The 144,179-nt window shown below is 45.8% G+C and overlaps 1 protein-coding gene across 1 annotated transcript; it reads left to right on the forward strand.

Moving 5' to 3' along the window:
- Positions 1 to 280: 280 nt before the first annotated feature.
- On the forward strand, positions 281 to 106,132 carry LOC106565168 (protein bassoon). Its single transcript, XM_014131999.3, is given in 14 exon segments — positions 281 to 572; positions 10,750 to 11,131; positions 26,706 to 27,701; positions 71,273 to 72,115; positions 75,035 to 78,724; positions 78,727 to 81,618; positions 85,377 to 87,483; positions 87,899 to 88,890; positions 89,030 to 89,144; positions 89,521 to 89,676; positions 94,509 to 94,564; positions 94,687 to 94,823; positions 99,631 to 99,854; positions 102,377 to 106,132. Coding segments are annotated over 11 exon segments (12,393 nt in total). The 5' UTR covers positions 281 to 393; the 3' UTR covers positions 94,550 to 94,564; positions 94,687 to 94,823; positions 99,631 to 99,854; positions 102,377 to 106,132.
- Positions 106,133 to 144,179: the final 38,047 nt, after the last annotated feature.

Consider the following 144,179-nt stretch of genomic DNA (forward strand, 5'->3'; position numbering starts at 1 on the left):
CACTGTTAGAGAGACAAGCCTCTCCGTGTAGCATAGTAGGCCTATTAACAAACACTACGCCTACGTAACATGCAGTGGACAATGGCGATGAATGACAGTTTCATGTTTAAATTGCTTCTATATTGGAAAATGTCATGTTTTTCAAATCGGTTCAAGTGTCTTGGCAGGCGACACAAACGAGGACTTAAGGGCACGCGCCCGTACGCGCTCACTCCCTTTTGCGTCAGCGCGCGTCCTCTGTCTTTCCGCCAGTGCGCGTGCTCCGTGCAGGAAACAGAATTATAGGTGATGATGGCGGAAGGGGAGCAGCGTTGAGTTTCCTCTGAGTTTTTTATTCTAACTGTAGAACCCTCTACAACTTCGTTTCTCTCCTCCGAATCATCTTCCGAGACGATGGGGAACGAAGGCAGCATCGAGGGAGAGGGCCAGCCGGGGCAGCCCGGCTCCACTGTTCCTTCCCCGGGGGCTCCGACTTCCATTTCAGCACCAGCAGGCTCTGGACAGCTCATCAAGCCCAGCAATGGTGCGCCAACGGGAGGGACGGGGGCCGGACCCGGCCCGGGGATTAACAGGTACTATCTGGGACAGTTCTCTGCAGAACCGTGACAATAAAACAACAGTGTTTCTGTTTCCAGGATATGTATTTATCGTGATGCATGTCATGTAGCGTAGCCTTTAGTGGACGATCAGCTATAGCCTATAGTGGCCGTTTGTCAGAGTGTGGAGAAAATAGGCTACAGCTGGTGTTTTTAATTATTTATTTACAATATCGTTGTCAACACATGTTGTCCATATAGGCTAGGTGATTCCTAGCTTTGCAATGTAGCCATTTGTTGAATAGGTTACTTGTACAAATGTGATGCAGCAGTCGTGCATAAATGGCTAAACCTCACGTTAACAGGCGGGTAAGCTAAAGTAAGGCAGTCGGCTACTGTATAAGCTATAAAGAGAAGGTAGACATTTTAAATCGTGAATGGTCACAGCTCTATACTGTATAATTATAGCGTGCGTAAGCATATTGTAGCCACCAAATTGAACATTTTCATTGATGACGATTCCACGCCCGCTCTTGCACGGTGTGCGTGAGATTGGGCTATCAGATTGTAGCTATACTAGTGGGGCCATCTCTTTACGATGAAGCGAAACATCACGTTCATACTTTTTCCATTCTCTTTTGGTGATCTCTAAAATGTAGCCCTTTTAGTAGATAAGGGATTCCATTGCTTTTTACACTTTGATTCCACGATGGGCGTGACGTGTGAGGAAAAGCAGCTGCAGTGACTGTAGTGGTCTTTTTCACGTGACGTAGATTCAGAGAAAGATCAACCGTTTTTGTCTCGTCAATTGACCACAACACCTGCTAAATAGCAGTCTAAAAGGCGACCGTTAGAGCCTTAATAGAAAATACAATAATCACTTCTTCAATATAGAATATTCCAATAGAAAAAGAAAAAAACGATAGATTAGTAACATACTGTACTTTAGAGACGGGGTGATGGGATGAAAGCATATTGAGTCAACGTGTTTCCATAACTCTTGAATCATTTGTATCGCCACACCTTTTAAATGGTCCGTTGCGCTGTTGGAGCACCATGTCGTAAATAAAACGTAAATATGTTCCCACGTATGAGCCAGTAAAATGGACTGTGCAAAGTAAAGTTTGCATGCTACGTCCATGATTGTTACATCAAGGCCGAATCTTAGTGAATCATATGCCTCACGTGAAGAAGAATAGTCGCTTTCCCTCCCCATATGGTCTTTTGTCATTTGTAAAATGTAGCCTAGCCTACTGTGTGTTTACTATTAATATTAATTTGCTACTCATTATTCATTTGTAACAATTAAACACACACACACACACACACACACACATACACACACACACACACACACAGGATGCTCAGCTGAAGACCTGTGTGTGTGTGGATAACTGTCAGACTGATGGCCTCAGTGTGACTGGATGACACAAGCTGAAGACCAGAATACCATCTGCAGATAGCGCTGCCTGTATTTTGCATGTAGTATGTACAGTATATTGGCTACTTTTTGCATGTATGTAAGCCTTGTCCGAGACAGAACGCATAGGGTAGTGAAGGCCACCACCTCCAACCCTCCAAAATAATATAATGTATATACAGTGCATTCAGAAAGTATTCAGACCCCTTCACTTTTCAACATTTTGTTACATTACAGCTTTATTCTGAAATGGATTGAAATAAATAAACAATCTTCATCAATCTACACACAATACCCCATAATGACAAAGTGAAAACATAATTTTTGTTTTGCAAAAAAAATCTGATATCACAAAAAACTGATATCACAAACTGAGCAATCGAGGGAAAAGGGCCTTGGTCAGTGAGGTGACCAAGAACCCGATGGTCACTCTGACAGAGCTCCAGAGTCCCTCCGTGGAGATGGGAGAACCTTCCAGAAGGACAACCATCTCTGCAGCACTCCACCAATCAGGCCTTTATGGTAGAGTGGGCAGGCGGAAGCCACTCCTAAGCAAAAGGCACAAGACAGCCCACTTTTTTTTAGGTGCCAAAAGGCACTCTCAGGCCATGAGAAACAAGATTCTCTGGTCTGATGAAACCAAGATTGAACTCTTTGGCCTGAATGCCAAGTGTCACATCTGGAGGAAACCTGGAACCATCCCTACGGTGAAGCATGGTGGTGGCAGCATCATGCTTTGGGGATGTTTTTCAGTGGCAGGGACTGGGAGACTAGTCAGGATCGAGGGAAAGATGAACAGAACAAAGTGCAGAGAGATCCTTGGTGAAAATATGCTCCAGAGCGCTCAGACTGGGTTGAAGTTTCACCTTCCAACAGTACAACGACCCTAAGCACACAGCCAAGACAACGCAGGAGCGCAGGAGTGTCTTCGGGACAAGTCTCTGATTGTCCTTGAGTGGCCCTACCAGAGCCCGGACTTGAACCCGATCGAACATCTCCGGAGAGACCTGAAAATAGTTGTACAGCGAAGCTTCCCATCAAACCTGACAGAGCTTGAGAGGATCTGCAGAGAAGAATGGGAGAAACTCTCCAAATACAGATTTGCCAAGCTTGTAGAGTCATACCCAAGAAGACTTGATGCTGTAATCTCTGCCAAAGGTGGTTCAACAAACTACTGAATAAAAGGTCTGAATACTTATGTAAAATGTGATATTTCAGTTTGTTCATTTTTATACATTTGCAAAAATGTCTACAAATCGGTTTTCACTTTTTCATTACGGGGCATTGTGTGTAGATTAATGAGGATTTTTTTGTTATTTTATATGTTTTAGAATAAGGCTGTAACGTAACAAAATGTGGAAAAAGTCAAGGTGTCTGAATACTTTCCAAATGCACTGTATGTACAGTACCAGTCAAAAGTTTGGACACACCTACTCATTGAAGTGTTTTTATTTATTTTTACTATTTTCTACATTGTAGAATAATCAAACAATGAAATAACACATGGAATCATGTAGTAACTTAAGTGTTATACAAATCAAAATATATTTTAGATTCTTCAAAGTAGCCACCCTTTGCCTTGATGACAGCTTTGCACTCGCTTGGCATTCTCTCAACCAGCTTCACCTGGAATGCTTTTCCAACAGTTTTGAAGGAGTTCCCACATATGCTAAGCACTTGTTGGCTGCTTTGTCTTCACTCTGCGGTCCAACTCATCCCAAACCATCTCAATTGGGTTGAGATCGGGTGATTGTGGAGGCCTGTTCATCTGATGCAGCACTCCATCCCTTTCCTTCTTTGTCAAATAGCCCTTACACAGCCTGGAGGTGTGTTGGATCATTGTCCTGTTGAAAAACAAATGATAGTCCCACTAAGCGCACACCAGATGGGATTGCGTATCCCTGCAAAATGCTGTGGTAGCCATGCTGGTTATGTGTGCCTTGAGTTCTAAATAAATCCCAGACAGTGTCATCAGCAAAGCACCCCGACACCATCGCACCTCCTCCTCCATGCTTCAAGGTTTGAACTACACATGCGGAGATCATCCGTTCACCTAAGACACGGCGGTTTGAACCAAAAATTGCAAATTTGGACTCATCAGACCAAAGGACAGATTTCCACCGGTCTAATGTCCATTGTTCGTGTTTCTTGGCCCAAGCAAGTCTCTTCTTCTAGTAATGGTTTCTTTGCAGCAGTTTGACCATGAAGGTCTGATTCACGCAGTCTCCTCTGAACAGTTGATGTTGAGATGTGTCTGTTACTTAAACTCTGTGAAGCATTTATTTGGGCTGCAATCTGAGGTGCATTTAACTCTAATGAACTTATCCTCTGCAGCAGAGGTAACTCTGGATCTTTCTTTCCTGTGGCGGTCCTCATGAGAACCAGTTTCATCATAGCGCTTGATGGTTTTTGCGACTGCACTTGAAGAAAACACTTGGTTTTCTACCAAATAGGGCTATCTTCTGTATATCACCTCTACCTTGTCACAACACAACTGATTGGCTCAAACGCATTAAGAAGGAAAGAAATTCCACAAATTTACTTTTAACATGGCATACCTGTTAGTTGAAATGCATTCCAGGTGAATACCCCATGAAGCTGGTTGAGAGAATGCCAAGAGTGTGCAAAGCTGTCATCAAGGCAAAGGGTGGCTACTTTTAAGAATCTGAAATATAAATATATTTTGATTTGTTTAACACTTTTTTTGCTTACTACATGATTCTACAATATAGGAAAAATAAAGAAAACCCTTTAATAAGTAGGCATGTCCAAACTTTTGACTGGTACTGTGTGTGTGTGTATGTGTGTGTGTGTGTGTGTGGACACCCCTTCAAATTAGTGGATTCGGCTATTTCAGCCACACCCATTGCTGACAGGTTTATTAAATAGAGCACATATCCATGCAATCTCCATAGACAAACATTTGCAGTAGAATGGCCTTACTGAACCGTTGTAGGATGCCACCTTTCCAGTTCTTAAAATTGTTGTTCCTTTGAAGTGGAAATGTCTAGCAACAACGGCTCAGCAGCGAAGTGGTAGCCCACACAAGCTCACAGAACGGGACCGTCGAGTGCTGAAGTGAGTAGCACGTAAAAATCATCTGTCAGTTTCAACACACACTACCAAACTGCCTCTGGAAGCAACCTCGGCACAAGAACTGTTAGTCGGGAGATTCATGAAATGGGTTTCGATGTCCGTTCAATGTCCGGGGTGTGTATGTATGGTACCCTATTCCATATTCCTGGATCACAGGAGGCTAGTCCAGGCAGTCTGTTTGCCTATTTTTGCATGTGCAGTATGTGAATTCTGTGAACGTCAATTCAGATTCCTCCTCACAAATCAGTGAATTTCTCTCTCTGGGTGGTGCTACATGTACACCACAAATCACCCAGCCTGTGACAACCACAGATGGGTTGACGGTTGGTGCTGTTCGCTCTGCATTTTCCGTGGCTATGTTTTATTGTGATATCTCAGCCAATAGCCCATGGCAAATCAATCGGTGCGAGACTGCAACATATATGTGTGTAGCCGTACCTCTGGAGAGAGAGAAAGGACAGAGGTAGGGAGAGAGGGTGAGAGAGAGAGAAACCCATTACCATGTTTCATTAAAAAAACCCAGTAGGTGGTTTTAAAGGCTCATTGCTATCTTCGTCTCACATTCCCGACAAACTGCCTAACAGATGTGAGACTTAAATTCACGTCCAATATAGCCCCCTATTCCCAATATAGTGCACTACTTTTGACCAGGGCCATGGGGAATATAGGGAATAGGGTGCCATTTGGGATGTAAGCCATGTGTGTGTGGTGACTGAGCCACTGAACTTGATTGGCAACGTTTTCACACCTAGGTCTTCATCAGACGTGATGAGGGTGGAAAATGCCAATGAAGCACATGGGAGCATAGATTGCACTATGCAGAGTGTATTTTTAATTTAGCTGAACATCTGGTAATGTTAAGCAGTAGTCGTAGAGATGGCCTAGAAAAACCAGAGGTCTATGATGAACCCAAGCACTCCAAGCTGTAGCTGCCAGACAACCACGTGTCCCTACGCTTGCTCAGATACCCCTCCACAAGGCCCATGGGAGTAGCTGTTGCTAATCAGCATTTGTATCCTTTGCATCCCAAATGGTGCCCTAATTCCCTAAGTAGTGCACTACTTTTGACCAGGGGCCCACAGGGAATAGGGTGCCATTTGGGACTCATACGTTGCCTAATGGATCAGACGTCCGGTCACGTGGTTGTTGGTTCGTCATTGATCCGCAGTATGCAATCATACAGATTTGATAGTGACCGCTGTGGATTATTTGCGTCCCAAATGGTGCACAACTTTTGACCAGGCCCCATCTAATTATTTTGAGTTGATTTGTGTTAAAGACCTGCGTCTGAAATGGCACCCTATTTCCAATATGGTGCACTGCACTGGTCAAAAGCAGGCCACTATATAGAGTCTAGGGTCCCATTTCGGATTCCCACGGGAATATCCCTGCCATTTGTGCTTCGACAAAGACCCAAGGGTCAGCTTGGAATGTGCAGACAGGCACAGAATATGTCCCAAATGGCACCCTGTGCCCTATATAGTGCACTACTTTTGACCAGAACCCTATGGTCCTTGGTCAAAAGTAGTGTACTAAATATGGAATAGGGTACCATTTAAACCCGCGGACGCCATAATAGTCCTGTAGTCCTTCTGTGTTATTTGTCAATGCACCGCCACCTAGGTGATAGAAAAGCTTGGGGAAATGGCTCCCTCCCTGCAATCTTGCCCACATCGTTGCATTGGATCCAGATCTATATTACTTGCAGATATTGACATGTTTTGGAATAATGGCATATTCCAAATATTATAATCAAATAATGGCATATTTTCACAATGGCTCCCAAACCCCAGATGTGGCCAAGACCAGGTGATTTATTCATCATTATGCATCCCAAATGGCCCCCTATTCCCTATTTAGTGCACTACTATTTACCAGGGCCCAATGGCCCCCTATTCCCTTTATAGTGCCCTACTTTTGACCAGGGCCCAATGGCCCCCTATTCCCTATATAGTGCACTACTTTTGACCAGGGCCCAATGGTCCCAATAAAGGGAACAGGGGGCCATTTGTGATAAACACACAAGCTCTTCCCAACCGTTATTTATCCTTTGTGACGTTTCACCTTGTCTGAATGACCCATGGTGTTGTTTCCACAGCTAAAAAGAGCATCAGTGGTTGACTTGATCATGCTGATAGTGATGATAGGTGGTGGTTGTATCATGAAATGCTTATGTATGTACTCCCAGTTTACTGCCATGGAATCTCACAAACATACAGAGCACGGATATTTGGAACTGAGAGCATTCCCGCACACAATACGGAACATGTGGTACTCACGTAATACGTTCACATTATGTTCACATCGAAACCTTCACTCTTACGTTCTTACATTCCTACTTATCCCTCTTTCCTGCGCACGCTCCACACACACACACACACACACACACACACACACACACGTACACAGAGAGAGAGAGACAATCTAATTCTCAATCTCAGCTGGCTAGCCGTTTCCCTTCCAGTAGAAGACAGAGGGGATGATGTAAATCTATGAACAAACTAAGAAACTCTCTGGGGTGTGAGATTTTCTCCAGACTATTACCTCTATCAGGAGAAAGATGGGAGGGAGTCAGAGAAACCCGGTCTGCATCTCAAACGGCACACTATTCCCCACATAGTGCACTACGTCCAGGACCCGTGAGTCAAAAGGAGTGCACTATAAAGGGGAATAGGGTAACATTTGAGACACACCTCAGCACCATCTCCTGCTGCTGAAATATTGAGTTCCCTGCCACTGACCATGTTCATAAAGGAAATGGTAATTGCCTGTCCATTTTATTTCAATATATATTCCGTATAGATTGGAATAATTCACTGCTAAAAGGTCCCACATGAAGCGCCATTAGTGAGCACAGCCCTGTGTTGGTTCTGAGGAGGTCAGCTCCGTCTGTCTCTTCACGGAAGAGCTCTGTGTACAGCAGCTGGGGTTGTACCTCCGACAGTGTCTGAATATCTGTCTGTACCGGAATTGCGTCTTGGTCAATTTTCTCTGTGGCTCAGTTGGTAGAGCGTGGCGCTTGCATCGCCTGGATTGTGGGTTCAATTCCCGCTGGGGCCACCGTACAAAAAAATCTATGCACGCATGATTGTAAGGTGCTTGGGAATCAAAGTTTCTGCTAAATGGCCTATATGATTCTATTATCGTCTGCGTTGAAAATGTGCAGTAAGGGTAGAGGCCTCCGTACTGAGAAGATACAGTGGGTTCATTTGTAATGACTGAGAACGTAGATATCTGTCTCTACTCAGAATAGCGTGTTCTATAGTAGCCTTCACTGAAGGTAGTTGCTGTACACACTGTACATCGGCAGGCCTACTGCAGATGCGTTGTTGAGCTGTGTAGGTAAGCAACACTGTTCACTTGATCGTCTGTGACATTGGTATTTGGCACGGCGGTTCGGAGCCCTAGCTCTCTCGCTCTCGCCGCGCACCAACAAAAAGGCTCCGCTTCCTACTCACTTCCACTGGCATCGGACCCAGAGCGACGCTTATCGGAGAGGAGAGTTGCACCAAGCGTTTTATACTTTTCACTCTGGCATAAAGCAAACCACCTGCCTTGCCTCTCATTGCTTAATAACAACAGATGCAAAATCCCAAGGTGCTTTGCTTTCAACAGAGTGCTGTTCACTGGTGGATGAAAGCATCTGAAGAGGTTGTTTTGAAGAGGTGGATGGGGAGATCTATCCCATAGAGCGCTGCTATCCCACTCGGGGCTTCCTGCCGTTTGGTTTTAATACCTGGTGTGTGTGTGTGTTTGATTGTTTGTCTAACGCCTGAGGTTTGGGCTTTGTTCGTCTAACGCCTGAGGCTTGGGCTTTGTCAGGACCACAGGGGATTCCACTCTACAAGCCTTTATTAGCGTAACAATAGATTTTTAACCCAAATAAAACATATTAGTTGCCACCAAACATATTTTTTAATACTGCTTTATTTGACCCCTTTCCAAACTAGATGCAGTTTGTTAGTAATAAAGTTGTAAACGATGGAATGGAGAAATGCACCGGTTTCCGCGAGTTGAACGGTGATAGCTGATGGTCAGTATTGCTACCATGATGGTCACTCAATAGCATAATACCTGTATTTATTTTCTGCCGTTGGAAAGAAGCAACGGTAGGGTCCAATTGAGATTACGACTGAGGTCTCCCTCACTTTGCCCAATGTAGAACAACAGGCATGGCGCTCTTCTGATAAGACATTTTACATCTCATAGATGTATATTTGATGTAACCGGGAGCCTAGCTTAGCACATTTTCATTCGGCTCATTATTACGGATTCTATTGTGGATACGGCACACTGCCAGGAAGACTTTGTCGAGGAGAGTTCTTGTCAAGCCTTTATAGCGCTTGTGTTTCTGTGAGCAGGTCTTAGGTGAACAGAACGATTCCTAGAGAGAGAGAGAGAGAAAAACGGGTGATTTGAGCGCTGCTTCACAACCAGCTGCTCTGCTCCACTCTGCTCAGCCCGTCTTCAGTGACTCACTGTCACAAACAGTTCTATTTTCATTCTCCTCTTCCCTCATTTCCATCTCCTTCTCCCGCCCTGGAAATGGCGTGCTGCCGAACAGAGTCCTGACTACTGATGGAGGCTCCTGGACTTTGAAAGAAGACGCGCGCGTCAAAACAAAGGCCTGCGCAGCGTTGTTGTTCTCACAGGGAAGCAGAAAGCCAGGAGTTCTATTTGAATCGCTGTAGCCAATCCATGGGCGGGTGTCTGTGGGGCAGAGAGGGCAGATTGGGAAAGAGAGAAAAAGAGACGAGAGGGGAAGTTGTTAGTGCTGCCAACGTCTGGTTAAACCACCTTCTCGCCTCGTCTTTTCATTCTCCTCTCCATCGAGAGAGAGACGTGACGTGTAAGTCCACAGAGACAATTCACCGGAGAGGCATTTTAAGGAACATAACTGAATGCAATTCACTACCATACCCAAGACTCACTTCTATCTAAACCTCTCATAGGCTGCAGACACTAGCACATTTATTCCATATAAACTCAACACAAACCAACTACTTGAATTACATGTATGCATGCTTGGTTCGGGATCAGCGGACTGCGGGGTTGGCGAGGTGTGTGTGTGTGTGTGTGTGTGTGTGTGTGTGATGGAGAGGGTGTTTGTTCAGTTGCCTACTGCTTCCTTCCATCTCCAGAGCTACTATACTGTAGGGGAAACTGAGGCTGTGCCTCAAATGGCACCTTATTCCCTATTTAGTGCACTATTTATGACCAGGGCTCTGGTCAAAAGTAGTGCACTATATAGGGAATAGGGTGCCATGTGAGACCCAGCCTGTCTTTTCCACTGCCAGGGGGTCAGAAGGCTGAAAACTGTGGGCGAGGAAGAGGAAGCAGTGAAGCAGAAAGGAAAAAAAACATTTGCCGCTCTTTGAAGGAACCAAACGCTGTTCTCCTCTTATCTCACCAAGAGAAAACAGTCAATTTCTCCAGCTCACACAGTCTTTCCCTTTTTCGTGCCCATATTGGTATTGGCCAAAGCAAATTGGCAACTTGCAAACCCTTTCGTTCAGGATTCATGACCAAAAAAATAGATATGTTTCAATGTTGATACTTGTGATATTCAAAATTATTGCTCCCTGTTTAACACTTTAAGAGGTTTCACTTAAATCTTTGACCCCAAAAAGGCCTGCTTTTCTGAGGTGTAACATAACATCCTCTCACGAGAGTCTAACATGTGTCTGTTCTCCACAGCATCTCTGCAAGACCCCCCCAGACAGACCCTGGGTCCGGGCCCAAGGCGGGGGTCCAGACTGGGCCTGGGACGGGGGACCGCCTGGCCTCCCAGAGGGAGCAGCAGGGTCAGAGCCACGTCGCCCGCAAGAACCTCCAGGTGGACGTGGGTAGTAGCAGGACGGGACGGTCCCCATCGGTGTCCCCCGCAGTCACCCCCACCTCGCCCTACTCCGTGCCCCAGATCGCCCCCATGCCCAGCAGCAAGCTGTGCCCCGTCTGTAAGACGGCCGACCTGACGGGCACCACGGAGGACAACCAGCCAAACTGCAGCACCTGCACCCAGTGCCGATCCACGGTGTGCAACCAGTGTGGCTTCAACCCCAACCCGCACCTCACTGAGGTAGGACCTGCTTCTGATCGGCTGTGTGGAACTGTTAGGGGGAATATATTTAAAGACCTGTTTAACAGTTATACAAGATTTTGTTTGTATATCGTCATGTTTTACAATGCCTGATGAGTTTGGGTCAGGACCTCAGGAACAGAGAATGTGGTCCGGTTTAGAGAATGTGGTCCGGTTTAGAGAATGTGGTTAGAGACGGTGGTCCAGGTTATAACAGAGTCATTTGGTCAGGTTGGTTGCTTTTCATAGAGTCAGTGAGTCAGGAAGTCAGTGTCTGCTTCCCAAGTGGCACCCTATTCCCTAACTAGTGCACTACTTTTGACCAGAGCCCTATGGGCAATTCAGTGAGTCAGTGTTCCAGAGAGAAGATAATGCAGGTGGGGTGATGGTGATGAATCCTCCGGGGGCGAGTACCGAGGCCTGTTGGGAGGGCCAGGTAAGGGCCAAGGTAAATAACCCACAGTAAGGTAATTCATCCTGGGACTGTGACTGGCCATCCACCGGGCACTGACCCAGGACCAGCTCCAACCACACTACTCACTGGCCCTCTGGAGATGCAGTAATGTGTGTGTGTGTGTGTGTGTGTGTGTGTGTGTGTGTGTCTGTGATGAGACAGAGAGTGTGTACTGTACTGTATATGAGATGAACATATATTGGAGTGAGTGTGTGCAAATAAGAGTGGACAAGAGATAGAGATGAGATGCCCCAGGCTTGAAATGGGAGAGAGAGGAGGGAATGGGAGGATACATGAGGAGGGGAGGAGAGGATAAGAAATAGAGGAGAGAATGGGAGGAGAGGAGTAGAGATGAGTGGAGGTGGGGTTCAGAGAGGGGAAGAAAGAGTGAAATTGAACGGAATTAGATGGGGACCAAAGAGCTACTGTACAGAGAGTGAGAGAGAGAGAGAGAGAAATAGATGAAGACAGAGAGGGTAAGAGAGAGAGAGAGAGAGAAATAGATGAAGACAGAGAGGGTAAGAGAGAGAGAGAGAGAGAGAGAGAGAGAGAGAGAGAGAAATAGATCAAGACAGAGAGGGTAAGAGAGAGAGAGAGAGAGAGAGAAATAGATGAAGACAGAGAGGGTAAGAGAGAGAGAGCAATAGATGAAGACAGAGAGGGTAAGAGAGACAGAGAGAAACAGATAAAGACAGAGAGGGTAAGAGAGACAGAGAGAAACAGATAAAGACAGAGAGGGTAAGAGAGACAGAGAGAAACAGATAAAGACAGAGAGGATAAGAGAGACAGAGAGAAACAGATAAAGACAGAGAGGATAAGAGAGACAGAGAGAAACAGATAAAGACAGAGAGGATAAGAGAGACAGAGAAACAGATAAAGACAGAGAGGATAAGAGAGACAGAGAGAAACAGATAAAGACAGAGAGGATAAGAGAGACAGAGAGAAACAGATAAAGACAGAGAGGATAAGAGAGACAGAGAGAAACAGATAAAGACAGAGAGGATAAGAGAGCGAGAGAGAAACAGATAAAGACAGAGAGGATAAGAGAGACAGAGAGAAACAGATAAAGACAGAGAGGATAAGAGAGACAGAGAGAAACAGATAAAGACAGAGAGGATAAGAGAGACAGAGAAACCGAGGGAGCAGTGTGTCCGTGGGTGTTGGTATTTTTTCAGCTGAGCCCTGGGTGAGCTTGTCACAGGCTGTCAGGGAGACAGAGAGAGAGCGAGAGAGGCAGAGTGTTCCGCTTGATCTAGCCCGTGAGAAAGCACAGGACCATGAGATTTAACCTCCAACCCAGTTACCATGGACTGAGTCGGTCTGCGTGGCTGCTTGCCTACTGCACAGCACAGATCTACTAACGGTGCAATGACATTAGATTGTCTGTATCGCTCTATATTGATGATGATGAGGAGGAAGAGGAGGAGGAAGAAGAATAGGAGGACTCTGATCAAAAGTAGTGCGCTACATAAGGAATAGGGTGTATTTGGGACACTGTCCTAGTGTTCAGCATGATAGGCCAATGTGCCTTCCTGATCCTGGTGGAATGGAACTCATTGGATGATTCCCAAATGGCACCCGATTCCCTATATATTTTGGTTAAAAGTAGTGCACTAAATAGGGAATAGGCTGCCATTTGAGACGCAGACATTTTTGGTGGCGTGAGGCTGAAGACGAGGCCGCATAAAAACAACGTCATGACAGCCATGCAATTTAGAGTGACATTAACAGGGTCTAACATATGGCCATGATATGCCATCAACCAATTGCAGGATTGTCAATCCTCCATGCTCATCTAGTCATCTGAAAAGGGAAGATGGATGTTGTGTGTGTGTGCGCGCGCGCATGCAGAAGTGCATGTAAATTGGGGTCCGAAATGATTGACACCCTTGATAAAGATGAGCAAAAATGACTTAAAAAAAAAAGAAGTCATTCAAATGCTATACTGTATGCTCAAACATACCTCTATTTTCATGTCATCCAACAAATGTAAATGCCTGGAGTTTGCTAGATGGCCTTGGCACTTGGATTGGAACCGGTGTTTTGGTCAGATGACCTGAAAATAGAGCTCCGTGGCCTCGCATCACCAGTGGTGGGTTTGGCATCGAAATGAGAACGCATGAGCCGAAAATAACCACATACGGACTGTAAAATATGCTGGTGGATTGTTGATGATATGGGGCTATTTTGCCTCCACTGGTCCTGGGGACCTTGTTGAGGTCACTGGTATCATGAACTCTATCCGGTACCAGGACAAACTTTGCCACAAGTGGATCTGCCAGGAAGACAATAACCCCAAGTACACATCCACATCAACAAAGAAATGGTAATATTTGCCACAAAATCTGCATTTTGCAACAGCCATCTCAGTCTCAGAAGTTGAAACCCATTGAAAACCTGTGGTTTGAATTGAACAATCTTAAGAGCTGCCATTTTATTGTGAGGAACTGCAGTTTCATCAGACGTTTTTTTTCTGTTTTGTCCTTTAGTTGTGTGAGTGATCCTCACTAATGGTGTACCTAGACTGATGTTTACATGCATGCAGACGAAGGATCTCAAGGATCTGGAAAGATTCCCCCCCCAATGTGTTCTCCAACTCATAAAACATTTTGGAAAAGTTCCCAGTGCTGTTATCCTGCAAGGTGAGATATTGAAAGGCATTGGAAACACCAATAATATCAAATAATATTGACCCGTATCTATTTTAGGAAATAAATATTACTTGTTAAACAAAATCTCTTTCTCTGAGCTATTTTGGAGCGTACAATATAGCTCCTTATTTGAATGATTTATTTTACACAGTATTTTTTGCTTGTCTTTATTAAGGGTGTCAATTTGAGCTCCCGAGTGGCCCAGAGGTCTAAGGCACTGCATCTCAGTGCAACAGGCCTCACTACAGTCCCTGGTTTGAATCCAGGCTGTATCACATCCGGCCATGATTGGGAGCCCCGTAGGGTGGTGCACAATTGGCCCAGCGTCGTCCGGGTTTGGCCGGGGTAGCCCGTCATTGAAAATAAGAATTTACTCTTAACTGACTTGCTTAGTTAAATAAAGGTTACATTTTTTTTTTTTAAATAATAATAAATAAATAATTCCAGACCCCATTTTATATTTGTACGTGTGTGTGTGTGTGTGTGTGTGGTGTGTGCATGCGTGTATTTGTTGGGATGCACATGCATGCGTGTGTACCAGTGTGTGTATGTGTGTTTAGGCGTATGCGTTGCATTTGCGTTAGACAGAACAAGAGCTGCAATGACAGAGATAACACTGCATCAGACAGCACAGAATTCTTTGTTTTAAGTGAATGTGACGCTAACATGCTGGTCTTATGCGGGGGAGTCAGGTGTCCCAATAACAACATCCTTCGCTGTCTACAGGCTGATCATTTCATCAGGGAGAGAAGGGGAGAGAAGGAGAGAGAAGGGGAGAGCGAGATGTCCCTTTTTTGAAGACCTGTATCGCATGCTATCTTTGCCGTGGCATCAATAACCATTGGTTTGGGGATATTAAAGCCATTTCAATTGAACTGAATTGAAGAGTGGAAGATAATAGCCTGGAGAGAAAAAGAAGAAGAAAAGCAGCAAAGAAAGAGGGAGAGAGCAGATAGAAAGGCGGAAATGAAATTAGAGCATAAGGCGATAAAAATCAGACGTGGTTAAACCATAATGTGAAGCCATGAAGGATCGGCTGATTTCAGAGAATTCACATGAGGAGCGAACATGATGGAATCAAGATTTAATTACAAAGTCATTCATGATTTAGTCAAACAATGAACACCAACTGGAGAGCGAGCTTGTCGGCTTTTGGCTGAAAGATTAGTTGGGGGAAAAACTGCCTGGTCTGAAAACTGGGCTAGCTGCAGCACAGAGAATATGGCTTGTGTACTAAATGGTACTCTATTTCCTTCATAGTGCACTGCATTTGACCAGGGCCCATATGGGAATAGGTTGCCATTTTGGACGCATCCTAAACCCTCCTATCCCGAGGCTCGGGGATTTCTGCTACCATCTCTCCATGAAACCCACATGTCCTAATTCCATTAAACACCAACTCTATTAAACACCATACTTATACGTTATAATAACTCATTATCGTGTGTATCCACACGTTTAGTTGCATCTTGGAATTTGACAGCAATTCCAAGATAACAAGACGTTCATTCTGTAGCGCATGTCTATCTAATATGCAATGAAAATATATTTGTTTAATCAAACCTACCAACTAGGGTAGCAAAATCTTTCACCAAATTCAATTTTTTTCCCCAGAAATCACAGTTGGGGATGATTATCAGAATCAGGAGGGAATAAGCAGGGAACGTTGAATCTTCTAACCAGGATTTCTGGAAAACCTGGACATTTTGGTTGCAACCCTATTACCAATAATTAGCCACAGCAGAGTCTAGAGTTGAGGTAGTGTGCTCCAGTCAGTAGACTGGCCTAAACTGGTCAAGCATCCCACCTGGACACAACACACTGAATCTTTCAGACACTACAATAGAACATCTAAAGAAAACCACCAGATATTTTTTATTTTCCATAACATCCGGTGTTCCATTGAGTAAGTTACGTATATAAAAAAAAAATGTGTGCCATTTTTAAAAATGTTTTCTTCTAGTCTATGTCAGCGTCCCAAATGGCACCCTATTCGATATGCAGTGGCAAGAAAAAGTATGTGAACCCTTTGGAATTACCCGGATTTCTGCATAAATTGGTCATGACATTTTATCTGATCTCCCACTAAGTCACAACAATGGACAAACACGGTCTGCTTAAACTAATAACACACAAATTATTGTATTTTTCTTGTCTATATTGAATACATAATTTAAACATTCACAGTGTAGGTTGGAAAAAGGTATGTGAACCCCTAGGCTAATGACTTCTCCAAAAGATAATTGGAGACAGGAGTCAGCTAACCTGGAGTCCAATCAATGAGAAGAGATTGGAGATGTTGGTTAAAGCTGCCCTGCCCTAACAAAAACACTCACAACATTTGAGTTTGCTATTCACAAGAAGCATTGCTTGATGTGAACCATGCCTCAAACAAAAGAGATCTCACAAGACCTAAGGTTAAGCATTATTGACTTGTATGAAGCTGGAAAGGGTTACAAAAGTATCTCTGTTCATCAGTCCACGGTAAGACAAATTTTCTATAAATGGAGAAAGTTCAGCACTGTTGCCACTCCCCCTAGGAGTGGCCGTCCTGCAAAGATGACCGCAATAGCACAGCGCAGAATGCTCAGTGAGGTTAAGAAGAATCCTAGTGTCAGCTAAAGACTTACAGACATCTCTGGAACATGCTAACATCTCTGTCGACGAGTCTACGATACGTAAAACACTAAACAAGAATGTTGTTCATGGGAGGACACCATGGAAGAAGCCACTGCTGTCCAAAAAAAGCATTGCTGCACGTCTGAAGTTCGCAAAAGAGCACCAGAATGTTCCACAGCGCTACTGGCAAAATATTCTGTGGACAGATGAAACTACAGTTGAGTTGTTTGGAAGGAACACACAACACTATGTGTGGAGAAAAAAAGGCACAGCACACCAACATAAAAACCTCATCCCAACTGAAAAGTATGGTGGAGGGAGCCTCATGATTTGGGGCTGCTTTTCTGCCTCAGGGCCTGGACAGCTTGCTATCATCGACATATTTCCCAAGTTTATCAAGACATTTTGCAGGAGAATGTAAGGCTATCTGTCCGCCAATTGAAGCTCAACCGGACATCACCCAGAAGTTGGGTGATGCAACAGGACAACGACCCAAAACACAGAAGTAGTTCAACAACAGAATGGCTTCAACAGAAGAAAATACACCTTCTGGAGTGGCCCAGTCCAGAGTCCTGACCTCAACCGGAATGAGGTGCTGTTGCATGACCTCAAGAGAGCAGTTCACACCAGACATCCCATGAATATTGCTGAACTGAAACAGTTTTGTAAAGAGGAATGTTTCAAAATTCCTCCTAACCGTTGTGCAGGTCTGATCAGCAACTACAGAAAATGTTTGGTGGAAGTTATTGCTGCCAAAGGAGGGTCAACCAGTTATTAAATCTAAGGGTTCACATACTTTTCCCACCCTGCACTGTGAATGTTTACACGGTGTGTTCAATAAAGACATAATTGTTTGTGTGTTATTAGTTTAAGCAGACTGCGTTTGTCTGTTGTTATGACTTAGATGAAGATCAGATCAAATCTTATGACCAATTTATGCAGAAATCCATTTCCAAAGGGTTCACATACTTTTTCTTGCCACTGTATATAGGTACCACTTTTGACCAGAGCCCTATGGGTGTCATGTAGAACAGCCTATTTCTTCTTTCTTTCCAGTCATTGTACATAGGATCCTGGCCTTTCAACAGGGGCTGAAGTGAAGTGTATTGTACGGAGGCTGTGGGTGAGTTAGTTAGGCAAATACTGTAGCAGGAGGCTGTGGGTGAGTTAGTTAGACAAATACTGTAGCAGGAGGCTGTGGGTTGAGTTAGTTAGGCAAATACTGTAGCAGGAGGCTGTGGGTTGAGTTAGTTAGACAAATACTGTAGCAGGAGGCTGTGGGTTGAGTTAGTTAGGCAAATACTGTAGCAGGAGGCTGTGGGTTGAGTTAGTTAGACAAATACTGTAGCAGGAGGCTGTGGGTTGAGTTAGTTAGGCAAATACTGTAGCAGGAGGCTGTGGGTTGAGTTAGTTAGACAAATACTGTAGCAGGAGGCTGTGGGTTGAGTTAGTTAGGCAAATACTGTTGCAGGAGCCTGTGGGTTGAGTTAGTTCGTTAAATACTGTAGCAGTGACAGATAAAATAAGGGTTTATAACAGGCTGCCAGCCACGGGACAGAATGACAGCTGCCGCCCAGGGTAGGGGGCTGGTCTGTGTGTGTGCATGTGTGGGTGTGTGTGTTCACGTGTACGTGCATGCATGCATGTGTGTGTGTGTGTGTCTGTGTGTGTGTGCATGCATCTGTGTGTGTGTGTTTTGTTTTTAAATGCGTGTCACCTCTGTCACCAATTAACCTTGGTAGCTAGAGAGTTACAAACTGTACCTCACTAGACCACAGCGTTCTAAGAATCTTCCCAAATAGTACCCTATTGCCCATATAGTGCACTTCTTTTGACCAGGGCCCATACACACTTAGAAGAAAAGGTGCTATGTAGAACCTAGAGGTTTTCGTCGGCTGTCCCCATAAGAGAACCCTTTTTGGTTCCAGATAGAACCCTTTTTGGGTTCCATGTAGAGCTCTTTCCACAGAGGGTTCTACATTGAACCCAAAAGTGTTCTACCTGGAACCAAAAAGGAGGGTCTACCTGGAACCAAAAAAGGTTCTCCTAATGGGGACAGCTGAAAAATCCTTTTGGTACCCTTTTTTCTAAGAGTGTAATGGTGGCAGTTGTTGGGCATATGGTGCCATTTGAGACACAGCTCGGACTTCACATTCCAAGCACACATTTGACAAAATATTGCATACCTTACCTGAATAGAATATTCCATGTCTTCCCTTGAGCTAGCAGAACTGTCCAATGCATCATTTGGGCAGATGTTCCATACCTCACTTCAGTAGAATGTGCCCATTCCTCACCAAGGCTGAAGGCTCCGTTTATTTAGAGAGCAGAGAGCTTCAACGTCGACAGAGTGCTTCTCTGCCTCGAAGTCAAACCTCATAACTCAGGCCAATATTCTGTGTAACACATGGTTTCTCAAAAAAAAGGGTTTGTCCTCTTTTGGGGGGGCCGCTTGCGTTACACCGAGCTCTGTAGAACTGACTTTACTGTAACTTTACTGTAACTTTACTGTAACTTTACTGTAACTTAGGGCGCAACGTCTCACGGACCGGAGGTTGATAAACACGGGTGTCGATAAACACGGGTGTCGTACACTGAGCAGCAGAATCAGTGGAGGCTGGTGAGGGGAGTAGAGCTCATAATAATGGCTGGAATGGAACGCTATCAAACACATGGAAACCATACAGTTCAATTGATTCCATTCCAAACCATTACTATGCGCCGTCCTCCGATTTTCAAAGTGCCACCAGCCACCACTGAGAAGCAGACTACTCTGTGAGTTTATTCCATCTGATGCCAGTCCTATGGGAGCCCCTGCTGGGCCTGTAACGTCCTGTCATTTCCTGGTGTACAACATCGAAGATGCGGCTTTCACAACACCGAGAGCTTTTCCACTAATCACCTTCAAGACACGTCTCATCGTTTTCCTTCCAGCCGCTGAAGGTTTCTGCTTCAGAACTTCGAATGCCAGCCTAGCGACATTTAGTAACGAGGGAAGCACCTTTTGGAGAAAGTGTGTGCGCCCCGTTTGTGTTTTCCATCATTTGAGTGTGTGTGTGTGTACGCTACAAAGGCACACGGAGGCCTTTTGATGTCTCCTGGCCCAGTTTTGTGCTAGTTGATAAACCACTGCATTTTGAATTCCTCCTTTCTCCCCAGACTGCAGTGTTCAGCAGCACCATGTAGCCTAGCCCGCTGCAGCTTGCTGGTACTGCAGAAGGCTGGTCTGCAGGGCATGGCTTCTCCGTCTGTCTACTGCTGTGTCTGGGTCTGTCTCTGTCCGATCCACCGTTCCTCACAGTACCACGGTGTCTGCTTGCGGGCCCAAATGGAAACCTATTCCCCATGTAGTGCACTACCTTTGACCAGAGCCCCCTATGCCTGTCTCTGTCTGTTTTGTCTGTCTCGGTCTGCTACACCATTTCTCACATAACCACTCTGTCTGCCTGCGTCCCAAATGATTCCCTATGCTGTGCACTATGCAGGGGATAGGGTGCCATTCCAGACGTAGATAGTGTCTGCCTGTCTGCTTGACTGAGGGTGTGGCTGGCTGAGACCTGATGATGTTTAGCATTAGCCAGCAAAGATAGAGGAGCAAAAGAAAGAGAAATGGCATCTGAGAAGAATAGATCCCGATTAGACTTTATTAACATATTTGTTTTCCGCTGGTGTTTAGACAGTGTGTGTTTTAGTATGGTAGTGCTGTGGTCTATCCCTGTAATATATGGTTTATATCCAGCTCTCTGTAGGCTTCTCACTGCTAAATGATTTCCACAATCTCTCTCTCTCTCTCTCTCTCTCTCTCTCTCTCGCTCTCTCTCTCTCTCTCTCGCTCTCTATATATATCTATATATATATATATATATATATATATATATATATATATATACATATATATCTATATATATATATCTATCTATATATCTGAAGCGCTGCTGTGTAATTTGTGTTTCAATCCATGGCAGGAGGTGACAGGATGCAGAACATACACACACACTACCAGCCACTACTAGAGGGGTGGAAAATGGATGACGAAATGGGAGAGAAATGAAGATTGAGAGGCCGGCGATGGAGAGATGAGGACAGGGGAACGAGTGATAAAGATGTAGAGGGAGACCAAGATGGAGGGAGGGCAGAAGAGAGAAATGAAATGGGGGAGAGACCGCAATAGTGTTGCTGTAATTTCAGGCTTTTTCATGAGAAAAAAAAATCACATTTTATAAAGACTCACATGATTGCCTCAGAACAGGCAGAGAGAGAGTGACAGAGGGAGAGAGAGAGAGAGAGAGAGAGAGAGAGGTAAACGAGTGCCGGCTCTCCACGAAAGGTCAGATTTTATAAAGGTTAACATAATTTTCTTAAGCGATGCTACGAAAGAGAGAAAAAGGAGAAAGAGAGAAACTGTAACAGAGGAGGGTAAAGAGAGAGTGACAGAGAGAGTGACAGAGAGAGTGACAGAGAGAGTGACAGAGAGTGAGAGAGGGCTCTCTCAACCTTGATTTGATCAAGGCCCTGGCTTGTTTCTTTTGCATATCTGTTTTCCCTGCAGCCCACTGTTTGTGAGCGCGCCGGGTTGATTGACTGTTCAAAGTAATGCCTCGTCACTCCAACCTCAGAGAGACTACAGGGACTAAAACAGGGCGTGGGATACTGCTGTGAATGACTGACTGAATGACTGAATGACTGACACACACACTGGCAGACAGACAGACAGACAGACTGAGCAAGAAACACACTGACTTGTTGTCATTGACCACCTGACCTAGTGAACAAAACATCAACAAAGGCCTCATGGGAAATATGCACTCCTCAATAATAGGTGTAACGACCTTCTCCTCTCAGTCCTCTCCATTACTATGGTCCAGCCGGGCTTATGGCGACAATGCAAGATCTCGGCTGTGTCCCAATGGTCAAAAGTAGTTACAATACAGGAATCGGGTGACGTTTGGGACCGGGCCCTCATTCACACTTGGTGTGGCTAATAGCTCATACTCATTTAGCTTCCACCTCGTGAAGTCTGGACTATTTGAACAGCAATTCACACTGTTCTTTCACAAATGTGATATCAGGGTAATTTCAAGGGTAGTATGATCTGGTGAGGAATCCTTCACCATCCAGCGAGAGGGGTTCTTTTTCTAGCATTCACCAACCAGGCATAGTGATTCAACGCTATCGTGCCTGGCTGGCTGGAGTTGTAATATGCTCTAGCTGCCCATGGGTGTGTCCCAAATGGCACCCTGGAAGTGATTTCGTACACTCGTTTTGACCAGGGCCCCGTTTGGAATGGCACCCTATTCCCTATTTAGTGCACTCCTTTTGAGCAGGCCCCTTTTTTTTTAGAGCACTACTTTGGACCACTGCCCTCTGCTCAAAAGTGGTGCATTAAATAGGGAATAGGTTGCAATTTGGGACACCACCTACTGTATATGCTTGACACGACCAGTCCTGTGGAGGATAGTACAGGACAGTCAGATACAGATCTAGAGCCCTCCCCGCTGGGGCACAAACGTCCATTCAACATCTGTTCCACGTTGGTTCCAAGTCATTTCATTGAAATGACTTGGAAACAACGCTGACTCAACCAGTGTGTGCCAAGTAGGTGTGGACTGCATGTCACAACACAGCCATGGCATCTTGGCTGTCGCTGCACATGTTAGCCCAACAGTGATATACGTAATTACAATACATATCGCATCACAAAACTCTTCCGTATACAAATCTGTTGTATGTCTTTGTAGAACCGCATGTTTAGGCTACATATTGCGTGTGTGTCTGTCTCTGGTTATGAGGGAATATATGAGTTTGCGTGTCTGTCTGTGTGTTTGTGAGCGGAATTAGACAGATTTGTGTGTTTTGGAGTGAAATTAAACACCGATATGTGTGTCTGTGTGCTTTTGAAGGGGTTCAAAATTGGAACTTCAGAGTAATAACATGGAAGGAAGTAATAAGGGAATCATATTCATGAGCAATGATCAATAGTGGCTGGTACAGACTGGCTAGACAGAGAAAAAATATGCAAGACAAGATTCATTACGTCTCAGTACAAATGAGAAACTTAATGATGTAAGAACAGACTCATTTACTTGCAATCACTTCCACAGACCATAAACAGCCATTAAATGCGGCGGTGTGTATTCATGGATACCAAGGGAAGCCAGGCTTCTCAAAAAAATGTACCAAGAAAAACATACATTAGTTTCTATCTTTCCTCCCTGTGTTTCATACATTTCCTTCAATTCGCAAGAGGCTGAATGTATCTCACCGGAGAAAGCATCCGTGCAAACGAAACAGCGCCCCTCTGCCTCAGTATGTGTAGCGTCTCTATCTGATGCTGTCTGGTCAGAAAGAGCATTACATTGTTGCCGCCCCGTAGCATTGAACGCAAGGGAAGGCAGTGAGCATTTGGCCTCCCTTAATAAAAAATGTATAAAATAATAGCCAATCAGCATTGAGCTAAACTGAGTGACCTCAGCTGTGAATGGTCTTGGCGCACAAAAAAAAAACAGTCCGTTTTTGGATTTGGTTTCAGGCCAATCACATCACATTACAAATGTCATTATTGACGGAGAAACTTGAATTGTTTTGCATCTCGTTGTGTTGTTGTCCTCCGGTGGCTAGATAGCTAGCTAGCTAAAATCGTCCCTTTCCTAAATTAGCCATGAATGGAGATAGAGATTTAGACTTGGTTTTACTAAATTCTCCATACTGACCTGTGATTATTACGGCGATTCTGATCCAACCATAAATTCATACATTGTTGTGCCCCTGGCCTGAGAGGATGGAAGTTCTAGATGTAGTATGCTAATGTGAACTAGCTGCCCATGAAAGGAAGTTAGGCTAGCAAGCAAGTATTTTAGCCAGGTAGCCTAGGACAACAAAAACTAAAAGAGTGTACTGTATGACAGTCATAGACTTCACTGGACAGATGCTGCTCTCCGGTTTTGTAATGAAACAAATGTGTGGTTGAATTTATTCTGCCACTGTGTCTTCTTATTGTCTCGACATTTAGGGCTACAGCGAGGGGGAAAAGTATTTGATCCCCTGCTGATTTTGTATGTTTGCCCACTAACAAAGAAATGATCAGTCTATAATTTTAATGGTAGGTTTATTTGAACAGTGAGAGACAGAATAACAACAAAAAAATCCAGAAAAACGCATGTCAAAAATGTTAGAAATGATTTGCATTTTAATGAGGGAAATAAGTATTTCACCCCCTCTCAATCAGAAAGATTTCTGGCTCCCAGGTGTCTTTTATACAGGTAACGAGCTGAGATTAGGAGCACACTCTTAAAGGGAGCGCTCCTAATCTCAGCTTGTTACCTGTATAAAAGACACCTGTCCACAGAAGCAATCAATCAATCAGATTCTAAACTCTCCACCATGGCCAAGACCAAAGAGCTCTCCAAGGATGTCAGGGACAAGATTGTAGACCTACACAAGGCTGGAATGGGCTACAAGACCATCGCCAAGCAGCTTGGTGAGAAGGTGATAACAGTTGGTGCGATTATTCGCAAATGGAAGAAACACAAAAGAACTGTCAATCTCCCTCGGCCTGGGGCTCCATGCAAGATCTCACCTCGTGGAGTTGCAATGATCATGAGAACGGTGAGGAATCAGCCCAGAACTACACGGGAGGATCTTGTCAATGATCTCAAGGCAGCTGGGACCATAGTCGCCAAGAAAACAATTGGTAACACGCTACGCCGTGAAGGACTGAAATCCTGCAGCGCCCGCAAGGTCCCCCTGCTCAAGAAAGCACATATACATGCCCGTCTGAAGTTTGCCAATGAACATCTGAATGATTCAGAGGACAACTGGTGAAAGTGTTGTGGTCAGATGAGACCAAAATGGAGCTCTTTGGCATCAACTCAACTCGCCGTGTTTGGAGGAGAAGGAATGCTGCCTATGACCCCAAGAACACCATCCCCACCGTCAAACATGGAGGTGGAAACATTTATGCTTTGGGGGTGTTTTTCTGCTAAGGCGACAGGACAACTTCACCGCATCAAAGGGACGATGGAGGGGGCCATGTACCGTCAAATCTTGGGTGAGAACCTCCTTCCCTCAGCCAGGGCATTGAAAATGGGTCGTGGATGGGTATGCCAGCATGACAATGACCCAAAGAAGAAGAAGCACATTAAGGTCCTGGAGTGGCCTAGCCAGTCTCCAGACCTTAATCCCATAGAAAATCTGTGGAGGGAGCTGAAGGTTTCGAGTTGCCAAACGTCAGCCTCGAAACCTTAATGACTTGGAGAAGATCTGCAAAGAGGAGTGGGACAAAATCCCTCCTGAGATGTGTTCAAACCTGGTGGCCAACTACAAGAAACGTCTGACCTCTGTGATTGCCAACAAGGGTTTTGCCACCAAGTACTAAGTCATGTTTTGCAGAGGGGTCAAATACTTATTTCCCTCATTAAAATGAAAATCATTTTATAACATTTTTAACATGCGTTTTTCTGGATGTTTTTGTTGTTATTCGGTCTCTCACTGTTCAAATAAACCTACCATTAAAATTATAGACTGATCATTTCTTTGCAGTGGGCGAACGTACAAAATCAGCAGTGGATCAAATACTTTTTTTCCCTCACTGTATATATCACAGTCGCAAGGCATATGAACTAACAGGTTTTAGAGCAAACAACACCATTATCTCAACACATAGGTTGTAATATGGCTTTTCTTTCTGGATTGGCTTCCCCAGTGATTTTACCCACGCACCGCTACTGATTAAATGAAAGATCTGGCCCTCTCAAATCATACTTCGTTGATGAAACAGGGATGTCTGGGAAGACGGGGCCTTTCTGGGGTTTTTTTACATTGTGTATGTGTGAATTTGTGTGTGTGTGTGTGTGTGGCTCCGTTTGTAAAGCATGGTGCTTGCAACGCCATAAATCGTTGGTTGGATTTGTTCTGGGCCACCCGTATGAAAGATATATGCGCATGACTGTAAGTCGCATTGGATAAAAGCGAAACGCTAAATGGCATATATTATCGGTAAACATTATGAGTATGGTTTGTGAGTGAAACTAGGGGCCACATGGTCCTGTGTTCTAAAGGTCCGAGTTGAAGACCACACCCTCCATGTCCCCTGTTCCAGAGCATCGTGGCGCGGGGGACAGGGAGGGTATGGTTTTCAACTCGTAGAGGGAGAGATGATGGGGGGGTGTCACTCCTGTCTTGTTACAGTGTCTGCCTGGTGAAGAGGGAGTAAGGAGAAGGAGAGAGAGCGAGAGAGAAGGTGGAAGAAAGTGAAGCTGGGAGAAAGAGAGGGCAGGGGCAGAGAGGGAGAGAGACAGCGAAGACATGAAAGGCAAAGGGAGGAAGAGGGAAGCGAGGAGAGAAAGACTGAGACCAGAGAGCGCGCGAGGGGACAGAAGGCGGTAGATCCCATGCCATGTGTCAGTGAGCTTACGCGGCATTTATCAGCCCTGCTGTTTACCGACAAGAGGCTCCTAGTGAGACAAGCCAAGGTGTACCAAACTTCTCAGAGTAGGAGTGCTGATTTAGGATCAGTTCTGCTGATTTAGGATCAGTTCTGCTGATTTAGGATCAGTTCTGCTTTTTCGATTGCATTTTACGGACAGGGGGACATGACCTCTGAGACGCTTGATACATACGGCTCCAGTTCTCTTGCTCAATGTATATTTGACATATGATTTGTTCCTTCAAAACATCCATCGATTGTCTATAAAGTTTTCAGAAATTGATGTATTGATTTTTGTTAATAAAACCAATCGGGTAACGCCCAATGATTTTAGTGAATTCAGTTGGTGACACTGGGTATGTATAGGTAGTCTGTATAGATATCTCTTGCTAATACGGTTTTATTTCTTCTTTATTGCTACCGTAGGTCCAGGAGTGGCTGTGTCTGAACTGCCAGATGCAGAGAGCTTTGGGAATGGACATGGAGACACCTCGCTCCAAGAGCCAGCAGCAGATCCACTCGCCGTCTCACCAAGCCAAACCAGAGCCCATCTCTGAACCTCAAACTCAGCCCCCACCCCAGCCCCAGGTCCAACCTCAGTCCCAGGTCCAACCTCAGTCCCAGGTCCAACCTCAGTCCCAGGTCCAACCTCAGCCTCAGCCCCAAGCCCCACCTAAGGCACAACCTTTAACCCAGCATCAGGCTCCGACACAGGCCCAGCCCCCACCGGGCCCTAACAGACAGACTGGTCCAGGCCCGGGACAAACCCCTCAGCAACAGAGAAGTCCAGGGGGCCCTGCTCCAGCCCAGGGCCAGGGTCAGGGTGGGGCTCGTCTCCCCCCAGGAGCTGTCCCTCTCCCAGGCATGGCCAAAGCCCCATCCCAGCCTGACCTCCGTGGCTCCCCTGCCCACCAGCCCCTGCCCCTCCGCCAGGACCACACCCGCAGTGCAGGGAGCTCCCCGTCCCGCCAGCCCCCGCCCCCGGCCGCCGCCCCCGAGCAGACCTTTGGGAAGCTGTTTGGAGGCTTCGGTGGCTTCGGTGCTTCCCTCCTCAACCAGGCCAGCACCCTCATATCAGATAACCCAGTAGCTGCTCCACCGCAGCCCCAACAGCCTCCCAAACCTGCCCCCAAACCAGCCGGACCCCAGGGACCTGCAGCTGGGGCTGGGAAACCACTAGGAACTCATCCTGGCCAACAGGGACCCCACGCACCCCAACAGGGACCCCACGCACCCCAACAGGGACCCCACGCACCCCAACAGGGACCCCCCCAGCAGCAGGCCAAAGGTGCCTGCTGTCCCCTGTGTAAGACCAGTCTCAACGTGGGGGTGACGGCCGAGCCGGCCAACTACAACACCTGCACCCAGTGTCACGCCCAGGTCTGCAACCTGTGTGGATTCAACCCTGCACCCCATCTGGAGGTAAGAGCGGTCTAATCTCTAATCATCAGAGTCTTCAGTTGGTTGTGGTTTCTCTTCCTGTGTGTGTGTGTGGTGTGTGTGTGTGTGTGTGTGTGTGTGTGTGTGGGGGAGTGTGTGTGGTAGTGTGTGAGTATGTGAGAGGGAGATACACAGTTTTGTGGCTTTGTGTGAGGTATGTGGGTGGATTCTATCAGGTCTGAATAAGGGCCAAATGCCCTGTGATAAAACTGGGCCATCTGTGGTGAAATAGATGATAGAATAGTTTATGGATGTGTTTCTCTAAAAATGCCATGTCATAGTGCAATAGAATATGTCTCACTCTGGCTGCCCTAGTCTTTCTCCATCTTTCTTAAACCTGCGTTCTACTAAAGCTTTCCCATGGGTGTGGGTCAGGGGCATTACTATTCGATACATCTGGGTTGCATTCATTAGGCACCAAATGAAAGAAAAGACTGAAACAGGGAGGGACAACTTGAACTTGTTTTTGTTTTCTGTTGCCAAACATTTTCCGTTGAATGCCCTAATGAATACAAACCGTGGTTTATTGGGCACTCTTCCTGCTGCTTCCTGTCTGTCTCTAGTAATCAGGTGGGTTTGTGTCACTCCAGAAGTGATGCGCTGTGACTCACAACAGTCCCCCCTGTGGTGGAAAGGGAGATTTAGGTTACATCCCAAATAGCACCCAATTCCCGATGTAGTGCACTAGTTTAGACCAGGGCCCATGGGGAATAGGATGCCATTAGGGACATTGACATGGCCAATAAAACTAAATTGGGTTTGATCCTTTCTGAGTAATAGATGACTCATTCGTTAATATCAATGAGTCATAATGAAAGACCTATGGTGATTCACAAGGCAGTGTGAGTGACTCACCCCTTTAACCCTCTTAACCCACGGTTGTAAAAATGCAACGCTGCCTAAATTGCATCCAGTACCGGTCCTAAACTAAAAGATTCATGTCAAACACTACCTAGTTCATCTCCTTAGACCCAAATAGTAGTATTTGGTGTGTGTCAGTATTATTGTGGCATCGGTAGCCTCTGAAAAATTAGTAAACTGTCCACTCGTCTGAGATCACACTGGTCCCCTACACAAGCATACTGTCTGACTCCCGAGTGGCGCAGCGGTCTAAGGCGTCACTACAGACTCTGGTTCGATCCCAGGCTGTATCACAATCGGCCGTGATCGGGCGGCACGCGATTGGCCCAGTGTTGGGAGGGTTTTGCCGGGGTAGGCCGTCATTGTAAAATAAGAATCTGTTCTTAACTGACTTGCCTAGTTAAATAAAGGTTCAATAAATAAAAGAAAAAAACAAGCATACTGTATGTTGACATTTTTTTGTATTTATTGAGAAACAAACATTCTGAGCTGGAGGTAGTTTTGTAAGTATTCCAAAAACACATAATTGCGCTTAAAGGTTTGTAAAACTGAGACATGGGGCAACATTCATATGTTTAATGCAGAGATTGTTTCCTTTCCAAATAATGTAAATATGGAAAACAAAATGCTTTGATGTTCTCTCTATGTATCAAAAGAAGAAACATTTATGTATTTTTCAAAAAGTATTTGTTTATGAGGTCAGAATACTGCCATCGACGAGCATTCATTTGATGGTGAAGAAGTAAGATAGAATGGCTCTCTCCAAGTTCAACTAGAAAGCACAACCAAATATTACTAAAAATAAGTTCCATTTTCTCCATACTTGATCCTTCAAAAAAGTATGAATTTGTTAGCAAAATACTAACGTTTGGATAGATCAAGTTGATCAATTTAGCTATTTCAGACAAAATATGACCTCATTTTAAATGTGTATATACCGTAAGACGTTTTTTTCCATCACATGTCAATGCTTTTGATCCAATTTGATGTGATTTTTTTTTTTTAGAGAATTGAAATTTGTCCCGCCATTGAAGCTCAATGGTGCATTTTTGCAAAGCTTACATACAATTATTCTACAAACTTGAAATTCCAAAAATGTATTATTTTCATCATCAGAGGTGTATTAGAAGTATTTCTGAAGGGTAATACATTTTTTATCCTCATTTGGATTTATGCTTGGTCTCACAGGATTAAAGGCGCACCTCCTGATTCTTTCCAATAGAACCCCCCCCCCCCCCCCCCCAAAAAAAAAGCCGCTCGTTAGGCCAATCAGGAGTCAGGCCAATCACAGAGCTTAATTATGCAAATCAGGCCCAATTGAGTGATGGCAGTAATAACAAGATTAGTGGCCGGTGTTGGGCTTGTTATGGGCCTGCCTTGTCTTCCTCGGCATCTGGCTGCCAGTAGCAGTGGCTCCTGCCAATGATAGATAGATAGATAGATAGATTGATAGATCGCTATGGAAACACGGCGATATCGTTTGTCAGGCGCTGCTTTTATGCCTGGGTGGATTCAGAAGCAGCTGAACAAGCCGAGCCGAGGAGTTTCATGAGACGTCCAAAGAGCACAGGAAGTTTCGGAGTGATGTGATGAGATGTCTCGCTGTGGTGTTGAATAACTCTACGGCAGCGTCAGTCTGAAATCTATGTGTGTTTGAAGATTGCATCAGCAGACTAGGTTTTGTTTGGGCTCTATTGTGGCAGATTCGGATGTAAATGTAATTGGTACAATGCCTATGTTGTATCTGTATCTGAAGGTTTGTTGGTAAGGGCTAGAGAACTGTGTAAGGAGAGTGCTGATTCTTCTGTATGCTTCCCTGACTAACACACATAAACACTCTCCCTCTTTTTTCCTGCCTTCTCCCTCTTTTTTTCCTGCCTCACCCTCTTTCCTGTCCTGGCTGTAGGCTAACCCTCTCTTGATCTCTCTCACCCTCCCTCCAGGTTCATTTGTGGCTGTTCTCTCTCTCTCTCTCGTTCTCTCTCTCGTTCTGGGTGTGGCTATAATTGGTATAATGCATGGGGAAAGGAGGAGAGGAGCAGTGCCACTGCACTAGACAGCTCCTATAGCCCAGACTCCGTCCTGGGCCCCCCCCTGGGGCATGTTTTGGTTTTTGCCCTAGTACTACACAGCTGATTTAAATGACCAACTAACTCATCATCAAGCTTTGATTAGTCGAATCCGCTGTGTAGTGGACCCTGCTTGAGCCGACCCACATTCAGCACCACTGCACTACACAGCTCCTCCAGCCAACCCAAATTCAGCACCACCTCACCGGACAGCTCCTTTAGCCGTCCCACATTCAGCACCACCTCACCGGACAGCTCCTTTAGCCGTCCCACATTCAGCACCACCTCACCGGACAGCTCCTATAGCCGTCCCACATTCAGCACCACCTCACCGGACAGCTCCTATAGCCGTCCCACATTCAGCACCACCTCACCGGACAGCTCCTTTAGCCAACCAGCATTCATCACGACACCATTTGACAAGTTCTCTAGCCCAGTGGTTCTCAGACCTCTCCTCGGAGATCCCCAAATGTTTCAAAATGTTGTTGTAGCCCTGAACTAACTCACCTGATTCACCTAGTCAAGGACTTTATGATTAGTTGACAAATTGAATCAGGTGTGCTAGCTCTGGAATAGATCAAATACATGGAATGGCTGGGGGTCGCTGAGGAAAGGTTTGAGAACCATTGCTCTAGCCAACCCACATTCCCCACCAGACAGACAGCTCCACGAGCCAACCCATATTCCCCTCGGGTCTAGCAGGTGCTGCCTTTGACCAATCAGAACATTTCCTAGCTTGTCTCTACATTTAAGTGGGACCACTGTAGACCAATCAGTGGTTTACATGGTGTACTCTACAACACATTGTCTCGTTGCATACAGGCTTGGGCATTGTGATCTATCATCGTGTTTGTGTGCATTGTGTGTGTGTGTGGCAAATGCACGTAACATAACTGGTATCGTAGCATCTGTCAACAGACGCAACAACTAAACAAGGAACTTTGTTCCGGTGTGCGGATTTCTCATCACTGTTCATTTAGACAAATCCCGATTTTGCAGGTGTTCGCATCTTTCGAATTCCGGAAGAGGAGGGACCACTTGGCCCATAGACATGCCTGTAACTTGCAAAGAGACAGGGTCAAACTCCTCGTTCCGCTTCCGCACCTCGTTCTAGTATTTTTTCTAACGCTGGCGCAATTATGCACGATTTTAGTTCTGGATGACCGAGATTCTAATAAATCTGTCCTATGTGTTTGGTCACAGGGGCGCCGAATCCTAACGTGGCCTGCCCTCTTTACCCGTACATTATAGAAATAATACATTGACGTCAATGGAAGATTTGTGTGTGGATCTCAAGTGAGTGCAGCCCTGCTAGTGTTCACGTGTGCGTTCCCAATGGCACCCTATTCCCTATTGTGCACTACTTTTGACGAGAGCCCTACGCTAACCCTCTGTGTTTGGCCATCTGCGTTGTGAGCCAGGAGCTACTGCATGTATCAACACTGCACTCAGTAAGGTGACTGTATACATAACAGAGTGGAAAGGAATCATTCATCTGACCGTGGCTTTTGAAGAAAACCCGGTAATCTTTACACTCTGAGAATAGGGTTCCAAAAGGGTTCTTCGGCTGTCCCCATATGAGAACCCTTTTTGGTTCCAGGATGAACCCCTTTTGGTTCCAGGTAGAACTCGTTTGGGTTCTTCAAAGGGTTATCCTACGGGGACAGCCGAAGAACCCTTTTAGGTTTTAGATAACTTTTTTTCCCTAAGAGTGTGGGGTAGGAAATCTGGGATTATTTTTGGGATTACAATGCCTCTCAGCCCTATGAGAGCCATAATGCATAATTCATTGCCATTGGATATATGGACTGTACTATAGTGTATATCAAATGAGGACTTAGCTCCCATTTTAATCTGTACAGTTTGCTGAAAAGAGAGCGAGAAAGACAGTGTGTGTGAGAGAGAGAGAGCATGGAAGTGAGAGATGGAGAGAGATAGCGGGAGGGAGGGAAAGAAAGTGCGAGACAGAGATAATGAGTGAGAGGAGAGAGAGAGATTTTACAGGTAACTGCCAAAATAAAGGAAACACCAACATAAAGTGTCTTAATAGGACGTTGGGCCACCACGAGACAGAACAGCTTCAATGCACCTACTTGCTTAATTAACTCAGGAACCACACCTGTGTGGAAGCACCTACTTTCAAAATACTAATTTACTCAAGTGTTTCCTTTATTTTGTCAGTTACCTGAATGTTACAGCAGCCTATGTGATTCACATCAATCAGAGCTGTGCGATTTCTATGGGTCTCTAGTGAATAAGATGTCCTTGTGAGTGTATGTGTTAGTTACTTCCCCAATGCTGTCTTTCAGGGAAGATGAGTCTATTGTAATCTGTATTATTCTAATGTATTCTATATTATTTACATTTACATTTTACATTTGAGTCATTTAGCAGACGCTCTTATCCAGAGCGACTTACAGTAGTGAATGCATACATTTCATACAATTTCATACATTTTTTTTGCTGGCCCCCCGTGGGAATCGAACCCACAACCCTGGCGTTGCAAACACCATGCTCTACCAACTGAGCTACAGGGAAGGCTGTAGTGTCAATTATTATAGTGTCATTGTTCCTCTGGTTGTGCAGGTAAATAAAACATAATATTTTATTTTTTTTCTACTGATGTGTGAGCAGACTGGTCTAATTTACATCTGGGTCTAAATGGAGTTGGTGGTGTGTGTGTATGATCGCTCCTGAGTGTGTGTGTCTGCTCCTGGGTTTGTGTGTGTGTAATTGCGATATTACCAGATTTCCTGACATTTATACAAATGTAAAATGTCACCGCACTGCAAACAGTGTCTATAAAAGACAGACCATCTGATAGAAAACAATGTGTTTGTGGTCCTGCAGGCAGGTGTGTGTGTGTGTGTGGTGTGTGTGTGAAGCTTTATCCTCCTGTGTCTAAGGCTGCCAGTGGCACCCTATTCCCTAGGTGGTGCACTAGTTTTGACCTGAGCCAATAGAGCTCTCGTCAAAAGTTGTGCACTAAATAGGGAATAGGGTGCCATTTGGCACACAGCCTTAGATTTTCCTCAGAGCATCTAGAATAGAGAATGTTACTTTGACTCAAATAACTATGATTATAGTGTCAGTCCCTATACTCCAAGTCGATATTCATCATAAAAAGGAATTCTCCTCAACCACGCCCACAAATTGGGTAAAATGAATATTCGTTCCCATTGACCTCCATGGTGAAAGAGCTAACGTTGTCGTTGATTGTTTCATATACAGTTGAAGTCGGAAGTTTACATACACTTAGGTGGATGCATTTCAAGGCCTACTTTCAAACTCAGTGCCTCTTTGCTTGACATCATGGGAAAATCAAAAGAAATCAGCAAAGACCTCAGAAAAAATTGAAGACCTCCACAAGTCTGGTTCATCCTTGGGAGCAATTTCCAAACGCCTGAAGGTACCACGTTCATCTGTAAAAACAATAGTACGCAAGTATAAACACCATGGGACCATGCAGCCATCATACCGCTCAAGAAGGAGACACGTTCTGTCTCCTAGAGATGGATGTACTTTGGTGCGAAAAGTGCAAATCAATCCCAGAACAACAGTAAAGGACCTTGTGAAGATGCTGGAGGAAACGGGTACAAAAGTATCTATATCCACAGTAAAACAAGTCCTATATTGACATAACCTGAAAGGCCGCTCAGCAAGAAGCTACTGCTCCAAAACTGCCATAAAAAAGCCAGACTACGGTGTACAACTGCACATGGGGACAAAGATTGTACTTTTTGGAGAAATGTCCTCTGGTCTGACGAAACAAAAATAGAACTGTTAGGTCATAATGACCATCGTTATGTTTGGAGGAAAAAGGGGGAGTCTTGTAAGCCGAAGAACACCATCCCAACCATGATGCATGGGGGTGGCAGCATCATGTTGTGGTGGTGCTTTGCTGCAGGATGGACTGGTGCACTTCACAAAATAGATGGCATCATGATGAGGAAAAGTATGTGGATATATTGAAGCAACATCTCAAGACATCAGTCAGGAAGTTAAAGCTTGGTCTCAAATGGGTCTTCCAAATGGACAATGACCACAAGCATACTTCCAAAGTTGTGGCAAAATGGCTTAAGGACAACAAAGTCAAGGTTTTGGAGAGGCCATCACAAAGCCCAGACATCAATCCTATAGACAATTTGTGGGCAGAACTGAAAAAGAGAGTGTGCTGATTTTAGCATGTAAATCTTTGTGGGGCCAAAAAATTTAACAATGTGGGATGCATGCCAGCAAAACCACTACTGTTGTGGAAATTCATACTGAGAGATAATTTTTTCATTTCTTCAAACAATCATCTTTATTTAATATCGATTCATTATTGCAATAATGAAGCTGGTCGACCCCACACCCTTGAATGTTGGACCGAATAACCTAACCTTTACACAAATGCAGAGTTCGTTATATAGCTGACACTAAGAATGCTTAGTCATGATTGGTTCAACCCCTCCCATGAAGACCCAGGAGCATCATAAGCCACTCTGGGTTCATCCTGTTGTTATCTGGACGGGTTGTTGTCTTAACCCCACCATGGCTTAGTTTCCCAGTTGCAAGGATGATTTTGAGACAATGATTGATTGGTCTACTCCTAAACTATCGCTAGTAAAACACATTATTGTCTATGCAATGCAGTCTTTAACTAATTTGTCAGCTCAAGCCATCTCTAGTGACCGTATGCCCAGATTAGGGAACTGGAGTGGAGACCATAAAAACACAGACACTAGAAAGTTTGCAAACACGTATTAATGCCAAAATAACATGGAAAACAGCTAAGTCCCCCCCCAAATGTTTTGTTGCTAAAAATGTATGGCTCAAAACAGGTGTCTGCCCCACCTGCCCTGAATGACGGGTCGCCACTGCAGGTAAGGCATTTAACTTGTTTAGTACAGTCCGTTTGTAACTCCGCTGTATAGTCCGTTTTGTTTGTGTTGGTCTTGGCTAGCTTAATGTTCCGGTCGGTAGCTAGCTAGTGCTCACTCACGTGGATGCTAGCACGTCATGAAAAGGGGCATGAGGGGAGCCCTACAATATAATATTTGCTTAAATAGTGAGAACGCTCGGGAGCAGGCAATGTCGAAAAGTAATCTTTAGACATGTTGTACTTTTCTTTAATGTAGTTTTGTAATTGACTAAAACAATCAGACAACAAAGTCTTTACTGAGCCACCAGTCATAAGCTTTAAGAGATGTCCTACCCTAAAGGACAAATTAGTCCACAGTTATCTTCCGGGTGACTCTCAAAAAACTTGGCTTGGCCACAAACCCAAGGGCTCTTTTAAATGTAACCAGTGCAACCATTGCAGAAATATTGCACAGAAAAAGTATTTTGTTGATACAGCTTCCAAAATGGAGTATTACGTCAAGCATTTCATTAACTGCAAAACCACTCATGTCATCTATAGATTGGAATGTCCACAGTGCAAGGTGTTCTACATTGGACGGACAAAGAGACGCCTTCAAGATCGCCTAGCGGAACACAAGTACGCCATACGGGTAGGCAATGAAGACTACCCCATGGCAAGGCACTACAAGTCCTTACACCATGGCAACCCTGCCTCCCTACAAGCTATGGGTATTGATCATATCCCATACAAACTACAAACTACAAACTACAGGCCACTAAATACCCGGGTTTAAATGAAGATATGGATTTCTCACCCTTCCTGTAGGGTCGTGATGGGTACATTTGCTGTCATCTCGTGGATATTTTGCTCAATTGCCCTCAGCTATGTTTAGACTCTTGTTGTTCATGTTTTGCTGTGTTCTAGTGTACTATGGAATGTATTGCTTTCTTATTCTTGACACTTCGCCCAGACATATTTAAGGTTAGAACTACCTTTCTAAGTGTTCTGATACTTCTAGTTTGGAGTTACATTTTTATGATAACATAGCTGCAGCATTTCACTTTAAAGTGTGTATACTATTGCTTACTAGGTGTGTCTAATCAATTTTAACCACTCCCCCTTCTAATTAGGGTTAATTGGAAAAGCTGTTAAACAGAGAACATTGTATTATTTCTTTGTACACCCTGATGAAGGCCATGCAGCCGAAACGCGTCGGTTTTTTAAAAACATTGTTTCTATTGAACATGCCATACTAATAAAGGCATTTTAATCAATTATATGAAGAGTGCCTTGGTCCTCCTTTCTTTTTGAAGAACAAAAAATGTATGTTTGAAAAAACTTTTGCTGTGAGCCAGTGGGGTAACCTAGGCAGCCACAGGTTGTTTTCCCCACAGGCAGGCAGGCCCCGATGTTCTATCTATACCGAATGGGACTATACTTTAATAATGGCAGGAAATGGTTACCTTCCTCTGCTTATAGTTCTGTCTCCTTTAGCAGTAATTACATCTGAAATGGCACCCTACTCCCTATATAGTGCACTACTTTTGACCAGGGCTATGGTCAAAAGTGTTGCACTTTTTGCAACCATGGAAACGGCTACAGAGAGAGATGGGGCCCTGAGTGGGTTGGTAGTGAGGGTACTAGATCCTTCATAGAACAGTACAGAAAGTGCAGGGAGAGGAATAGAAAATATAGCTCATCAATAATTTATCTAGGGAGAACATTATAAATAGTGTATGAAATGTGGAACAGGGAGAGTGCTGCGTTTGATCCCTGGTGTTCAGAGAGAGAGTGTGTGTGTGTGTGATGGGGGATGGTGTGTGTTTGTGCTGGTGTATGTGTGTAAGGGGTGTGTGTGTGTGTGTGTACAAGGGTGTGTGGTGTGTGTGTGTGTGTGTGTGTGTGTGTGTGTGTGTGTGTGTGAGATGCTGTTTCACTAGCGTCAGGGCATTTATTTTGGTCACTGTCAACATCACCCCTAGTGTGTTGGGGCTTCACGTGCACAGTGATAATGGGACATATGAAGTACTTCATCCAATGAGTGCTTGGGGTTTTGTAGAGCTCTATGACGACTTAGGCTAAATATGTGTGATGACACTCCCTGCAGGTCACTATCTCTATTTCTGTCCATCTCGGACCATTAGACACCATTTTGTAAGAACTCCTCCTATCCATGCTGATTGAAGATAAAACCGGCTTCGTTTGAAGTGTTCCTTGTTTTATTAGTTGTATATACGGGACACTCATGGTATACATCGTCCGACGAAGTGCTTACTTGCAGGTTCCTTCTCGACAATGCAACAACAATAAGAAATAATAGAAGATAAGAATACGAACATAAAGTAAATGGCTCAGTGGAATAGAATAAACATTTTAGCATAAGTATAATACAGGAAGGCACAATGTATAGTCCAATATTTACACGTGTTTTTGGGAAGGGGGGGAAGGGGGGGGGGGGGCAGGTGTATAAACTGAGCACCATAATAAGAGTCTGGTTGAAGCAGTTGTGATGTGTATGTGTGTTTGTGTGGGTGCGTGTGTGAAGCAGTTGTGATGTGTATGTGTGTTTGTGTGGGTGCGTGTGTGTGTGCTAAGGTGCAGAGAGTCAGTGCAAGTTGTCAGTCCAGTTCAATGTTCAGCAGACTGAAGGCTTGTAGACAGAAACTGTCTCTGAGCTTGTTGGTATCAGACCGTCTGCCTGACGATAAAGGAGAGAACAGCTCGTGGCTGGGTTGTGTGGGGTCCTTGATGATGCTATGCACCTTCCTCAGGCACTGTTTCGAGTAGATGTCCTGGATGGGTGGGAGCACGGTCCCAGTGATGTACTGGGCCATCTTCATCACCCACTGGAGGTTCTTGCGGTCATGGACGGAGCAATTCCCGTACCAGACCGTGATGCAACCAGTCAGGGCGCTCTCGATGGTGCAACGGTAGTATTAGGAGAGGACTTGGGGCAGCATGATGAATTTCTTCAGCCGCCTTAGGAAGTAGAGACTCTGTTGTTCTTGGTCCTTTGATACCAGTGGTGGCTGGTGAGCGGACATATCAAAGGACGGCCTAATCACAATGGCTGGAATGGAAGAAATATATATTGAACATATGGAAACCATGTGCTTGATGTGATTGATACCTTTTCCATTTAAGCCAATACGACGAGCCCGTCCTCCAAGTGAAACCTAGGTACAGTACATTTTAAACCACAAAGACACGGTGGCTTTGATATGTCCACTCCTTTGTCTGGGCTCCTCTTTGGCCCTCCATGGCCCCTGAGTGGCCCTTGTGCTATCCAGGCAGAGCCCCCTGTAGCCAGTGGCTGTATTTAAATAACAACACTAGTCTAGCACAATACTTAGAATTAAGGCATTGTAATAGATCTGGATTGTGGTATGCTAGTATGGTCATTGGAACCTAGTGGGTGTGTGGCTGCAGCCTGGCATGCCGACTGACCCGGGGATTACTGACCCTCTGCACAGCCAATTGATTTGCCTCTTGTAGTTCAGGGATTATGGCTGTGTAAAAGGGCCTGGGACTGCCAGGAACTGCTCGCTGCTCACACAGACACACGCACGCATGAACATGCGCACGCACGCACGCACGCACGCATATTGTAACACACACTCTCACTCGCTAATTTTGTTTCCCACAGACCCCCCACCCTCCGCCCCCTAAAATACACAGGAGTGCCTAGCTGTGACAGAGCAAATATGAACAGTCTAGTAGGTGTAGACTAGACAAAGGGGGAAGAGGGTAACCCTCTGTAATACAGTCTCAGTGGAACACATTAGCTCACAGATTGATCTTTCTCTTTCAGTAAATATCAAGCTCTTCCACACAATAATGCTCCTGTCTGTGTCTAACATACATTCTAGGCCTCTATAAGACATAGCCACTAAGTAGACATAGACACTAAGTGTATTTGCAGGAACACAGTCGTTTAGCCTACAGTTTAACATTTGGTCCTGTGTCGAATATACATTTGACATAAGACATAAAATAGATAATACATATATAGTTGTAGTAAATAACACAGCTCCTTGACATACAACATTTCTATTTTTATGAACGACATTATGAGCAACATTAATTGCACATATAGGGGTGGCAGGTAGCTTAGTGGTTAGAGCGTTGGGCCCGTAACCGAAAGGTTGCTGGATCGAATCCCCGAGCTGACAAGGTAAAAATCTGACGTTCTGCCCCTGAACAAGGCAGTTAACCCACTGTTCCTAGGCCGTCATTGCATGTAAGAATTTGTTCTTAACTGACTTGCTTAGTTAAATAAAATAAATATAGCCTCCTCGTCCTAACTAGGCCACAATGTTGACTAAGACCGAAGACTCCCATTCGCCCACAGCTATGCTGCCTCCTCACAGTCGCACAATGCTCCAGTTTAGCTTCATCTCCATCACGACTGGCATGTAAAGACCTTGGTAACACACCAGCCGCTCTCACATGATAGAACATGCCTGGACACGCCTGGCCATGGCACAACATGGCTGCATCCCAAATGGCTTCTGTAAAGCAGTGCACAGTATACGGAATAGGGTGCCATTTAGGATGCAGGCCCATGGCTTCTGTGTTGTCGCGAAGAAGCAAACAATGGAATGATAGCGGAACATGCCAGAACATTGGGGTGCATGCCGGAACATGCCGGAACATTGGGGAGCATGCTAGATCGGGAAGTGTTGCTGCCTGGGTGATGGCACTAGCTAGGCTCTCTTCCACAGGAGGCCCATACTGAGCCAGATGGCTGCCGGCGTGTTGGCACCATCCATCCAGGCCTGCCACACTATGCCCAGCCTGCCTGGTCTCTCCCATAGGAAGTAGGGTGAGGGGGTGATGAGGGGGTGATGAAACACCAACGCAAAGCAGACCCCCCACATCCTACCTTGGCAGCATGGAGCCAGAGTGTGTTTCCATCACTTCCGTAAGGCACTCACACACAGGTTCGTACGCGGACCCTCACAGCCAAAAGTATGTGGACACCCCAAATTAGTGGATTCAGCTATTTAAGCCACACCCATTGCTGACAGGTGTATATAATCGAGCACACAGCCATGTCATCTCCATAGACAAACATTGGCAGTAAAATGACCCGTAGTGAAGTGCTCAGTGACTTTCACGTGGTACCGTCATAGGATGCCACCTTTCCAACAAGTCAGTTTGTCAAATTGTGGAGTGGTGTACTGGACTCTGGAGCAGTGGAAACGCATTCTCTGGAGTGATGAATCACGTTTTGCCATCTGGCAGTCCGACGGATGAATCTGGGTTTGGTGGATACCAGAACGCAACCTGCCCGAATGCATTGTGCCAACTATAAAGTTTGGTGGAAGTGGAATAATGGTCTGGGGCTGTTTTTCATAGTTCCGGCAAAGGGAAATCTGAACGCTACAGCATACAATTACATCCTAGACAATTCTGTGCTTCCAACTTTGTGGCAACAGTTTGGGGAAGGCCCTTTCCTGTTTCAGCATGACAATGCCCCCATGCACAAAGCAAGGTCCATACAGAAATGGTTTGTCGAAATCGGTGTGGAAGAACTTGACTGGCCTGCACAGTTCCCTGACATGAACCCCATCGAACACCTTTGGGATGAATTGGAACCCTGACTGCGTGCCAGGCCTAATCACCCAACATCAGTGCCCGACCTCACTAATGCTCTTGTGGCTGAATGGAAGCAAGTCCCCACAGTAATATTCCAACATCTAGTGGAAAACCTTCCCAGAAGAGTGGAGGCTGTTATAGTAGCAAAAGGGGGACCAACTCCATATTAATGCCCATGATTTTGGAATGAGATGTTTGACGAGCAGGTGTCCACATTATTTTGGCCATGCAGTGTAGATGAAGGCATGTGCTAATGGATGTGGGCATTTACACGCGAACGCCAGCTGCACATTTCCACACACACACACACACACACACACACACACACACACACACACACACACACACACACACACACACACACACACACACACACACACACACACACACACACACACACACACACACACACACACACACACACACACACACACACATCAAATTAGGCCCCACAGAGAGCTCTCCTGCATGGCTCTGCTGTGCCAAATGAAAAGGATGAGCATGAAGTCATACTATCTCCCCACTGGGACCATGGGTTTAGCTGGCCTGCCTAATTCTCCTGTCATGATGAGACAGACTAGATCCCAAATGGCACCCTATCCCCTATATAGTACATTACTTTTGACCAGAGCCCTATGGCTCGTTTTGCAACGAGAATTTGAGTTTGTCATTGGACAAGTTCAGCTCGTCTCTCCCCGTGTCCGTCCATTTTCTTCAGTTTGGTGTGTAGGGGGTGCACATCACAATCACATCAGTGCATTATTGTGCCTGGCGGTCACACTCTTTATTTCTCTGTTTATCTCCCTTCTCCATCTTGCTGGTCCTTTGTTTCCCTGTATCTCTCTGTTGCTGTTCGTCTGGGTATATCAGCTCCTCTGCTCTTTCCATGTTGACTGCTCTTTTCCTCCCGTCTTCTCTCGTTCCCCTCTCTCTCTCTCTCTCTCCCTCCCCCTGTCTCCCCGCCTCAGTAGGAGGCTGCTTGCCGTTGACACATTGATTGAATTGCCAATTACTGCTGGTTGAATTGCTTGCAGTTGTTGTTGCAACACGAGCACTCAGCCCTCCTGATGCCCACACTGTTGACTGTTGATTTAGCAGCAACAGCTCAGAGAGGCAGCAGTTAGGACCTGCTACACATGGGAGGACGGAGGAGGCTTGTATGTGTGGTGTATGTGTCGGAGAGAGAGACGAGGTGAGGTAGAATGGGGGGAGAGGCAGGAGAGAGAGAGATGGGGGGCGAGATAGAGAGGGAAGAAAGAAGAGAATAGTAGTGGTAGAGCGAGAAGGATGATGTAGGGTGACCTAATAGGCCAGGGTGTTGGCGCTTGTAATCCGTGTTAAGGGAATATTGCTATCCCCTTGAGCATGGTGCTTAACCTCAACACACCATTGTAAAGATCCACCCACACAAGTACATGTCATCGGAGAATAGTCTGGAGTGAGCCTTGTAAGATGATTAAGCAGGGCAACAATGCTGAAAACAATGCATTAAATGTTTGATGAGTGAGTCAGAAGCCCAATCTGATTTAAAGGAGAAATTCACAATTTTGGTCCCCAATCTGTATTTTTGATGTAAATGGCATGTTATAGAAGGTTTGTTTTTGAGAAATTTACCACACCAGCAACTGATTTCCTGAGCCTCATTCTGGAGTTCCAGGGCGTCCCAAAAACATGAACAAAGGCTGCAAAAACACCCAAATACATCTTATTACAAATGGCAAAGCTCTCAGTATCGTGATGCAGGTCTCTAGATGTTGTACACATGACATTTTGTCATACTGAACTTTATCCACAACGTTCTAGTCCATTTTGTTGAACTCAACTGATCATTTCTGGTGTGCGCATATTGGCCCTTCTCAACAATGCAGAGAGAAAGATAATAGAGAAATAGAAAAGTAAAACACGTAATAATACAAGTAATAATAGATACACAATTCAAACACTTATCAAGAGAACATCCCTGGTCATCCCTACTGCATCTGATTTGGCGGACTCACTAAACACAAATGCTTTGTCTATAAATTATGTCTGAGTGTTGGAGCGTGCCCCTGGCAATTCGTCAATAAAAGAAAACAAGAAAGTGGTGCCGTCTGGTTTGCTTAATAAAAGGAATTTTCATTGATTTATACTTTTACTTTTGATACTTTAAGTACATTTTAGCAATTACATTTACTTTTGGTACTTAATTATATTTAAAACCAAATACTTTGAGACTTTTACTCAAGTAGTATTTTACTGGGTGACTTTCACTTTTACTTCAGTCATTTTCTATTAAGGTATTTTTACTTTTACTCAAGTATGACAATTGAGTAATTTTTCCAACATATATATAACTAGGAATAAAGATAGTAAATGGTAGCAGCAGCGTATTTGATGAGTCAATAAAGTTAGTGCAAAAAGGGTCAATGTAGATAGTTAACCAGATAGTTATCCGGACTAACTATTTAGCAGTCTTATGGCTTGGGGGTCGAAACTATTCAGGGTTCTGTTGGTTCCAGACTTGGTGCATCGGTACCATTTGCCGTGTGGTCGTAGAGACAACAGTCTATGACTTGGGTGGCTGGAGTCTTTGACAATTTTTAGGGCCTTCTCTGACAACGCCTGGTATAGAGGTCCTGGATGGCAGAGCGCTCGGCCCCAGTGATGTCCTCGGCCGTACGCACTACCCTCTATAGGCGCCTTGCGGTTAGAGGCCAAGCAGTTACCATACCAAGTGGTGATGCAGCCAGTCAAAATGCTCTCAATGGTGCAGCTGTAGAACTTTTTGATGATCTGAGGGCCCATGCCAAATCTTTTCAACCTCCTGAGGGGGAAGAGGTGTTGTTGTGCCCTCTTCACAACTGTGTTGGTGTGTTTGGACCATGATAGATCCTTAGAGATGTGGACACCGAGGAACTTAAACCTCTCGACCCGCTCCACTACAGTCTGTTGATGTGAATGGGGGCATGCTCGGCCTCCGTTTTCTGTAGTCCACAATCAGCTCCCTTGTCTTGCGGACGTTGAGGGAGAGGTAATTGTCCTGGCACCACACTGCTAGGCTGTCTCATCATCGTTGGTGATTAGGCTTACAGCCGCTGTGTCGTCAGCAAACTTAATGATGGGGTTGGAGTTGTGTGCGGCCATGCAGTCGTGGGTGAACAGGGAGTGTTGAGGATCAGTGTGGCGGATGTGTTGTTACCTACCCTTACCACCTGGGGGCGGCCCGTCAGGAAGTCCAGGATCCAGTTGCAAAGGGGGGTGTTCAGTCCCAGTGTCCTTAGCTTAGTGATGAGCTATGGTGTTGAACACTGAGCTATAGTCAATGAACAGTATTCTCATGTAGGTGTTCCTTTTTTCAAGTGGGAATCGGCAGTCTGCAATGCAATAGAGATTGTGACATCTGTGGATCTGTTGGGGCGGTATGCAAATTGGAGTGGGTCCAGGTTGTCTGGGCTGATGGTGTTGATGTGAGCCATGATCAGCCTTTCAAAGCATTTCATGGCTACAGATGTGTGTGCTACGGAGCGATAGTCATTTAGACAGGTTACCTTGCCGTTCTTGGGCACAGGGACTATGTTGGTGTGCTTGAAACGTAGGTATTACATACTGGGTCGGGGAGAGGTTGAAAACGTCAGTGAAGACACTTGCCAGCATGCTCTGAGTACGCATCCTGGTAATCCGTCTGTAAATGTTAACCTGTTTAAAGGTCTTGTGAATGTTAACCTGTTTAAAGGTCTTACTCACATCGACTATGGAGAGTGTGATCACACAGTCGTCCAGAACAGCTGGTGCTCTCATGCATGGTTCATTGTTGCTTGCCTCAAAGCAAGCGTAGAAGGCATTTAGCCCTCTACGACAAGACAATAGTCAGACTCTAGTCGAGGGATTGTAACCTACTTGATGCAGCCTGAGAATCACACGTTTCCCCAACTCCCAGGTTCAGAGAGAGGGTTCAGAGAGGCATTTTCTACAGATAGTGTCTATATTTTGCTATGTATTTCATCTGTGAAATAAAACTCTTGTACACGTTCTTCATTCCTCAATTGGAAATGTATTATTTCCCCCCCAAAAATATAATTCAAAGTGATTATACTGTTTTTGGTCTTGTTATACATCCATAGCTCAGGCGTTTTCAAGGCTATATGTTACATCTATAGTAAGCCCTATTTGATGTTGTACACATTGGCAGATACAAGAAGAATTGCAGTAAACAAATAAAAAAACGAATGAATGAGAAAAGGACATATAGAAAGGGAAGGGAATTGTGATGAGCCATCATTGGAAAGTTTTCAAAGGATTCTGAATGCGCCATCTGCCTCCTTGAATCCAGTGTAGACATCGGTGGGTGAGGGGCACTTGTTGTGGACGGTGCTGACAACGCAACCGGGTAACACTCGTCTCTGACCACGTCAACGTCATTCGCCTTTCAATCCCCATTCCAAGACCACTGTAAACCACAAGTCTATATTGCACCCCCCCACAAAAAATAAACATGTTAGCTAGCTGTGCGAAAGCAGAATAAAATGACGTAGGCCTACTGATGAACATATAGGTGACTGATTAGATATTTGACACAGCCTATGAATACTGCAATGCTGGGAAGACTATTTATCACACACAAACTATCGGTACTTACTTTATTGACAGCTGACCATTAGGTCCCTCTGGCTAAGGTCGCTTCTTCCAGTTTATTTTTGGCACATGGAAAAAAGTTTATACAACTGCTGGGTTTATGAGGGCTGGAAAGTCATTGTAACTGGTTACACAGAGTAGAGTGGGCTCGCGGGTCAACGTTGTCTCGTCGCTGGACAATTCTAGATTTTCCAAGGCTGGTATAAGCAGGTCCCACTCCGTGCAGCGAAGACAGTTGTCTTCAGTGGGCATCGCTTGGCATTACCCACAGGTACACCATCAGTTCCCAGATGTCCTGAGTCGGGCCTCAGCTGCTGGTTGAATATATGCCTGAGCCGCTGCCTGCTCCATCTCTCTCTCTCTCTCCTTTCTCTGTCATCTTCCATCTGTTGAAGATCCTCGTCTGTGTATTCCAGTTCAAATAAATAAGGCTCGCCTGCAAATTCGAACATTTCCCCCTAGTATTCGTAGTCAAACATGTTGGTAATGGAGTAGTTTGAAAGAAAAAATGATTAGCTAGCTTGTTAGATTAGTGACCGGCAGCTAGCTAGCAGCTCTGTGTTTACAGTAGACATGTTGTTGTGGACAGGCTAGTGCGCTTTTGAACTTAAATGCTCGCAGTAGCGAGAAAATTATGAAGTACACTACCGGTCAAAAGTTTTAGAACACCTACTCATTCAAGGGTTTTTCTTTATTTTGACTATTTTCTACATTGTAGAATAATAGTGAAGACATCAAAACTATGAAATAACACGCATGGAATTATGTAGTAACCAAAAAAGTGTTAAACACTTACAGAAGATAGCCCTAGGTGTGTTTGCTAGGGATGGGGGAAAGGTATGACACCATTCAGGTCCCCGGTGAATGGAATTGCCCAGGCCTGCGAGTACAGGAATAATTAAGATGGTTCCAACAGCACTGCACTAAATATTTATCATTTCAGGTCCATTTAAACCAGTCCACCTTAAATCTGTTTTTTATCTTTTTATCCTGCCCTCCCCTGTTCCTAGCGTGATTTGGGATTGGCCAATAAAAACTAGTGTGGTGACAACAGGAAGTGGAGGTGTCAAACAGCTGTGACAGCTTCCTGTGTGGATTAATGTGGCAACCAGCACATATGTTTACTGGTTTTGGAGGAGCTTAAATGCCAACCCCCGACTCTGCTCTGGGGCCTTTGTGTTGGAAGATCGGCAGGCAGGGGGCTCAAAGCTGGCTTATCCAGGAGACTTTCACACAGCATCTCTACTGTATGCCAAGGATTTGCTTGGTTATTTGTTTGGTATTAGGGGGTGGTTTTCTAGTCTATAGATACTGCAGTGGTCTATATCTAAGGGCTGGTTTGATTTCTGATTGGATGCTGTGGACTGTAGACATACATTTTTTATGAGATGACTGGGTGGTCAGCCTCTAGCTGTGCTGAGGTCTCTCTGCCCTGCAGCAATATAAGCTCTCTGTTGATGAATCTAATGTACTTTCCAGAAATCAAAGCCACTGACCATATTGAACTCTGGTTACCTCTCCTCTCCTCTCTGGTTCTTTTCCATGGTCCTCCTGTTCTGAAGATGCCCTTCATTCCTTGTTTCTCTCTCTCGGTTTCTCTACCTCTGTTTCTCTCTCGTGCTCTCTCTCTCTCTCTCTCTCTCTCTCTCTCTGTCTGATGAGGGATGGAGAGCCTATAAGGAATACTCGGCGTTGGCTTAATCACCTCTTCACTACTCATCATCGTCAAGGCCTGGTGGCTGTGCTAACAAGCTCCAGCGATGCTCCAGGGGCCCCTTGCTGCGCCGTGTCTCTCCCTGCTGTCAGAGGCTCAGAGGTGGGGTGGACCAGGTCCTCCACCCCGTCTTCCACGTTGGTTCCCCTTGTCTCTCCACATCATTCACCTCGTTTGCACTCCTCTTCCGCCTGCACTGTTCCCCAAAGCATCTCAGACATGTGACTGTACACCCACTAACTCTGGCATTAGTACCGAGAGAAAGGAGGAGAGGAGGAGGAGTGTGCAAGAGAAAGGGCAAAGGAAAGTGTGAAACAATGCAAAAAAAAACAAATGTGGTATCTTTCAAGAATCCTTTTTGGTTCCAGGTACCTGGAACCAAGAAGTGTTATACCTAGGGCCATGTTGTTGTTGGTTCTATCTATCTATTTAGCCTGAATCCAAAGTGATATGCTCTGTTTCACCATTGTTTCACTTCACAATACAGAGCATATCTTTTCGGATTCCAGGCTACTATCCAGCAGCACTCAGCCAAGAGTACATGTCCTCCCACAGCCTCCCACAGCTCCCATTAGTAGAAGCACTACAGCTCCCACAGTGAGAGAGACCACAGAGCTCACTCAGTGAAAATAGACATCCATTGGGATAATTATTGTTAGGCCTTTTAGACGTCACAGGGCTAGATTCTGTGTCCCAAATGGCACCATATTCCCTTTACAGTGCACTACTTTTGATCAAGGCCCATAGGGAACAGGGTGCCATTTGGAACACACAATAGTATCAGTGGGTTGGACTGGGGCATTTACAATAGATCATTGTGTCACTGTAGAAGAACAGTCTTTTTTATAGAAGCAGTGAACCGACCTCTATATACGCCTCTGTGCTGGAGCTTTACGATTAAGTCGTTTTGTCTCTTACTGTAAAGTTCAATCCAGGTTTAGAGAGAGGCAGGTAGGCTAAGCCGCCATGCATGCTCTTCTGTTTGAAGGCTTGGGTACTGCAAGCTCTTTTTAGAGGAAGATGAAATATTAATAGGTAGATTAGTGAGATCACAGGGCTTTTTTGGTGCACGTTTAATAAGAGATACCACTGAAGGTACAGTAGGGATTACGCATCAGCGCTAGCAGGACAGGCCCAGCGGGCGAAACTAGTCGAAACTGGTTGAAATGACCTCATTACACAACCGCAAACTGATATCCCTATGATGTCATTTCTTTTCGCTCTGCCCGCTGGTGAGGAGTGGTGTATTTTGGTATCTGACGTTAGCTTCCTGGACCACAGGTTAGAGTTTGACCTTTGAACCCTGGGTAGGTCTTTCACCCCCCGTTTAATTAACCCTTAGTGTCCAATCTGACCTCGTAGCTAGGCTCAGAAATTAGCGCGAATAAGCACGAACCAACAGAGCCACCATCTTGGATGCAGTTGGCCCAAATAGCCGCCATGTTGGTTCTAATTTTAGCCGTAAGATATTTCTTTGCCTGTTGTGTCAGTCCCTAGGCCCAGGATCTGGGATCTTCCAGTAGATAAGCCCAAAAGACCACCATTCTGACTCTAATATGAGCCTGATGGACTCCATTTTTTAAAATCTAAATTGAGGCTAGTTTCTGCATCCAGGCCCTAATGAGTGCCACTGAGTCGATGTGTCTGGAAAGTCAGAACAACAGTCTTTCTGTCTGTCTGTCTCAGTGTGATAAACGTGTTTTATAGTTAGTAGCACACTACATAGGGAATGGGGTTCCATTTGGGATATAGTCTAGGTTCTGGGAACAGGTTTACAACGTTTGAGTAGGAATGTCAAGCAGTGTCTTTGAGTGTCTTTGTTAAACAAATGCACACACTGAAGCACACACACACACACACACACACACACACACACACACACACACACACACACACACACACACACACACACACACACACAGATGATTGAGATACTGCTAATACAGATGATTGCTTTGCTGAGAACTTCCTGGCCTCAGCATTTAATCACACCACATTCTGATTGGCCGGTGTGTAAATCTCCCTCAATTTGATTTGGCAGCATACATTGTTCTCAACCCCGCATTGGCCAGGACTCTTGCCACCATTAAAAGGGACCCCTTCAGCCCATGTGCTGACTGAAGGATTGCTAGAGTTGAAAAAGACATCCTGAGAGCAAGAGAAAGAGTGATGGTGAGGACAGGAGTGGAGTGGAGGAGAGGATCTCTTCTTTTTTTCTAATTTGTCACGTTAAGATGAGGTTAAAGACGGAATGAGCAGAGAGTGAGCTGACCACCGTGTGTCGGTGTGTGCATCATGCCATGTGCTGCCTGACTCTGTGGCAAGGGGGGGGGTTAAACACTAATTCATCCTCCTCATACTCCCTGCAAACTAGCAGATTTGACAGATTGACTGTAAAACTAAGAGCATGAAATGAAGAGAAAACATGTTGTGTGGATGTAGAAATGTAGAAACTTGGCAAGCAGCTGACTGGTACAATATGAGTTCTGTGTGTGTGTGTGTGTGTGTGTGTGTGTGTTGTGATCTGTGTGTCCCCGTGTGTTTACAGTATTAGTCTGTGTGTTGTTAATGAGAGAAGGGAAAACAGAGAGCAAGCAGAAATAGAGAGGGCTTTTGGAACACTCAGTACAGAAACAAATAGCTCTTCCCACACTCCTCTTCCTCGATCTCGCCTTCCTCTCTAATTAAATGGACACACAGTGTATCAAATTCAAATAAAATTGTATTTGTCACATGCGTCGAACACAACAGGTGTAGACCTTACCGTGAAATGCTTACTTACAAGCCCTTAACCAACAATGCAGTTCAAGAAATAGAGTTAAGAAAATATTTACTAAATAAACTAAAGTAATGAAATAAAATAAAACAGTAACACAAGAAAATTACATATCAATAATGAGGCTATATACAGGGGGTACCGGTACCGAGTCAATGTGTGGGGTTACAGGTTAGTCGAGCTAATTTGTAAAGTGACTATGTATAGATAATGAACAGCGAGTAGCAGCAGTGTAAAAAGAAAGGGGCGGGTGTCAATGTAAATAGTCCAGGTGGCCATTTGATTAATTGTTCAGCAGTCTTATGGCTTGGGGGTAGAAGCTGTTAAGGAGCTTTTTGGCCCGAGACTTGGCGCTCCTGTACCGCTTGCCGTGCGGTCGCAGAAGGAACAGTCTATGACTTGGTTGAGTCTTTGACAATTTTTTGGGCCTTCCTCTGACACCTCCTAGTATATAGGTCCTGGATGTCAGGAAGCTTGGCCCCAGTGATGCACTGGGTCGTACGCACTTACCCTCAGCAGCCCCTTACAGTCAAATGCCGAGCAGTTGCCATACCAGGCGGTGATTTCAACCGGTCACGATGCTCTCGATGGTGCAGCTGTAGAACTTTTTGAGGATCTGGGGACCCATGCTAAATCTTTTCAGTCTCCTGAGGGGGAAAATGTGTTGTCGTGCCCTCTTCACGACTTTCTTGGTGTGTTTAGACCATGATAGTTTGTTGGTGATGTGGACACCAAGGAACTTGAAACTCTCGACCCGCTGCACTTCAGCCATGTCGATGTTAATGGGGGCCTGTTAAGCCCTCCTTTTCCTATAGTCCACGATCGGCTCCTTTGTCTTGCTCACATTGAGGGAGAGGTTGTTGTCCTGGTACCACACTGACAGGTCTCTGACCTCCCCATAGGCTGTCTCATCGTTGTTGGTGATCAGGCCTACCACTGTTGTGTCATCAGCAAACTTAATGGTGGTGTTGGAGTCGTGCTTGGCCACGCAGTCGTGGGTGAACAAGGAGTACAGGAGGGGACGAAGCACGCACCTCTGACGAGCCCCAGTGTTGTGGATCAGCGTGGCAGATGTGTTGTTGCCTACCCTTAACACCTGGGGGCGGCCCGTCAGGAAGTCCAGGATCCATTTGCAGAGGGAGGTGTTTAGTCCCAGGGTCCTTCGTTTAGTGATGAGCTTTGTGGGTACTATGGTGTTGAACGCTGAGCTGTAGTCAATGAACAGCATTCTCACATAGGTGTTCCTTTCGTCCAGGTGGGAAAGGGCAGTGTGGAGTGCGATTGAGATTGCGTTATCTGTGGATCTGTTGGGAGGGTATTCGAATTGGAGTGGGTCTAGGGTTTCCGGCATGATGGTGTTCGATTCAGCCTGCCTGTAGTGCCAGATTTGGATTTTTGGGACTACAAGTGCAGATAAAGTCCTTGAAAGAAAGCAAACACAATTTCAACCCAGGTCTGTGTACATCAGGAAGAAGTGTGGGCTCTGGTCTGGAGGATGACTGGGGTTTAATGTGTAGATAGTGGAATCAGAGGCCAGCTCCTTTGGCACCACTCCTCACAGATCCAGACATGTCTTTTCAAGGGCAAAAAGGAGACAGACCGGTCATCCTCAGTGTGTCCTGTCTAGGGTTGCAAAATTCCCCAAATTTTCCCCTCTATTCCCACGTTTTTGAGAAATCCTTATACCGTCCTGTTTGTGGGAATCTTCCAACCAGGATTTCTGGAAATGTTGGGCCCCTAGTCCTGTCTTGTCCCATTTCAGTGATGTCAGTACTATGGGACCCTGTCTGTGCTGTGTCAGTACTGCAAGCTGTGGAAGCGTCCCCATCCATGTACAGTTGTGTCGGGGACAAAGTTGTCAGTGCTGAGAGTTAGACAGTCATGTTAGTCAAGACACTGTGTTGTACTTTTGGAGACCCTGTTGTCAGTGTTGTAAACCCTGCCCTGTCTGTGGTGAACGACAGACACGGCGCTGTCGGTTCTGAACGACCGACACGGCGCTGTCGGTTCTGAACGACAGACCGTGTGCTGTCAGTCCCAAGGCTAACACAGATGGACAGAAGGAGTAAATAAAGAGCATAAAAACATGACCTGGCCCTGCTTCCACCCTGCCTTTCAAGCCCCAGGAATGAGTTACTGCACAGACACACTGTTAATGTCTGATGACAGACTGTTGTCCTGCAGCATTACTCCAACTCTGTCTCTGACTGTGACAGTTTGTTTCTGCTTGAAGAAATTGTGTCGTACTCTATGGGTGTAGGCTTTATTAAAGGGTCAATACGCTGTTTATTTTTGCAAAAGTCCAAGGTTTGAGGAGGTGTGTTTTTTTTTTGCTGTAGTAATTATGCCCTGTCAGATGGCTACTCCACGGGATGTTGGATAATATCCAACTGGGCACTTTCTCGAAGTTTGTGTCCTTTTGAGAACCGCCATTCAGGAAAAGATAACGGCTGTTGATTCATGGAGAGCTTGTCCATGAAAACCCTTTTTGAGGATGGTCCGCTCAGGACCTGTATTCATAAAACTTCTCAGAGTAGGAGTACTGATCTAGGATCAGGTCCTCTAATCTTATTCATTATGATCTAAGAGGCTAAACTGATCCTAGATCATCAGCACTCTTACTCTGAGACAGTTTGTGAATATGTTATATTAAAAACTACTGTAACTGGAGGAACATTCCTTCTTCCATTCCATCCATCACTCCGATTAGTGGAAAGACAGGAAGTGCTGTCAGGTGATCCCCCACCCTAAACACCTAAGTAACTGAGTTGTTTGTACACATTAGTACTCCTTCTGCATTCCTCTAATGGAGAAAGTTAATGAACGGTTCACAACACAGGTACATTTATGCTATGCATATTAGTGATAAGGGAAAACATTTATACAATTACACATCGCAATCTTATTTTTGAACGATATATCATCGATATTTGACTCCTAGTTATTATTAGTTTTATTTTCTACTGTAGGTAGTGTAGTGTTAGCTAGCACTAGTAGGCTGGCTGCACCTGCACCAAATAGTTTTCAGCACTTTTGTTTCCATCACTCATCAAAATGTGTTTTCTCATGCTCTCTCTTGTCTCTCTGCAGCAGATATATGGTGAACAATATGTTTGGAACATTAAATCGCAATACAATCGCAGTATCGAATCGCAATACATATAGAATAGTGAGAATCGCAGTACATATCGTATCGGTACCTAAGTATCGTGATAATATCATATAGTCAGGTCCCTGGCAATTCCCGGCCCTAATGAATATTCAGCGCTATATGATTATGATTGACGCCATTTAGTCGACGCTTTTATCCAAAGTGACTTACAGTAGTGCTGCATACATTTTCATATGATTGTCCCCAGTGGGAATCGAACCCACAACCCTGGCACCGCATGCACCATGCTCATTGTCCTTTACACATTCTCAAAAACCCCTTATATCATTGCATCAATGTCTCAAATCACCCGTGAGGCCAAATAGATCTGACCATGTACTTACTGTATGCAATGAGAGTTGTAAAGTATCTGATCTGCAGCGCTGTATCTCTATGCCTGTCAGTAGCTGTGGCTCAGTCCCTCTGGCTGGCTCAGTGGATGATCCTTCATTTCCTCTGTAATCCTGCAGCCCTGGTCATGTGACGCTCATTGAAGGAGTCCCGGGTGATTAACCCACATACCTGTTGACACGGCCTGACCTTGGCTGTGTTAGTGCTTGGGTGTGAAGCAGCATGACGGGGTGTGGCAGGCTGCAACCTTATAACTAACAAACACACACACACACACACACACACACACACACACACACACACACACACACACACACACACACACACACACACACACACACACACACACACACACACGTCTGTTTTACTATCCTTGATTGATTGATTGATTCCCATTCAAAATCCTGTTTTCCCTAACCTTAACCCTAACCCTAACCTTAACCTCGAAACCTACCCCTAACTATTAAACCTAACCCCTAACCCTATTTAACCTAAAATAGTATTTTTCCTCGTGGGGACCAGAGAAATGTCCCCCACTTATCTGAATTTTCCTTATTTTACTATCCTTGTGAGGAATGTTGGTCCCCACAAGGATAGTGAAAACACACACACACACACACACACACACACACACACACACACACACACACACACACACACACACACACACACACACACACACACACACACACACACAGGTGCTGTGAGGGTGTTACTGAATACCGTTTAAGATGAGGGAGGACAATTGGATGACTGTCATTCATAGTCCATTCACCCAGTTCAATGTAACAGCGATAGGTTTAGCCTACTATATGATACTCAATTCTTCCCTATACCCATAATGAGGTTGCTACAACCTAGCCTATGAATGACAGTTTACAACGTACAGCTGAAGTCAGAAGTTTACATACACTTAGGTTGGAGTCATTAAAACTCGTTTTTCAACCACTCCACAAATGTCTTGTTAACAAACAGTCGGTTAGGACATCTACTTTGTGCATGACACAAGTAATTTTTCCAACAATTGTTTACAGACAGATTATTTCACTTATAATCACAATTCCAGTGGGTCAGAAGTTTACATACACTAAATTGACTGTGCCTTTCAACAGCTTGGACATTTTCAGAAAATGGATGTCATGGCTTTAGAAGCTTCTGATAGGCTAATCGACAACATTTGAGTCAATTGGAGGTGTACCTGTGGATGTATTTCAAGGCCTACCTTTAAACTCAGTGCCTCTGCTTGACATCATGGGAAAATCAAAAGAAATCAGCCAAGACCTCAGAAAAGAATTGTAGACCTCCACAAGTCTGGTTCATCCTTGGGAGCAATTTCCAAATGCCTGAAGGTACCACGTTCATCTGTACAAACAATAGTATGCAAGTATAAACACCATGGGACCACGCAGCCATCATACCGCTCAGGAAGGAGACACGTTCTGTCTCCTAGAGATGAACGTACTTTGGTGTGAAAAGTGCAAATCAATCCCAGAACAACAGCAAAGGACCTTGTGAAGATGCTGGAGGAAACCGGTACAAAAATATCTATATCCACAGTAATATATATATATATAAGTAATATATCGTCATAACCTGAAACGCCGCTCAGCAAGGAAGAAGCCACAGCTCCAAAACCACCATAAAAGCCAGACTACAGTTAGTAACTGCACATGGGGACAAAGATCGTACTTTTTGGAGAAATGTCCTCCGGTCTGATGAAACAAAAATAGAACTGTTTGGCCATAATGACCATCGTTATGTTTGGAGGAAAAAAGGGGAGGTTTGCAAGCCGAAGAACACCATCCCAACCGTGAAGCACGGAGGTGGCAGCATCATGTTGTGGGGGTGCTTTGCTGCAGGAGGAACTGGTGCACATCACAAAATAGATGGCATCATGAGTGAGGACAATTATGTGGATATATTGAAGCAACATCTCAAGACATCATTCAGGATGTTAAAGCTTAGTCGCAAATGGGTCTTCCAAATGGACAATGACCCCAAGATGGCTTAAGGACAACAAAGGCAAGGTATTGGAGTGGCCATCACAAAGCCCTGACCTCAAGCCTATAGAAAATTTGTGGGCAGAGCTGAAAAAGCGTGTGCGTGCAAGGAGGCCTACAAACCTGACTCAGTTACACCAGCTCTGTCAACTGATTGTGGGAAGCTTGTGGAAGGCTACCCGAAACGTTTGACCCAAGTTCAACAATTTAAAGGCAATGCTACCAAACACTAATTGAGTATATGTAAACTTCTGACCCACTGGGAATGTGATGAAAGAAATAAAAGCTGAAATAAATCAATCTCTCTACTATTATTCTGACATCTCACATTCTTAAAATCAAGTGGTGATCCTAACTGACCTAAGACAGGGCATTTTTACTAGGATTAAATGTCAGGAATTGTGAAAAACTGAGTTTAAAAGTATTTGGCTAAGGTGTATGTAAACTTCCGACTTCAACTGTAGGTGCACACAGGTCGAGAGACAAGTTAGAGGTGACAGACAGTGACACATGGACAGTTACGTTCAATACCGCCTTGCACACTCTTGCCTGCATCTACCTGATATAGGGTGTAAGGTCATTAGTCCAGCAGTTACAAACAAGAGTTTATTTTGGACATATTCAGGTATGTTTATCCTCGTTTTGTTCTGTTTGCTTCTCTTTAAGAAACGTTTTTCAACGTAATCGGCAGAATGAATACACCCCGATCACGTGTAGACACAGTTCACTTTCATAGCAGCCACGTTGTATTCCTTCTCCCATCAATGCGCTCTCCTCCCCTCACCTCTTCCCTTCGCTTGTGGACTTCAGCTGTATGTGACCAGGTGAAAAAACCTTTCCAAACAAAACTGCAACACACAGCCAACATCGTTGTCACCATATTAGCTAAAGTAACGTCATAGTCAGCATAGCTAATAGAACTAACGTGTTTGTAAACCCACTACAATCATGCAGTAACATTACAGTGTACAGTCAGTAAGCAGTTACACTGGCGGGCCCCGGTGGAAATAAATGTGTAAAACCAAAAGCTTACCTTGGAAGAGTGTTGGATAGTCATAGCCAGCTAGCTAACATAGCACCCCTGTGTTTGAGCAGGGTGTTTCAGTAGGCTAAACTAGCTAGCTGAATTTGCTTGCTAAGTATGTGAAACTGAAAGTAAAAAAAAATGACAATCTCTCTGTCTTGCTTCTCCTTCATATTGGAAGAAATTAATTTGTTCAAAACTGTTGAACAACTGTCTTTCTCTCTCTTTGAATCAACTACTCACCACATTTTATGCACTGCAGTGCTAGCTAGCTGAGGTTTATGCTTTCAGTACCAGATTCATTCTCTGATCCTTTGATTGGGTGGACAACATGTCAGTTCATGCTGCAAGAGCTCTGATAGTCTGTGGATGAGGGTGTGAATCATAAGCCTCCTAGGTTTTGCAAATAGTGTGTTTCAATTGATGACGTGATTATATGTAGTATAGTTTTGTCTAAAGATGATAACTTTTTTAATGTTTTACCATTTTTATTTTTAGGAAATTCACTGAGGACGGTCCTGCCCTTCCTCCACTCAGGAGCCTCCACTGTTGAATACTACTATTGTGATGAAAGAGTAGTGATAGGATCCCACTGTTTGCTGAGCCCGCTCCGTGTGTGTGTTTGTGTATGTGTGTGTATACGTGCGTCCATGTGCCTGTGTGTGTGCCCGTGTGTGTGTGACACATTTCCCCAGTACCCTAAAGCTCACCCAGTCTCACCTGGCTGGCAGTGGGGCCCCCTGCTCTGCTGATGTTAATAATTCACAGTGACCCTGGGCCACACTAACCTTCACTGTTCAACGCCAGCCATTTAGTATCACCTGGCTGCTTCTCCTCTACTGAGCAGCATCATTATGATGACCAGCTACTATGCTGTGTACTAATGATGACCTCCATCTTTGTTTATTAATCATCATACAGTAGGTACTCAATCACAGTTGTTTGGTTGTTGTTTGTTACGGTGAAGGTTAGGACAGGACAGGTTAGACAGGGTCCCCTGGCCAGGCTGCGTTCCAAATGTTACACTATTCCCTATGTAATGCACTACTTTTGACCTGTGCATTACATAGACGGGTTGGCTGTTTAGCAACAAAACCGACGCGTGCGCAGCTATGGGTCAGAACAGACAGGGTTGGCTTAAACTGTTGACAACATGTAAACTATATTTCGTTTGAAAACATAAATAATTGAAAACCGAAATAAAGTTCCACAATGAGCACAATGAGTCTCTCAAATACATTGTTACAGTGGTTGGTTAGCTAGCTAGTGAATTTGAACCATTAGCATAGATGTGACATCAGTCAAAACACCTCAAAACAAGACAATGTATCAAAAACAAGCTAAAACTAACTGAAACGAGCCACTTACGATTCCCCACATGGCATTTTCTTGTCATTGTTGCTAGATATCTGGCCAGCCAGAATCATAACAACACACGGCCTTCTGGCCCATTGAAGCACGCACATCGTTTTCGCGACGTTCTCAGCTAACTCGTCAATAGTGCCTTAAAGAGGGCATGCTGTAAGGCCAGTGCTTTTCGAACCTTAGGCATTTCACAATTTTGTTGTAGCCCTGAACTAGCACACCTGATTCACCTAGTCAAGGGCTTGATGATTAGTTGACAGGTTGAATCAGGTGTGCTAGCTCTGGAATTGTTCAAATACATGTAACGGCTTGGGGTCCCCGAGGAGAGGTTTGAAAAATGCTGTTGTAGGAAACTCAGAGGAATAAAGAACAAAGCTGTTTCAGTGGGGTGAAAGTGGTTATTAATAGCTGTCAAGCGAGCACTTTTGTGAGTGACAAGTGACAGAAAGATATGAGGAGCAGGGCCAGAGGTCTGAAGAGAGAGAGAAAGAGCGGGGGAGAAAGAGAGAGGGAGAGAGAGAGAGGAGAAAAATAGGGAGAGTGTTTGTGTATGTGTGTGACAGAGGGGGAGAGTGTGTGCATGTGTGTGACAGAGAGAGAGAGGGAGAGTGCGTGTGTGTGTGTGTGAGAGAGAGAATGAGAGAAAAGAGAGAACAAGACAACGAGAGAAAGAGGAGATGAATACATATTGACAATGACCACCTGAGAAATTCCTGGCCACTGGGGTGTGTTTTGGCATTTAATGACGGCTGACATTTCATGGTCCCAGTGTGTGTTCCTATACCCAGTAGAGAGAGCATGTGGGAGAGAAGGTCCTGCTGGGAACTGATTATCTGGCAGGAGTATCCTAGATGGCGGCGTCCCCATGACACCCTGTTCCCTTATAGTGAACGGCCAGGGCCCATAGGGTTCTGGTCAAAAGTAGTGCACTATATAGGGAACAGGGTGCCATTTGAGTCATATCCGATGTGTGTTTTTGAGATTTGGTGACAAATTCTGTGCCGGCCTGAGTAGGATTATTATATCATTATGAAAGGCTAAATTGATAGATTTTTCAAGGCATTATGAAGGAATGTTCATTTGCACCTAATCTGTATAAATCTCACATTTCTATATGAGAACGTGTCAACAAGCAATTTCTGTGCCTGTGTGTGTCTATGTGTCTGTATTTGTATTTGTATTTATTATGGACCCCATTACAGCTACTCTTCCTGGGGTCCAGCTAAATTAAGGCAGTTATACAATTAAAAAAATATTACAATACATTCACAGCAGATTTCACAACCCATTAAGTGTGTGCCCTCAGGCCCCTGTGTGTGTGTTTGTGATGATCTGTGTGTGTGTTTGTGATGATCTGTGTGTGTGTTTGTGATGATCTGTGTGTGTGTTTGTGATGACCTGTGTGTGTAAGTATCCGTGTTTGTCTGTCTCTGTGCGTTTCTGTTTGTGTATTGGTGTTACGGTTGTGTGTATTTCCCAGTCTTCCTGCCTCTCTCCTGTCTATGATTCAGATGAGACTGTGTCCTCTCCGGCTCCCTCCGTAGGTGACAAGTGTTGACGCTTCTATAACCTCCTGTACCCTTTCCCTAGTGTCTTTATTTGTGCTTCGCACTTTCATCATTTCACATTTGCTGTTGACATTCTGATGACATTTCTGGTAGTTATGGGCTGCCCTCTCTGTCTTAAAACACACATGTACAAACATGCATAGGCACACACGTTCCCATACACATACACACACACGCAAGCGAACGTACGCACACACGCACTCAATGGTTCAGTGACTAAGCAGGTTCCTCTGTGAGTGTGAGGAGATCAATCGTGGTGACCTTTTTCCTTTTGATAACCTGCTGTTCTCAACCCCTGATTATTGCCGGCGGGGAAAGACTAGCTCTTCCGGCCCCAAGGACTGAACTCCGACCCTGCCGGGCTGGAAGGACCTCTACCCATAGAATTTGAATATTAGAATGTATAACCACTAAGCATCCTGCTGTGGCTCAGTCACTGTTTCCAGAACCACATAACTACAATTATGTTTCTCCAATTCTATTTCTGTATGTCCAGAACCATTCATTTTGGCTGCGATAGATACTCTTCTACTGTACACTGAGTGTACAAAACATTAGGAACACCTTGACAAAGACTTATTGATGTCACTTGTTAAATCCACTTCAATCAGTGTAGATGAAGGGGAGGAGACAGGTTAAAGAAGGAGTTTTAAGCCTTGAGGCAATTGAGACATTGATTTGTGTACGTGTGCCATTCAGAGGATGAATGGGCAAGACAAAATATTTAAAGTGCCTTTAAAAATGGGGTATAGTAGCAGGTGCTGGGCACACTGGTTTGTGTCAAGAACTGCAACGCTGCTGGCATTTTCACGCTCAACAGTTTCCCGTGTGTTTCAAGAATGGTCCACCACCCAAAGGACATCCAGCCAACTTGACACAACTGTGGGATGCATTGGAGTCAACATGGGCCAGCATCCCTGTGGAATGCTTTCGACACCTTGTAGAGTCCATGCCCCGATGAATTGAGGCTGTTCTGAAGGCAAAAGGGGGGGTGCAACTCAATAGTAGGAAGGTGTTCCTAATGTTTTGTACACTCAGCGTATATCTCTATGCGGAAAAACAAAGTGCTTCACGAAACCTACATCTCTCCTCCCACCCTCATCCTACACTGACACCTACACACCTCTCTCTCTCTCTTTCGCCGCTGATCCTAGACCAGCCATTTTGAGGCAGCTCTCGGATTCCTAGGTTTTGGCCTTTCTAGGGAGTTTTTCCTAGCCACCGTGCTTCTACACCTGCATTGCTTGCTGTTTGGGGTTTTAGCCTGGGTTTCTGTACAGCACTTTGAGATATCAGCTGATGTAAGAAGGGCTATATAAATAAATTTGATTTGATTTGATTACCCTCTGCAGTTTCCATATGACAGGTTATGACCAGTGACCACCAGGAAACAGGCTGGTCTGCTACCTGTATCTGGGCCCAGCGATAAAGCATTTCCATGGTCTGATGCCTGGGGGCCTCTCTCTGGTTTCTGTCCCAGTCTCCCTCCTCCTGCTCTTCACCCCACCTAACCAGACATGCGTCCCAAATGGCCCCCTACTCCCTGCCGATGTAGTGCACTACTATATTTTCACGCCGCGAGAAGCCAGGGTACTGTAATGGGGAAGGGTGTGTGCTATTGTGTTCGAGGGCCTATTGCTTTCTAATGAGCTGACCTGTGCTGCTACCCCGCTGCTTAATGAGGTTAACAACTCACTAACGAGATCATCTCACTAACGAGATCATCTCACTAATGAGATCATCTCACTAACGAGCTGAGCTAGCCCACCGCACAAGACACACATGCAAATGAGACACACGCGCACATATGCAGGCACGCACATACGCACACGTGCAGGGTTGCGCACGCACAACGATACGTCTGTTGTGGGTGTGATTGAGTAGGTTGGGCTTTGATGTGGGTGCCATTATGTACGCGACACAATTCGCTCCGATAGTGATGTAGCTACACGTTTAAACAGCACAGATATGACTCCGTTGCTTTCCATAGTCGTCGTCGTCCTTTGTGAACCGGTGGAGTGTTGATGGTGTTCTACTGCCTGGGACTGCCTGTGTTGTTATTGGAAGTCGCTCTAACACACAGTATGACAGGCAGCACCATCTGTGTTGTTTTGTGTGTGTGTGTGTGTGTGTGTGTGTGTGTGTGTGTGTGTGTGTGTGTGTGTGTGTTTGGAGGGTGGTAGGGTGTTTATTTGTGTGTATGTGTGGGTGGGGGTTGTGTGTGTGTGGGGGGGGGGGGGGTTGTGTGTGTGTGTGGAGGGTGGTAGGGTGTGTATTTGTGTGTGTGTGTGTGTGTGTGTGGGTTGTGTGTGTGCCTCAGTTTGCTACTTCTTCCTGTAAACCCAGGCCATCATTCACTGACATAGACTTTCTGTAGCAACACAGCATCCTACCCTATGGGACTGCTTATCTAGTGACCCATTGTCATCCTTACATTACTGGCTTCATAATCATCCTTCTCTTGCTTACAAATCCTAATCTGTTTTTGCATCGATTTCATGAGGTTGTTGCAGGCTGGTGTTAGTCTTGTCCAGGCTGTGTGTTGGGAGAGGGGAAGAGGAGGGGAGTGGAGAGGAGAGGGGGGGAGAAAAGAGAGGGGTGACGGAGAGAGCAGGGATGGGAGAGAGACAGAAAGAGGTGAGGAGAGGGGCGGTCAGTCACAGTGGGCAGTAATCTGTACTTTGTTCTGCTCTGGGGGAGAGGTTTACAGGTTCTAGAAATGCCTGGATGTCTCAGAAGCCCAAAGGTGCAATGTCCTAAATGGGACCTATTATCCTTCTACACAGGAACTGATGGTATGGGTTAGACACAGAGAGAGAGAGACAGACAGAGATTTACACTGCTGTAAAAGCCAAAGCACTCTCTACATAAACAACTCTCCTTTCCCTTCTCAGCCCTCTGGTTTGGCTATGTTCTCTCTCCCTCTACTCCCCCTGTCTCTCTTTCTCCTCTTTATTTTATTTCTCTGTTCTCTCTCTCTCTCTTTCTCTTTCTATCCTCTTTCTCTCTCTCTCTCTCTGTCGTTCTCTCTCTCTGTCTCGCTCTCTCTCGTTTTCTCTCTTATCTCTATGTGTGTGTCTCTCTCTCTACCCTCTTTCCCCCTCTGTCTCCAACCCAGTGATATTATGCTGATTCAGTAAAGCAGTGAGAGAGGGGGACATTTGGCAGCACAAACGTGTGACAGGAAGCGAGCTGCTCAAACGCTTATTAGCATCTCATATTAGCATTTTACATTAGCATCCTCTTTATGAACGCAGCCCCCAAAAGGCTAAAGGGACTTCCTGCTGTTTGGGTGTCAGCCATTGATAAGCCTGTAGTTGATGGATGGGGGTCTTCCAGCTGACATTTCATTACACAGGGACCACACACACACACACACACATACTCACTCTCCTCAGGCCAACTTCTCCACATGTTTGTGTGCCATGTTACTGTGTTAGGATGGTTGAGTGAGTCTGAATATGCATGTATGGGTGTGGAGTCTGAATATGCATGTCTGGGTGTGGAGTCTGAATATGCATGTCTGGGTGTGGGGTCTGAATATGCATGTATGGGTGTGGAGTCTGACTATGCATGTATGGGTGTGGAGTCTGAATATGCATGTATGGGTGTGGAGTCTGAATATGCATGTATGGGTGTGGAGTCTGAATATGCATGTATTGGTGTGGAGTCTGAATATGCATGTATGGATGTGGAGTCTGTATATGCATGTATTGGTGTGGAGTCTGAATATGCATGTATGGGTGTGGGATCTGAATTTGCATGTATGGGTGTGGAGTCTGAATATGCATGTATAGGTGTGGAGTCTGAATATGCATGTATGGGTGTGGAGTCTGAATATGCATGTATTGGTGTGGAGTCTGAATATGCATGTATGGGTGTGGGATCTGAATATGCATGTATGGATGTGGGATCTGAATATGCATGTATGGGTGTGGGGTCTGAATATGCATGTATGGGTGTGGAGTCTGAATATGCATGTATGGGTGTGGAGTCTGAATATGCATGTATTGGTGTGGAGTCTGAATATGCATGTATGGGTGTGTGCTCCTGAGTGTGTAATGTGTATTATTCTAAATATGTAAATTGTTTGTCTTTTTACACGCCCCCTTTTTCCGCCTCACACCCACACCAACACAAACCCATCACACGCACACTGACCATATTCCTCATTTTCCATCACATTTAGGTTTTCCACGTAAAAGCAAACTGCACAGATGGTTAGTTCTGAGAGCCCTGCCTGCACCTGTTTATATTTAGCTCCTCAGTAGAGCACTTGAGGGAGAGAAAAAAACAAAGCGTGTTTCGTTTATTTGGCATGCCAATGACTCCCTCCACTCCTTCGCCTTCTCGCTTCATCAGCCAACTACATTGAACAAAAATATAAACGCAACATGTAACGTGTTGGTGCCATGTTTCATGAGTTGAAATAATCCCAGACATTTTCCATACGCACAAAACGCTTATTTCAATCGAATTCTGTGCACAAATCTGTTTACATCCTGTTAGTGAACATTTCTCCTTTTCTTGGCATATCAAGAAGCTGAATAAACAGCATGATCATTACACAGGTGCACCTTGTGCTGGGGACAATAAAAGGCCACTCTAAAATGTTCAGTTTTGTCAAACAATACCACAGATGTCTCAAGTTTTGAGGATGTGTGCAATTGATATGCTGACTGCAGAAATGTCCACCAGAGCTCTTGCCAGAGAATTTAATGTACATTTCTCTACCATAAGCCGCCATCCAACATTGTTTTAGACAATTTGGCAGTACGTCCAACCGGCCTCACAACCGCACACCAAGTGTATGGCGTCGTGTGGTTGAGCGGTTTGCTGATGTCAGTATTGTGAACAGAGTGCCCCGTGGTGGTGGTGGGGTTATGGTATGGGCAGGCATAAGCTATGGACAACGAACACAGTTGCATTTTATCGATGGCAATTAGAATGCACAGATGCATATCTGTGTTCCCAGTCACGTGAAATCCATAGATTAGGACCTAATGAGTTTATTTCAATTGACTGATTTCCTTATATGATCTGTAACTCAGTACAATCTTTGAAACTGTTGTATGTTGCATTTACATTTTTGTTCAGTATATGTTCTGTGGGATTTGGGCAGAATTAGTGAAGGCATTATCTGGCTCACAGGGTGCTGTGGTTAGAGATACTCTCTGCTGCTTATGTAATACAGGATGACCTATAACCCCCTCCATCTCTCTCCTTGGTTGTGTTGTTAGCCATTTGATTCTGTTTGCTGGTGGGATGCTACTGAAATGGCACGCTATACCCTATGTAGTGCACTACTTTTGACCAGAGCACGGTACACAACATAGGGAATAGGGTGCACTTTTGGACACAGATTCTGTATCGGATATGTTGATTGGTCAGGCTTGGTGGCTATTGTTGTGAGTGGCTAATAGACCTTCAATATCACAGCCGTGTGCAGGGATACGTTAGCTTCGTCCTTGAAAAGTACAGACTCGTTCATTTTTTCCTCTCTCTCGCCCAAACCTTTGACAACTTCCTTTTTTTTTATCTCCTTCCCAGCTGGAGAAAATTGCATTTTCCAACTGCCCACTTAGATCAAAATACGGTCTAAAACGCTCTAGATCTGACGGAAGCCAAATGTACGGTGTCCATATTATGATAGTCTCAGCAGGATCGAGCAGGACGGAGTCTGTGTCTATCCTAATATGGACACCATACAATTGGCTAATGTCAGAACTGTTTCCCAGCTCCGTAACGTGTCCTGATATGGACACTGCACACATGGTAGTTGGGAACAGCATAATGCTGATGTCGTGTTTATTTTCATATCTCTAATGGTTCTATACATCATGTCTAAATGATGCATCTGCCTAGATCATTAGCAGCCATGTTGCACACTGTCCCTAATTAAACCATTACCAACCATGGAAAACATGCTGTTACCATCACCATTATTAGGATCTATAGTTTAGGCTTAGTTTAGGCCATCATCATAAATAGGCTAGTCCTATCTGTGCAGTTCACCTGAATAACCTATGTTTAGTAACAGTCGGATTTGTTGGGGTTGGGTAGCTAGGTAGTTTTGTGCAATTATTGTTTTATGGTGGACTATATTCTGATTGGTAGGAAGATGGATGCGCTCACTCTGCATCATTTGGTGTTGTGCGGTCATCTCCGAACACAGTAAGCGTACTCCTTGCCGGTGCTTCTTCATTCCCGTTCATGTAGCGCTGTTAGCTTCTGACATCCATCGGCATCCCTCTACTAAATGTGTCCGTCTCGGTGTGTTTGGAAAGGTGTGCCAGATATGTTTGAGAGAGCGGGGTGTGTGTGGTGCTCAGGTACACCTCAGTGTTTCTGCACCTCATGGTGTTACACAACCAAAGCAGAGCACCCCCCCACCCCCACCCCCCATGGGGGCACACTGGGTTACTAATGAGCCTAGACTGGAGAACACAAGCAAGAAATCACACACACACACACACACACACACACACACACACACACACACACACACACACACACACACACACACACACACACACACACACACACACACACACACACACACACACAGCTTTAATCTTGTCCACCAGCCGGCTCTCTCGAACCGTCGGGTTTCATAGCGCCTCAGAACGGGGACTTGACTGGAAGTCTATGGCAGGAGCGGACGAAACAACCGCTGGTTTTAATTGGCTGATCTCTGTCCATTCACCATGCAGCATAACCCTTAGAACGTCCTGCCGACATTGTGGACTTCAAGGAGCGAGCAGCGCAAGTGATGCAAAGTATGCATCTTAGAAATAGCTTTCACATACAGTGGGGGAAAAAAGTATTTGATCCCCTGCTGATTTTGTACGTTTGCCCACTGATAAAGAAAGGATCAGTCTATAATTTTAATGGTAGGTTTATTTGAACAGTGAGAGACAGAATAATAACAAAAATATCCAGAAAAACGCATGTCAAAAATGTTATAAATTGATTTGCATTTTGGTGAGGGAAATAAGTATTTGACCCCATCTCAATCAGAAAGATTTCTGGCTCCCAGGTGTCTTTTATACAGGTAACGAGCTGAGATTAGGAGCACACTCTTAAAGGGAGTGATCCTAACCGCAGCTTGTTACCTGTAAAAAAGACACATGTCCACAGAAGCAATCAATCAATCAGATTCCAAACTCTCCACCATGGCCAAGACCAAAGAGCTCTCCAAGGATGTCAGGGACAAGATTGTAGACCTACACAAGGCTGGAATGGGCTACAAGACCATCGCCAAGCAGCTTGGTGAGAAGGTGACAACATTTGGTGCGATTATTCGCAAATGGAAGAAACACAAAAGAACTGTCAATATCACTCGGCCTGGGGCTCCATGCAAGATCTCACCTCGTGGGGTTGCAATGATCATGAGAACGGTGAGGAATCAGCCCAGAACTACACGGGAGGATCTTGTCAATGATCTCAAGGCAGCTGGGACCATTGTCACCAAGAAAACAATTGGTAACACACTACGCCGTGAAGGACTGAAATCCTGCAGCGCCCGCAAGGTCCTCCTGCTCAAGAATACATATACATGCCCGTCTAAAGTTTGCCAATGAACATCTGAATGATTCAGAGGACAACTGGTGAAAGTGTTGTGGTCAGATGAGACCAAAATGGAGCTCTTTGGCATCAACTCAACTCGCCGTGTTTGGAGGAGGAGGAATGCTGCCTATGACCCCAAGAACACCATCTCCACCGTCAAACATGGAGGTGGAAACATTATGCTTTGGGGGTGTTTTTCTGCTAAGGGGACAGGACAACTTCACTGCATCATTTGACGGGGCCAGGTACTGTCAAATCTTGGGTGAGAACCTTCTCTCAGCCAGGGCATTGAAAATGGGTCGTGGATGGGTATTCCAGCATGACAATGACCCAAAATACACTGCCAAGGCAACAAAGGAGTAGCTCAAGAAGAAGCACATTAAGGTCCTGGAGTGGCCTAGCCAGTGTCCAGACCTTAATCCCATAGAAAATCTATGGAGGGAGCTGAAGGTTTGAGTTGCCAAACGTCAGCCTCGAAACCTTAATGACTTGGAGAAGATCTGCAAAGAGGAGTGGGACAAAATCCCTCCTGAGATGTATGCAAACCTGGTGGCCAACTACAAGAAACGTCTGACCTCTGTGATTGCCAACAAGGGTTTTGCCACCAAGTCCCAAGTCATGTTTTGCAGAGGGGTCAAATACTTATTTCCCTCATTAAAATGGAAATCATTTTATAACATTTTGACATGCGTTTTTCTGGATTCTTTTGTTGTTATTCTGTCTCTCACTGTTCATATAAACCTACCATTAAAATTATAGACTGATCATTTCTTTGTAAGTGGGCAAACGTACAAAATCAGCTGGGGATCAAATACTTTTTTCCCCCACTGTACGTGCTTTGTATACCCCCGAACTCAGAATCAATTGGGCTTCCCAAAAATAATACGGCCCTTGTGATGGAACGTTTATTTTGATTGCCGATTTTCGGCATATTTCAAAGTCCCATCTAATACAGCTGTAGCAGGATCGCACCCTCTCCTGCCTCGACATCAACCACACCCCTTTCAAGTCCCGCTTTGTTGCGCGGTGTTACCAGGTTCTATGCGCCTGCAATTATTTTCTGGGAATGAGGTTAACACAGCTCTCACCTGTTAACAATCACTGTTCATGCACCTACAGCACAGTCTCACACTTGCACATTTACAGTACAGGTGTACATTGACTGATAAACCCTTGCTCACACTGACACCCCAAAAAGCAGTCGCATACCCTCGCACTGTTGTATTTACACAATCATACGAACTCCAATACATTCACTAATTCACTTTCATCAGATGAGAAGGCCAAGGCAGAGGAGCTGAGTAGTGGCGAGAGTGGCACTCCCAGGCCTTATCGCTGGAGAGACCCTACCTGTCAACCGCTGTTCTTTGGGGCCCTCAGATTAACATCCGTATCAGGCTGTCTGTTAGTCAGGAGCCTCCAGGGGCCATGGCCCAGACACACAGACAAAGTGACTCAATTATTTCCCTGAATGTGGCGCGTTAGCTCGCTCGTTCTCTCTCTTTTTTTCATGATCAATTCTATTTCCTTATCTCCTCCCTCGTTGTAACATAAACACGCTATCTCTACACATTTTGTGCAGGGAGCAGGTTGCAGGTAGAGTAACTCACTTGTAACTTGCCATCTGTCATGCTGCACACTCAATTCTGGAGTGTAACCAAAATCCGAACACATTTTTAGTGGTGCTAAAAAAAATGACATTTAAAGTATACTGCAGTGAATTATGGGAGCGTAGCAGTGGTGTCCTCTACTCTATGATGGGATCATTTAACATCTGTGTTGTGCTTTCCTTTATGAGCTTTATGCTGTGGGACTGTTTTGTAGTCTATTGTTATAGTCTTTAATTCCTCCTCGGAGGTTCAAGAAGGCATCATAACAATAAAGGAGGGTGTCCTAATATGGACACCGTATATAGATAGGATCTATGGTACAGTGGTACCGATGGTAATCGGCTATAGAGGTGTTTATGAGGTTATTTGTTATCGCCTTGACGCCAACAATACATGTTACACACAGATGCCATTTCTCCATGCCTTGAGGCTCTGGGCCCAGCTTCACAAGGCGTCGAAGAGTATGGTTGCTATCTAAGATCAGTTTAGCCTTTTAAATCATTAATGAATAAGATTTCATGGGCAGGGAGGGAGGGGCCTGATCCTGGATCGCTTTGTGAATACGGGCCCCTGGCTACAAGCATGGCGCCACCATCTCTCGTTGTGCTTTTCATAACCTGGTAATAGAAGCATTTAAATGTTCCCATTGATCTGAGAATAAAACAACTCCTGCTGAGACTAAGGCTGGCCTAATACGGACACCGTAGTTCTGTCTCATTGATCAGCTCTTTTAATCGGAAACGGAATCTGTTTCTGCTAATATCCTGTCTTTGATGGGTTTACACCCTTTTTTTTTCTCCCGCAGGCAGAATGTTGACATAATCAATACCTCCATAGAGGTGTGGTGGCAGTGCATTGGAGACTATCTGGTTTGTGTCCAAAATGGCACCCTATTCCTTAAACAGTGAACTGCATTTGACCAGGGCCCATAGGAATCAGGTAAAAAGGAGTGGGCTATATAGGATATAGGGTGCCATTTTGGATGAACCCCGCTGTTGATTGAATGTGAGGGGTGACAGTCTGTATCTAACTCTCTGTTTATGAGTGTTATCTGCTCCGTGAAGGGCTGATTACATCTGAACAGTTGACTGTGGAACTAATTGCAGTCGGGTCTCTGTGTGTCTCAACACTAATAAACCATAGTGCAGATTTGTATTCATGCAGCGGCCGTCCTCCTATGTGCTTCAAAGCGCTTAACATTGTCTGGTGATTTAAGCCTTTCTCATGCAGATGAAAGGGTTGACTTAAACAACTACAGGGGGTTTGAGTCCTTTGGCCAGCTCTGACCTAATCTGTGCTGTGCTGCGGCTGCTGCTTGAAGTACCTGATCTGACCTCAAACAAGCTGCTTCGTAGATATACCTTAGATAGTTTGCCCAAAATCTAGGAAGTAACATCTTTCTTGAACCGAGACTTTATCCCCCCCTGCCTGCTTGTTTGAACCCGAGGCCAATTTATCACAATCGGAAGAAGTTCTGATCCTTTTAAATCAGTCTTTATTATGCTGGTCTTTGGCTGTACGGTGTGAGAGGGTGGCTATTTCTTTCATTTAGTAATACCCCTCCATCACTCCCTCTTTATCGAATCAATTTTTAGCAAGAGTAACCAATCTTTCTCCATATGTGTTGACTCTCATATCAACATAAAGGTCAATGTTATACAAGTCCCCTGTGTTCAGAGTCAGTACACTCCCTGTTAAAAGCCTTGGCTCTCTGCCACCACTGTAGTCTCACTGTACAGTACTTTATTGCTTAGCCTGACCACATCTTTTCTACAGTATATTACAGCCATATGAAAGAAGAATGACATAGTGGGACCGGTATTAATATATAGTGTACTACTTTTGACCAGAAGAAGTACACTATATAGGAAATATGGTGCCATTTGGGACATAGCAGCGGTGTAAATTAGCAGCCTAAACCTTCTACCAGACAGCTGATTTATGGGGGAGTCGTGTTTTTACATATTTTTTTTTCCCGGTTAGCAGGGCATGCTTAATTTGTAAGTGCTGCTGTGAGCACAGCGGCAGTGCAGACAGCTAGCTATTCCTGTCCTCTTTCATCTCAATGTTACTCAAGCGTACTTTCACTTTGTTTGACAAGTATAGCACCTCTTTTCATCTACCACCGTCCTACTTCTACCCCATTATGTTTCACTATGGTATGATAAAGTCTATGGAGAGTATCAATGTGAACAGCATATATATATATATATATATATATATATATATATATATATATATATATTAAACCATGCCAACAAGTATTTTGTTGATGTTGTTTCTTCTTGACGTCATGAATTGTTTCTTGACTTTAAATGTTCTTCTTCTTGAATGATCGTTGTGGAATAATCTTTAGTTTGCAGACAATGTTTGGTTTTATACAATCCTCTACATTGCAGTTTTCTAAATGTCGCTTTTTGTTCTGTCTGTGTTTCAGAATAAAGAATGGCTCTGCCTGAACTGCCAGACCCAGAGAGCTTTATCTGGGGCCCTGGGAGACACTCCACTTCCTGCTCCTCAGCCAATGGGATCCCCACGGCACCCAGCTCCAGCCAATCAACCACAGCCTCAGCAGAGAGGGCCCAATCAGCAGGCATTTCTACGGCCCACTGGTCCTCAACAACAACAGAAACCACCGGGTGCCCAAGTAAGTGGCCCTCCTTTCTCCCCTGCCAAACAGGCAGGGCCCACCGCCCAAAGCAAGGGGCCTGCTCAACCGTCCCCTGCCAAGGCACAACCCTCCCATGCTAAAACAGCCCAGCCTTCCCCTGCTAAGGGTGCACCCTCCCCAGCCAAACAGACAGGACCCACCACCCAGAGTAAGGGTCCTGCCCAGCCCTCCCCTGCCAAGGGCGCACCCTCCCCTGCCAAACAGACAGGACCCACCACCCAGAGTAAGGGTCCTGCCCAACCCTCCCCAGCCAAGGGCGCACCCTCCCCTGCCAAACAGACAGGACCCACCACCCAGAGTAAGGGTCCTGCCCAGCCCTCTCCAGCCAAGGGCGTACCCTCTCATACTAAAGCTGCATCCACCCCTAGCAAGGGTGCACCCTCTCCTGCTAAGGGTGCACCTACCCAACCTAAACCCAACCAGAGTGTACCCAACAAGCAGTCTGGTAAACAGCAGCAGGGCCAGGAGAAAACTAAAGTCGCCACCAAAACTCAAAAGGAAGCAGAAGTCAAAGCCTCGCCCAAGAAGGGAGCACCTGAGACCATCACCACATCAAAAGATGAAAAGAAAAAACCTGCTGGAGACTCGCAGAAGTCAAAACACCATGACGTGAGCGACCTGCAACTTTGCAACTTCAACGTCTTTGCCACTGTTATTGTTCTTGATTTACCACCAGAATTGTATTTACCTTCATTTCAGTCATTCTTGACAGTTGTCGTCGTCATCAGTGTCATCATCTTCATCATCAATGTCATCCTCTTCGTCATTGTCATCATCTTCATCGTGAAATGTTTCCATAAATTGAATAATTTCTTTCTCTGTCTGTAATCTTGTGCTGAGCGATGAGTGCTTTCTGGAGGTCGGTTTGGTTTCGGTTCGATTATAGAACATTTATCGTTTTTCGTTTTTTTTATTTCCAAAAATTACATTAAGTGCATTATGAAATAATGACATTAAAACGATTTTAGAGCTTTTTAATGGATATTTCAAAGCCAGAAATAGTGAACATTCAATTGCTAAAACATTGAAAATATTCAATTTTCTCCATCAGGTCCACATTGGCTAGACATCAATAGAAAAAGATGAAATTACTATGAAACAATACAATATTTCAGTTGTGTATATTACATCGTTTTTATTTGGGAAAAAAACGACGTTGGTCAATTCGTTTTTTAATAACCGGTCAATCACTCAGCACTACTATCATCATCATCAGCAGCAGCATCAGCATCACTGCCATCATCATCACTAAGATCATTACATTATATCAAATAGGAGGCTGCAGGTAGTCTAGCAGTTAGTGTTGGGCCAGGAACCAAAAGGTCGCTGGTTCAAATCCCCTAGCCCACTAGGTGAAAAAATCTGTCGGTGTGCCCTTGGCACTTATCCCTAATTGCCCCCTGTAAGTCGCTCTGGATAAGAATGTCAGCTAAATGACTCAAATGTAAATTACCACCACTGCTATCATCATCATTACAACATATCATTCTTATCCCTCTTCTCCTCGTCATCTCTATCCCCAAGCATCAGCTGTTTACCATGCACCAGGTTTAGTATCTTCATCTTGCTTTTTATTTCATCAATCATAATGTTAAGCCTGTGTTATCTTTAATATGGTCATCTTTCTCTGGCATTGCGATCGTGATTAATCAGTGTTATTAACATGCAATGCCCCGTTTTTTTTTTTTTTTTTTTACTTAATCATTATATTTTGCTCAACTTGTTCATTTATTTCCATCATTCTTCAACTGTATTGCAGTGATTGCATTGGAAAATGTATTATACAAGCATGTAACAAAAATATCATGTTTTTTTATTTGTGTGTTGTATTGTTATTTGTCGTTTTTTTGTCACTTTTTATCTCAAGCTTTTTATTTAGTCATATTTATACAGTGTCGTGAAAAAGTATTTGCCCACTTTCAGATTTTTCTCTATTTTTGCATATTTTTGATATTTTTGATACTGAATGTTATCCGATCTAGAACCAAAACCTAATATTAGATAAAGGGAACCTGAGTTTACATATAACACAAAATAATATACTTATTTTATTTATTTAATTAAGAAAGGTATGCAGTGTTTGGTTTTCGTCAGACATAATGGGACCCATCTGGTCCAAAGAGTTGACTCAAGTTTGCCAAAAAGCACCTGGAAGTACCTGGATGATCATCAAGACTGTTGGAAGAATGTTCTATGGACAGATGAGTTTAAGTATAACTTTTTGGACGACATGGGTCCCATTATGCCTGGCGAAAACCAAACACTGCATTCCACAGTAAGAATCTCATACCAACGGTCAAGCATGGTGGTGGTAGTGTGATGGTTTGGGGATGCTTTGCTGCCTCAGGACCTGGACGACTTGCCTTAATAGAAGGAACCCTGAATTCTGCTCTGTATCAGAGAATTCTACAGGAGAATGTCAGGCCATCCGTCTGTGAGCTGAAGCTGAAGCGCAGCTGGATCATGCAGCAAGACAGTGATCCAAAACACACAATCAGTATAGCTTGGCCCAGTCAAGGTCCAGACCTAATCCCAATTGAGATTATTATTATAGGTGTTTTTTGTTTAACCTTTATTTAACTAGGCAAGTCAGTTAAGAACAAATTCTTATTTACAATGATGGCCTACCCTGACCAAACCCGGACAACGAACGCTGGGCCAATTGTGCTCCGCCCTATGGGACTCCCAATCACGGCCGGACGTGATGCAGCCTGGATTTGAACCAGGGACTGCAGTGATGCATCTTGCACTGGGATGCAGTGTCCTTAGACCGCTGTGCCACTCAGGTGCCCAAAGTCCTGCCAGATGTTGTGGCAGGACTTGAAACAAGCAGTTCATGCTTGAAAAACCACACATGTTGCTGAGTTAAAGCAGTTCTGCATGCAAGAGTGGGCCAAAATTCCTCCACAGCGATCTGAGAGACTGATCTACAACTACAGGAAGCATTTGGTTGCAGTCATTGCAGCTAAAGGTGGCACAACCAGTTATTGAGTGTAAGGGGGCAACTATTTTCACATAGGGAAATTGGGTGTTGTATAACTTTGTTAATTAAATACATAACAAAAAAAGTGATACTTATTATATTTGTACACTCAGGTTCCCTTTATCTAATATGAGGTTTGGTTGAAAATCTGATAGCATTCAGTATCAAAAATATGCAAAAAGTTTGAAAATCAGAAAGGGGGCAAGTACTTTTTCATGGCACTGTATGTATTACATTATCTGTTATAGTTGCATGTGCTTTGATGACTGAATTCCTTTCAATGTAATTATTCTCTTGTGTCTTGCCAGAATAGTAATATATCCTGTATAAGCTCCATTGCTTTAATTCCAACCCCTATCATCTGTGAAACAAATGCTCATAAAAGTGACACTACCGATGAGTTAGGTGAAATGATAGGAAAGAAAGGGTGCGCTGATGCCTGTAATAGACTTTTTGTTATAGAAATAAATGAAGTCAAGGGGAAAAAGGACTGATGCTAATACCGCCCTCTGACCTCTCGCTTTTTTTCTCTCTCTTTCCTTCAGTATTCCAACAAGTCCAGCACACAGAGCCTCAGTGACACGGGCTACTCGTCAGATGGGATATCCGGCTCCATGGGCGAGATCACAGGCCAGATCCAGGAGGATCCGGGGTTGAAGCTGAGTGAACGAGGCCCCTCGAGCCCCTCTGAGATAACCAAGCTGGAGAGCTCCATGCGGCCGCTGCTAGAGTCAAAGTCCAAGGCCGCTGCAGACCAGGGCCGGGGGAGGCCTCACTCTCTGTCCATTGGCCAGGACGAGGAGTACAACTCGGATGGGGAAGTGTCGGACGATCTCAGCTCAAAGCTGCGCCACGACTATGTGGAGGACAGCAGCGAGAGTGGTCTGTCCCCCTTACCGCCCAGGCAGAAGAAGTCCCATAAAGAAATGACAGATGAGGAGTTCATGAGGAGGCAGATCATGGAAATGAGCGCTGACGAGGATGAGATGGAGGAGGAGGAAGGGTACGGCTACCAGAAAACAAAAAACAAAAAGGATTTGGGGAAGGAGAAACGACGAAGCCTCACCCACCATTCCAGTAGTTTTGAAGAGGACACCAAGGGCGCTGATGGTGAAGAAGATGAAGGTATGATGGCTTCCCAAGGAGGCCTGCGGCGGTTTAAGACCATCGAGCTGAACAACTCAGAGCATGACCTCAGAGAGCCAGAGCTGGAGATGGAGAGCCTGACTGGATCACCAGAGGAGCGGTCGAGGGGGGAGTATTCATCCACCCTACCTGCCACTACTCCCAGCTACACCTCCGGCACGTCCCCTACCTCTGTGTCCTCCATGGAGGATGACAGTGACAGCAGCCCCAGCCGCAGGCAGAGACTGGAAGAAGCCAAGCAGCAGAGGAAGGCTCGCCACCGCTCCCATGGCCCACTCCTGCCCACCATTGAGGACTCATCTGAGGAAGACGAGCTGAGGGAGGAGGAGGAGCTTTTGAGAGAGCAGGAGAAGATGAGAGATCTGGACCTGCAGAGGATCCGCAGCACAGCCAGGAAAACTAAGAGAGACAAAGAGGAGCTGAGGGCCCAGAGACGTAGAGAGAGATCCAAGACTCCGCCAAGCAACCTCTCTCCCATTGAGGATGCATCCCCAACAGAGGAGCTGAGACAGGCAGCAGAGATGGAGGAGCTCCACAGATCCTCCTGCTCAGAGTACTCCCCTTCCATGGATTCAGAGGCAGAGGGCTTTGAAATGATGGGCTCCAAGCTCTACAAGTCAGGAAGCCACCACAATCTACCCACGTTCATGTCTCTCTACTCCCCCACTGAAAAACCTACTGCCACTTCACCATCTGACAAGACACTGAAAAGTGCAGAGGAGGTTTATGAAGAAATGATGAGGAAAGCAGAGATACTGCAGCAGCAGCAGCAGCAGGGACAGCCAGGAAGGCCAGGTCAACAACAAGGAAGTCCACAAAGGCAACCGGCTGGGGCACCTCAGCCTGGCAATAAACAACATCTAGACACTGGAGCTTCCCTAACACCTGGCTCCAGCCCCACACAGATCTCTGCACCTGTTTCCTTCTCCTCAAACGACCCACGTGGGTCTGGAAGAGGGATCCCCCAAGGAATCAGTGTGACACAGCATCTATCGAAAGAAACCCAAGACAGGATGAGGACGCAGACTGCCAAAATAGGGGGTGTAATCCCCCCGGCAGCTGGAAGACCAGGTACTCATGGACCAGCACAGGGGGTGCCTCCTCCTGACCCTGGAGGGCCCTCCATCGCATCCTCCCTCTTCTCCTATTTTAAAGGCCCCAGTCCTCCTGTTTCCCCTGCTCCCTCTCCCTCACAGAGCCCCACTCATTCCCCGTCCCCACGACCCTCAGGGCCTGGGGTGTCCCCTCGACCCACAGGGCCTGGGGTGTCCCCTCGACCCACAGGGCCTGGGGTGACCCCACGACCCACTGGGCCTGGGGGGTCCCCACGACATTCTCAGCCTGGCGCTGGCGGCCCAACCTCCCCAATACCGCCACAACAACATGGAGCCCAGACGCCACAAAGATCAGCGTCGCCACGCCTTGCAAGACAACAGTCCTCCTCCGACTCACCAGTAATGGTGATAACTCTGGGCTCTGAGACCACCACCAGTTCTGCCAAGCCTTTAACTGTAAACTCTTCCACTTCGCCCCTGTCCTCGCCAACACAGGGTATACGTCAGCCCATGTATCAGCAACATATTCCTTCAACAAGCTCCCCAACATCCCCACAAATGCACCCACTGCACCAAACCCCTCAACCCGGTGTACAGAGGCCCCAAACTGCAGAGAGGGTTAATATTAGTATGAGCATGACAATGACAACCACAGCTACCACATACAGTCGTGGGTCAATGTCAATGGAAAATATCTCCCTATGCAGAATCTCCAACGTTCCAGGTACCTCTAGGGTCGTGGAGCAGGGCCAAATTCAAATGCATCCGAGTGGACCTGCATCTGTGGTGGACCTGAGAGCACCAATGAAGCCCGCCCCAATCATCATGACTGACCAGGGCATGGATCTAACGTCTCTGGCAACTGATACAAGGAGGTATTCTCTCGATGCTGAACAACCACCCAGCCGTCACACAGCGGTGCAGGACCTGAATGCAGCCATGAACCTGAATGCACAAGAGCAGCCGCATGTGTCTGCGTCCACTCCAACAACAGTCACCGTGGCAGCCTCCATGTTTATATCTCAGCCGAAGGGGCATCCAGTGGTTTACGGAGATCCCCTGCAGAACCGTATGGATCTGGGGCAAGGCGTTGGATCAGCAATGTGTCTTACACAAACTAAGACACCCATCACTGACCCGTCCATTCCTAAGATTGACGCATGTCTGGAGGATCTGGGCATCCAGCAGCAGCAGCTCCAGATGCAGCAGCAGAAGCTCCTACAGCAACAGCAGCTCCTCGAGCAGCAGCTCCAGCAGCACCAGCAGTCCTCTTTCGCTCGCTATAACCTAGCGAACCAGGTCCAGCCACTGTTGCGGAAGAAAGACCTGGTGGTGAGCCAGACAAGCGTTGGCATTGCTCAGCCTGTGGTCAGTGTCAGTGCAATTCCTAGAGTATCTCCCTTACCTCCTCAGCCAGTGTCTGTGTCTCCACCTTCCTCTAACACTCAGCACGACTATTGTCAGGGTGGGCTTGCTTTGGAGTTGAAGAACAAGCCCACGGTCATGAACCTGTCCACGGGAAAGCCCCATGTCATGATGGTCCAACTGGAAGACCGCAGTACATCTCAGGTGGCCACAGTGACTCAGCTGGTCAAAGAGCCTCCTCCTCCTCCTCCTCCCCAGGTCCTGGATCTCACTGGTGGACAGATGCAGAAACCAGAGAACCAAGTGGCTTGTTGTGACGTCGTTTACAAGTTACCCTTCGCTGGTAGTTGTGCAGGGAACTTAACTCAGAAAAATCTTACCACTGAACCTTCCCAAGTCACCCTTCCACCCCCTGCCCCACATTACAGTGTAAACCAGCAACAACAACAACAGCAGCAGCAGAAACGACAACAACAACAACAACAACAACACAACAACAACAACAACGTCATCAACAACAACAGCAACATCATCATCAACAACAACAGCAACATCATCAACAACAACAACAACAACCTGGAAATAATGGCTACCAGACATCAAGCATGCAAGGAGCACCAGAGGAGCTTAAACCAATGCAGGGAGTCCCTCCATACCCTATACCCCCTGGAGGGAGGCTTCAACCTTCCATGTCTGACACCAACCTGTCTAATGCAGGACTTCAGTACTATCAGAGGACTGACCCTGGGGACCTGGCCGTGGATCTGAGCACCATGAATCAAACCTACGAAGGAGGATATCTTGGCATGGGTGCGCAGTATGGATCCTACACAGACTTACGTCATGAAGGAGATGTTACAGGTCCTCCCTTACCCCTGCGAAGATACGGCTCCATGTCCAACATCAACCAAGACTACGGCTATGGACAGGCAGGTTTACCGGACGCCAACCTGGCACAGTATAGTGCCACCACTGCCAGGGAGATCAGCCGAATGTGTGCAGCTCTGAACTCTATGGACCAGTTCGGTCAACGGTACAGCAACCCTGACATGATGCAGTATGGTGCTGGAAGAGGAGCAGGCCCTGCAGCCAGGCTCAACCTACAGCAAAGTTTAGCATCAATCCGAGCCAACCTACTCTATGGCCCTGACGGTAGGCCCACTGCACACGGCCAAGCCATAACCAATCTGATCAATGCCAGACAAGCAAGCATACGAGCCTTATATCCATCTGCAATGAGAGGAGCTGATGGCATGACATACTCCACCATCAACAGCCCAATAGCCTCTACCTTGCCAATAACTACCCAGCCTTCCTCTGTTCTGCGACCCATGCCACGGGGAATATACCGACCTTACCCTGCAGGCGTGACCGCTGTACCACTGGCTAGCCTCACCAGGTTGCCTCATGTGACCCCAAGGATGCCTCTGTCTACACAGGGACCTTATGGTTACGCTTCTCCCAACCAGTTTCCTACAACAGCTGGCGTTCCTGGAAATGTACCTGACACAAGCACCTCCACCCAGGAAGCTCCTGTCTACCTTGGGAAGCCTTTGGCAACCGTCGCTGTGCACGCAGCTGCAACTTTACCACCGGCCCAAACGGTTTCTCATATGGGTGGACAGAGTGTACAAACTACTGCAATGCCAATTCAGTCTGCAAACCAACAGACCCCCCAAACTCATATCCAAGCGCAGAAAGTTACGACACACCCCCATACACAAACTCAAATGCAAGTCCAAATCCATCAACAAATGCAGTCCCAAATACAGCAACAAATGCAAACTCAAATGCAACAACAAATACCAACTCAAACTCAAGCTTTATCCCTGACTCAAACCCAGTCCCAGCTAATAACTCAGCCTCAGCCCCAGGCTCTAGTGCAGCACCAGACTCAGCTGCAGCCCCAGACCACACCCCAGGCTGCAGCAGCCAGCACCACCATTGCTACTTCTGTAGACCCAGAGCTAGAAAAGGTAGAAGAGCGTTTGAGACAGCAGCAAGAGCAGATGCTGCAGATGGAGCGAGAGCGTGTGGAGCTGGAGAAACTTCGACAAATGCGGCTGCATGAGGAACTGGAGAGAGACCGCATGGAGCTCCAGAGGCACAGGGAGAAAGAACAGATGCTGGTGCAGCGCGAGATTCAGGAGCTGCAGACCATCAAACAGCAAGTCCTGCATCAACAGCAATCGGAAAGGGAGACCCAGCTGGTCATGCAGAGGGAACAGCTAGCCCAGCAGAGGATGCAACTGGACCAGATCCAGTCGCTGCAGCAGCAGCTCCAGCAGCAGTTGGAGGAGCAGAAGAGGCAGAAGACTGCAGTGGTGGAGGCAGCAGCTGCAGCCGCAGCAGCCGAGGCAGCTGCTGCATCGGCAGCAGCAGCTGCTACAGCCACTACTGCTCAAGGGGTAGTAGTTGGAGGAGGAACCCCTCAAGGTTTCATCATCTGTGACCAGAGTGGTAGGGTGATTCAACAGGAGGGCCAAAGTGTGCAGTTCTGGCAACCCCACATGGAAGGGCAGGTGGTCCAAACAGTGGTGACCCCAAGGCCTATATCTAGCTCTGCCTCTGAGATGTCCTTCAGAAATAGTGAGGATCAGGCGGAGTCCAGAGTCATGAAGAAGCGGAACTCTATGCCTCGTCTTAGGGACGAAGCAGAGGAGGAGCCGGTGAGGAGGATTGCAGATAGCTGCGTGCAGACGGATGATGAAGATGGTGAGGACAGGTATATGAACCGTAGGGGCAGGAGAACCAGGCGCATCGCCGACTGCAGCGTCCAGACAGACGACGAGGATCAAGCAGAGTGGGAACAACCGGTTAGGCGCAGGAGATCACGCTTCTCCAAGCACTCAGACTCTAGCGCGGAGGTCAAATCCGACGGAACCTCCAAAGTGTCCTCCTCTAGTATAGCCATTCAGACCACCAACGACTCCTCATGCCAGACTGAGACAGACCAGTTGGGCAGGGTCTCACCTGCAATCCACATCACTGCGGCTGAGACAAACAAGGTGGAGCTACTACACTACATCTCTGCTCCAGAGAGGACCCATAAGGGTGAGAGCTTGGCCTGTCAGACCGAACCAGAGGTCCAGTCTCAGGGGGTGGTGGCCCCTCAGCTCAGCGTCCCCACCACCATCAGCCCATACTCCACCACCATGCAGATGGTAGGCTCCACCCCATCTCCTCCCCAAGGGGTGGCCAAGTTTGAAAGGAGGAAACCCGATCCTCTGGATATCGGCTACCAAGGCCAGCAGCAGAACGAGTCCCCATCTCGTCAGCCTCCCAAGTCTCCTCAGGTGCTGTACTCCCCCGTGTCCCCTCTGTCACCCCATCGGATGCTGGAGACCACCTTCACCTCCCAGGAGAAACTCAACAAGGCGCACGTCACACCCCAGCAGAAAGCCTTCACTGCCGAGTCCCCTCAGCGTCATCAGAGCCTCCCCAGGCCCATCAAGAGTGTGCAGCGCTCCATGTCAGACCCCAAACCCCTCAGCCCCACCTCAGAAGACCCTGCCAAGAACAGGTTCTCACCTTATCATCAGCAGGCCCTCTCCAACAGTCAGGTATGTAAGAAGTTACATTATTATTTCACTTTCACTTCAGTAACATTAAAACCCTGCGAGACCCCCGGTTGCAAAGATGCAACAGGTCCTACCCTGCAAAAAAATATACTAAATATATTCACATCACCAAATAACAGATTAGAACTCACTGTTTTGCAAAGAAGGTCTACAGTATCCTCAACAGGACTCTCTGGGGTAGCACCATGGTGTAGCCGGAGGACAGCAATTTTCCGTCCTCTTCTGGGTACATTGACTTCAATACAACACTTAGGAGGTTAATGGTTCTCACCTCCTTCCATAGACTTACCAAGTAATTATGATGACTTCCGGAGGAATCGGAGCTCTTGCAGCATAAACTGACATGTTGTCCACCCAATCAAAGCATCAGTGAATGAATCTAGTACTAAAAGCATAAGGTACAGCTAGATAGCACTCCAGTGCATAAAATGTGGTGAGTAGTTGACTCAAAAAGAGAGAAAGACAGTTGAGCAGTTTTGAACAAATTCATTTCTTAAAAAGTTAAGGAGAAGCAACAGACAGAGAGCTAGCTACAGTGCTTTCAGAAAGTAGTCATACTCATAATTCATAATTTTTCCACATTTTGTTGTGTTACAACCTGAACTTTAAATGTATTAAATTGAGATTTTGTGTCACTGGCCTACTGTCAGAGTGTGCGCAACTGGTCGAAGGAAGTCAGGTGCAGGAGAACAGAGATGAGTGAACAGGCACACTTTATTAAGGCAGAGGAAAAACAGCCGGACGCAACTGCGTCACAACACTCCGGCACAAGGAACAAAGCGATAGCGCACAAATTACACAAAATGGTAGAAATAACCAACCCACGGGTTATAACAATACCCGGCGCAAAACGTAACGAAAAAACAAATTCCACCCACAGATAAATAAATATCAGAGGAAAGTAGAAAGCCCGCAGTATATCTGAGGGAGGCTGATACTTGGCCACAAGTGGATCTTCCAGCAAGACAATGGACCCCAAGCACACATCAAAATCCACAAAGAAATGGTTAATTGACCACAGCTTTTTGGAGGCAGAATTGCTTATTTATTTTTCTCTATTATAATGAACACGATGGGAGACTGAGAGCTGGTTTCAAGCGCAGGGCGCAGCAGGTGTTTATTGGTAAAGGACCGCAGGAGGAGGCAGGTAGCTGGGTCCATGGGAAGGCAGAAACTCATACACAGGGGGTCCAAAAAGACAACAATACAGGCCGGGAAAAGGCAAGTAATGTCGTCCGGGAGATCAGGCAATAGGTTGATAACAGAAAATCCGATAGGCTAAAGTACAGGCAGGGAATAGGAAAAAGGCGTCATTAGTGAGGCAGGCAAAAACGATCATACACAGGAGGATTAAATTCCGGGAAAATCAGAGCTCCGAATAGAAATGTGTCACAAAACAAACAATACCTCACAATGATGGGGTGCAAAGAACTGAACTAAATAGTGTGTGATAATGACATACAGGTGTGTGAACAGGTGATCAGAATTCAGGTGATTGGGATCTGGAGAGTGAGCTGCGTTCAGGGGATCTACGTGTTTGAGAGTGTGAGTTGGAAGCAGACGTTACATCTATCCTGCCCTGATTCAGAATATAGAATTTGTATAGCCATGGCACACTTTTTTTTAAGAGCGATTGAAGATTGAAATAAAACAAATCTAAATTTAAACACCAAAATAAAGGTGTGGATTTTTATCCATCCTCCCCTGATTCAGAATATATAATTTTCGTAGTCATGGCACGCTTGGTTCAATAGATATTGATGAGAGAAGAGTGGCGCAGCAGTCTAAGGCACTGCATTGCAGTGCTAGAGGCGTCACTACAGACCCGGGTTCATCTTACAAGAACGTCTAACGCTCCTTTGTGACCATCATGAAACGTCCCCTTGTGGTTATTGAATGTCCCATGGATAACATCCTATCAGAACCAAATAGGAACATTTTCCCAACGTTACCTAATGGCCATCAAAATACCTTATTATAACGTTATACTGTGACCAAACTGGGACCTGTACTGAACATGCTCTTATGGTCCCTCGGTTAACGTCATGTTTTAATGTTCCTAGAACGTTCTCAGAACATCAGTGGGATAACGTCTAGCCGAAACCCTTAAAGGGACCTAATGGGAACGTCGGCTAATGTTCTTAGGACATCCCCTGTTTTCTGGGTAAACTCATGTTTAGACCTAGATGTAACTCTTAGTAGCAACTGGTGTGTGTCCTGTCTTCTCTAAATTATAGAGATTATGTAGAAAAAGAAAATTGAGAAACAAACATTCTGAGCCAGAGCTAGAGGTATTTTCCTATGTTGCAAAAATACTTGGGACAATCAGGGTTAAGACACTGTAAATCATAATGACCAGCTATGAAAATAAATACATACATTTATTATTTTGAAGAGAACAAGCATTTGTTCTCAAACTACTTTTTTTATTATAACTGTGTTATATACAGTTGAGAGCATAGAGAGTAGACAACACAATACTGAACAGAGTGATACTGAATAGACTAGAGTCTTGTGTGAGAGCACATATGCATCACACAGGGTTTGGCATCAAAGGACGTGACAGAATGTTCTCAGGAGAGCAGCTGTCCATGCCAGGCACCAAGCAAGCTTCCCCTTTACTCCATTATACCATCCTCTCTGTTTCTCACTCCATAGTTTTCCCTGATATCATTTTCTTTTTTCTACTTTGCCTTTTCTAGCTTTACCACACACACACACACACACACACACACACACACACACACACACACACACACACACACACACACACACACACACACACACACACACACACACACACACACACACACACACACACACACACACACACTCCACCTCCCATCCCTCTCTTTCTCCATCATGCTATCCCTGCTATATCTGGCAAAGCCCTTAGACATGCCAAGGGGAGACACAATGTGAAGGCATCCTGCTATAGCCCTGCTGTCTTCCGGCATGTTAGCAGCTGGTCAAAGTAAAGTCAGATCCTTCTGCACTCAGTGCGAAGGCTGTCAGAGGAACAGGCACACATAGAAATCATAAGAGGATTTTTGCATGTATTTTCTTGTTTTATTTGTACTGGGCATTCATCAACATTTGTAAAAATGGCATTCTCACGGATACTTATTCAATTCACCATGGGTCTACACAACTCCTAAACTGTAAGTAGAAAGAAGGAATCTTGTCATGTTTGAATGTTTTTTCTCTTCTGTGAACAATGATTTATTATTGCTCTTAGTTTGTTGTTGTTGCCATTTGGTTTTGAGATAAGTAAGGAAAAGGTGGATGACTATGTTACGGTTGGAATTTTATAAGGCTCTGAAAATAAGAATATTAATTATTTATGCTGAGAATCGCTCCCAGGTTGTCCATTCTTTCTCACGTGGACATTATTCTTCACGGTCTCTTCCCATTGTAGCACTCATCTTTTACAGAGTTCTGTTTAATAAGAAACTTGCTCTTGGTGTTCTTTTTGCTCATTTATTTATGATGGAAGTGTTTTTTAATGGACCCAAACTAATTTGAAACATAATTATACATTTTACCTTAAATTGATGCTAAGCTATTCATATGAAATTGACATTTTCTGAATTAAGCTATAAAAAAATTACAATGAGTAGAAGAGGGAGACTGGACTGTAATCGTCACATAACACTTTAGTGCAATTAGTCTGATTTCCATGCAGGCATTCTGTTCATTGTTATGTGCGTGTCGTCCTAATGGTGCTTCTCTTCCTGTAGCTCCAGATGGCCACCCTGCAGCAACAGCAGAACTCTCTGATGAGAAAGGTGAAGAGGACCCTGCCTAGCCCTCCTCCAGAAGAAAGCCCTCTCCCCATCGTCACCCCAGCCATGTCCCACATGTACAGCAGCCCCCCGGGGATGCAGCCCCAGAGGGTGCTGCCAAGGCCCGCCCAGGGGGTCACTAAGGCTGGCCTGCTGAGCGAGCTGAAGGCCGTGGAGCAGGAGTCTACCAAGCTCCGCAAGCAGCAGCAGGAGTTGGAGGAGGAGGAGAAGGAGATTGACGCCAAGCTGCGGTACCTGGAACTGGGCATCCATCAGCGCAAGGAGACCCTGGTGAAGGAGAGGGAGAGGAGGGAGCTGGCCTACATGCGCTGCATGGGCGACGCCCGTGACTACATGTCGGACACCGAGCTTAACAACCTGAGGATGGTTGCAGCCACGGGGACGTTCGATGGTAACGGTCTGCTGACGAGGCCCAGCACGGCGCCGATGAGCCAGTTCACCAACGACCTCGGCCCGGCCTCCCAGTACCCGCCCACCTCCTCCTACATGGCCTATCAGTACCCACAGAGCCAGCCCACACCCACACAGCAGCCAACCGCTGCTTACCAACAGATCGGTTTCCAGCCCCCTCAGTACCCAACAGCTGGCCAGCCCCAGCCAGGCACCTTCCAGCCACACCCACCCCAAGGCCCAGGTTACCAGACCCAGCCAGGCTACCCAGCCCATGGGGGCTATGGCCAGCCTTCCTACCATACAGACCTGGGCATGCAGCAGCATAGCCACCAGGGTTTCCAGCCTCCCAACCCCTCTATCCCAGGCCAACACCTCCCCTACCCAGGCCAGAGCCCCTACCCCGGCCAGGGGATGTCCTATCAGCCCCAGGCAGAGATCCTTACTGTCCACCAGAGGCCTCGTCAGACCTCCCTGGCCGACCTGGAACAGAAGCTGCCCACCAACTACGAGGTGATCAGTAACCCTGCCGTCTCGGTGGCCACATCAGCTCCAGACACCTGCTTTGGCTCAGTCTATGCCTCTAACACCATGCCCAACGCCTACGTGCAGTACCGCCCCCCGGAACCTGTGCTGACCCACGGAGTGGACAGCCCCACATCAGCCTATGCTGCAGATGGCCTCTACACCTCCAACCTGGAGCAGAATATCCCCAGGAACTACGTCATGATTGACGACATCAGCGAGCTGACCAAAGAGAACACAGGCCCTGCTGTTGATGCTCTTGGCCATCCAATAGGAGGACGCTACGGTGAGAACGGCCCCGTGCGCCAGACTGGCTACGGCAATGAGCCTGTGGACCCGTACATGCCTGCAGGCACCACGGGCTACCACCAGCAGGGTGCTGTGGACCCCCGGACCACCACTACTGGGGGATCTTCTTATTACTATGACGACTATAATAAACACCCCAGCACAACACGTCCAGGGGGCCCAGGGCCCCAGAAACACCCATCCAAGAACCTGGCCCCTGCCGTGGTCTCCTCCGGTAAGCGCAGCAAGCACAGGAAGCAAGGAATGGAGCAGAAGATCTCAAAGTTCTCCCCCATCGAGGAGGCGCGGGACGTTGAGTCTGACCTGGCCTCTTACACCATGACCACCTCTACCGGCGGCAGCTGCACCGTGGTGTCCCGGTCCGGGGTGAAGAAGAGCGGCTACGACCAGCAGAAGTACTATGGCGGCCAGCCGGGAAGCCGGGAAGCCCTGGAAGAGGAGGACCGGATGTACGGCTCGGGGAGATCCCGGTCTACAGGCTACGGCATGGACAAGATCTCCTCCAGGGACTCCTCAGGCTACAGGAGCAAGTCCTACGAGAGGGACGCCTTGGAGCGGTCTCAGAGAGGCAACCGCGGTGGACGGAACTCAGAGGAGGAGAGCCCCCTCAGTCCCATGGGGAAGCCTGTGGGGATCGGACGAGGCGGCACCGGGGTACCAGGGGATCCCCATGACGTGAGGAACCAGTACGGCTCCAGCCACTCCCTGCCGGACGTCCAGGATCACCACATGAAGGACCTGCCCAGGAGCCACGTGTACAAACCAGATGACCCATACCTTGTAGACGACATGCACGCAGCTGTGTCGGACAGCGAAGGTAACTGGTGCTGAATGCCACTAACTGCCTGACCTCCTCTGTCTCTCTGTCTGCTGGAAAGAGTCTGTATGCCAAGTGTGGTCTTTAGAGCAGCACGACGGCTCCTTCTGTTATGTGACTGTTTGAAAAGACGCGCATGTTGTGCCCAATGCATAAACCGCATCTGCCTATGTTTCGTATATCTTTTTCTGTTTTTGCATGCTGAAAACATTTTTAAAAATGTAGTTTTGTGATTTTACACGTTTTTGCTGTTTTTTGTTTGACTCTGAAAGACTTTGCATGTTTTTGAGACTTTCGGCCTGTCTTTTTGTCTGTCGTCTGCATGGGTTCAGTTCAGTCTGCATGTCTCTCTTCTTCTCCTCTCTACACATCACAAAAGGAAACTGACTGATGATAATCTTTGTTGTCCAAAAAGCCTATCATCTGGGTCAGGAGGAGACGGACTGGTTTGAGAAGCCGAGGGAGGCTCGCGCCAACCGCTCCAGACACCACGGGAGCGCAGGCCACATCTCCACAGGTAGACAACAGACCAGCGCCAACGTGAAGCACACTTACCACGACTACGACGAGCCCCCCGAGGAGCAGGACCTGTGGCCTCAGGATGAGTACAACAACCAACCTCGCCACCCCTCGTCCACCTCATCATCCCGTGACCACCGTGGTTACCATGGCAGTAGCGGCGGCAGTTCGGGGAGGCACTCATCTTCCCGCCACTCTGGCGAGGAGCCCCGGTCATCCAGCCGCTCCTCCAGAACACACCCCAAAGACCCATCCACCCGCTCTGAGGGCCGTGGATCCTCCTCCACCCAGAAGAGGGGAGGCTCGGAACCCCGTTCCTCCCGGGAGGGCTACCGGGATCGGGACTCTGGGGACTACTCCTCCCGTGATCCGGCCTCTGGACACCACCGCGAGGGCACTGGGGGCAGGGGTCAGAGGCCGCCGGGCTCATCTTCCAGGAGACAGGAGGGGGTGCCTTCTGCAGGGGCCAAGCAGGGCCAAGGGCAGCAACCCCAGGCTGGTCCAGGGGGGCCCCAGCAGCAGGGGCAGCGTTCCAGTGGGCAGTCCCAGTCAGGCAGGCAGCCTGGGTCCCAGGGGCCAGACGGGGGACAGCCAGCCCAGCATCCTGTCCAGCAGCAACAACGCACCCAGCAGCAGCAGCAGCAGCAGCAGCAGCAGCCCCTGCAGCAGAGCCAGCTTCCTCAGACCACTGCTGGGGGGCCTCAGGCCAATCCAGGGACCGCAGGGCCAGGTCCCATGGCAGGACCAGGGACAGGACCAGGGACAGGACCAGGTACAGGACCAGGGGCAGGACCAGGAGCGGCACAGCACCAGGATAAACCTGGCCAGACTCCGGCACAAGGCCGGCAGCCAGCTGGACCCACCGCAGGCCAGTCACCAACCACAGCCGTAAGTACATCTTAGATGGGGTTGGTATTTCAAGATCCATTGAATGTCATGTGAAAATGTATGCCATCTTACTTTCTACCTCTTGGTGAACAGCTAGACAGTAATGATTTTGTTCCCCTCTCTTTCTGTTCTGTGACAGGCGACCCCTGCTACACCTGCAGCAGCCATTGGGGGGGCGAAACCTGCAGCAGCGATTGGGGGGGCAGCAGCAGCACAGCCTCCCAAGACAGTTACACCCCCCCTCACAGGCATTGGTGAGACTGACCTATATCTCTCCTATAGTCACATGACATACTACCCAAACACAGAATGACATACTACCCAAACACAGAATGACATACTACCCAAACACAGAATGACATACTACTCAAACACAGAATGACATACTACCTAAACACAGAATGATAAGCCCCCGACATACTTGGGCTCCTGAGTGGCGCAGCGGTCTAAGGCACTGCATCTCAGTGCTAGAGGCATCGCTACAGTCTCTGGTTCGATCCCAGGCTGTGATCGGGAGTCATTGTAAAATCAGAATTTGTTCTTAACTCACTTGCCTAGTTAAATAAAGGTTAAATTAAAATTAAATCAATAAAAATACCATCTGACAGTGCTGTTGTTGTTCCTCTGCAGGCTCTAAAGCAGCCCCTCCTGGAGGGATAGGTAGCAGGCCTGGTGGGATCGGCAGTGCAGCGGCAGGCCAGCCCCCAGCGGACGGGGGAAACGTTCTCACTAATATCCTGGGAGGGGCGGGAGGGGCTGCCGAGCAGGCAGGGAAACTGGGTGATGGTAAGGCCCTGAGTACCTGAATACTGAAAAACTGACACGTATACACTGGGTGCATCTCAAATGACACCCTATTCCAAATACAGTGCACTCCTTTAAGCCAGAGCCCTATGGGCCCTGGTCAAAAGTAGTGCACTATAGAGGGAATAGGGTACAATTTGGGACACAACAAGAGTCTGATGGAATTACAGTTGAACAAATTCTGTATGGTGTGCGTGTGTGCAGTGGTGGAAAAAGTACACACAATTGTCATACTTGAGTAAAAGTAAAGATACCTTAATAGAAAATTGACTCAAGTATAAGTGAAAGTCACCCGGTATAATACTACTTGAGTAAAAGTATTTGGTTTTAAATATACACTACCGGTCAAAAGTTTTAGAACACCTACTCATTCAAGGATTTTTCTTCATTTTTACTATTTTCTAGAAGACATCAAAACTATGAAATAACACATATGGAATCATGTAGTAACCAAAAAGTGTTAAACAAATCAAAATATATGTAATATTTGAGATTCCACCCTTTGCCTTGATGACAGCTTTGTACACTCTTGACATTCTCTCAACCAGCTTCACCTGGAATGCTTTTCCAACAGTCTTGAACGCGTTCCCACATATGCTAAGCACTTGTTGGCTGCTTTTCGTCACTCTGCGGTCCGACTCATCCCAAACCATTTCAATTTGATTGAGGTTGGGGGATTGCGGAGGCCATGTCATTTGATGTAGCACCATCCCTCTCCTTGGTAAAATAGCCTGTACACAGCCTGGAGGTGTGTTGGATCATTGTCCTGTTATAAAAACAAATGATAGTCCCTCTAAGCCCAAACCAGATGGCATGGCGTATCGCTGCAGAATGCTGTGGTAGCCATGCTGGTTAAGTGTGCCTTGAATTCTAAATAAATCACAGACAGTGTCACCAGCAAAGCACCCCCACACCATGACACCTCCTCCTCCATGCTTTATGGTGGGAATTACACATGCAGAGATCACCCACACCGCGTCTCACAAAGACACGGTGGTTAGAACCAGAAATCTCCGATTTGGACTCCAGACCAGAGGACACATTTCCACCGGTCTAATGTCCATTGCTCGTGTTTCTTGGCCAAAGCAAGTCCCTTCTTATTATTGGTGTCCTTTAGTAGTGGTTTCTTTGCAGCAATTCAACCATGAAAGCCTGCTTCACGCAGTCCCTTCTGAACAGTTGATGTTGAGATGTGTCTGTTACTTGAACTCTGTGAAGCATTTATTTGGGCTGCAATTTCTGAGGCTGGCAACTCTAATTAACTTATCCTCTGCAGCAGAGGTAACTCTGGGCCTTCCATTCCTGTGGTGGTCATCATGAGAGCCAGTTTCATCATAGCGCTTGATAGTTTTTCAAAGTTCATGAAACGTTCCGCATTGACTAACTTCCATGTCTTTACAGTAATGATGGACTGTCGTTTCTCTTTGCTTATTTGAGCTATTCTTACCATAATATGGACTTGGTCTTTTACCAAATAGGGTTATCTTCTGTATACCCCCCCCCCCCACCTTGTCACAACACAACTGATTGGCTCAAACACATTAAGAAGGAAAGAAATTCCACAAATTAACTTTTAAGAAGGCACATCTGTTAATTGAAATGCATTCCAGGTGACTACCTTGAAGCTGGTTGAGAGAATGCCAAGAATGTGCAAAGCTGTCATCATGGCAATGGGTGGCTATTTGAAGAATCTCAAATAGAAAATATCCAGTGGCAAGAAAAAGTATGTGAACGCTTTGGAAATACCTGGATTTCTTCATACATAAATTGGTCAAAAAATGTGATCTGATCTTCATCTAGGTCACAACAATAGACAAACACAGTCTGCTTAGACTAATAACACACAAACAATTATATGTTTTCAGTTCTTTATTGAACACACCATGTAAACATTCACAGTGCAGGGTGGGAAAAGTATGTGAACCCTTGGTTTTATATCTGGTTGACCCTTTTTTGGGTGCAATAACCTCAACCAAACGTTTTCTCTAGTTGCGGATCAGACCTGCACAACAGTCAGGAGGAATTTTTCCATTCCTCTTTACAAAACTGTTTCAGTTAAGCAATATTCATGGGATGTCTGGTGTGAACTGCTCTCTTGAGGTCATGCCACACCATCTCAATCTGTTGATGCCATTCTGTTGTTGATTTACTTCTGTGTTTTGGGTCGTTGACCTGTTGCATCACCCAACTTCTGTTGAGCTTCAGTTGGCGGACAGATAGCCTAACATTCTTCTGCAAAATGTCTTGACAAACTTGGGAATTAATTTTTCTGTCGATTACAGCAAGCTGTCCAGGCCCTGAGGCAGCAAAACAGCCCCAAATCATGATGCTCCCTCCACCATACTTTACAGTTGGGTTGAGATTTTGGTGTGTTGTGCCTTTTTTTCTCCACACATAGTGTTGTGTGTTCCTTCCAAACAACTCAACGGTAGTTTCATCTGTCCACAGATTTTTACATATACATTTTAGTCACTTAACATACACTCTTATCCAGAGAGACTTACAGTAGTGAATGCATACATTTCATACATTTTTTTCTCTGTACTGGTCCCTCGTGGGAATCGAACCCACAACCCTGGCGTTGCAAACACCATGCTCTACCAACTGAGCCACATGGGACCACACGGGATAATATTTTGCCAGTAGCGCTGTGGAACATCCAGGTGCACTTTTGCAAACTTCAGACGTGCAGCAATGTTCTTTTTGGACAGCAGTGGCTTCTTCCGTGGTGTCCTCCCATGGAAACCATTCTTGTTTAGTGTTTTACATATCATAGACTCGTCAACAGAGATGTTTTGTTTAATCAAGTTCATATTTATATCAAAACCAGCTTTTTACATTAGCATGTGATGTTCAGAACTAGCATACCCACCGAAAACTTCCGGTGAATTTACTAAATTACTCATGATAAACGTTCACAAAATACATAACAATTATTTTAAGAATTATAGATACAGAACTCCTTTATGCAATCGCGGTGTCAGATTTTAAAATAGCTTTTCGGCGAAAGCACATTTTGTAATATTCTGAGTACATAGCTCGGCCATCACGGCTAGCTATTTTGACACCCACCAAGTTTGGGGCTCACTAAACTCAGAATTACTATTAGAAAAATTGGATTACCTTTGCTGTTCTTCGTCAGAATGCACTCCCAGGACTTCTACTTCAACAACAAATGTTGTTTTGGTTCCAAATAATCCAGTTATATTCAAATAGCTCCGTTTTGTTCGTGCATTCAGGTCACTATCCGAAAGGTGACGCGCGAGCGCATTTCGTGACAAAAAAATTCAAAATATTCCATTACCGTACTTAGAAGCATGTCAAACGCTGTTTAAAATCAATTTTTATGCTATTTTTCTCGTAAAATAGCGATAATATTCCAACCGGGTGACGTTGTATTCATTCAAAGGCTGAAAGAAAAAAATGGAGTAGTCTCGTGACCGCGCATCTCCAGTGTCACTGTCCCCAGGCTGACCACTTACAAATTCTCCTGCAGACACCCCATTCCACTTTCTGGCGGCTTCAGTGAGCCAATGGAAGTCTTAGAAAATGTCACGTTACAGCACAGATGCTGTATTTTCGAGAGAGATGCAACAGAAGGACAACAAATTGTCAGACAGGGCACTTCCTGTATGGAATCTTCTCAGGTTTTGGCCTGCCATATGAGTTCTGTTATACTCACAGACACCATTCAAACAGTTTTAGAAACTTTAGAGTGTTTTCTATCCAAATCTATGAATTATATGCATATTCTCGTTTCTGGGCAGGAGTAGTAACCAGATTAAATCGGGTACATTTTTTATCCGGCCGTGAAAATACTGCCACCTATCCCAAAGAAGTTAAATTCTGTATTCAATGTAGACAATAATTTGTGTGTTATTAGTTTAAGCACACCATGTTTGTCTATTGTTGTGACTTAGATGAAGATCAGATCAAATTTGATGACCAATTTATGCAGGAATGCAGGTAATTACAAAGGGTTCACATACTTTTTCTTGCCGCTGTATTTTGATTTGTTTAACAACTTTTTGGTTACTACATGATTCCATATGTGTTATTTCATAATTTTGATGTCTTCACTATTATTCTACAATGTAGAAAATAGTAAAAATAAAGAAAAATCCTTGAATAAGTAGGTGTTTTAAAGATGTTGACCGGTAGTGTACTTAAGTATCAAAAGTAAATGTTATTGCTAAAATATACTTAAGTATCAAAAGTAATAATTTGAAAATCCTTATATCAAGCAAACCAGACAGCACCATTTTCTTGTTGATTTATTCACGTATAGCCAGGGGCACACTCCAACACTCAGACATAATTTACAAACGAAGCATGCGTGTTTAGTAAGTCCGCCAGATCAGAGGCAGTAGAGATGACCAGGGATGTTCTTTTGATAAGTGTGTGAATTGGAGCATTTTCCTGTCCTGCTAAGCATTCAAAATGTAACAAGTACTTTTCGGTGTCGGAAAATGTATGGAGTAAAAAGTACATTATTTCCTATAGGAATGTAGTGAAGTAAAAGTAAAAGTTGTCAAAAATATAAATAGTGAAGTAAAGTACAGATACCCCAACAAAAACGACTTAAGTAGTACTTTAAAGTATTTTTGCTTAAGTACTTTACACCACTGTGTGTGTGTCCTTAGTCGTTGATGTTCTTTCTTAGTGATTGAATATAATAGAAACATTGATCCTTTATAAGATGTACTGTACACACCTACTACAGAATATTCTGTGAAATGTACTATCTTACTGTCTTAAACATTATTCTTTCATTATTTTCATTCCACCCTTCCCCATCTATCTCTTTTACACAGCTATTTCTGGCCTCGGCAAGAAGTTCACTTCGTTTTGGTGAACGGAAGAGAGGAGGGTAAATGCGATGGATTTGTTTGTGATTTTCTTAGATGTAAAGCTTACTTAGTTGACACTTGCAGTTTGCTAGTGTGTTGTGGAAGTCCCAGGAGTGAGGGACAGCTTGTGTTTGTCTTGCAGGGTATGAGGAGTTGAGATGGAGAGGGATTGGAGGCTTGGTACTGGAAAAACCTATGAAACTGTTTACGGCATTTTATACATTTCACTATCACAAGGAAACGGAGGAGGAGGGAGGCGGAGGGTACCTGAGCGCATCAGTGAGTATCTCATTACCTCTCCCTTCCCTTGCGAGATGAATACATTTCTTAACACATTGGGGCTGCGGGCCTTGTCTTAGGAGAGAAATGGTGTAATGAGGGATTTTTTTTATAGGATAGTGAATCATCATTCTGTGGGCCCCAGTTTGTGTGTGTGTATGAGTGTACATGCATGTCTGTGTGTCCCTGTGTATGCGTGTGTGTGTGTGCATGGAAGGACATCATGATCCCCCTTGTCCTCTGCTTATTTCCAAGATGTATATGAGTGTTTATTAAATATTTAAATATATGGAAATAGCTTTCATCTTTTTAGAAGTTAAATACTCACCCCTCAAAGTAGTAATACTATCAACAATGTTTAAGGTTAGGTCTAATGCAGTACGGGTTACAGATTTGCATCCCCAATGGCACCCTGTTCCCTATATAGTGCACCACATCTGCTCAGGGCCCATAGATATCTGGTCAAAAGTGCAGTAGGTAGGGAATTTTTTATTTTATTTTTTATTTCACCTTTATTTAACCAGGTAGGCTAGTTGAGAAGAAGAAGCATAGCAATTCGACACATAGAACAACACAGAGTTACACATGGAATAAACAAAACATAGTCAATAATACAGTAGAACAAAAGAAAACAAAAAGTCTATATACAGAGAGTGCAAATGAGGTAAGATAAGGGAGTTAAGGCAATAAATAGGCCATGGTGGCGAAGTAATTACAATATAGCAATTAAACACTGGAATGGTAGATGTACAGAAGATGAATGTGCAAGTAGGGATACTGGGGTGCAAAGGAGCAAGATAAATAAATAAATACACTATGGGGATGAGGTAGGTAGATAGCCCATCTGTAAACAGCCCATCTATGTACAGGTGCAGTGATCTGTGAGCTGCTCTGACAGCTGGTGCTTAAAGCTAGTGAGGGAGATATGAGTCTCCAGCTTCAGAGATTTTTGCAGTTCGTTTCAGTCATTGGCAGCAGAGAACTGGAAGGAAAGACGACCAAAGGAGGAATTGGCTTTGTGGGTGACCAGTGAGATATACCTGCTGGAGCGCATGCTACAGGTGGGTGCTGCTATGGTGACCAGTGAGCTGAGATAAGGTGGGGCTTTACCTAGTATAGACTTGTAGATAACCTGTAGCCAGTGGGTTTGGCGACGAGTATGAAGCGAGGGCCAACCAACGAGAGCGTACAGGTCGCAATGGTGGGTAGTGTATGGGGCTTTGGTGACAAAACGGATGGCACTGTGATAGACTGCATCCAATTTGTTGAGTAGAGTGTTTGAGGCTATTTTATAGATGACATCACCGAAGTTGAGGATCGGTAGGATGGTCAGTTTTACGAGGGTATGTTTGGCAGCAGGAGTGAAGGATGCTTTGTTGCGATATAGGAAGCCGATTCTAGATTTAATTTTGGATTGGAGATGCTAAATGTGAGTCTGGAAGGAGAGTTTACAGTCTAACCAGACACCTAGGTATTTGTAGTTGTCCACGTATTCTAAGTCAGAGCCGTCCAGAGTAGTGATGCTGGACAGGCGAGCAGGTGCGGGCAGTGATCGATTGAATAGCATGCATTTAGTTTAACTTGCGCTTAAGAGCAGTTGGAGGCCACAGAAGGAGTGTTGTATGGCATTGAAGCTCGTCTGGAGGTTAGTTAACACAGTGTCCAAAGAGGGGCCAGAAGTATACAGAATGCTGTCGTCTGTGTAGAGGTGGATCAGAGAATCACCAGCAGCAAGAGCAACATCATTGATGTATACAGAGAAGAGAGTCGGCCCGAGAATTGAATCCGGACAACAGGCCCTCCGATTTGACACACTGAACTCTATCAGAGAAGTAGTTGGTAAACCAGGCGAGGCAATCATTTGAGAAATCAAGGCTGTCGAGTCTGCCAATAAGAATGTGGTGATTGACAGAGTCGAAAAGCTTTGGCCAGGTCGATGAATACGGCTGCACAGTAATGTCTCTTATCGATGGCGGTTATGATGTCATTTAGGGCCTTGAGCGTGGCTGAGGTGCACCCATGACCAGCTCGGAAACCAGATTGCATAGCGGAGAAGGTGCGGTGGGATTCGAAATGGTCGGTAATCTGTTTGTTAACTTGGCTTTCGAAGACCTTAGAAAGACAGGGTAGGATAGATATAGGTCCGTAGCAGTTTGGGTCTAGAGTGTCACCCCCTTTGAAGAGGGGGATGACCGCGGCAGCTTTCCAATCTTTGGGAATCTCAGACGATACGAAAGAGAGGTTGAACAGGCTAGTAATAGGGGTTGCAACAATTGCGGCAGATAATTTTAGAAAGAGAGGGTCCAGATTGTCTAGCCCGGCTGATTTGAAGGGGTCCAGATTTTGCAGCTCTTTTAGAACATCAGCTATCTGGATTTGGGTGAAGGAGAAATGGTGGGGGCTTTGGCGGGTTGCTGTGGAGGGTGCCGGGAAGTTGACTGGGGTAGGGATAGCCAGGTGGAAAGCATGGCCAGCCGTAGAGAAATGCTTATTGAAATTCTCAATTATGCTGGATTTATCGGTGGTAACAGTGTTTCCTAGCCTCAGAGCAGTGGGCAGCTGGGAGGAGGTGCTCTTATTCTCCATGGACTTTACAGTGTCCCAGAACTTTTTTGAGTTAGTACTACAGGATGCAAATTTCTGTTTGAAAAAGCTAGCCTTAGCTTTCCTAACTGCCTGTGTATATTTGTTCCTAACTTCTCTGAAAAGTTTCATATCACGGGGGCTATTCGATGCGAATGCAGAACGCCACACGATGTTTTTGTGCTGGTCAAGGGCAGACAGGTCTGGAGTGAACCAAGGACTATATCTATTCCAAGTTCTTCATGTTTTGAATGGGGCATGCTTATTTAAGATGGTGAGGAAGGCACTTTTAAAGAATAGCCAGGCATCATCTACTGACGGGATGAGGTCAATGTTATTCCAGGATATCCCCGGCCAGGTCGATTAGAAAGGCCTGCTCGCAGAAATGTTTTAGGGAGCGTTTGACAGTGATGAGGAGTGGTCGTTTGGTCACAGACCCATTACGGATGCAGGCAGTGATCGCTAAGATCTTGATTGAAAACAGCAGAGGGCGAGTTAGTTAGGATGACGTCTATGAGGGTGCCCGTGTTTACGGATTTGAGGTTGTACCTGGTAGGTTCATTGATAATTTGTGTGAGATTGAGGGCATCAAGCTTAGATTGTAGGATGGCCAGGGTGTTAAGCATGTCCCAGTTTAGGTCACCTAGTAGCACGAGCGGTAAACCTAGAGGTAAACCTAGAAGATAGATGGGGGCAATCAATTCACATATGGTGTCGAGGGCACAGCTGGGGGCAGAGGGAGGTCTATACCAAGCGGCAACAGTGAGAGACTTGTTTCTGGAAAGGTGAATTTTTAGAAGTAGAAGTTCGAATTGTTTGGGTACAGACTTGGATAGTAATACAGAACTCTGCAGGCTATCTTTGCAGTAGATTGCAACACCGCCCCCTTTGGCAGTTCTATCTTGGCGGAAAATGTTATAGTTAGCGATAGAGATTTCAGGGTTTTTGGTGGTTTTCCTAAGCCAGGTTTCAGACACGGCTAAGACATCCGGGTTGGCAGAGTGTGCTAAAGCAGTGAGTAAAACAAACTTAGGGAGTAGGCTTCTAATGTTAACATGCGTGAAACCAAGGCTTTTACGGTTACAGAAGTCAACAAATGAGAGCACCTGGGGAGTGGGAGTGGAGCTAGGCACTGCAGGACCTGGATTAACCTCTACATCACCAGAGGAACAGAGGAGAAGTAGCATAAGGGTATGGCTAAAGGCTATACGAACTGGCCATCTAGCACGTTCGGAACAGAGAGTAAAAGGAGCAGGTTTCTGGGCATGATAGCATAGATTCAAGGCATAGTGTACAGACAAAGGTAAGGTAGGGTGTGAGTACATTGGAGGTAAACCTAGGCATTGAGTAATGATGAGAGAGATATAGTCTCTAGAGACGTTTAAACCAGGTGATGTCATCGCATATGTAGGAGGTGGAACAACATGGTTGGTTAAGGCATATTGAGCAGGGCTAGAGGCTCTACAGTGAAATAAGACAGTAATCACAACCAGGACAGTAATGGACGAGGCATATTGATATTAGAGAGAGGCATGCGTAGCCAAGTGAACATATGGGTCCAGTGAGTGGTTGGGCTGACTGGGGACACGGCGATTCAGACAGCTAGCAGGCCGTTGCTAACAAGCTAACAGTTAGTAGGCCGAGACTCAACAAGCTAGCAGTTAGCAGACCGGGGCTGGCAAGCTAGCAGTTAGCAGACCGGGTTAGCAAGCAAGCAGTTAGCAGACCGGGGCATGCAAGCTAGCAGTTAGCAGATCGGGGCAAGCAAGCTATCAGTTAGCCTTTGGGGGACGTCGCGATGGGGGTAAGTCTGTTTTTGCCTCTTCGTGCGGTGGCGTCGATACGATGGTGGTAGACCAGTCGTGGAATTAGTAGGGTTCCAAGTAGCTCTAGGTAGCTAGCAGGAATTAGGTGCCATTTGGGATGCAGACAGTATCTTCAAGCTGTGGCAGCAGTCTCACACTGTGATGGATAAAGTGTTGTATCAGCTGGATATTTGCATAGATTAACATAGATCCATGTCTGCATAATGCATAATGTAGTAGCATGAGTGAACTGATGACTCATTAAGTAATGTAATTGTATATTCTGTCTGACCAGCTGGGTGCATTTTTCTCTTTTTTTTCTCTCATTTTCCCCTCTCTCTTTCTCTCCTTTTCTTTCTTTCTCTCGCTCTCTTTCTCCCACTTTCTGTTTTCTCTCACCCCACGTTACCACCAATCAGGGCTGGAATCAAAGGATGCCTGGTCAGCACTGAACTCCCCAGACATGAGCACACAACATGATCAGAATTAGAATGGGTGGATGCTTTGTCAGCACAGGCTGGGATCTCCAGACATGAGCAGAGGATTGAGGAGAGGACGAAGTGGATGGATATCAAGTCAGAGCGGGGGTCCCAAGCATGAGCAAACTATTCAAGAGAGACTTCTGCTTCTGCCTCTGCTGGCTGTAAGTGAAAATCAGATGTACATTCATCCAGCGTATGTGTCTCTATGTGTGTGTGTGTGTGTGTGTGTGTGTCTCTGTGTGTGTCTTTGTGTGCTCAGTTTCTTGTGCATTTTCAGTTAATTGGTTCAGAGGTTAGAGCCCAGGATAGGTCCAGGAGGTTTACCCGTTCACTTGTCCACACAGAGCACTATAATTAGCCAATGGATGAGCAGACTAACCATGGCTTTACTGTCCTTCCATGCACACACACGCACGGACACACAGACATGCACACACGCACGCACGCACACACGAACGCACGCACGCACAAACTGTGAAGCCCACAGAATGATGATTTACTATCCTATAAACAATCCCTCATTACATGGTAGAATGGACTAACATGGAGAGCGGCACCATAGAATTGTTTTGCAAACAAAATACATTTCAATGCATTTCTATTGGGCCCCTGTTCAAAACACATGAAGACTAATTAGGTCCCTGCTTTCTCTTTCTGGCCACTGCTATCTCTACTAGAACTAGTTATTATGGCATCTGGGTTGGGTTGACCGTGATATCATAGGCCGTGATGCCTGGTGCCTCTCTGTGTGTGGGGCAGGGGGTGAGGGATCCTGTGATCCAGTGCAGGGATCTACAGATAAACCCAGCTCAGTGCCTCTTTGAGCAGCAGGCAAGCCTTCTCAGCCCCGGGGATTACTGACAATCCCAGCAGGGCTCTGATTGGCTGCAACCGCCCGGGGAGGGAGGGGCTTGGGACATAGTGGGCGAGTTTGTTTTGCATGGCCTGGTGGCCCGGGTGGGCGGAGTTTGCACATTTTAGACCATTCCATTGGTCCTTAAGTGAAATGTCCACCCACCCGGGGCACCGGGCCATGCAAAACGAACTGGCCCAGTGACACGTAGGGGGAGTAGTGAAACTGGAAGCACTCAGCGTGACTGTCTTGGGCCAGTTGTGAGGTCTTAGATAGGGGGTGTGGTCTGTTTTAGTGAGGTGTCAACTCGTGGTGGGTGTGGCCTACTACTGTACAGCCGCGTTAGAAGTATAGCGTAACTAGTCTGAGGGGAAAGGTCACGTGCAAAACTCAGTACATTAGGATGAACCTTTCTAATCAGTCATATTGCAGAGCTTGTATTTATTGCCCTATTTTAGAGCTCGGAGCTTTTAAAAAAATAAAAAAAAAGACTTTGTTCAACAACAAAAAGTATTGTTATAGAGAGTTTTACAATAATTCCCTGGTATTAGGGTGTAGGATTGGTTCCCATGGTAATTAGAGTCTGGCACTAGAATGCTAGCCACTGGATGACCCTCCATGCTGCATGAGGTCTGGCTCAGGGATTTAAGGGAATACTGTGAATGAAGACAGTGGTTCTCTCTTTCTCTCGTTCTCGCTCGCTGTCCCTGTTTCTTTCTCTTGATCTCTCTCTCGATGTCTCTCTCTCCCTTTCTCTCTGTCTCTCTCTCTCTCTCTCCTTTTGTCTGTTTCGTCTCTCTCAATTCAATTTACATTTTCAATTTAAAGGGCTTAATTGGCATGGGAAACATACTGTATGTTTACATCTCTCTCTCTCTCTCTCTCTTTCTCGCTCTAAAGGACACTGAGCTGAACCATGTGTGAGGAATGAGAATGGAATTGTGTGTATATGTGTGTCCTTTTGTCTGCCTGTAGGGCAGGCGTGTGCGCACACACTTAGTTATCCCTCCGGCGGTACAGTATTACAGTCCTACAGCTCTCCTCTGCCCCCTTGAGGTGAAATCAAGCCCTGAAATCTTTCAAATCAAATCACAGTTTATTTGTCGCATGCACAGATCAGCAGATGTTAAAGCAGGTGTAGCAAAACGCTTACGTTTCTAGCTCCAGCAATGCAGTGTCTAACAGTGCAATACTGATACACAAGTACAAAAAAAATGAAATTAAGAAATATCATAATGAGCAATGTCAGAGTCCTGGATATATATGTGTGGTCATGTATAAGACAGTCTGGACAATGTATAAGTAGGAAAATGTACTGGATGTCCAGCAGTAGTTATATAGGATGAGCTACAGTATGTCTAGAATACAGTACATACATATAAAGTGACTAATCAATTAGTCAGCTTCATTTCTCAGAGATCAAATAAAATGTAAACAAAATAATGTCGCAGGAACTCTATGGGACAGTAATGAACACATCTCCGTGTACTGTAAATTGTATGCCCTGTGTTTTGCCTGTGTTTGTCATATGATTCAAATGCCTGTGATATTGGATCCTAATGCAACACATACCGTATAGATTCAGTGCATATTGTTCTCGTAGCGGTGCAACATTTTGGTACGTTTCCCAGAAATCCCTGGTTTCCCAGAAATCCCATTTGGAAGATTCCTGGAATCAGGAGGACATAAACTGAAAATCCGGGAATCTTCCAATCGGGAAGATGGACAATCTGGGAGTTTTGGGAAAGTTACCAGAATTTTAGAACCTTTAGTTCTCAGTAGAAATGATCTCCAGGTGAGGGACACTGACCTTTGACCTTGTGTTTTCAGATACACCAACAGAATGCCAGGGAGAGCCTGCCTCACAGCTCCTAGTAAGAGAGTGAATAAGACAGATAGAATCCTCACCTTCCTGTCGGTTGTCTGCTTACTGAGAGATATAACTCCTGATCCAGCTACAGGACAGGGAGCTGTCACACACCTTAGGCTTGGCTTCAGCATCTCTCAGCTCAGGGGGATAGCAACGGAGGATGCTGTTTTTTCATCTGAATGTCTTGTATCACTCGCCGAGGTTCTCCTGTTGGAAAACCAGGCCAGATGGGAGCGATTGTAGTTGAAGGAAGCTTCATAGTGCCCTCTACAGGGCATTGAGGGGAAGTCACTCTTCCTTGTCTGAGGAATCCACATCTGACCACAATCTACTCGGTCCAGGTCCCAAATGACACCCTATTCCCTATTTAGTGCACTACTTTCGACCAGGGTCCATTGGGCTCTGGTCAAAAGTAGTGTATTATATAGGAAATATATAGGAAATAGGGGACCATTTGGGATGCAGAGTCTGTCTGAGGAGTCCACGTCTGACCAGAATCCTTCATGACTCCATGCTTTTGTGCTCAAAGGGCCTTTTTACAGCATCACCATTATAACGCAATGGAGGAGGTAGATAGAGGTACACAGCTCATAGGTTTTACTAGTACCAAAGAGACTTCTTCGCTAACTATGACACTCTAACTACTACACCGGAGGAGGCAAGACGTTACTACGGCGACAGACAAAAAACAAACAAACAATGCCCCTGTTATTAAACCCTTGAATGCTTGGTTTCTATGATCTCTACATTCCAGTATAGGGAACGATGACCCTTTCTTTGAATGTGTTTTTATTTCTCGTCCACCTGTTGTGATGATATGATGTCTACAGAATGCAACATGTACATGTGGACATGGGAATGCACGCACAATAATAATAATCGAAAAGAAACCCATATCTTCTCAATACTTTCTCCACCACCATGTCCAGAAGAGGGGCCACTAGACATTACTAGACGAGTAGGATCATGAGGAGGAGGAGGAGCTACCAGTGTGCCCCACCAATGAGAGTGTGAGATCTACACAGAAGAGAGAACCAAACGGAGCGCAAGTAAGCGTGGCCACGGCTGTTTTGTTTTTTTTAGCCATCGCAAAGCCATCAGTTGTCAATCCCAGAGCACTTTGGGACTTTGTTGTTGTTTCGTTTCTTTTTATGATCTATTTGTTGATTTATTTTCATCTTGTTTAGTTTCTTATCATTTTTGCCTGGTATTTTTGGGAAAAGAAGAGCCTTATTCGGGTACATGTTTTTTACTTGTATACCTCATATGTTTTGAAACGTCCATATCATACCTTTCTTAATTTATTTTTTGCACAAATGTATACTACAGTATGTATATACATCTAGCTAGAACACATAATGTAAATGATTAATTTGTGTATTTATATTTATGTGACTTCTGTTTTTGTTTTTTTCATGTTTTTCTTTGGTAAATCTATTTATATTTGAATGGTCTATGGTTTTCTTATTTATTATCTTGTGTTTGAATAATTTGCTGGTTGATTTTTAAAAGCAATAGCATGCAGAAAACGTTATACAGCACAATGGTGTTAATGTTGTTTAAAGTCGTGCTTGGGAATATCTGAAACATGTTGATAAACATCAGTAAATGTGTCAGAGAGTTGCATAACCACACATACACACCTAAATCTCGACATTTACGCTAACACACACACACACACACACACACACACACACACACACACACACACACACACACACACACACACACACACACACACACACACACACACACACACACACACACACACAGGATTGGTTGGAAGCAATCATAATTTCAAATGTTCTATGCAATGATTCATTTTGAAACTGGAAAAGACTCCAAAAAAGTTGAATATCATGATGACCAATGTTACTCATACGACTCCCAACATCATTGTGAACTGAAAAACGTCAGAAAACGGTTATGAACATGTTTGTACTTGTATGTATGGGTCTTAATATTGAACTATTGAATCTAGACTTGTTTTTATTTTTGTGGCATGTTTAATAGTACCCCATCACTCCCCATACGGGGGACTTGTTGCCAAAGGGTTAACTGTATAGACTATCAGTCATGAATGTCCAACATCTTGTTGCTAGAAGCATGGGTTTGCTTGGCTTCGTCCGGCTGTTTGTATGACCTCATTAAGTCTTAGTGTGTGTGGCTTGACCAGGTTTCCACTGTGCCGTGGCGTGTTCGGCTTACAGTGACTGTCCAATCCGTGCTGCTATTCAAACCTGTGATGCGGTTGGTCAAGAAATTCTCCATGTAAAATGTAATTGTGCGTATTACGGTCGGTGTATAATCTGAAGGGTGGGTGGGTGGGTGGGTGGGGGTTCGTTTCTGGTGTCTGATTGGTTGATCAGACCCTCCAACAAATAGAACTGTTTCGTATGCCTAACTGCATATCGGGATGGCTTCATGTGGCAATATATGATGTGGGAAACAACATTAAAGTGCTTTGAAGCCACTAAAAGGTACATTTAAAGAACAACAAATCAAGGTATTATTAGTAGTGGGAGGAACAATGGGGGAAAATCCTAACCTCCAGTTAGTCGTGCATTCATTTCACTGGGAGACTAAGTGAAAATGTGACTTAAATTGAAGTTAAGATACGCCATTAAATGAACAGAAGCACGTCTAGAACTCAATCAGTGAACCGCTGAACCTTCCATATCCAAGGCCAACCTAGAGGGAACCTCCAGGGAACCTACAGTACTGTCAGTCAAGTCCGAGAGACTCGACATGCTGCTGACCCCAAGCCAGTCATTTCCCAAATCAGGGCACGTTATAATGAAAGCACAAGCCTGACTGGTAACAGTTTGTCGCTATACTGTCTGTAAAGACACAGAAATATGACACACCAATAGGAAATGTGTTGACAATTTCAAGGCGAGGTAAAAACAAATCTCTCATATGAATGAGTGTGGGTAGAATTAATCACAGAGGGTCCTTAGTGGTGGTTAGGTATAGATAGCTGCATGCTCACCATCTTCATAGAGACATTGTGGTCGATAAGAGAAGAGGTGCATGTGACAGAACAGCCATCACTGACTGTAGCCGTCCAGCGAGACACAAGGACAGACAGACATTGTCACTGTAAATACAGATGGAATCTTCTGTACAGCGTTTGAGTTCATAGTAAGGCCGTCTTGTGCATCCCCACGCTGTACTTGCTGCCAAATTTTGTGCTTTTGTGTATAATATAATATTTATTATGATTAAATATTATGATTATAATGATGAAATGAGCAGTGTATGTGACTGTTGGCAAAAGTGGAACAACTTGTATTCAGAAAACATATCTGTTCTCTGTGGAGTTTCTATACATATTGTGTTTGTAAAACAAGGAGAAATAACTCCATGGCAGAAGTTTATCCAGGCGTTCTATTGTCATTCTAAATCGGGAGGTTTCAAAGGTGATGGGACATGATCCGTTAATAAAAAAAAAAATTAAAAAGAGATTGAAATAAGAGGAAAAAGCAACAAAAAATCCAGAAAAAGTCTTAACTCAAGTCATTCACTGTTGTAAGTGCAATGGGCGAAACATCAGTCGTGTATCCATTGTGAAATCTTGTGTTCTATTCAGTGTATTCCTGTAAACAGATAGAGTAACATTTTGGTGCATCATGTCATGTAATGTGATTAATGAAAATAATGACCCTGCAATTTGTTTCCAATCAGGAAAAAGAATAAAGAGAAAATGAAAAATCTCTATTTTGTAGTTATTTGTTTGTCATCCACTTTACTATATTTCCTTGTTCTCTCACTGAATGACTGACTGAAATGGTTGCCAACAGCAACCACTGTTCACCACAGTGTATTCAAGGAAAGAATTGTTGCCTGTCTCCCTAGAAATGACCGAAAAATACAAAGCTCTGCTGAGCACCTTGTAGTATTGAATAATAATAGCCATCAGAACAGCCTTAATTTGTCGGGGCATGGACTTTACAAGGTGCCGAAAGCGTTCCACAGATGCTGGCCCATGTTACCTCCAATGCTTCCAACAGTTGTGTCAAGTTGGCTGGATGTCCTTTGGGTGGTAGACAATTCCTGATGCCTGTGTCTTATTTCTATTACAGCATATTGGATGACTGTCATTCATATTCCATTCACCCAGTCCAATGTAACATCGATAGGTTTAGGCTTCTACATGATACTCAAATTGTAAGGAATGACGCTGGAGAATAGAAGCAGGTACGGGGAGTTGACATTTAATTAGGAATGGACATGCAACAGGACAGGAACAGCGTCAGAACTGGGAAACACAAAGACAGACGACAAACAATGCAGCAGTGGGGAACAGAGCTGGGGAACTGACAAATATAGGGGAGGTAATAAACAGGAGATTGAGTGAGTCTAATATCGCTGATGCGCGTGACGAGGGAAGGCAGGTGTGCGTAAATGATGGTGGCAGCAATGCGTAATGCAGGGCAGCAAGGCGCCCTCGAGCGCCAGGGTGAAAGAGCTGGAGCAGGCGTGACAGTAACACCCCCCCCCCCCCCCCCCCCGGCGTCCCGCCTGGGCGAGCCGGCCGAGACATGGGCGCTGGGCAAGCCGGCTGGGGTAAACTCCCCACAAACTGGCAGGGACGTAGGAGCCTGACGATCTGGCTAAGGCATGAACGTCTGTCGATCTCGCTGCGCGTGGAAGCACGAAGATCCGGTGGAGCATGACGTGGGATGGGAACCTGACGAGCCAACCGAGGCAAGGAAACCTCGAGCCAGCTAGGACGTGGAAGCCCGACGAGCTGGCTTGGGCACCCTCGGTTCCATCGGTGGCGGAATCCAAGCCCGACGTCACCAACAAAACAACAAAACTTCTGGGCCGGCTGGGCAAACAAGACCTGACGATCCGGCTGAGGCCCGACGTGGGATGGGCGCCTTCCGAGCCAACCGGGGAAAGGAAACCTCTCGAGCTGGCTAGGCACCCCCGGTTCCATCGGCAGCGACCCAGGACCAAGGTCACCACCAACTGGAACGCCAGTACTCCCCGATGCTTCGTGTGTTGGCTGCTGCATTCTGTAAGGAATGACGCTGGAGAATAGAAGCAGGTACAGGGAGTTGACATTTAATTAGGAATGGACATGCAACAGGACAGGAACAGCGTCAGAACTGGGAAACACAAAGACAGACGACAAACAATGCAGCAGTGGGGAACAGAGCTGGGGAACTGACAAATATAGGGGAGGTAATAAACAGGAGATTGAGTGAGTCCAGGTGAGTCCAATATCGCTGATGCGCGTGACGAGGGAAGGCAGATGTGCGTAAATGATGGTGGCAGGAGTGCGTAATGCCGGAGCAGCCGTGACACAAATGTTCCCTGTACCCATCCTGAGGTTGCTTCAACCTAGCCTTTGAATTAAAGTTTATAATGAAGGTGTACACAGGTTTAGAGACAAATTTGAGATGACAGACAGTGACATTCAATACTTGCACACTCTTGCCTGCATCTAGCTGATATGGGATGTAATCATTAGTCCAACAGTTGCAAATGAGAGTTTCTATTGGACAAATTCAAGTACTTTTATCCCTGTTAGCCTCCGTTTAAGAAACGTTTTTCAACAGAATCGGCGGAATGAATACACCCCTGATCTGCCGTAAACACATAGCCACGTTATATTCCTTCTCGCATCCATGTTCTCTCCTCTTCTCACCTCTTCCCTTCGCTTGTGGACTTCAATGCACAACACATCAGCTGTATGTGACCAGGCAAAAAAAACTTTCCAAGCCAAACCGCTGCACACAACCTACATCTTTGTCACCATATTAGCTAAAGTAACGTCATAGTCAGCATAGCTAATAGAACTAAGGTGTTTGTAAACCCGCTACAATCATGCAGTAACGTTACAGTGTACAGTCAGTAAGCAGTTACACCGGCGAGCCCCGCTGGCAATAAATTAGTAAAACCAAAAGCTTACATTGGAAGAGTTCCTGTGTTGTGTTGGATAGTCATAGCCAGCTAGCTAACATAGCATCCCTCTGTTTGAGCTGGGTGTTTGAGTAGGCTAAACTAGCTAGCTGCATTTGCTAGCTAAGTATGTAAAACTGAAAGTGCAAAACATCTTGCTGGAGAAACTGCTCTTGCTAAGAAACTATTTATTTTCTTTTTGACCATTTTCATTGAAAACAATCCCAGAGAGGTACTTAATTGTTACCTATAATGATTTGATATTGAATAAAACATGGCTGTATTGGGTCTTTAATTTGCAAAAATCACATCTCAGGAGGTTAAATCAAACAATTACTATAGAAGTGCCTATTAAGTGCCAAATAAAGTAACAAGGTTGACCATTTCATGTTAAATCAGCCATAAATCCCCTTATGACAGAGTGCATGGAAACGTTTTATGTGCAACAGGGAGGAACATTTTTTTTATTGTTAATTGTCTAGCCTGTCTAGGGTTGATGTGTTATGCTCAAACCACTTTTCCACCACAAAACGCCAGAAAAATAGAGACTAGAACACTAAAGACTAGGACACTAAAGACTAGAACCAGCTCACCTGCTTTTCCACTATGTTTTGACTATTAGATGACAGTTCAGTTCACATAACGGGTTGACCTTAAAATGAGGGACAGGTTTTTTTTGTTTTTTATGAATCACTAATCACATTAAATAAATAATACTCTTCAGAAATGACTTTGTCAAAGCAACAGAATAACTAGGCCTAGATTCAATCCGATCAATTATTAACCGGCGATAGCCGACACCCGCATAGGTGATGTTTTGGCGGTGTCATAAGGTTAACTGTGTTGGAGCTGTCAAATCGGTGAGCAGCTGCTCTTGATCATTGTCATGAAGCCACACCCATCCCACTTGCGTTTCAAGTTTAGAATGAGATAGTGTAAGCTATAAGAAATAGTTACGCTCAAACTAAATAATTAGGATTTCTACCAGCCTAATTGAGGTGTAGATTACATCTCACATTTGAACGTGTAAACAAGGCTGCATGGGATTTCTCCTAATGAAACTCTGTGCAGCCAATGGCAATGCCCGGTTTAGGTATAATGCCAGGAGCCGCTTGTGGGTTTGACAGCTCTAATACAATTCCACCTCCGACACCATCAAAACAACTGCCATGCGGATGTCGGCTAAAGCAGATTTTTTTTTAATAGAACGGAGCACCTAGGGCTTTAACATGATGGTGAAAACGTTCTATATTAAAGGGCCTTCATTTCTCAGAACAAGAATAGACTGACGAGTTTCAGAAGAACGTGCTTTGTTTCTGGCCATTTTGAGCCTGTAATCGAACGCACAAATGCTGATGCTCTAGATACTCATCTAGTCTAAAAAAGGCCAGTTTTATTGCTTCTTTAATCAGAACAACAGTTTTCAGCTGTGCTAACATAATTGCAAAAGGGTTTCTAATGATCAATTAGCCTTTTAAAATGATAAACTTGGATTAGCTAACACAACGTGACATTGGAACACAGGAGTGATGGTTGCTGATAATGGGCCTTTTAGTACGCCTATGTAGCTATTCCATTAAAATCAGCCATTTCCAGCTACAATAGTCATTTACAACATTAACAATGTCTACACTGTATTTCTGATCAATTTGATGTTATTTTAATGGACAACAAATGTGCTTTTCTTTCAAAAACAAGGACATTTCTAAGTGACCCCAAACCTTTGAACGGTAGTGGATATATTTTAAGTAGGGCTGTCAGAGTTAATCTAACTCAAGTTAACTTTTTTCAATTTTAGCTCTAAACATTTTTATTGTGATTAATCTCATTGTCTGAAAACGTTCGAAATGCACTTAAAACAAGCTGACATTGAGGTTTAAGAAAGTGTGCTTTATTAATTTACCTGATTTTGCTAACCGTTACTTTGGACAAAATCAAGACGTCAATATTCGAGTACTGCTTTTTGTATATATATTTTGAAATTAAAGCTTAACTTCATAAAATTCTTAATTTGCAAATCAATGTTTTAATCGTTTGACAGCCCTAATTTTGATGTTAAAACTAGTAATTCTACCTTGTTAAATGAAAAAAGACCAACTCCAATACACCCTATGCTACTGTAGCCCCACCCAGTTACTGTAGTTTCATCATTTAGTATGACTCTCAAATCCTCCAACTCTGTTTAACTCTGTGTACAAGAGCCATCCACCTGCTATTCCAACTGGACTTTGAGAAGCAGTGTCACACCTACTTCCGTTCTCACATTACGCACACCTGGCAACCATCATTACACACACTTGCTCCTCATCGTCATGCACACCTGGACTTCCTAATGACTTCCTCATTACCTTCCTCATTACCCTTTTCTGCTTATGGTTGAAGCTGTGGATCTCAACCAAGACCATAACCCACTGAACCAGAGGACAGCCTACTGAGGAAAGCCTCAGTTGACAAACAGTTGACTCCTGTTTGCCAATGTCCTGGTTTAAATAGACTCAACATCTCAACAGGTTCATGGGGTCAGTCAAATGAATATTCATGCAGCCCTTATTCAAATGAAAGTGGAAGAAACATGACCCTTTAGATATTCTGTACAAACAGGGAGGCCTCCATTAAGCTTTTATACTATACTGAAGAAAAATATAAACGCAACATGCAACAATTTAAAAGGTTTTACTGAGTTACAGTTCATATAAGGAAATCTGTCAATTTAAATATAAATGAGGCATTAATCTATGGATTTCACATGACTGGGAATACGTATATGTATGTGTTGGTAACAGATACCTTAAAAGAAAGGTAGGAGGCTGGATTGGAAAATCCGTCATTATCTGGTGTGACAACCATTTGCCTCTTGCAAAGCGACACATCTCCTTCGCATAGAGTTGATCAGGCTGTTGATTGTGGGATGTTGTCCTACTCCTCTTCAAAGGCTGTACGAAGTTGCTGGATATTGGTGGGAACTGGAACAAGCTGTCGTACACATCGATCCAGAGCATCCCAAACATGCTCAATGGGTGACATGTCTGGTGAATATGCAGGCCATGGAAGAACTGGGACATTTTCAGCTTCCAGAAATCATGCACAGATCCTTGTGACATGGGGCCATGCATTATCATGCTGAAACATGAGGTGATGGTGGCGGATTAATGGCATGACAACGGGCCTCAGGCTTTCGTCACAGTATCTCTGTGCATTCAAATTGCCATCGATAAAATGTCCGTAGCTTATGCCTGTCCATAGCATAACCCCACCGCCACCATGGGACACGCTATTCACAACGTTGACATCAGCAAACCACTCGCCCACACAATGCCATACAGATGGTCTGTGGTTGTGAGGCTGGTTGGACGTACTGCCAAATTCTGTAAAACGACGTTGGAGGCAGTTTATGGTAGAGAAATGAATTTGACATACTCTTGCAACAGCTCTGGTGGACATTTCCTGCAGTCAGCATGCCAATTGCACGCTCCCTCAAAACTTGAGACATCTGTAGCATTGTGTTGTGTGACAAAACTACACATTCTAGAGTGCCCTTTTTTTGTCCCTAGCATCAGGTGCACCTGTGTAATGATCCTGTTGTTTAATCAGCTTTCTGATATGCCACACCTGTCAGGTGGATGGATTATCTTGGCAAAGGAGAAATACTCACTAACAGGGATGTAAACAAATTTGTTCACAACATTTGAGAGACGTTTCTGGGATCTTTTCTTCCAGCTCATGAAATATGGGACCAACACTTTACATGTTGCATTAATATTTTTGTTCAGTGTCGATACAACCTTATACTAAATACTAACCCTGTAACAAAATACTAACCCTGTAACTAAATACTAAACACTAACCTTATAACTATCATTGTCTTACTTAAGATAGCCTGACGACTCGTCTCTTCTGAGTTCATGTCAACGCAGTCATGTTAGACTGGCACTATCTGTCAGAAGACAATGTATATCCTTAAAACGAAATGCTAACCTTATACGTACACCATATCTTAAAGTAAAGTAATATACTGTCTTGTGTTTGTAGAATTCTAATGATGACCCGCCTCAGTGTAGCCCTCCATACTACAGTGCCAGTATCTATTCCACGCTGAGGGAGTGGGGATACTGACTGTCAACTGTGAGATGTGGACACGCCCCGACAGCCCCTCACCTACAGCATTGTGGGAGGTGAGAAAATATCCCATTTCACATGTAGTGCACTATTTTTGACCAAGGCCCATATAGTTCTAGTCAAAAGTAGTGCACTATATAGGGAATGGGGTGCCATTTGGGACACAACCCATATCACATAATGTGCTCTATTACTAGTGATCAGTGATCAATGGCTTGGCTGCGATCTAGAATTTAGGAGAACTGTTTGAATAACCCCTTTTGGTTTCAGGTAGAACCTTTTTGGGTTTCATGTAGGGTTCCTGGAACCAAAAAGGGATCTACCTGGAACCAAAAGGTTGCTCCTATGGGGACAGCCGAAGAACCATTTTGGAACCCTTTTTTCTAAGAGTGTAGGCAGACTAGTCAGCCCAGACAGACCACATTGTCTAGACAGGACACACAAGATATAACCCCAGGTACAGACGGAATACAGAACATTCAGCCCAGAGAGAAATCATACAAATGATGGAAAATGCAGCCCAGAGAGAAAACAGAGCATTCAGCCCAGATGGAACATAGACCTCCAAGCCAAGACAGAATGAATCAGAGGGAATGTAATTCACCATCTGCTTGAATTGCGGGTAAATTTGATTAGATACAAACCACCGCATTCCTTTTCTCCCAGGGAACACTAACCGCAGATTTACCATGGATGGAGCACAGCTGGTGTCCAGTGCCCAGTTCTCCTATGGCACCCCATGGTTTATGAGCTGCTGGTCAGGGTTCAGGACCATGGCATGTCTGTATGCTCCACTACTGCTACTGTCATTGCCAATGTGGTTCCCTGGACCACAACTCGACCAACATCCATCACCACCACCACGATCAAGGTAACTCACCACTTTTACACTTTCTATCTTACCTGCAGCTAGTAGTTATAAACAAACATAGAGTGAGACCTCTGCATGTTGTGTGTTATATGTGTGTTGTAACTTGACACACATATCATTAAATGTGAAGACATTTTTACATTTTAGTCATTTAGCAGACGCTCTTATCCAGAGCGACTTACAGTAGTTAATACATACATTTCTTTTCATGCATTTTTTTTTTGTTGTACTGGCCCCCCGTGGGAATCGAACCCACAACTCTGGCGTTGCACACACCATGCTAGCATTGCAAACACCATGCTCTACCAACTGAGCCACAGGGATGAAGACTGTTTATATTATCAAATCAATTCTCTATGTGTAATTATTCCTTACGTGATTAAACTAATCATGTCAACTTTAATTAACAAGGAAGTCGGGGCACCACGGGATTTCTTTTAAAGAGTCTCTATTTCCCGAATCTTATCGATTACAGTCACTTATTAATGTATTATTACCTCATCAGTCTCATTCCTGAATGTCACAAACCCTTGGATATCTGATATCCGATATGACGGCTTGGTAGACAAAGGAAAGGGGTGAGGACAGATAATAAAGAGCCGGAGAACAGAATGGACCCACTGCATACATACAGTTGAATACGTTCATCGTAAATATGGACATTACTAGGAAAAACAACTCTCATTAGAAGACTAAGATCACATTGTTATCTTTACAAAAGTATTCGTATGCTTAATCATTTATTTCATACAACATTCAAATGCAAACCCCATAACTGAGAAGTGTATACAAACAAAGACAGTAATATGTGTCTCCTGTCCTTCATGAGGTCACCAAATTAAACAAACTCGACATGACTGTTCCTTTATTTCCCACCAACCGATTCCACATTCTCAAAAATATAAATATTGTTTAATTCAACAATTTTGGGGATGTAGGAGTTTTGGCAAGTCTCTCTCTGTGTCCAGAGCCCAGAGGCAGAGTATTTACAACCTCCATAAAGCGGCCTACTCCCCCTCTCCCCCCTGCGGGAGAGAGAGTCGCTGTAGAGCGGACCCACTGTAGCCTGATCCTTAAGATCTTTACAGGAAAGTAATGACAGTCCCCCTTTGGTGGGGTCAAGTTGAAAGGATCCTGCAAGTTGCAACCCACCATAAGAATGAATCTCGGATGTCCTGGTTGGGGATCAGCGTAGCAGTCCCCCCCTGGTGGTTGACCCAGGTAGGATTTCTGCAAATGGAGCAGGCCGACACAAGGATGGGCAGCGGATGTCCGGGTTGGGACATTTTTTTATTCTAACATTGTTAGTCATCATACTAATCAGGTGAAATGCAAAACTGACCTTGGATCATTAACTCTGGGACTACTGCATCTCTATCTGTATTTCAATGTAAAGCATGTCTTTAATAATACTTTCTGTTGAACTGACCAAGTGACCTCTCGCCTCTGATCATGCTGTACCCTCTATGTAGCCAGTTCAGATGCAGAAGTGGTTCACCAACACAGCTGATATAACCTAGAGGATTTAGGGAGAAGAGGAGAGAGGGATGAAGTGAAGGAGAGAGACTGTTATTGAAAAAAATAAGATAGTTAAAGAGACAGTGTTCAACAGGTATCTGTGTGTGTGGCCTCACCTGGTATCCACACCACACTAAGTGGCAGCAGAGCACTTTATGCTGAAAAACATGAATGGACACACAAGGACAAACAATATAGCGTAGTTATGGAAATAATGAAGTGTCTTACTATTCTCCATGGTTGGCCCTCTTGCCTATTCTTTGAAGGTGGAAGAAGCCACAGTTATACACCTGACCCTCCTTACTGCACAACACAATCCATCAATCAGATAGATACATGACTGTGTAGGTGTGGGTTAAAGGGTGTCTAATTGTCCTACATGTTTTCAATATGGGTGATTTAAAATAGCCTGTTTTGTTTTTGTACAGACATCACACTCTTACCTAAACAGCACCCTCACCTGGTCAAAGGGAGAGAAACTGGGAATTGAATAACTGCAGATGACATTGCTAAGTTAATGGAATAATACTCTTATTGCATTGTGAATGGTTCTTAAAAGAGCCTTTGGTAGGACCCCATCCTTGAAACATCCTGCAGAGCAGCAGTCTTCTCCTCTGGCACACGACGGCGAGCTGCAGATCCCTTCCTGGTCCTCGTGTCCATTCTTATGAAGTTATGAGGGACACAGGTAGCCTTCACACCCCTGAATTCCTCCAGGAGGCAGTCCCAGGTGGCCCTGGTCACCCAACCTTGCAGTGCCCTACACGTTAACAGTGGGCAATCGTTTTGAAGGAATCTCCAATTACAAGGTATCTGTAGGAATATGGAAGACAATGTAATTATTAGACTTTTACATCACCATGTCATTGTGGATTACTAAAGTATAATATCCCTGATAACAAATCATGATAACATTGGATTGATAGATGCATGGGCACACATATGTGCATGTGACAATAACAGGATCATATCAAGGATAGCACCATAAATTAATACATAAATACCACTTGAAGCTTGATGATGAGTTGATCATTTGTATCAGCTGTGCAGTACTAATGCAAAAACCAAAATGTGCACCCCTTTGAGTCCCCAGGACCAGGACTGAGAACCACTGCTCTTCATTGGGACCTCTTCATATGTAGACAGGCTTTCATAGCTCTCTTTATCTGAGGACAGAAAACCTCACAAGAAACAGACTTCATTAATGTCAAATTACACTGCACTGAATATTATATTACTATTATCGCCGTCCTCACTTCTAGGGACAAGAACTACACAAAAGTACCTGCCCTATCCAGAATAGCCTACTCTCTCACTTTGACAGTTGGGGCTGCTATCCTTTCATCCTCCTCCATGGCTGTTAGCTAGCTACCTACAAATTCATTTGGAGTTAGTTTTCTTACAGTGATAAATACATCAAGATAGCTAGCTAATATGAAGTTAGGTAGCTGATGATATTTAATTCACTTAGCTAGCTATCTATACAGTATGTGAAGTTGGCTAGATAGCTAGCTAGCCAACTAGTTAGCTCATTTAGCAGCTTATTTGAGTTAGCCTGCGCCTTAGCTAGTTAGCTAATAATACATCTTTTTTTTACATTTTCGAAATATATTTACTTACTTGAATAGGTTCTCCCAGCCATGTGGAAATTGGAAACAGGGCAGCAAAGTTTGTTTGTCATCAGAGCGTTTTACAGGTTATTACTATTGAACTATGTACCCATGTAATAACCAGACCGTCATACAAACTTGCTATGCTGAATTCTTGACACACAATCGAACGTGCTGCTATATGCTGCCAGCACGCCCACAAACAAGTCACAATGGGTGGCCTAAGCGGCACGCGGAAATTTACCGCAATCTAGTGTACATGCACCGTGAGGTCTCTAACCTTCTTACTGTCAATGTTTTTCTTGCTGAGATCTCCTTGGATCGGATTCTGCACCAAGAGGTTTCGAAACGTCTATTTCCAAAGGGGTGCTTTTGACAGATACCCCTCATTGTCTCTAGAGACAAAACCTCTCTCATCGTCACTCAATGCCTAGGTTTACTTCCACTGTATTCACATCCTACCATACCCTTGTCTCTACATTATGCCTTGAATCTATTGTTCCATACCCAGAAACCTGCTCCTTTTACTCTCTGTTCTGAATGCACTAGACGACCAGTTCTTATAGCCTTTAGCCGTACCCTTATCCTACTCCTCCTCTGTTCCTCTGGTGATGTAGAGGTTAATCCAGGCCCTGCAGCGCCTAGCTCCACTCCCATTCCCCAGGTGCTCTCATTTGTTGACTTTTGTAACCGTAAAAGCCTTGGTTTCATATATGTAACATTAGAAGCCTACTCCCTAAATTTGTTTACTCACTGCTTTAGCACACTCTGCCAACCCGGATGTCCTAGCCGTGTCTGAATCCTGGCTTAGGAAGGCCATCAAAAATCCTGAAATTTCCATCCTAACTATAACGTTTTCTGACAAGATAGAACTGCCAAAGGGGGCAGAGTTGCAATCTACTGCAGAGATAGCCTTCAGAGTACTGTTATACTATCCAGGTCTGTGCCCAAACAATTCGAGCTTCTACTTTCAAAAATCCACCTTTCCAGAAACAAGTCTCTCACCGTTGCAGCTTGCTATAGACCTCCTTCAGCCCCCAGCTGTGCCCTGGACACCATATGTGAATTGATTACCCCCCCATCTATCTTCAGAGCTCATACTGTTAGTTGACCTAAACTGGGACATGCTTAACACCCTACAATCTAAGCTAGATGCCCTCAATCTCACACAAAATATCAATGAACATACCAGGTACAACCCCAAATCCGTAAACACGGGCACCCAAATAGATATCATCCTAACTAACCTGCCCTCCAAATACACCTCTGCTGTCTTCAACCAGGATCTCAGCGATGACTGTCTCATTGCCTGCGTCCGTAATGGGTCTGCGGTCAAACGACCATCACCGTCAAACACTCCCTAAAACACTACAGCGAGCAGGCCTTTCTAATTGACCTGGCCCGGGTATCCTGGAAGGATATTGACCTCATTCCGTCAGTAAAGGATGCATGGCTATTCTTTAAAAGTGCTATCCTCACCATCTTAAATAAGCATGCCCCATTAAAAAAATGTAGAACCAGGAACAGCTATAGCCCTTGGTTCACTTCAGACCTGACTGCCCTTGACCAGCACAAAAACATCCTGTGGCATACTGCATTAGCATCGAATATCCCCCGCGATATGCAACTTTTCAGGGAAGTTAGAAACCGATATACACAGGCAGTAAGGAAAGCAAAGGCTAGCTTTTTCGAAGAGAAATTTGCATCCTGTAGCACAAACTCCAAAAAGTTCTAGGACACTGTAAAGTCCATGGAGAATAAGAGCACCTCCTCCCAGCTGCCCACTGCACTGAGGCTAGGAAACACTGTCACCACTGATAAATCCACGATAATTGAGAATTTCAATAAGCATTTTTCTACGGCTGGCCATGCTTTCCACTTGGCTACCCCTACCCCGGTAAACAATGGCATACAACTCTCCTTCCGTGGACTCCAACTGCTCTTAAATGCAAGTAAAACTAAATGCATGCTCTTCAACCGATCGCTGCCTGCACCTGCCCTCCCGTCCAGCATCACTACTCCGGACGGTTCTGACTTAAAATATGTGGAGAACTACAAATACCTAGGAGTCTGGTTAGACTGTAAACTCTCCTTCCAGACTCACATTAAGCATCTCCAATCCAAAATTAAATCTAGAATCGGCTTCCTATTTCGCAACAAAGCATCCTTCACTCATGTTGCCAAGCATATCCTCGTAAAACTGACTATCCTACCGATCCTTGACTTCATCAATGTTATTTACAAAATAGCCTCCAACACTCTACTCAGCAAATTGGATGCAGTCTATCACAGTGCCATCCGTTTTGTCACCAAAGCCCCATACACTACCCACCACTGTGACCTGTACGCTCTCGTTGGCTGGCCCTCACTTCATATTCGTTGCCAAGCCCACTGGCTCCAGGTTATCTATAAGTCTTTTCTAGGTAAAACCCCACCTTATCTCAGCTCACTGGTCACCATAGCACCACCCACCCATAGCATGCGCTCCAGCAGGTATATTTCACTGGTCACCCCCAAAGCCAATTCCTCCTTTGGCCGCCTTTCCTTCCAGTTCTCTGCTGCCAATGACTGGAACGAATTGCAAAAATCACTGAAGCTGGAGACTCATATCTCCCTCACTAACTTTAAGCACCAGCTGTCAGAGAAGCTCACAGACCATTGCACCTGTACATAGCCCATCTGTAAATAGCCCATCCAACTACCCATCCCCATATTGTAATTGATTTGTTTTGCTCCTTTGCACCCCAGTATCTCTACTTTGCACATTCATCTTCTGCACATCTATCACTCCAGTGTTTAATTGTTAAATTGTAATTTCTTCACCACTATGGCCTATTTATTGCCTTACCTCCCTAATCTTACATCATTTGCACACACGGTATTGTGGCGTACAGCAGGTCAGCCACCAGGGGGAGACTCGTCGAGGCCTGGTGACAGACGGTGTATACATCACGAGGCGATGGCTCCATCTGCTGGACGTGCCAGGTCTCGACGGGTTCTCCGGCCAGGACTAATTGGGGCTGATTGGGAGTTGGTGAGTAATCAAGGGCTGATTGCAAGGCCCATAAAGCTGCCAGAAGGGCAGCACACAAGGAGAGCGGGGGAAGAAAGGACTCCCATATAGTTGGGGATGGTTACAGAGGTAACAGGAATGAGTGCAGTTGTGATCCCGACAGGATACAGCAAGACCCGGAGCCCAGGAGATGGTATCCCAGAGAGTGTCTCATAGGGGAGACCTATCCTTTTTTTCTTTTGATTTATTATTTAAGTAAACACCCCTGAAACCAAGTTCGTCCGTGTCTGATCTGTGTAAACGTCTTGAACAAACCCCCTGGTCTGCCACAGTATATAGACTTTTCTATTGTGTTATTGACTGTATGTTTGTTTATTTCATGTGTAACTCTGTGTTGTTGTTTGTGTCGCTTTGCTTTATCTTGGCCAGGTCTCAGTTGTAAATGAGAACTTGTTCTCAACTGGCCTACCTGGTTAAATAAAGGTGAAATAAATAAAAAATAAATGGATGACTGCATTGCAGCTAGCGTTGGGGGAAAACTGTGTGGTCAGTGGAGAAGGCACTGTGTTCATATAGCGAACAGCACAAAAATAAACACATCTATACACTGAGTCAATGAAATTGAACATTGGCTACATAACTGCAAGTACAAAAGCTTTAACTCACAGCAAATTTTCTTTCACCCTTGTCAGCCTGTTAAGGAAGAGTCATAGCATAGCTACTTCAGAGTAACCAGTAAGTAATTACCACTAGTAAACCAGTAGGCGGTGCAGTAACTCACTGCTCTCTGCCATCTTGTCAATGATGTCATCTTTGTCAAATCCCAAAAGGATCTCCTTCTCTGTTGCCATCAAAAGGAACGCTTAAAGGTTCTCTTGAGTGAGGGAGGATCTTAGGTGGTTCTTCACGAATTCCAGGGTGGAGAAGGTCCTCTCACAAGCCACAAGTACCTCTCACAAGTGATGGATAGGGTGAGGAGGAATTGTAGCCCAAACCAATGATGTGATACGCATCCGTGAGCAGATTGTACTGAGACAGGAGAAGATAGCAGCATATCGGGCAGTTTTTACATGTGGAACAATTTCTGCTCATCACCTCCACACTTTCATCAGGATCCTCAAAGCCTTCCCCTGATTCATCACTGGTGGCGGAGGCCCTGGTGTTGTAATCCTCCAATGCTGAATGTTTCAGTCTTTCCCACTATTGTGCAAGGCTGATCAGTTCAGCCTGCAATACCTCAACAGTGGAATGTTCATCAAATTCCAGTAAGCATTTGCTGAGCTCCTTCATGGCTGTCTTTGGAAGGCCCTTTTCTCTGATCTCAGGAAAATGCTTCGGATTCATGCAGGAGACATCTGCACACAGCACTGCATTTGCTGCATAACGGCGGTGAATACTTTCAACAACAGTGTCCAGTACCATATTGTGGATCTTGATTTTGTAGTCCACGTCTGCATTAGCAATGTGCTCATCTTCTGCCAACTCACCTGGCTTTCTCTTCTTTTCTTTTGTTCTCTTCTCTAGGAGAACAGTTGAGCTTCGGCATCACAGTCCTGCTGCTCCTCCAGAATGCCATTGGCCCACTCAACAAAGTCCTAAGCTGCCCTCTTCACACCCTCAAAGTCTCAGGCACACTTTCTCAGGTTATCCTCTGTTCCCGTCACCAAGTGCTGTGCTGTTACGATATCCATGCCACTTGTTTGCAAGTATTTAGTGAGAGGGGACATCTGCTCAAAAATCCTGAGAAAAACCTCAGCTGTAAGTAAGGTTTCATACTTTAGGAGAGCATCCTTGAACCCTTGGGCCTTGCTTCAGATGACAGGTTTTATAGTCACATCCTTTTCAATTCTTTCCATGGTGATGACCACATCCGGGTAAAGTGCACGGTCAGGCTTAGCAAAGCTTCCAAATACTTTCCTCAAAGCCTCATCTTTGGTCCACCAGCGCGTTTCACCAATTACATCAAGCCGTCTGTGTCTCCTGTCCTCACTGGTTTCCTCCCATAGCTTCATGCGGTTGTAGGAATCTTGAACGAACACTGCAATGTCATTCAATAGTGAGAAAAGGGATTCACTTGCCACAACAACCTCAGTGGTGTCAGTTAGCACAAGGTTGAGGACATGTGAGAAACACCATATGTGTACTTGGTTAAGAGACTCTCCTGTGAGCAATGCAGAGAAGCCCCTGTATTGTCCCTGCATGTTAGCTGCTCCGTCTGTTGCATTACCAACACACTGTTTGATATCTATGTCCATCTTCTCAAGGGTCTGTTTCACAAGATCCACAACGTACTGTCCAGTCGATGACTCACAGTCAATGACCACAATGAGTCTCTCGTGGACAACGTCAGTGACATATCGCAGAACTACTGCACACTGGTCTTTAAATCCTGTGTTTTGTCCATTTGTATTGAGAACATCCCTGCCTTTCTCACTTCAACAGCAATTGTCTGCTGTATCAACATTCTGATGACTTCAATGACCGTATTTGCTGTTGTATTGGACATCATGGTTACCAAGGACCCTCTTCCTTTACTTCCCATCTTCTTCTTGCTCTTCTCAATGCAATCTCTTGTAGGCAGACATCATATTTGCTTAGCAACAATAGAAGCTCAAGAAACTTGCCATGATTGATGGCCATGTTTTCCAAATTATATGTCTGTGTCCTCTGTAGCTGACGTTTACCAATAACTTTAAATTCATCAATCACACATTCCATAACCTGCCTCCTCTTTCTGACCTGGTCTCACTGAACTGACATTTGCTTATGACTCAGAAGGGTACAGATGTCTGCTTTACTGGCTCTGATGAAAAAGGCTTCTGCACTTTCTCAATGGGTCTTGCTTCTCTCATGTTCCTGTACTCTCTGATGGGCATGTTTCCAGGCCTGCATGCCTCCTTTGACAAATGCACTATCACTGGCTGAAGGTTTTGCGAATGCAAGACGTACTGAGCAGAACAAGGAGTGAGTTATTTCATTGAATGTCAGCCATTTTCTGTTTCTGCCATCTTTGGAGTGGAATACATTGGGAATGACTCTGAGGGATTTGTTTTGGGTGGTACTGAAAAGACAAGTCAAAATCCTTGGACTGATGACGGGCAAAATAATCAAATGGATTTTTAGTGCTTTCGCTGTACCTTTCTATTTTCCCTGTACTGGGCTCTGAACCTCTCTCTCTGCACATCTGGTTGCACTGCAGAATGAGATTAACATTGTAAATAACCTAAACCTAAACTTAAACTGGTATTACTTGTGCAGTCATCGATTGTATGCTCCCCGATTACAGTCCTACTGATAATCTCATAAATAAAGCACATATTAATCTAAAATCATAGCCTACATGTTTAGGTTTGTGCTCTTAAGTTGCACCTGAAGGTTCTTGCTCTGAGTCTGACTCTGAACTGACCACCATCTCCAGTTCTGCAGGAGCACCTGAAGCTCTAGTGCTGCTGCTGCTTCCTTCTCCACCTTAGCAAATTATCATACTCACTCTCATTAGTGTATCAGTAGGCTACATTAATACAGCTCTGGAAAAAATTAAGAGTGGTCTCTTAATTTGGAGTGGTCTCTTAATTTTCCCAGAGCTGTATGTTATTGTAGTAACTTGTAATGCTGGTACTAATGGTGCTAATGATCTTTGTCATTGCCTGTGCTGTGTCACACAGGCTACGTTCATGAATGTATTATGGTTACATACTTTCCCTAGCTTATGTGGCATGAGTCATGACCGAATGCTGGCAAGTCCATAGTCTAGGTTTACTATTTTTTACTAGTTGAAACGTATTGCCTTCAATGCCATATTATGATCGCTATGTTGCACTCATTGCTATGATATAATTCCTCCACGAAAATGTAAGACGTGCAAACTGTTTAGCCTACCGGTCGTTGTGTCACTATTATTAGCTAGGCTACTTAGCTAGCCATGATGGGTGTTGTGTGTGTGTTTGTCAGTGTGTGTGTTTTAGCTAGTGTTTTTGACTGACCTGGTCCCTACTGGCGAACATGTCGCTTATTTTGCAGCATTTAGCTGCGTCTGTGGCAAGGGCCATTCTCTTTTTCATTCTCTCCCTCTCTGCTCCACCTTTCCTTTTCTGACCGTCCATTTCGCCGTGCGACTTGTCTAAAATGTTATCGGTAGAGAAGCAGGTAGACGGTTGATATGTGCGTCGCGGAGAGACCTGAGGTCATTTTCGGCGCACGCACCCTCGCGCGGCGACGTTGCAGCGAGAGAGTGAGAGTCGCGCCTGGTGCGTGGATTCTCTGTCAACTCATTCCTGCTTGCTATAGTATCGCTGGTCAAGTTGACTATTCACGGCAGGCCAAAACGACCCTCAGGCCACCGGGAAACGTAGTGAACAGGTCAATTGTAGCGGTAGTCGTTTCGATGGCGACGTACTTTACAGTTATTTCAACTGTGGTGGTTATTAGAGTTGTGGTTTCGTGGTAGAAACAGTTGTTGTGTGCCATCTCTCAACGCTCCAATACCTGATAATGCACCCTCTAATTGGAGTGAGTGCTCCTGGTCAAACTTCAAAAGCCATCCAATGCGTCCTCTATATCAGCTAGGAACGTCTCAGTATCGTTTGGCTGACCTGGAACGTGTTCAAAGTTTGGGACATTTTTGACGAGTTTGTCAAGGCATTCCCTGCCAAGCCGGTGGAGAGGGTTGGCTTCATCCTGTGGGGAAATTGTGGCCGAAAGGCCAAGAGGAGAAGCAAAGCTTTGGCACTGTTGGCGAAGAGGCGCCATATTATTCAGTGCCTAATGGCCAAGAGGAGAAGACTGAGGGACACATGATGGAGGCAATGTCTGAAACCTTCTATCGTCTTCACTCCTTTGAGTACCGGGCTCCGGTTGCTTGGTTGGTGACCGTTCTGGAATTCCACCAGATGGTACCTAAGGGTGGTATACTGGTGCATAGCAGAGTCCACTTGAGCGCTTAGAGTACAGATTTTAGACACGTGAGTGTCGCACTTGCTCCATTCGGTCTCATACTTATCTGTCATGGTTTGCAGATAGAGGTCTTGAGTACGGAGTGAGCGATTCAGTGATGAGATTTCCTGCGCTTGCTTAGAAATCAATATTTCCATCTCCATCACTTGAGTTGTCTCATCATTCATTAGGTCAGTGACTTCAATGAGTTCTGCTGATTTGTCATCCAACTTAGTCATTGTGTTCATTAACTGATCGTCTTTGGTTTGCAGCATTTGGATTAGAACATTATTGCTTTGAATAACGTCCATCAAAACTGCATGCATGTTATCAAATTGAACGCTCCTGTTTGTAGATAACTTGACAGATTTATCTAGTTTGGAGAGGACTACATCGTATTTAGTTTTGGCTAAATTTAGTTGTTCATTAAGAAAACAATTTTGTTGAAGAGTTTGTGCTCGTTCATCATTACAAGTATTTGCAATTACTTTTAATTGTTCTGATTTCAAACGCAGTTCCTCGGCTAGCAGAATGTTTTCATTTCCTGCTTTTGTCAATAGTTGCTCGGTTCTCTCCACCTGTCCCTTCATGTCAGCCATGCCATGCACGTGCTTCTGCTGAGCACTGTGGTACTGGACCGATGCCCATCTTTGATGGTGATACATAAGGGCTAAAGTGAAGAGAACCGTTACAAAGCCTGCGTTCGATGGTTGATTTAGGAGTGCGTTGTTCGCAATTTCTGCAGTTTTTCCGCTAATGGCATAATTAGGGTTTGTATTGCTGCTGAGGTCAATGATCAATCCTTTTATGGGTGAGGATCCACTAATTAGCGGGGGAGTGGGGACCACTCCCTCTGATAGAAAAATTGTCCTATTTTTTCAAAGTTTGGGTTTGGATTTGTCGGAAGCTGCAAAAACGATTTTAATCTATTTATGGACGCTAATGAACCATCAATAGTGTATCAGTAATGTGGGAGCTGGACGTGAATGAATTTGCAAAAGCAAATCGAAATGATTAACCAATGATAATGATTAATCATACCTGGATAGGCTATCTGGGAATTAAACTTTAATTAACCTGAGAAGTTGGTTCATCTAGGCTAATATGGGAAAGTTGAAAATGTCTCATTTAACTAATTGGAAGAACATGAAAAGGTATGTTTGACAATTTAACTTATTAAATTGAATGAGACAATGACATCCAATCAATTGAGATTGGCTGGATCATCATGAGTGTAACCAGTAGTTTAAATGTGAGGGTACATTCACCACCAGGGTCACTTATCCCTAAGGCCGAAGCCACATGGGATTCCCGCGCAGGCGGGACTTCCGTTAGTACTGGGTAGTACTGGGGGTTTGTACTCAATGAGCTCTGCAAAAGCAACATTTATTGATTAATCAATGTTAATGATAAATCAAACATGTTTAGGCTATTTGGGAATTAAACGTTAATTAACCTGAAAGCGTAGCTGTATCAAGGTTCATGTGGAAAAGTTTAATTTGTCTCATTGGTTAGAACAAATCAGTTTGTGTATTATCCCAATAAACGACCTGAAAAGGTAGAATGGCAATTTAACTTATTTATTAAATTGAACGAGACAATGAAATACAATCAGTTGAGATTGGTTGGATACCATACAGTGTAACCTGAATTATTTAAAACAATTACTGGTGATTCTTCACCACCAGAGGTCACTGATAGCACAAGCTGAAATCACATGGGATTCCCGCCCGGCGCGGGATTTCACTTTGAACAAAGGGGGAAACAAAAATGTCTGCACCCCCTTTGTTAGCTTAGCATCTGGTGCAATGCTTAGCTTCACTTGTGCGGGAATTCCACTTCCCAGCACAAGGAAAGTTCCCTCCAACAACGGAACAGGTTTACTAAGTGACGTCTCACATGCAGAATGCGCGGAGAACAAAGAAATACACCGTTGGTCTGGAGAGGTAATTAACCGCTTCGGTGAAGCAATATATCTACTCAAATTTAAATCGGCTGGCCCTTTGTCCTTGCTCGAAATTAATTATGACCGAGTCTACTCGCTCCTGACTGCGATAGACAGAAATAACACTACGTTGTGGCCCAACGCATCTATTCTATTCGAATACCTAAACATCGGCCGGTTCATATGCCCTGGCTCATAGTATTTGTTAAATCCCCTACAAACTGACTTTCGTCAGATATAAAACACGGAGGAAACCTCTGTATTGTTCAAATGGAAACACACACATCAACAAGTCATGTCAACGACTCCCATGGTGTATAACAATCTGGGTGCATGATGTAATCTGCTTTTCAATTTTATATATGCTGAATCAAAAATGAATGCCTCTGCCATGACTCCTACCGAGGGTTTGCTCCTCTCCCTGTTCGGGTGGCGCTCGGCGGTCGTCGTCACCTGCCTACTAGCTGCCACCGATCCCTTTTCCTTTTCTGTTTGTTTGGTCTAATGAGTTTCACCTGTTTTGTATTAGGCTTGTTAGTTGGGCTATTTTAGCCCGTAAGCCCGCCTGCTCTTTGTGCGGGCTTAATTCTTCCTTCCACGGTGTTCTGTGTGGTGGATATTATTATTGGGCGTTTGTATTTTGGTGCGCCCAGCATTTTGGGCAAATTACTTTTGTGCGTAATTAAAGCGCTACATTGAACTTTTCTGCCTCCTGCGCCTGACTCCGCACCCACTACGCCCAGACCGTTACAGAAGCCCGCACCCTAGAGCATGGAGTCAGCAGGAGCAGCCGCCACCCCTCTTCCATCAATGGAAGAACGTGTCCTCCATCACACCAACGTCCTCCATCGGATTGGGTCGGCGATGGACCAGATGATGGAGAGAATGGACCGATGGGAGAGGAGTGGTCTCCTCACTTCACCTCCGGCTCCCCCTACGAGTCCACCTACTCCTCCCCCCTCCACGTCTGGCTCCGGCGCACTTCGTCTTGCTCCCCTGAGGGAGTACGATGGAGCGGCGGCTGGGTGCCAGGGATTTCTACTCCAGCTCGAGTTGTACCTGGCTACCGTGAGGCCAACTCCCTCGGGGGAGGAGAGTGTGAGCCTCCTCGTCTCCTGCCTGACGGGTCGAGCTCTGGAGTGGGCCAACACTGTCTGGAATGGCCCAGACTCGGCGAGGGACCACTATCCAGAGTTCACCTGCCATTTCCGGGCCGTATTCGACCACCCCCCAGAGGGCAGAGCGGCGGGTGAGCGACTATTCCACCTTAGGCAGGAGACGAGGAGCACGCAAGACTTTGCGTTGTAGTTCCGGACCTTGGCCGCTGGGGCCGGGTGGAACGACAGGTCCCTAATGGACCACTACCGGTGTAACCTCCGGGAGGACGTCCGCAGGGAGCTAGCGTGTCGGGACACCACTCTTTCCCTCGACGAACTGATAGACATGTCAATCCGACTGGACAATCTGCTGGCTGCCCGCGGGCGTTCAGAAAGGGTCCTGTCAGTTCCACCTCCTAGCCCTCCCGCGCCCATTCCTATTGAGTTAGGGGGGGCTGCGTCGAGGGGAACCGGAGGAGGGCGCTCCTCCTGCACCAGCTGTGGTCGGAGAGGACACACGGCCGACCGGTGCTGGGGGGGCTCCTCTGGGACTCGAGAGGGCAGGCAGAACACTTCTCGGTCATTCCAGGTGAGTCAGCATCAAACTCACCCAGAACCCCCTGTTGGTCACGTTTGTATAAATTTTTTTTCTTGACTTTTCTCCCTCTTCCCAGCATACGGCGCTAGTCGATTCAGGCGCAGCTGGGAACTTTATGGATCGCGGACTCGCCCTCAAGCTGGGGATTCCGCTGGTGCCAATAGATCCCCTTCCCCGTGCACTCCTTAGATAGCCGGCCATTAGGGTCAGGGCTGGTCAGGGAGGCCACGGTTCCACTGGACATGGTAACACAGGGGAATCATAAGGAGCGGATTAGTCTCTTCCTTATCGATTCACCTGCGTTTCCAGTGGTGCTGGGGGTGCCCTGGCTGGCCAGTCACAATCACAGTATTTCGTGGAAACGGGGTTCTCCAGGGGTGGTCAGAGGAGTGTTCAGGTAGGTGTATGGGAGTTTCCATCGGTGCCACGTCGGTGGAAAGTCCAGACCAGGGTTCCACTGTGCGCATTCCCCCTGAGTATGCCGATTTGGCTCTCGCCTTCTGTAAGAAGAGGGTGACTAAATTACCACCCCATCAACAGGGGGATTGTGCGATAAATCTCCAGGTAAACGCTGCGCTTCCCAGGAGTCACGTGTACCCATTGTACCCACTCAGGAGGAGACGTTGGCTATGGAGACATATGTCACGGAATCTCTGGGACAGGGGTACATTCGGCCCTCCATTTCACCCGTCTCCTCAAGTTTCGTGAAGAAAAAGGAGGGAGGTCTGCGTCCGTGCATTGATTATAGAGGTCTCAATTCCATTACAGTGGGGTTTAGTTACCCGCTACCTCTCATCGCTACGGCGGTGGAATCATTTCATGGAGCGCGGTTTTTCACGAAACTAGACCTCAGGAGTGCGTATAATCTGGTGCATATTCGGGAGGGAGACGAGTGGAAAACCGCGTTTAGTACCACATCGTGCCAATATGAGTACCTCGTCATGCCGTCTGGGTTGAAGAATGCTCCAGCCGTCTTTCAATCCTTTGTGGACGAGATTCTCAGGGACCTGCACGGGCAGGGCGTGATTGTGTATATCGGCGATATCCTGATCTACTCCGCCACACGCGCCGCGCATGCATCTCTGGTGCGCAGAGTGCTTGGTAGACTGCTGGAGCATGACCTATACGTCAAGGCTGAGAAGTGTGAGTTCTCCAAACGTGCCGTCTCCTTCCTGGGTTATCGCATTTCCACCTTGGGGGTGGTGATGGAGTGTGACCGCGTTAAGGCCGTGCGTAATTGGCCGACTCCAACCACGGTGAAGGAGGTGCAGCGGTTTTTAGGGTTTGCCAATTACTACCGGAGGGTTATCCGGGGTTTTGGCCAGGTAGCTGAAGGGGGGGCTGGTGCGTTTACGGTGGTCGACAGAGGCGGACAGAGCCTTCAACCAGTTGAAGGCGCTGTTCACTGATGCTCCTGTCTTGGTGCACCCGGACCCCTCTTTACCGTTCATAGTGGAGGTGGACGCATCCGAGGCTGGGGTGGGTGCCGTGCTATCACAGCGCTTGGGTATGCCACCGAAACTCCGCCCCTGCGCTTTCTTTTCAAGGAAGCTCAGTCTGGCGGAACGCAACTATGATGTGGGGGACCGGGAGCTGTTGGCTGTGGTAAAAGCTCTGAAGGTGTGGAGACACTGGCTTGAGGGGGCTAGACACCCTTTTCTCATCTGGACGGACCACCGGAACCTGGAGTATATCGGGACAGCTAGGATACTGAATCCGCGTCAGGCTAGGTGGGCCATGTTCTTCACCCGATTTAGGTTCACCATTTCGTATAGACCAGGTTCCCTGAACACGAAGGCCGACGCACTGTCCCGTCTCTATGACATGGAGGATCGGCCCATCGATCCTTCTCCCATCCTTCCAGCCTCGAAGCTGGTAGCACCAGTGGTATGGGAGGTGGACGTGGACATTGAGCGGGCATTACAGGTGGAACCCGTGCCTCCTAAATGTCCTACAGGCCGCAAGTACGTGCCGCTTGGTGTCCGTGATCAACTGATTCGGTGGGCTCACACACTACCCTCTTCGGGTCATTCTGGTGTGGCGAGGACAGTGTGGGGCCTTAGGGGGAAGTATTGGTGGCCCACCTTGGCTAAGGACGTGAGGTTCTATGTCTCTTCATGTTCGGTGTGCGCCCAGAGTAAGGCTCCTAGGCACCTTCCTAGAGGGAAGTTACAACCCCTCCCCGTTCCACAAGGGCCGTGGTCTCACCTGTCGGTGGACTTCCTTACGATCTTCCCCCGTCTCAGGGGAACACCACGGGCCTGGTTGTTGTGGATCGGTTTTCTAAGTCCTGCCGTCTCCTTCCGTTGCTCGGTCTCCCTACGGCCCTACAGACTGCGGAAGCTCTATTCACCCATGTCTTCCGGCACTACGGGGTACCGGAGGACATCGTCTCTGATCGGGACCCCCAGTTCACGTCCCGTGTGTGGAGGGCGTTTATGGAGCGTCTGGGGGTCTCGGTCAGCTTGACCTCCGGTTATCACCCCGAGAGCAATGGGCAGGTGGAGAGAGGGAACCAGGAGGTGGGTAGGTTTCTGCGGTCATATTGCCAGGACCGGCCAGGTGAGTGGTCCAGGTACGTCCCATGGGCAGAGCTGGCACAAAACTCACTCCGCCTCTCCTCCACTAACATGTCACCATTTCAGTGCGTGTTAGGCTACCAGCCGGTCCTGGCACCGTGGCATCAGAGTCAGACCGAGGCTCCTGCGGTGGAGGATTGGGTGCAGCGCTCCAAAGAGACCTGGAGGGCTGTCCAGGAATCCCTCAAGCAAGCAGCTGGATGGCAGAAGAGGAACGCTGACCGCCACCGCAGTGAGGCCCCCGTATTTGTACCGGGGGACAGGGTCTGGCTCTCAACCCGAAACCTGCCCCTCCGCTTGCCCTGCCAGAAGCTGGGGCAGCAGTGTGTGGGCCCTTCAAAGTCCTGAGGAGGATAAACGAGGTGTGTTACAGATTACAACTCCCTTCCTATTATCGTATTAACCCCTCGCTTCATGTGTCTCTCCTCAGGCCGGTGGTAGCTGGTCCCCTGCAAGAAGGTGAGGTGCCGGAGGTCTCTCCGCCCCCTCTGGCCATTGAGGGGTCCCCGGCGTACACAGTACGTGCTGTTCTGGACTCGAGACGCCGGGTGAGGGGCCTGCATTACCTTTGTGGACTGGGAGTGGTACGGCCCGGAGGAGAGGTGCTGGGTACCGGTGGGGGACATCGTGGATCTGTCACTGTTGAGGGATTTCCATCGCCTCCACCCGGATCGCCCTGCGCCTCGCCCTCCGGGTCGCCCCCGAGGCCCGTGTCGGTGCGCTGCGAGAGCCGCGCGTCAAGGGGGGTACTGTCACGACTCCTACCGAGGGTGGCTCCTCTTCCTGTTCGGGTGGCGCTCGGCGGTCGTCGTCACCTGCCTACTAGCTGCCACCGATCCCTTTTCCTTTTCTGTTTGTTTGGTCTAATGAGTTTCACCTGTTTTGTATTAGGCTTGTTAGTTGGGCTTTTTTAGCCCTTAAGCCCTTTCTCACTTCAACAGCAATTGTCTGCTGTATCAACATTCTGATGACTTCAATGACCGTATTTGCTGTTGTATTGGACATCATGGTTACCAAGGACCCTCTTCCTTTACTTCCCATCTTCTTCTTGCTCTTCTCAATGCAATCTCTTGTAGGCAGACATCATATTTGCTTAGCAACAATAGAAGCTCAAGAAACTTGCCATGATTGATGGCCATGTTTTCCAAATTATATGTCTGTGTCCTCTGTAGCTGACGTTTACCAATAACTTTAAATTCATCAATCACACATTCCATAACCTGCCTCCTCTTTCTGACCTGGTCTCACTGAACTGACATTTGCTTATGACTCAGAAGGGTACAGATGTCTGCTTTACTGGCTCTGATGAAAAAGGCTTCTGCACTTTCTCAATGGGTCTTGCTTCTCTCATGTTCCTGTACTCTCTGATGGGCATGTTTCCAGGCCTGCATGCCTCCTTTGACAAATGCACTATCACTGGCTGAAGGTTTTGCGAATGCAAGACGTACTGAGCAGAACAAGGAGTGAGTTATTTCATTGAATGTCAGCCATTTTCTGTTTCTGCCATCTTTGGAGTGGAATACATTGGGAATGACTCTGAGGGATTTGTTTTGGGTGGTACTGAAAAGACAAGTCAAAATCCTTGGACTGATGACGGGCAAAATAATCAAATGGATTTTTAGTGCTTTCGCTGTACCTTTCTATTTTCCCTGTATTGGGCTCTGAACCTCTCTCTCTGCACATCTGGTTGCACTGCAGAATGAGATTAACATTGTAAATAACCTAAACCTAAACTTAAACTGGTATTACTTGTGCAGTCATCGATTGTATGCTCCCCGATTACAGTCCTACTGATAATCTCATAAATAAAGCACATATTAATCTAAAATCATAGCCTACATGTTTAGGTTTGTGCTCTTAAGTTGCACCTGAAGGTTCCTGCTCTGAGTCTGACTCTGAACTGACCACCATCTCCAGTTCTGCAGGAGCACCTGAAGCTCTAGTGCTGCTGCTGCTTCCTTCTCCACCTTAGCAAATTATCATACTCACTCTCATTAGTGTATCAGTAGGCTACATTAATACAGCTCTGGAAAAAATTAAGAGTGGTCTCTTAATTTGGAGTGGTCTCTTAATTTTCCCAGAGCTGTATATTATTGTAGTAACTTGTAATGCTGGTACTAATGGTGCTAATGATCTTTGTCATTGCCTGTGCTGTGTCACACAGGCTACGTTCATGAATGTATTATGGTTACATACTTTCCCTAGCTTATGTGGCATGAGTCATGACCGAATGCTGGCAAGTCCATAGTCTAGGTTTACTATTTTTTACTAGTTGAAACGTATTGCCTTCAATGCCATATTATGATCGCTATGTTGCACTCATTGCTATGATATAATTCCTCCACGAAAATGTAAGACGTGCAAACTGTTTAGCCTACCGGTCGTTGTGTCACTATTATTAGCTAGGCTACTTAGCTAGCCATGATGGGTGTTGTGTGTGTGTTTGTCAGTGTGTGTGTTTTAGCTAGTGTTTTTGACTGACCTGGTCCCTACTGGCGAACATGTCGCTTATTTTGCAGCATTTAGCTGCGTCTGTGGCAAGGGCCATTCTCTTTTTCATTCTCTCCCTCTCTGCTCCACCTTTCCTTTTCTGACCGTCCATTTCGCCGTGCAACTTGTCTAAAATGTTATCGGTAGAGAAGCAGGTAGACGGTTGATATGTGCGTCGCGGAGAGACCTGAGGTCATTTTCGGCGCACGCACCCTCGCGCGGGGACGCTGCAGCGAGAGAGTGAGAGTCGCGCCTGGTGCGTGGATTCTCTGTCAACTCATTCCTGCTTGCTATAGTATCGCTGGTCAAGTTGACTATTCACGGCAGGCCAAAACGACCCTCAGGCCACCGGGAAACGTAGTGAACAGGTCAATTGTAGCGGTAGTCGTTTCGATGGCAACGTACTTTACAGTTATTTCAACTGTGGTGGTTATTAGAGTTGTGGTTTCGTGGTAGAAACAGTTGTTGTGTGCCATCTCTCAACGCTCCAATACCTGATAATGCACCCTCTAATTGGAGTGAGTGCTCCTGGTCAAACTTCAAAAGCCATCCAATGCGTCCTCTATATCAGCTAGGAACGTCTCAGTATCGTTTGGCTGACCTGGAACGTGTTCAAAGTTTGGGACATTTTTGACGAGTTTGTCAAGGCATTCCCTGCCAAGCGGGTGGAGAGGGTTGGCTTCATCCTGTGGGGAAATTGTGGCCGAAAGGCCAAGAGGAGAAGCAAAGCTTTGGCACTGTTGGCGAAGAGGCGCCATATTATTCAGTGCCTAATGGCCAAGAGGAGAAGACTGAGGGACACATGATGGAGGCAATGTCTGAAACCTTCTATCGTCTTCACTCCTTTGAGTACCGGGCTCCGGTTGCTTGGTTGGTGACCGTTCTGGAATTCCACCAGATGGTACCTAAGGGTGGTATACTGGTGCATAGCAGAGTCCACTTGAGCGCTTAGAGTACAGATTTTAGACACGTGAGTGTCGCACTTGCTCCATTCGGTCTCATACTTATCTGTCATGGTTTGCAGATAGAGGTCTTGAGTACGGAGTGAGCGATTCAGTGATGAGATTTCCTGCGCTTGCTTAGAAATCAATATTTCCATCTCCATCACTTGAGTTGTCTCATCATTCATTAGGTCAGTGACTTCAATGAGTTCTGCTGATTTGTCATCCAACTTAGTCATTGTGTTCATTAACTGATCGTCTTTGGTTTGCAGCATTTGGATTAGAACATTATTGCTTTGAATAACGTCCATCAAAACTGCACGCATGTTATCAAATTGAACGCTCCTGTTTGTAGATAACTTGACAGATTTATCTAGTTTGGAGAGGACTAGATCGTATTTAGTTTTGGCTAAATTTAGTTGTTCATTAAGAAAACGATTTTGTTGAAGAGTTTGTGCTCGTTCATCATTACAAGTATTTGCAATTACTTTTAATTGTTCTGATTTCAAACGCAGTTCCTCAGCTAGCAGAATGTTTTCATTTCCTGCTTTTGTCAATAGTTGCTCGGTTCTCTCCACCTGTCCCTTCATGTCAGCCATGCCATGCACGTGCTTCTGCTGAGCACTGTGGTACTGGACCGATGCCCATCTTTGATGGTGATACATAAGGGCTAAAGTGAAGAGAACCGTTACAAAGCCTGCGTTCGATGGTTGATTTAGGAGTGCGTTGTTCGCAATTTCTGCAGTTTTTCCGCTAATGGCATAAGTAGGGTTTGTATTGCTGCTGAGGTCAATGATCAACCCTTTTATGGGTGAGGATCCACTAATTAGCGGGGGAGTGGGGACCACTCCCTCTGATAGAAAAATTGTCCTATTTTTTCAAAGTTTGGGTTTGGATTTGTCGGAAGCTGCAAAAACGATTTTAATCTATTTATGGACGCTAATGAACCATCAATAGTGTATCAGTAATGTGGGAGCTGGACGTGAATGAATTTGCAAAAGCAAATCGAAATGATTAATCAATGATAATGATTAATCATACCTGGATAGGCTATCTGGGAATTAAACTTTAATTAACCTGAGAAGTTGGTTCATCTAGGCTAATATGGGAAAGTTGAAAATGTCTCATTTAACTAATTGGAAGAACATGAAAAGGTATGTTTGACAATTTAACTTATTAAATTGAATGAGACAATGACATCCAATCAATTGAGATTGGCTGGATCATCATGAGTGTAACCAGTAGTTTAAATGTGAGGGTACATTCACCACCAGGGTCACTTATCCCTAAGGCCGAAGCCACATGGGATTCCCGCGCAGGCGGGACTTCCGTTAGTACTGGGTAGTACTGGGGGTTTGTACTCAATGAGCTCTGCAAAAGCAACATTTATTGATTAATCAATGTTAATGATAAATCAAACATGTTTAGGCTATTTGGGAATTAAACGTTAATTAACCTGAAAGCGTAGCTGTATCAAGGTTCATGTGGAAAAGTTTAATTTGTCTCATTGGTTAGAACAAATCAGTTTGTGTATTATCCCAATAAACGACCTGAAAAGGTAGAATGGCAATTTAACTTATTTATTAAATTGAACGAGACAATGAAATACAATCAGTTGAGATTGGTTGGATACCATACAGTGTAACCTGAATTATTTAAAACAATTACTGGTGATTCTTCACCACCAGAGGTCACTGATAGCACAAGCTGAAATCACATGGGATTCCCGCCCGGCGCGGGATTTCACTTTGAACAAAGGGGGAAACAAAAATGTCTGCACCCCCTTTGTTAGCTTAGCATCTGGTGCAATGCTTAGCTTCACTTGTGCGGGAATTCCACTTCCCAGCACAAGGAAAGTTCCCTCCAACAAGGGAACAGGTTTACTAAGTGACGTCTCACATGCAGAATGCGCGGAGAACAAAGAAATACACCGTTGGTCTGGAGAGGTAATTAACCGCTTCGGTGAAGCAATATATCTACTCAAATTTAAATCGGCTGGCCCTTTGTCCTTGCTCGAAATTAATTATGACCGAGTCTACTCGCTCCTGACTGCGATAGACAGAAATAACACTACGTTGTGGCCCAACGCATCTATTCTATTCGAATACCTAAACATCGGCCGGTTCATATGCCCTGGCTCATAGTATTTGTTAAATCCCCTACAAACTGACTTTCGTCAGATATAAAACACGGAGGAAACCTCTGTATTGTTCAAATGGAAACACACACATCAACAAGTCATGTCAACGACTCCCATGGTGTATAACAATCTGGGTGCATGATGTAATCTGCTTTTCAATTTTATATATGCTGAATCAAAAATGAATGCCTCTGCCATGACTCCTACCGAGGGTTTGCTCCTCTCCCTGTTCGGGTGGCGCTCGGCGGTCGTCGTCACCTGCCTACTAGCTGCCACCGATCCCTTTTCCTTTTCTGTTTGTTTGGTCTAATGAGTTTCACCTGTTTTGTATTAGGCTTGTTAGTTGGGCTATTTTAGCCCGTAAGCCCGCCTGCTCTTTGTGCGGGCTTAATTCTTCCTTCCACGGTGTTCTGTGTGGTGGATATTATTATTGGGCGTTTGTATTTTGGTGCGCCCAGCATTTTGGGCAAATTACTTTTGTGCGTAATTAAAGCGCTACATTGAACTTTTCTGCCTCCTGCGCCTGACTCCGCACCCACTACGCCCAGACCGTTACAGAAGCCCGCACCCTAGAGCATGGAGTCAGCAGGAGCAGCCGCCACCCCTCTTCCATCAATGGAAGAACGTGTCCTCCATCACACCAACGTCCTCCATCGGATTGGGTCGGCGATGGACCAGATGATGGAGAGAATGGACCGATGGGAGAGGAGTGGTCTCCTCACTTCACCTCCGGCTCCCCCTACGAGTCCACCTACTCCTCCCCCCTCCACGTCTGGCTCCGGCGCACTTCGTCTTGCTCCCCTGAGGGAGTACGATGGAGCGGCGGCTGGGTGCCAGGGATTTCTACTCCAGCTCGAGTTGTACCTGGCTACCGTGAGGCCAACTCCCTCGGGGGAGGAGAGTGTGAGCCTCCTCGTCTCCTGCCTGACGGGTCGAGCTCTGGAGTGGGCCAACACTGTCTGGAATGGCCCAGACTCGGCGAGGGACCACTATCCAGAGTTCACCTGCCATTTCCGGGCCGTATTCGACCACCCCCCAGAGGGCAGAGCGGCGGGTGAGCGACTATTCCACCTTAGGCAGGAGACGAGGAGCACGCAAGACTTTGCGTTGTAGTTCCGGACCTTGGCCGCTGGGGCCGGGTGGAACGACAGGTCCCTAATGGACCACTACCGGTGTAACCTCCGGGAGGACGTCCGCAGGGAGCTAGCGTGTCGGGACACCACTCTTTCCCTCGACGAACTGATAGACATGTCAATCCGACTGGACAATCTGCTGGCTGCCCGCGGGCGTTCAGAAAGGGTCCTGTCAGTTCCACCTCCTAGCCCTCCCGCGCCCATTCCTATTGAGTTAGGGGGGGCTGCGTCGAGGGGAACCGGAGGAGGGCGCTCCTCCTGCACCAGCTGTGGTCGGAGAGGACACACGGCCGACCGGTGCTGGGGGGGCTCCTCTGGGACTCGAGAGGGCAGGCAGAACACTTCTCGGTCATTCCAGGTGAGTCAGCATCAAACTCACCCAGAACCCCCTGTTGGTCACGTTTGTATAAACATTTTTTCTTGACTTTTCTCCCTCTTCCCAGCATACGGCGCTAGTCGATTCAGGCGCAGCTGGGAACTTTATGGATCGCGGACTCGCCCTCAAGCTGGGGATTCCGCTGGTGCCAATAGATCCCCTTCCCCGTGCACTCCTTAGATAGCCGGCCATTAGGGTCAGGGCTGGTCAGGGAGGCCACGGTTCCACTGGACATGGTAACACAGGGGAATCATAAGGAGCGGATTAGTCTCTTCCTTATCGATTCACCTGCGTTTCCAGTGGTGCTGGGGGTGCCCTGGCTGGCCAGTCACAATCACAGTATTTCGTGGAAACGGGGTTCTCCAGGGGTGGTCAGAGGAGTGTTCAGGTAGGTGTATGGGAGTTTCCATCGGTGCCACGTCGGTGGAAAGTCCAGACCAGGGTTCCACTGTGCGCATTCCCCCTGAGTATGCCGATTTGGCTCTCGCCTTCTGTAAGAAGAGGGTGACTAAATTACCACCCCATCAACAGGGGGATTGTGCGATAAATCTCCAGGTAAATGCTGCGCTTCCCAGGAGTCACGTGTACCCATTGTACCCACTCAGGAGGAGACGTTGGCTATGGAGACATATGTCACGGAATCTCTGGGACAGGGGTACATTCGGCCCTCCATTTCACCCGTCTCCTCAAGTTTCGTGAAGAAAAAGGAGGGAGGTCTGCGTCCGTGCATTGATTATAGAGGTCTCAATTCCATTACAGTGGGGTTTAGTTACCCGCTACCTCTCATCGCTACGGCGGTGGAATCATTTCATGGAGCGCGGTTTTTCACGAAACTGGACCTCAGGAGTGCGTATAATCTGGTGCATATTCGGGAGGGAGACGAGTGGAAAACCGCGTTTAGTACCACATCGGGCCAATATGAGTACCTCGTCATGCCGTCTGGGTTGAAGAATGCTCCAGCCGTCTTTCAATCCTTTGTGGACGAGATTCTCAGGGACCTGCACGGGCAGGGCGTGATTGTGTATATCGGCGATATCCTGATCTACTCCGCCACACGCGCCGCGCATGCATCTCTGGTGCGCAGAGTGCTTGGTAGACTGCTGGAGCATGACCTATACGTCAAGGCTGAGAAGTGTGAGTTCTCCAAACGTGCCGTCTCCTTCCTGGGTTATCGCATTTCCACCTTGGGGGTGGTGATGGAGTGTGACCGCGTTAAGGCCGTGCGTAATTGGCCGACTCCAACCACGGTGAAGGAGGTGCAGCGGTTTTTAGGGTTTGCCAATTACTACCGGAGGGTTATCCGGGGTTTTGGCCAGGTAGCTGAAGGGGGGGCTGGTGCGTTTACGGTGGTCGACAGAGGCGGACAGAGCCTTCAACCAGTTGAAGGCGCTGTTCACTGATGCTCCTGTCTTGGTGCACCCGGACCCCTCTTTACCGTTCATAGTGGAGGTGGACGCATCCGAGGCTGGGGTGGGTGCCGTGCTATCACAGCGCTTGGGTATGCCACCGAAACTCCGCCCCTGCGCTTTCTTTTCAAGGAAGCTCAGTCTGGCGGAACGCAACTATGATGTGGGGGACCGGGAGCTGTTGGCTGTGGTAAAAGCTCTGAAGGTGTGGAGACACTGGCTTGAGGGGGCTAGACACCCTTTTCTCATCTGGACGGACCACCGGAACCTGGAGTATATCGGGACAGCTAGGATACTGAATCCGCGTCAGGCTAGGTGGGCCATGTTCTTCACCCGATTTAGGTTCACCATTTCGTATAGACCAGGTTCCCTGAACACGAAGGCCGACGCACTGTCCCGTCTCTATGACATGGAGGATCGGCCCATCGATCCTTCTCCCATCCTTCCAGCCTCTAAGCTGGTAGCACCAGTGGTATGGGAGGTGGACGTGGACATTGAGCGGGCATTACAGGTGGAACCCGTGCCTCCTAAATGTCCTACAGGCCGCAAGTACGTGCCGCTTGGTGTCCGTGATCAACTGATTCGGTGGGCTCACACACTACCCTCTTCGGGTCATTCTGGTGTGGCGAGGACAGTGTGGGGCCTTAGGGGGAAGTATTGGTGGCCCACCTTGGCTAAGGACGTGAGGTTCTATGTCTCTTCATGTTCGGTGTGCGCCCAGAGTAAGGCTCCTAGGCACCTTCCTAGAGGGAAGTTACAACCCCTCCCCGTTCCACAAGGGCCGTGGTCTCACCTGTCGGTGGACTTCCTTACGATCTTCCCCCGTCTCAGGGGAACACCACGGGCCTGGTTGTTGTGGATCGGTTTTCTAAGTCCTGCCGTCTCCTTCCGTTGCTCGGTCTCCCTACGGCCCTACAGACTGCGGAAGCTCTATTCACCCATGTCTTCCGGCACGACGGGGTACCGGAGGACATCGTCTCTGATCGGGACCCCCAGTTCACGTCCCGTGTGTGGAGGGCGTTTATGGAGCGTCTGGGGGTCTCGGTCAGCTTGACCTCCGGTTATCACCCCGAGAGCAATGGGCAGGTGGAGAGAGGGAACCAGGAGGTGGGTAGGTTTCTGCGGTCATATTGCCAGGACCGGCCAGGTGAGTGGTCCAGGTACGTCCCATGGGCAGAGCTGGCACAAAACTCACTCCGCCTCTCCTCCACTAACATGTCACCATTTCAGTGCGTGTTAGGCTACCAGCCGGTCCTGGCACCGTGGCATCAGAGTCAGACCGAGGCTCCTGCGGTGGAGGATTGGGTGCAGCGCTCCAAAGAGACCTGGAGGGCTGTCCAGGAATCCCTCAAGCAAGCAGCTGGATGGCAGAAGAGGAACGCTGACCGCCACCGCAGTGAGGCCCCCGTATTTGTACCGGGGGACAGGGTCTGGCTCTCAACCCGAAACCTGCCCCTCCGCTTGCCCTGCCAGAAGCTGGGGCAGCAGTGTGTGGGCCCTTCAAAGTCCTGAGGAGGATAAACGAGGTGTGTTACAGATTACAACTCCCTTCCTATTATCGTATTAACCCCTCGCTTCATGTGTCTCTCCTCAGGCCGGTGGTAGCTGGTCCCCTGCAAGAAGGTGAGGTGCCGGAGGTCTCTCCGCCCCCTCTGGCCATTGAGGGGTCCCCGGCGTACACAGTACGTGCTGTTCTGGACTCGAGACGCCGGGTGAGGGGCCTGCATTACCTTTGTGGACTGGGAGTGGTACGGCCCGGAGGAGAGGTGCTGGGTACCGGTGGGGGACATCGTGGATCTGTCACTGTTGAGGGATTTCCATCGCCTCCACCCGGATCGCCCTGCGCCTCGCCCTCCGGGTCGCCCCCGAGGCCCGTGTCGGTGCGCTGCGAGAGCCGCGCGTCAAGGGGGGTACTGTCACGACTCCTACCGAGGGTGGCTCCTCTTCCTGTTCGGGTGGCGCTCGGCGGTCGTCGTCACCTGCCTACTAGCTGCCACCGATCCCTTTTCCTTTTCTGTTTGTTTGGTCTAATGAGTTTCACCTGTTTTGTATTAGGCTTGTTAGTTGGGCTATTTTAGCCCTTAAGCCCGCCTGCTCTTTGTGCGGGCTTAATTCTTCCTCCCACTGTGTTCTGTGTGGTGGATATTATTATTGGGCGTTTGTATTTTGGTGCGCCCAGCATTTTGGGCAAATTACTTTTGTGCGTAATTAAAGCGCTACATTGAACTTTTCTGCCTCCTGCGCCTGACTCCGCACCCACTATGCCCAGACCGTTACAGCCTCATTCTTAGATTCCTCACAGGGGGCACTAATATGTCGTAACTTGACTATCATTAAATGTGAAGACTGTTGTATTATCAAATCAATTCTCTATGTGTAGTTATTCCTTACATGATTAAACTAATCATGTAAAGTTTAATTAACTAGGAATTCAGGGCACCACGGGAAAATGTTTAAAGATTCCCTATTTCCCGAATTAACTCTTCAGATATATTTATATATATTTGATTTCAGTCACTTATTAATGTATTATTACCTCATCAGTCTCATTTTACCCTTGGATATCTGCATGAACCCTAACATAAATCATGAATCAGCGATATACAAATTAGATTAATTATTTATTTACTGACTAATTAATCACACAATTACATAAACACACACAATAGGTCATACATTGGTTACTAACATGACACAAAGAAAAAGTCCCTAGTGTACAAAACCGATATGACAGCTTGGTAGACAAAGGAAAGGGGCGGGACAGATAAGAAAGAGTGGGAGAACAGAATGGACCCACTCATACATAGTGTTGAATACGTTCATCACAAATATGGACTTTTAGCACCCTAACAACCGCTCATTTGGATTTTAGAAATGCAATTTACATATTTACGAGTGTATGCCTTTGTTGTCCCTCTCTGTGATCGCCGGTCCGTCTGCTGGATAGATTGTCGACAGAAAGTCTCTGGTTTGTCCACCAGAGATCAAAGTCTTTCATAGTTTTAGCGTGTTATAATGGATACGTCAACGTACCTTTGGTCGTTTGATTTCATAACCATTTCAGCAAGTAGCTCCCGCTACATGCTCTCTGGTCTTGTCCTTTGGTAGGGTAGTAATTTAAACCACTTTGCAACATCCGGCTCTGCTTGGTCTATAGAGTGGTAGCCATTTCAACGTGGAGACCCATCCCTCCGTTATCTTGACTAAATGTAAATTTTGTCACAAGTCCTTTTATTAACTCTGTGGAAAGGGGCGTTCCATGACGTTTGGGTATAATGTCTGTGCGCACGTGGGCGTAGCCACTGACTGATCATAAGTTACCAGGAAAACTATTCTTATTTAGAAGACTAAGATCACATTGTTGTCTTTCCAAAAGTATTCTTATGCGTAATCATTTATTTTATACAACATTCAGACATAAACCCCATAACTGAGAAGTGTATACTAACATAGAGACGGTAATGTGTGTCTCCTGTCCTTCATGAGGTCACCAAACTCAACATGACTGTTCCTTGATTTCCCACCCACCGGTTCCACATACTCAAAAGTAATTTTGGGGATGTAGGAGATTTGGCAACTCTCTCTCTGTGTCCCACGGTCACACATTCCAATCCCAATACTACAGAGCCCAGAGGCAGAGTATTTATGACCGCCATAAAGCGGCCTCCTCCACCTCTCCCCCTCTGCGGGAGAGAGAGGCGCTGCAGAGCGGACCCACTGTAACCTGATCATTCAGATCACAGGAGAGTCATGACAATGTATATGAGTAAGTATGAGTTTGCCTGGAGACAGTGGCTGAGTGTGTCTAAATGTGTGTCATGGGCAACATGTGTGAGTTTCTGCATACATCTGTGTTTTTGCTATCTTTCTCTGTTGGTCTCCCAGTCCCAGTCTGTCCAAATCAAATCAAATCAAAGTTTATTTGTCACGTGCGCTGAATACAACAGGTGTAGACCTTACAGTGAAATGCTTACTTACAGGCTCTAACCAATAGTGCAAAAAAGGTATTAGGTGAACAATAGGTAGGTAAAGAAATAAAACAACAGTAAAAAGACAAGCTATATACAGTAGCGAGGCTACATACAGACACCGGTTAGTCAGGCTGATTGAGGTAATATGTACATGTAGATATGGTTAAAGTGACTATGCATATGATGAACAGAGAGTAGCAGTAGCGTAAAAGAGGGGTTGGCGGGTGGTGGGTGGGACACAATGCAGATAGCCCGGTTAGCCAATGTTGCGGGAGCACTGGTTGGTGGGCCCAATTCAGGTAGTATGTACATGAATGTATAGTTAAAGTGACTATGCATATATGATAAACAGAGAGTAGCAGCAGCGTAAAAAGAGGGGTTGGGGGGGCACACAATGCAAATAGTCCGGGTAGCCATTTGATTACCTGTTCAGGAGTCTTATGGCTTGGGGGTAAAAACTGTTTAAAAGCCTTTTTGTCCTACACTTGGCACTCCGGTACAGCTTGCCATGCGGTAGTAGAGAGAACAGTTTATGGCTGGGGTGGCTGAGGTCTTTGACAATTTTTAGGGACTTCCTCTGACACCGCCTGGTGTAGAGGTCCTGGATGGCAGGCAGCTTAGTCCCTGTGATGTACTGGGCCGTACGCACTACCCTCTGTAGTGCCTTGCGGTCAGAAGCCGAGCAGTTGCCGTACCAGGCAGTGATGCAACCAGTCAGGATGCTCTTGATGTTGCAGCTGTAGAACCTTTTGAGGATCTCAGGACCCATGCCAAATATTTTTAGTTTCCTGAGGGGGAATAGGTTTTGTCGTGCCCTCTTCACGACTGTCTTGGTGTGTTTGGACCATTCTAGTTTGTTGTTGATGTGGACACCAAGGAACTTGAAGCTCTCAACCTGCTCCACTACAGCCCTGTCGATGAGAATGGGGCGTGCTCGGTCCTCCTTTTCCTGTAGTCCATAATCTCCTTAGTCTTGGTTACGTTGAGGGATAGGTTGTTATTCTGGAACCACCCGGCCAGGTCTCTGACTTCCTCCCTATAGGCTGTCTCGTCGTTGTCGGTGATCAGGCCTACCACTGTTGTGTCGTCTGCAAACTTAATGATGGTGTTGGAG

Source organism: Salmo salar, chromosome 12, assembly GCF_965601325.2.
Source record: "Salmo salar chromosome 12, fSalSal1, whole genome shotgun sequence".
In the NCBI taxonomy this organism is placed as follows: Eukaryota; Metazoa; Chordata; class Actinopteri; order Salmoniformes; family Salmonidae; genus Salmo; species Salmo salar.